This window comes from Phodopus roborovskii, unplaced genomic scaffold (genome assembly GCF_943737965.1).
Source record: "Phodopus roborovskii unplaced genomic scaffold, PHOROB, whole genome shotgun sequence".
Taxonomy (NCBI): Eukaryota; Metazoa; Chordata; class Mammalia; order Rodentia; family Cricetidae; genus Phodopus; species Phodopus roborovskii.
This window is the reverse complement of record NW_026126962.1, coordinates 903,439-1,047,617: the sequence shown is the minus strand read 5'-3', so window position 1 is coordinate 1,047,617 and position 144,179 is coordinate 903,439.

Below are 144,179 nucleotides of genomic sequence, written 5' to 3'. Positions count from 1 at the left end.
TTCCATCACTGATGCTAATAGCCTCATTTTGGCACAGTGTGTTCACGTTCTGATCCTGTGTTGCATGAAATCACATAGTGTTCTTCTTCTGGAAATGTACTCAAGAACAGAAAGAAATATCTGTCACCCACTCTCTAACTGCCCTCTCAAACATTTTCACGGTATCCAAAATCATGCTTAGGTGTAGGGAAGGGTGTGGGGTGAGGAGAACGTATTCGTTTTAGCGTGAGTGTTAGTGCTAGTGTTACTGTTAGTGTTAGAATCGCAATAGTATTCCCACTAGGTTTCGGTTTCAGTTTTGCGTGAATGTCAGGATAGTGATAGGGTTAGGGTTAGGGTAAGGGTTAGCAGCAATGTAGATTTACTTTCTCTTACTCTGTCACAGAACGATGCTGAGTTACCGTCGCAGCACTCTCCCACATTGAGAATGTACTCTGTTAGAATGAGGGAGAGTAGTCTCGCACATTGAAGAAGGACTTTAGCTGAGTCCAAATCTGACGCTCCGTGTCACAACAATATCAAACTCGTTTCAGCACAAAGACAAAGTGAAAAAGCACTCTCGCTGTCAGAGCAGAAACACACAAAGTTTTAACAGTGCTACAGTGTGCGAACCACTGACACACTGGGTCACTCCCTCACAGTCACTATGTTAGACAACTAACGTAATGTCACTTTTTTCTCGTTCAATGTCACATTTCATCTACATTGTTTCCTAACTCACATACGTTGTGTCCAAACACACACGGAATATCCCAATACTGAAGCGCTACTTCCCAACAGTCAACAGTAATGTCACAGAGAATCTGTCAGCGTCAGAGCTTTGTGGCACAGTGATATGAAAGACTACCATTAACAATGCACTCATAATGTGATTTCCATCACTGATGCTAATAGCCTCATTTTGGCACAGTGTGTTCACGTTCTGATCCTGTGTTGCATGAAATCACATAGTGTTCTTCTTCTGGAAATGTACTCAAGAACAGAAAGAAATATCTGTCACCCACTCTCTAACTGCCCTCTCAAACATTTTCACGGTATCCAAAAACATCATGCTTAGGTGTAGGAAGGGTGTGGGGTGAGGAGAACGTGTTCGTTTTAGCATGAGTTTTAGTGCTAGTGTTACTGTTAGTGTTAGGATCGCAATAGTATTCCCACTAGGTTTCGGTTTCAGTTTTGCGTAAATGTCAGGATAGTGATACGGTTAGGGTTAGGGTTAGGGTTAGCAGCAATGTAGATTTACTTTCTCTTACTCTGTCACAGAACGATGGAGCTGAGTTACCGTCGCAGCACTCTCCCACATTGAGAATGCACTCTGTTAGAATGAGAGAGTAGTCTCGCACATTGAAGAAGGACTTTAGCTGAGTCCAAATCTGACGCTCCGTGTCACAACAATATCAAACTCGTTTCAGCACAAAGACAAAGTGAAAAAGCACTCTCGCTGTCAGAGCACAAACACACAAAGTTTTAACAGTGCTACAGTGTGAGAACCACTGACACACTGGGTCACTCCCTCACAGTCACTATGTTAGACAACTAACGTAATGTCACTTTTTTTCTCGTTCAATGTCACATTTCATCTACATTGTTTCCTAACTCACATACGTTGTGTCCAAACACACACGGAATATCCCAATACTGAAGCGTTACTTCCCAACAGTCAACAGTAATGTCACAGAGAATCTGTCAGCGTCAGAGCTTTGTGGCACAGTGATATGAAAGACTACCACTAACAATGCACTCATAATGTGATTTCCATCACTGACGCTAATAGCCTCATTTTGGCACAGTGTGTTCACGTTCTGATCCTGTGTTGCATGAAATCACATAGTGTTCTTCTTCTGGAAATGTACTCAAGAACAGAAAGAAATATCTGTCACCCACTCTCTAACTGCCCTCTCAAACATTTTCACGGTATCCAAAAACATCATGCTTAGGTGTAGGAAGGGTGTGGGGTGAGGAGAACGTGTTCGTTTTAGCGTGAGTTTTAGTGCTAGTGTTACTGTTAGTGTTAGGATCGCAATAGTATTCCCACTAGGTTTCGGTTTCAGTTTTGCGTAAATGTCAGGATAGTGATACGGTTAGGGTTAGGGTTAGGGTTAGCAGCAATGTAGATTTACTTTCTCTTACTCTGTCATAGAACGATGCTGAGTTACCGTCGCAGCACTCTCCCACATTGAGAATGCACTCTGTTAGAATGAGAGAGTAGTCTCGCACATTGAAGAAGGACTTTAGCTGAGTCCAAATCTGACGCTCCGTGTCACAACAATATCAAACTCGTTTCAGCACAAAGACAAAGTGAAAAAGCACTCTCGCTGTCAGAGCACAAACACACAAAGTTTTAACAGTGCTACAGTGTGCGAACCACTGACACACTGGGTCACTCCCTCACAGTCACTATGTTAGACAACTAACGTAATGTCACTTTTTTCTCGTTCAATGTCACATTTCATCTACATTGTTTCCTAACTCACATACGTTGTGTCCAAACACACACGGAATATCCCAATACTGAAGCGTTACTTCCCAACAGTCAACAGTAATGTCACAGAGAATCTGTCAGCGTCAGAGCTTTGTGGCACAGTGATATGAAAGACTACCACTAACAATGCACTCATAATGTGATTTCCATCACTGACGCTAATAGCCTCATTTGGCACAGTGTGTTCACGTTGTGATCCTGTGTTGCATGAAATCACATAGTGTTCTTCTTCTGGAAATGTACTCAAGAACAGAAAGAAATATCTGTCACCCACTCTCTAACTGCCCTCTCAAACATTTTCACGGTATCCAAAAACATCATGCTTAGGTGTAGGAAGGGTGTGGGGTGAGGAGAACGTGTTCGTTTTAGCGTGAGTTTTAGTGCTAGTGTTACTGTTAGTGTTAGGATCGCAATAGTATTCCCACTAGGTTTCGGTTTCAGTTTTGCGTAAATGTCAGGATAGTGATACGGTTAGGGTTAGGGTTAGGGTTAGCAGCAATGTAGATTTACTTTCTCTTACTCTGTCACAGAACGATGGATGCTGAGTTACCGTTGCAGCACTCTCCCACATTGAGAATGCACTCTGTTAGAATGAGAGAGTAGTCTCGCACATTGAAGAAGGACTTTAGCTGAGTCCAAATCTGACGCTCCGTGTCACAACAATATCAAACTCGTTTCAGCACAAAGACAAAGTGAAAAAGCACTCTCGCTGTCAGAGCACAACCACACAAAGTTTTAACAGTGCTACAGTGTGAGAACCACTGACACACTGGGTCACTCCCCTCACAGTCACTATGTTAGACAACTAACGTAATGTCACTTTTTTCTCGTTCAATGTCACATTTCATCTACATTGTTTCCTAACTCACATACGTTGTGTCCAAACACACACGGAATATCCCAATACTGAAGCGTTACTTCCCAACAGTCAACAGTAATGTCACAGAGAATCTGTCAGAGTCAGAGCTTTGTGGCACAGTGATATGAAAGACTACCACTAACAATGCACTCATAATGTGATTTCCATCACTGACGCTAATAGCCTCATTTTGGCACAGTGTGTTCACCTTGTGATCCTGTGTTGCATGAAATCACATAGTGTTTTTCTTCTGGAAATGTACTCAAGAACAGAAAGAAATATCTGTCACCCACTCTCTAACTGCCCTCTCAAACATTTTCACGGTATCCAAAAACATCATGCTTAGGTGTAGGAAGGGTGTGGGGTGAGGAGAACGTGTTCGTTTTAGCATGAGTTTTAGTGCTAGTGTTACTGTTAGTGTTAGGATCGCAATAGTATTCCCACTAGGTTTCGGTTTCAGTTTTGCGTAAATGTCAGGATAGTGATACGGTTAGGGTTAGGGTTAGGGTTAGCAGCAATGTAGATTTACTTTCTCTTACTCTGTCACAGAACGATGGATGCTGAGTTACCGTCGCAGCACTCTCCCACATTGAGAATGCACTCTGTTAGAATGAGAGAGTAGTCTCGCACATTGAAGAAGGACTTTAGCTGAGTCCAAATCTGACGCTCCGTGTCACAACAATATCAAACTCGTTTCAGCACAAAGACAAAGTGAAAAAGCACTCTCGCTGTCAGAGCACAAACACACAAAGTTTTAACAGTGCTACAGTGTGCGAACCACTGACACACTGGGTCACTCCCTCACAGTCACTATGTTAGACAACTAACGTAATGTCACTTTTTTCTCGTTCAATGTCACATTTCATCTACATTGTTTCCTAACTCACATACGTTGTGTCCAAACACACACGGAATATCCCAATACTGAAGCGCTACTTCCCAACAGTCAACAGTAATGTCACAGAGAATCTGTCAGCGTCAGAGCTTTGTGGCACAGTGATATGAAAGACTACCACTAACAATGCACTCATAATGTGATTTCCATCACTGACGCTAATAGCCTCATTTTGGCACAGTGTGTTCACGTTCTGATCCTGTGTTGCATGAAATCACATAGTGTTCTTCTTCTGGAAATGTACTCAAGAACAGAAAGAAATATCTGTCACCCACTCTCTAACTGCCCTCTCAAACATTTTCACGGTATCCAAAAACATCATGCTTAGGTGTAGGAAGGGTGTGGGGTGAGGAGAACGTGTTCGTTTTAGCATGAGTTTTAGTGCTAGTGTTACTGTTAGTGTTAGGATCGCAATAGTATTCCCACTAGGTTTCGGTTTCAGTTTTGCGTAAATGTCAGGATAGTGATACGGTTAGGGTTAGGGTTAGGGTTAGCAGCAATGTAGATTTACTTTCTCTTACTCTGTCATAGAACGATGCTGAGTTACCGTCGCAGCACTCTCCCACATTGAGAATGCACTCTGTTAGAATGAGAGAGTAGTCTCGCACATTGAAGAAGGACTTTAGCTGAGTCCAAATCTGACGCTCCGTGTCACAACAATATCAAACTCGTTTCAGCACAAAGACAAAGTGAAAAAGCACTCTCGCTGTCAGAGCACAAACACACAAAGTTTTAACAGTGCTACAGTGTGCGAACCACTGACACACTGGGTCACTCCCTCACAGTCACTATGTTAGACAACTAACGTAATGTCACTTTTTTCTCGTTCAATGTCACATTTCATCTACATTGTTTCCTAACTCACATACGTTGTGTCCAAACACACACGGAATATCCCAATACTGAAGCGTTACTTCCCAACAGTCAACAGTAATGTCACAGAGAATCTGTCAGAGTCAGAGCTTTGTGGCACAGTGATATGAAAGACTACCACTAACAATGCACTCATAATGTGATTTCCATCACTGACGCTAATAGCCTCATTTTGGCACAGTGTGTTCACGTTCTGATCCTGTGTTGCATGAAATCACATAGTGTTCTTTCTTCTGGAAATGTACTCAAGAACAGAAAGAAATATCTGTCACCCACTCTCTAACTGCCCTCTCAAACATTTTCACGGTATCCAAAAACATCATGCTTAGGTGTAGGAAGGGTGTGGGGTGAGGAGAACGTGTTCGTTTTAGCGTGAGTTTTAGTGCTAGTGTTACTGTTAGTGTTAGGATCGCAATAGTATTCCCACTAGGTTTCGGTTTCAGTTTTGCGTTAATGTCAGGATAGTGATAGGGTTAGGGTTAGGGTTAGGGTTAGCAGCAATGTAGATTTACTTTCTCTTACTCTGTCACAGAACGATGGATGCTGAGTTACCGTTGCAGCACTCTCCCACATTGAGAATGCACTCTGTTAGAATGAGAGAGTAGTCTCGCACATTGAAGAAGGACTTTAGCTGAGTCCAAATCTGACGCTCCGTGTCACAACAATATCAAACTCGTTTCAGCACAAAGACAAAGTGAAAAAGCACTCTCGCTGTCAGAGCACAACCACACAAAGTTTTAACAGTGCTACAGTGTGAGAACCACTGACACACTGGGTCACTCCCTCACAGTCACTATGTTAGACAACTAACGTAATGTCACTTTTTTCTCGTTCAATGTCACATTTCATCTACATTGTTTCCTAACTCACATACGTTGTGTCCAAACACACACGGAATATCCCAATACTGAAGCGTTACTTCCCAACAGTCAACAGTAATGTCACAGAGAATCTGTCAGAGTCAGAGCTTTGTGGCACAGTGATATGAAAGACTACCACTAACAATGCACTCATAATGTGATTTCCATCACTGACGCTAATAGCCTCATTTGGCACAGTGTGTTCACCTTGTGATCCTGTGTTGCATGAAATCACATAGTGTTTTTCTTCTGGAAATGTACTCAAGAACAGAAAGAAATATCTGTCACCCACTCTCTAACTGCCCTCTCAAACATTTTCACGGTATCCAAAAACATCATGCTTAGGTGTAGGAAGGGTGTGGGGTGAGGAGAACGTGTTCGTTTTAGCGTGAGTTTTAGTGCTAGTGTTACTGTTAGTGTTAGGATCGCAATAGTATTCCCACTAGGTTTCGGTTTCAGTTTTGCGTAAATGTCAGGATAGTGATACGGTTAGGGTTAGGGTTAGGGTTAGCAGCAATGTAGATTTACTTTCTCTTACTCTGTCACAGAACGATGGATGCTGAGTTACCGTCGCAGCACTCTCCCACATTGAGAATGCACTCTGTTAGAATGAGAGAGTAGTCTCGCACATTGAAGAAGGACTTTAGCTGAGTCCAAATCTGACGCTCCGTGTCACAACAATATCAAACTCGTTTCAGCACAAAGACAAAGTGAAAAAGCACTCTCGCTGTCAGAGCACAAACACACAAAGTTTTAACAGTGCTACAGTGTGCGAACCACTGACACACTGGGTCACTCCCTCACAGTCACTATGTTAGACAACTAACGTAATGTCACTTTTTTCTCGTTCAATGTCACATTTCATCTACATTGTTTCCTAACTCACATACGTTGTGTCCAAACACACACGGAATATCCCAATACTGAAGCGCTACTTCCCAACAGTCAACAGTAATGTCACAGAGAATCTGTCAGCGTCAGAGCTTTGTGGCACAGTGATATGAAAGACTACCACTAACAATGCACTCATAATGTGATTTCCATCACTGACGCTAATAGCCTCATTTTGGCACAGTGTGTTCACGTTCTGATCCTGTGTTGCATGAAATCACATAGTGTTCTTCTTCTGGAAATGTACTCAAGAACAGAAAGAAATATCTGTCACCCACTCTCTAACTGCCCTCTCAAACATTTTCACGGTATCCAAAAATCATGCTTAGGTGTAGGAAGGGTGTGGGGTGAGGAGAACGTGTTCGTTTTAGCGTGAGTTTTAGTGCTAGTGTTACTGTTAGTGTTAGGATCGCAATAGTATTCCCACTAGGTTTCGGTTTCAGTTTTGCGTAAATGTCAGGATAGTGATAGGGTTAGGGTTAGGGTAAGGGTTAGCAGCAATGTAGATTTACTTTCTCTTACTCTGTCACACAACGATGCTGAGTTACCGTCGCAGCACTCTCCCACATTGAGAATGCACTCTGTTAGAATGAGGGAGTAGTCTCGCACATTGAAGAAGGACTTTAGCTGAGTCCAAATCTGACGCTCCGTGTCACAACAATATCAAACTCGTTTCAGCACAAAGACAAAGTGAAAAAGCACTCTCGCTGACAGAGAAGAAACACACAAAAATTTAACAGATCTACAGTGTGCGAACCACTGACACACTGGGTCACTCCCTCACAGTCACTATGTTAGACAACTAACGTAATGTCACTTTTTTCTCGTTCAATGTCACATTTCATCTACATTGTTTCCTAACTCACATACGTTGTGTCCAAACACACACGGAATATCCCAATACTGAAGCGCTACTTCCCAACAGTCAACAGTAATGTCACAGAGAATCTGTCAGCGTCAGAGCTTTGTGGCACAGTGATATGAAAGACTACCACTAACAATGCACTCATAATGTGATTTCCATCACTGACGCTGATAGCCTCATTTTGGCACAGTGTGTTCACGTTCTGATCCTGTGTTGCATGAAATCACATAGTGTTCTTCTTCTGGAAATGTACTCAAGAACAGAAAGAAATATCTGTCACCCACTCTCTAACTGCCCTCTCAAACATTTTCACGGTATCCAAAAACATCATGCTTAGGTGTAGGAAGGGTGTGGGGTGAGGAGAACGTGTTCGTTTTAGCGTGAGTTTTAGTGCTAGTGTTACTGTTAGTGTTAGGATCGCAATAGTATTCCCACTAGGTTTCGGTTTCAGTTTTGCGTAAATGTCAGGATAGTGATAGGGTTAGGGTTAGGGTTAGGGTTAGCAGCAATGTAGATTTACTTTCTCTTACTCTGTCACAGAACGATGGAGCTGAGTTACCGTCGCAGCACTCTCCCACATTGAGAATGCACTCTGTTAGAATGAGAGAGTAGTCTCGCACATTGAAGAAGGACTTTAGCTGAGTCCAAATCTGACGCTCCGTGTCACAACAATATCAAACTCGTTTCAGCACAAAGACAAAGTGAAAAAGCACTCTCGCTGTCAGAGCACAACCACACAAAGTTTTAACAGTGCTACAGTGTGAGAACCACTGACACACTGGGTCACTCCCTCACAGTCACTATGTTAGACAACTAACGTAATGTCACTTTTTTCTCGTTCAATGTCACATTTCATCTACATTGTTTCCTAACTCACATACGTTGTGTCCAAACACACACGGAATATCCCAATACTGAAGCGTTACTTCCCAACAGTCAACAGTAATGTCACAGAGAATCTGTCAGAGTCAGAGCTTTGTGGCACAGTGATATGAAAGACTACCACTAACAATGCACTCATAATGTGATTTCCATCACTGACGCTAATAGCCTCATTTGGCACAGTGTGTTCACCTTGTGATCCTGTGTTGCATGAAATCACATAGTGTTTTTCTTCTGGAAATGTACTCAAGAACAGAAAGAAATATCTGTCACCCACTCTCTAACTGCCCTCTCAAACATTTTCACGGTATCCAAAAACATCATGCTTAGGTGTAGGAAGGGTGTGGGGTGAGGAGAACGTGTTCGTTTTAGCGTGAGTTTTAGTGCTAGTGTTACTGTTAGTGTTAGGATCGCAATAGTATTCCCACTAGGTTTCGGTTTCAGTTTTGCGTAAATGTCAGGATAGTGATACGGTTAGGGTTAGGGTTAGGGTTAGCAGCAATGTAGATTTACTTTCTCTTACTCTGTCACAGAACGATGGAGCTGAGTTACCGTCGCAGCACTCTCCCACATTGAGAATGCACTCTGTTAGAATGAGAGAGTAGTCTCGCACATTGAAGAAGGACTTTAGCTGAGTCCAAATCTGACGCTCCGTGTCACAACAATATCAAACTCGTTTCAGCACAAAGACAAAGTGAAAAAGCACTCTCGCTGTCAGAGCACAAACACACAAAGTTTTAACAGTGCTACAGTGTGCGAACCACTGACACACTGGGTCACTCCCTCACAGTCACTATGTTAGACAACTAACGTAATGTCACTTTTTTCTCGTTCAATGTCACATTTCATCTACATTGTTTCCTAACTCACATACGTTGTGTCCAAACACACACGGAATATCCCAATACTGAAGCGCTACTTCCCAACAGTCAACAGTAATGTCACAGAGAATCTGTCAGCGTCAGAGCTTTGTGGCACAGTGATATGAAAGACTACCATTAACAATGCACTCATAATGTGATTTCCATCACTGATGCTAATAGCCTCATTTTGGCACAGTGTGTTCACGTTCTGATCCTGTGTTGTATGAAATCACATAGTGTTCTTCTTCTGGAAATGTACTCAAGAACAGAAAGAAATATCTGTCACCCACTCTCTAACTGCCCTCTCAAACATTTTCACGGTATCCAAAAAATCATGCTTAGGTGTAGGAAGGGTGTGGGGTGAGGAGAACGTGTTCGTTTTAGCGTGAGTTTTAGTGCTAGTGTTACTGTTAGTGTTAGGATCGCAATAGTATTCCCACTAGGTTTCGGTTTCAGTTTTGCGTAAATGTCAGGATAGTGATAGGGTTAGGGTTAGGGTTAGGGTTAGCAGCAATGTAGATTTACTTTCTCTTACTCTGTCACAGAACGATGCTGAGTTACCGTCGCAGCACTCTCCCACATTGAGAATGCACTCTGTTAGAATGAGAGAGTAGTCTCGCACATTGAAGAAGGACTTTAGCTGAGTCCAAATCTAACGCTCCGTGTCACAACAATATCAAACTCGTTTCAGCACAAAGACAAAGTGAAAAAGCACTCTCGCTGACAGAGAAGAAACACACAAAATTTTAACAGTGCTACAGTGTGCGAACCACTGACACACTGGGTCACTCCCTCACAGTCACTATGTTAGACAACTAACGTAATGTCACTTTTTTCTCGTTCAATGTCACATTTCATCTACATTGTTTCCTAACTCACATACGTTGTGTCCAAACACACACGGAATATCCCAATACTGAAGCGCTACTTCCCAACAGTCAACAGTAATGTCACAGAGAATCTGTCAGCGTCAGAGCTTTGTGGCACAGTGATATGAAAGACTACCACTAACAATGCACTCATAATGTGATTTCCATCACTGACGCTGATAGCCTCATTTTGGCACAGTGTGTTCACGTTCTGATCCTGTGTTGCATGAAATCACATAGTGTTCTTCTTCTGGAAATGTACTCAAGAACAGAAAGAAATATCTGTCACCCACTCTCTAACTGCCCTCTCAAACATTTTCACGGTATCCAAAAACATCATGCTTAGGTGTAGGAAGGGTGTGGGGTGAGGAGAACGTGTTCGTTTTAGCGTGAGTTTTAGTGCTAGTGTTACTGTTAGTGTTAGGATCGCAATAGTATTCCCACTAGGTTTCGGTTTCAGTTTTGCGTAAATGTCAGGATAGTGATACGGTTAGGGTTAGGGTTAGGGTTAGCAGCAATGTAGATTTACTTTCTCTTACTCTGTCACAGAACGATGGATGCTGAGTTACCGTCGCAGCACTCTCCCACATTGAGAATGCACTCTGTTAGAATGAGAGAGTAGTCTCGCACATTGAAGAAGGACTTTAGCTGAGTCCAAATCTGACGCTCCGTGTCACAACAATATCAAACTCGTTTCAGCACAAAGACAAAGTGAAAAAGCACTCTCGCTGTCAGAGCACAACCACACAAAGTTTTAACAGTGCTACAGTGTGAGAACCACTGACACACTGGGTCACTCCCTCACAGTCACTATGTTAGACAACTAACGTAATGTCACTTTTTTCTCGTTCAATGTCACATTTCATCTACATTGTTTCCTAACTCACATACGTTGTGTCCAAACACACACGGAATATCCCAATACTGAAGCGTTACTTCCCAACAGTCAACAGTAATGTCACAGAGAATCTGTCAGAGTCAGAGCTTTGTGGCACAGTGATATGAAAGACTACCACTAACAATGCACTCATAATGTGATTTCCATCACTGACGCTAATAGCCTCATTTTGGCACAGTGTGTTCACCTTGTGATCCTGTGTTGCATGAAATCACATAGTGTTTTTCTTCTGGAAATGTACTCAAGAACAGAAAGAAATATCTGTCACCCACTCTCTAACTGCCCTCTCAAACATTTTCACGGTATCCAAAAACATCATGCTTAGGTGTAGGAAGGGTGTGGGGTGAGGAGAACGTGTTCGTTTTAGCGTGAGTTTTAGTGCTAGTGTTACTGTTAGTGTTAGGATCGCAATAGTATTCCCACTAGGTTTCGGTTTCAGTTTTGCGTAAATGTCAGGATAGTGATACGGTTAGGGTTAGGGTTAGGGTTAGCAGCAATGTAGATTTACTTTCTCTTACTCTGTCACAGAACGATGGATGCTGAGTTACCGTCGCAGCACTCTCCCACATTGAGAATGCACTCTGTTAGAATGAGAGAGTAGTCTCGCACATTGAAGAAGGACTTTAGCTGAGTCCAAATCTGACGCTCCGTGTCACAACAATATCAAACTCGTTTCAGCACAAAGACAAAGTGAAAAAGCACTCTCGCTGTCAGAGCACAAACACACAAAGTTTTAACAGTGCTACAGTGTGCGAACCACTGACACACTGGGTCACTCCCTCACAGTCACTATGTTAGACAACTAACGTAATGTCACTTTTTTCTCGTTCAATGTCACATTTCATCTACATTGTTTCCTAACTCACATACGTTGTGTCCAAACACACACGGAATATCCCAATACTGAAGCGTTACTTCCCAACAGTCAACAGTAATGTCACAGAGAATCTGTCAGAGTCAGAGCTTTGTGGCACAGTGATATGAAAGACTACCACTAACAATGCACTCATAATGTGATTTCCATCACTGACGCTAATAGCCTCATTTTGGCACAGTGTGTTCACGTTGTGATCCTGTGTTGCATGAAATCACATAGTGTTCTTCTTCTGGAAATGTACTCAAGAACAGAAAGAAATATCTGTCACCCACTCTCTAACTGCCCTCTCAAACATTTTCACGGTATCCAAAAACATCATGCTTAGGTGTAGGAAGGGTGTGGGGTGAGGAGAACGTGTTCGTTTTAGCGTGAGTTTTAGTGCTAGTGTTACTGTTAGTGTTAGGATCGCAATAGTATTCCCACTAGGTTTCGGTTTCAGTTTTGCGTAAATGTCAGGATAGTGATACGGTTAGGGTTAGGGTTAGGGTTAGCAGCAATGTAGATTTACTTTCTCTTACTCTGTCACAGAACGATGGATGCTGAGTTACCGTCGCAGCACTCTCCCACATTGAGAATGCACTCTGTTAGAATGAGAGAGTAGTCTCGCACATTGAAGAAGGACTTTAGCTGAGTCCAAATCTGACGCTCCGTGTCACAACAATATCAAACTCGTTTCAGCACAAAGACAAAGTGAAAAAGCACTCTCGCTGTCAGAGCACAAACACACAAAGTTTTAACAGTGCTACAGTGTGCGAACCACTGACACACTGGGTCACTCCCTCACAGTCACTATGTTAGACAACTAACGTAATGTCACTTTTTTCTCGTTCAATGTCACATTTCATCTACATTGTTTCCTAACTCACATACGTTGTGTCCAAACACACACGGAATATCCCAATACTGAAGCGTTACTTCCCAACAGTCAACAGTAATGTCACAGAGAATCTGTCAGCGTCAGAGCTTTGTGGCACAGTGATATGAAAGACTACCACTAACAATGCACTCATAATGTGATTTCCATCACTGACGCTAATAGCCTCATTTTGGCACAGTGTGTTCACCTTGTGATCCTGTGTAGCATGAAATCACATAGTGTTCTTCTTCTGGAAATGTACTCAAGAACAGAAAGAAATATCTGTCACCCACTCTCTAACTGCCCTCTCAAACATTTTCACGGTATCCAAAAACATCATGCTTAGGTGTAGGAAGGGTGTGGGGTGAGGAGAACGTGTTCGTTTTAGCGTGAGTTTTAGTGCTAGTGTTACTGTTAGTGTTAGGATCGCAATAGTATTCCCACTAGGTTTCGGTTTCAGTTTTGCGTAAATGTCAGGATAGTGATACGGTTAGGGTTAGGGTTAGGGTTAGCAGCAATGTAGATTTACTTTCTCTTACTCTGTCACACAACGATGCTGAGTTACCGTCGCAGCACTCTCCCACATTGAGAATGCACTCTGTTAGAATGAGAGAGTAGTCTCGCACATTGAAGAAGGACTTTAGCTGAGTCCAAATCTGACGCTCCGTGTCACAACAATATCAAACTCGTTTCAGCACAAAGACAAAGTGAAAAAGCACTCTCGCTGTCAGAGCACAAACACACAAAGTTTTAACAGTGCTACAGTGTGCGAACCACTGACACACTGGGTCACTCCCTCACAGTCACTATGTTAGACAACTAACGTAATGTCACTTTTTTCTCGTTCAATGTCACATTTCATCTACATTGTTTCCTAACTCACATACGTTGTGTCCAAACACACACGGAATATCCCAATACTGAAGCGTTACTTCCCAACAGTCAACAGTAATGTCACAGAGAATCTGTCAGCGTCAGAGCTTTGTGGCACAGTGATATGAAAGACTACCACTAACAATGCACTCATAATGTGATTTCCATCACTGACGCTGATAGCCTCATTTTGGCACAGTGTGTTCACGTTGTGATCCTGTGTTGCATGAAATCACATAGTGTTCTTCTTCTGGAAATGTACTCAAGAACAGAAAGAAATATCTGTCACCCACTCTCTAACTGCCCTCTCAAACATTTTCACGGTATCCAAAAACATCATGCTTAGGTGTAGGAAGGGTGTGGGGTGAGGAGAACGTGTTCGTTTTAGCGTGAGTTTTAGTGCTAGTGTTACTGTTAGTGTTAGGATCGCAATAGTATTCCCACTAGGTTTCGGTTTCAGTTTTGCGTAAATGTCAGGATAGTGATACGGTTAGGGTTAGGGTTAGGGTTAGCAGCAATGTAGATTTACTTTCTCTTACTCTGTCACAGAACGATGCTGAGTTACCGTCGCAGCACTCTCCCACATTGAGAATGCACTCTGTTAGAATGAGAGAGTAGTCTCGCACATTGAAGAAGGACTTTAGCTGAGTCCAAATCTGACGCTCCGTGTCACAACAATATCAAACTCGTTTCAGCACAAAGACAAAGTGAAAAAGCACTCTCGCTGTCAGAGCACAAACACACAAAGTTTTAACAGTGCTACAGTGTGCGAACCACTGACACACTGGGTCACTCCCTCACAGTCACTATGTTAGACAACTAACGTAATGTCACTTTTTTCTCGTTCAATGTCACATTTCATCTACATTGTTTCCTAACTCACATACGTTGTGTCCAAACACACACGGAATATCCCAATACTGAAGCGTTACTTCCCAACAGTCAACAGTAATGTCACAGAGAATCTGTCAGAGTCAGAGCTTTGTGGCACAGTGATATGAAAGACTACCACTAACAATGCACTCATAATGTGATTTCCATCACTGACGCTAATAGCCTCATTTTGGCACAGTGTGTTCACGTTCTGATCCTGTGTTGCATGAAATCACATAGTGTTCTTCTTCTGGAAATGTACTCAAGAACAGAAAGAAATATCTGTCACCCACTCTCTAACTGCCCTCTCAAACATTTTCACGGTATCCAAAAACATCATGCTTAGGTGTAGGAAGGGTGTGGGGTGAGGAGAACGTGTTCGTTTTAGCGTGAGTTTTAGTGCTAGTGTTACTGTTAGTGTTAGGATCGCAATAGTATTCCCACTAGGTTTCGGTTTCAGTTTTGCGTAAATGTCAGGATAGTGATACGGTTAGGGTTAGGGTTAGGGTTAGCAGCAATGTAGATTTACTTTCTCTTACTCTGTCACAGAACGATGGAGCTGAGTTACCGTCGCAGCACTCTCCCACATTGAGAATGCACTCTGTTAGAATGAGAGAGTAGTCTCGCACATTGAAGAAGGACTTTAGCTGAGTCCAAATCTGACGCTCCGTGTCACAACAATATCAAACTCGTTTCAGCACAAAGACAAAGTGAAAAAGCACTCTCGCTGTCAGAGCACAAACACACAAAGTTTTAACAGTGCTACAGTGTGAGAACCACTGACACACTGGGTCACTCCCCTCACAGTCACTATGTTAGACAACTAACGTAATGTCACTTTTTTCTCGTTCAATGTCACATTTCATCTACATTGTTTCCTAACTCACATACGTTGTGTCCAAACACACACGGAATATCCCAATACTGAAGCGTTACTTCCCAACAGTCAACAGTAATGTCACAGAGAATCTGTCAGAGTCAGAGCTTTGTGGCACAGTGATATGAAAGACTACCACTAACAATGCACTCATAATGTGATTTCCATCACTGACGCTAATAGCCTCATTTGGCACAGTGTGTTCACCTTGTGATCCTGTGTTGCATGAAATCACATAGTGTTTTTCTTCTGGAAATGTACTCAAGAACAGAAAGAAATATCTGTCACCCACTCTCTAACTGCCCTCTCAAACATTTTCACGGTATCCAAAAACATCATGCTTAGGTGTAGGAAGGGTGTGGGGTGAGGAGAACGTGTTCGTTTTAGCGTGAGTTTTAGTGCTAGTGTTACTGTTAGTGTTAGGATCGCAATAGTATTCCCACTAGGTTTCGGTTTCAGTTTTGCGTAAATGTCAGGATAGTGATACGGTTAGGGTTAGGGTTAGGGTTAGCAGCAATGTAGATTTACTTTCTCTTACTCTGTCACAGAACGATGGCTGAGTTACCGTCGCAGCACTCTCCCACATTGAGAATGCACTCTGTTAGAATGAGAGAGTAGTCTCGCACATTGAAGAAGGACTTTAGCTGAGTCCAAATCTGACGCTCCGTGTCACAACAATATCAAACTCGTTTCAGCACAAAGACAAAGTGAAAAAGCACTCTCGCTGTCAGAGCACAAACACACAAAGTTTTAACAGTGCTACAGTGTGCGAACCACTGACACACTGGGTCACTCCCTCACAGTCACTATGTTAGACAACTAACGTAATGTCACTTTTTTCTCGTTCAATGTCACATTTCATCTACATTGTTTCCTAACTCACATACGTTGTGTCCAAACACACACGGAATATCCCAATACTGAAGCGCTACTTCCCAACAGTCAACAGTAATGTCACAGAGAATCTGTCAGCGTCAGAGCTTTGTGGCACAGTGATATGAAAGACTACCATTAACAATGCACTCATAATGTGATTTCCATCACTGACGCTGATAGCCTCATTGTGGCACAGTGTGTTCACGTTCTGATCCTGTGTTGCATGAAATCACATAGTGTTCTTCTTCTGGAAATGTACTCAAGAACAGAAAGAAATATCTGTCACCCACTCTCTAACTGCCCTCTCAAACATTTTCACGGTATCCAAAAAATCATGCTTAGGTGTAGGAAGGGTGTGGGGTGAGGAGAACGTGTTCGTTTTAGCGTGAGTTTTAGTGCTAGTGTTACTGTTAGTGTTAGGATCGCAATAGTATTCCCACTAGGTTTCGGTTTCAGTTTTGCGTAAATGTCAGGATAGTGATACGGTTAGGGTTAGGGTTAGGGTTAGCAGCAATGTAGATTTACTTTCTCTTACTCTGTCACAGAACGATGCTGAGTTACCGTCGCAGCACTCTCCCACATTGAGAATGCACTCTGTTAGAATGAGAGAGTAGTCTCGCACATTGAAGAAGGACTTTAGCTGAGTCCAAATCTGACGCTCCGTGTCACAACAATATCAAACTCGTTTCAGCACAAAGACAAAGTGAAAAAGCACTCTCGCTGTCAGAGCACAAACACACAAAGTTTTAACAGTGCTACAGTGTGCGAACCACTGACACACTGGGTCACTCCCTCACAGTCACTATGTTAGACAACTAACGTAATGTCACTTTTTTCTCGTTCAATGTCACATTTCATCTACATTGTTTCCTAACTCACATACGTTGTGTCCAAACACACACGGAATATCCCAATACTGAAGCGTTACTTCCCAACAGTCAACAGTAATGTCACAGAGAATCTGTCAGCGTCAGAGCTTTGTGGCACAGTGATATGAAAGACTACCACTAACAATGCACTCATAATGTGATTTCCATCACTGACGCTAATAGCCTCATTTTGGCACAGTGTGTTCACGTTGTGATCCTGTGTTGCATGAAATCACATAGTGTTTTTCTTCTGGAAATGTACTCAAGAACAGAAAGAAATATCTGTCACCCACTCTCTAACTGCCCTCTCAAACATTTTCACGGTATCCAAAAACATCATGCTTAGGTGTAGGAAGGGTGTGGGGTGAGGAGAACGTGTTCGTTTTAGCGTGAGTTTTAGTGCTAGTGTTACTGTTAGTGTTAGGATCGCAATAGTATTCCCACTAGGTTTCGGTTTCAGTTTTGCGTAAATGTCAGGATAGTGATACGGTTAGGGTTAGGGTTAGGGTTAGCAGCAATGTAGATTTACTTTCTCTTACTCTGTCACAGAACGATGGATGCTGAGTTACCGTCGCAGCACTCTCCCACATTGAGAATGCACTCTGTTAGAATGAGAGAGTAGTCTCGCACATTGAAGAAGGACTTTAGCTGAGTCCAAATCTGACGCTCCGTGTCACAACAATATCAAACTCGTTTCAGCACAAAGACAAAGTGAAAAAGCACTCTCGCTGTCAGAGCACAACCACACAAAGTTTTAACAGTGCTACAGTGTGCGAACCACTGACACACTGGGTCACTCCCTCACAGTCACTATGTTAGACAACTAACGTAATGTCACTTTTTTCTCGTTCAATGTCACATTTCATCTACATTGTTTCCTAACTCACATACGTTGTGTCCAAACACACACGGAATATCCCAATACTGAAGCGTTACTTCCCAACAGTCAACAGTAATGTCACAGAGAATCTGTCAGAGTCAGAGCTTTGTGGCACAGTGATATGAAAGACTACCACTAACAATGCACTCATAATGTGATTTCCATCACTGACGCTAATAGCCTCATTTTGGCACAGTGTGTTCACGTTGTGATCCTGTGTTGCATGAAATCACATAGTGTTTTTCTTCTGGAAATGTACTCAAGAACAGAAAGAAATATCTGTCACCCACTCTCTAACTGCCCTCTCAAACATTTTCACGGTATCCAAAAACATCATGCTTAGGTGTAGGAAGGGTGTGGGGTGAGGAGAACGTGTTCGTTTTAGCGTGAGTTTTAGTGCTAGTGTTACTGTTAGTGTTAGGATCGCAATAGTATTCCCACTAGGTTTCGGTTTCAGTTTTGCGTAAATGTCAGGATAGTGATACGGTTAGGGTTAGGGTTAGGGTTAGCAGCAATGTAGATTTACTTTCTCTTACTCTGTCACAGAACGATGCTGAGTTACCGTCGCAGCACTCTCCCACATTGAGAATGCACTCTGTTAGAATGAGAGAGTAGTCTCGCACATTGAAGAAGGACTTTAGCTGAGTCCAAATCTGACGCTCCGTGTCACAACAATATCAAACTCGTTTCAGCACAAAGACAAAGTGAAAAAGCACTCTCGCTGTCAGAGCACAAACACACAAAGTTTTAACAGTGCTACAGTGTGCGAACCACTGACACACTGGGTCACTCCCTCACAGTCACTATGTTAGACAACTAACGTAATGTCACTTTTTTCTCGTTCAATGTCACATTTCATCTACATTGTTTCCTAACTCACATACGTTGTGTCCAAACACACACGGAATATCCCAATACTGAAGCGTTACTTCCCAACAGTCAACAGTAATGTCACAGAGAATCTGTCAGCGTCAGAGCTTTGTGGCACAGTGATATGAAAGACTACCACTAACAATGCACTCATAATGTGATTTCCATCACTGACGCTGATAGCCTCATTTTGGCACAGTGTGTTCACGTTCTGATCCTGTGTTGCATGAAATCACATAGTGTTCTTCTTCTGGAAATGTACTCAAGAACAGAAAGAAATATCTGTCACCCACTCTCTAACTGCCCTCTCAAACATTTTCACGGTATCCAAAAACATCATGCTTAGGTGTAGGAAGGGTGTGGGGTGAGGAGAACGTGTTCGTTTTAGCGTGAGTTTTAGTGCTAGTGTTACTGTTAGTGTTAGGATCGCAATAGTATTCCCACTAGGTTTCGGTTTCAGTTTTGCGTAAATGTCAGGATAGTGATACGGTTAGGGTTAGGGTTAGGGTTAGCAGCAATGTAGATTTACTTTCTCTTACTCTGTCACAGAACGATGCTGAGTTACCGTCGCAGCACTCTCCCACATTGAGAATGCACTCTGTTAGAATGAGAGAGTAGTCTCGCACATTGAAGAAGGACTTTAGCTGAGTCCAAATCTGACGCTCCGTGTCACAACAATATCAAACTCGTTTCAGCACAAAGACAAAGTGAAAAAGCACTCTCGCTGTCAGAGCACAAACACACAAAGTTTTAACAGTGCTACAGTGTGCGAACCACTGACACACTGGGTCACTCCCTCACAGTCACTATGTTAGACAACTAACGTAATGTCACTTTTTTCTCGTTCAATGTCACATTTCATCTACATTGTTTCCTAACTCACATACGTTGTGTCCAAACACACACGGAATATCCCAATACTGAAGCGTTACTTCCCAACAGTCAACAGTAATGTCACAGAGAATCTGTCAGCGTCAGAGCTTTGTGGCACAGTGATATGAAAGACTACCACTAACAATGCACTCATAATGTGATTTCCATCACTGACGCTGATAGCCTCATTTTGGCACAGTGTGTTCACGTTCTGATCCTGTGTTGCATGAAATCACATAGTGTTCTTCTTCTGGAAATGTACTCAAGAACAGAAAGAAATATCTGTCACCCACTCTCTAACTGCCCTCTCAAACATTTTCACGGTATCCAAAAACATCATGCTTAGGTGTAGGAAGGGTGTGGGGTGAGGAGAACGTGTTCGTTTTAGCGTGAGTTTTAGTGCTAGTGTTACTGTTAGTGTTAGGATCGCAATAGTATTCCCACTAGGTTTCGGTTTCAGTTTTGCGTAAATGTCAGGATAGTGATACGGTTAGGGTTAGGGTTAGGGTTAGCAGCAATGTAGATTTACTTTCTCTTACTCTGTCACACAACGATGCTGAGTTACCGTCGCAGCACTCTCCCACATTGAGAATGCACTCTGTTAGAATGAGAGAGTAGTCTCGCACATTGAAGAAGGACTTTAGCTGAGTCCAAATCTGACGCTCCGTGTCACAACAATATCAAACTCGTTTCAGCACAAAGACAAAGTGAAAAAGCACTCTCGCTGTCAGAGCACAAACACACAAAGTTTTAACAGTGCTACAGTGTGAGAACCACTGACACACTGGGTCACTCCCTCACAGTCACTATGTTAGACAACTAACGTAATGTCACTTTTTTCTCGTTCAATGTCACATTTCATCTACATTGTTTCCTAACTCACATACGTTGTGTCCAAACACACACGGAATATCCCAATACTGAAGCGTTACTTCCCAACAGTCAACAGTAATGTCACAGAGAATCTGTCAGCGTCAGAGCTTTGTGGCACAGTGATATGAAAGACTACCACTAACAATGCACTCATAATGTGATTTCCATCACTGACGCTAATAGCCTCATTTGGCACAGTGTGTTCACCTTGTGATCCTGTGTTGCATGAAATCACATAGTGTTTTTCTTCTGGAAATGTACTCAAGAACAGAAAGAAATATCTGTCACCCACTCTCTAACTGCCCTCTCAAACATTTTCACGGTATCCAAAAACATCATGCTTAGGTGTAGGAAGGGTGTGGGGTGAGGAGAACGTGTTCGTTTTAGCGTGAGTTTTAGTGCTAGTGTTACTGTTAGTGTTAGGATCGCAATAGTATTCCCACTAGGTTTCGGTTTCAGTTTTGCGTAAATGTCAGGATAGTGATACGGTTAGGGTTAGGGTTAGGGTTAGCAGCAATGTAGATTTACTTTCTCTTACTCTGTCACAGAACGATGGATGCTGAGTTACCGTCGCAGCACTCTCCCACATTGAGAATGCACTCTGTTAGAATGAGAGAGTAGTCTCGCACATTGAAGAAGGACTTTAGCTGAGTCCAAATCTGACGCTCCGTGTCACAACAATATCAAACTCGTTTCAGCACAAAGACAAAGTGAAAAAGCACTCTCGCTGTCAGAGCACAAACACACAAAGTTTTAACAGTGCTACAGTGTGCGAACCACTGACACACTGGGTCACTCCCTCACAGTCACTATGTTAGACAACTAACGTAATGTCACTTTTTTCTCGTTCAATGTCACATTTCATCTACATTGTTTCCTAACTCACATACGTTGTGTCCAAACACACACGGAATATCCCAATACTGAAGCGCTACTTCCCAACAGTCAACAGTAATGTCACAGAGAATCTGTCAGCGTCAGAGCTTTGTGGCACAGTGATATGAAAGACTACCATTAACAATGCACTCATAATGTGATTTCCATCACTGATGCTAATAGCCTCATTTTGGCACAGTGTGTTCACGTTGTGATCCTGTGTTGTATGAAATCACATAGTGTTCTTCTTCTGGAAATGTACTCAAGAACAGAAAGAAATATCTGTCACCCACTCTCTAACTGCCCTCTCAAACATTTTCACGGTATCCAAAAAATCATGCTTAGGTGTAGGAAGGGTGTGGGGTGAGGAGAACGTGTTCGTTTTAGCGTGAGTTTTAGTGCTAGTGTTACTGTTAGTGTTAGGATCGCAATAGTATTCCCACTAGGTTTCGGTTTCAGTTTTGCGTAAATGTCAGGATAGTGATACGGTTAGGGTTAGGGTTAGGGTTAGCAGCAATGTAGATTTACTTTCTCTTACTCTGTCACAGAACGATGCTGAGTTACCGTCGCAGCACTCTCCCACATTGAGAATGCACTCTGTTAGAATGAGAGAGTAGTCTCGCACATTGAAGAAGGACTTTAGCTGAGTCCAAATCTGACGCTCCGTGTCACAACAATATCAAACTCGTTTCAGCACAAAGACAAAGTGAAAAAGCACTCTCGCTGTCAGAGCACAAACACACAAAGTTTTAACAGTGCTACAGTGTGCGAACCACTGACACACTGGGTCACTCCCTCACAGTCACTATGTTAGACAACTAACGTAATGTCACTTTTTTCTCGTTCAATGTCACATTTCATCTACATTGTTTCCTAACTCACATACGTTGTGTCCAAACACACACGGAATATCCCAATACTGAAGCGTTACTTCCCAACAGTCAACAGTAATGTCACAGAGAATCTGTCAGCGTCAGAGCTTTGTGGCACAGTGATATGAAAGACTACCACTAACAATGCACTCATAATGTGATTTCCATCACTGACGCTGATAGCCTCATTTTGGCACAGTGTGTTCACGTTCTGATCCTGTGTTGCATGAAATCACATAGTGTTCTTCTTCTGGAAATGTACTCAAGAACAGAAAGAAATATCTGTCACCCACTCTCTAACTGCCCTCTCAAACATTTTCACGGTATCCAAAAACATCATGCTTAGGTGTAGGAAGGGTGTGGGGTGAGGAGAACGTGTTCGTTTTAGCGTGAGTTTTAGTGCTAGTGTTACTGTTAGTGTTAGGATCGCAATAGTATTCCCACTAGGTTTCGGTTTCAGTTTTGCGTAAATGTCAGGATAGTGATACGGTTAGGGTTAGGGTTAGGGTTAGCAGCAATGTAGATTTACTTTCTCTTACTCTGTCACAGAACGATGCTGAGTTACCGTCGCAGCACTCTCCCACATTGAGAATGCACTCTGTTAGAATGAGAGAGTAGTCTCGCACATTGAAGAAGGACTTTAGCTGAGTCCAAATCTGACGCTCCGTGTCACAACAATATCAAACTCGTTTCAGCACAAAGACAAAGTGAAAAAGCACTCTCGCTGTCAGAGCACAAACACACAAAGTTTTAACAGTGCTACAGTGTGAGAACCACTGACACACTGGGTCACTCCCTCACAGTCACTATGTTAGACAACTAACGTAATGTCACTTTTTTCTCGTTCAATGTCACATTTCATCTACATTGTTTCCTAACTCACATACGTTGTGTCCAAACACACACGGAATATCCCAATACTGAAGCGTTACTTCCCAACAGTCAACAGTAATGTCACAGAGAATCTGTCAGAGTCAGAGCTTTGTGGCACAGTGATATGAAAGACTACCACTAACAATGCACTCATAATGTGATTTCCATCACTGACGCTAATAGCCTCATTTTGGCACAGTGTGTTCACCTTGTGATCCTGTGTTGCATGAAATCACATAGTGTTTTTCTTCTGGAAATGTACTCAAGAACAGAAAGAAATATCTGTCACCCACTCTCTAACTGCCCTCTCAAACATTTTCACGGTATCCAAAAACATCATGCTTAGGTGTAGGAAGGGTGTGGGGTGAGGAGAACGTGTTCGTTTTAGCGTGAGTTTTAGTGCTAGTGTTACTGTTAGTGTTAGGATCGCAATAGTATTCCCACTAGGTTTCGGTTTCAGTTTTGCGTAAATGTCAGGATAGTGATACGGTTAGGGTTAGGGTTAGGGTTAGCAGCAATGTAGATTTACTTTCTCTTACTCTGTCACAGAACGATGGATGCTGAGTTACCGTCGCAGCACTCTCCCACATTGAGAATGCACTCTGTTAGAATGAGAGAGTAGTCTCGCACATTGAAGAAGGACTTTAGCTGAGTCCAAATCTGACGCTCCGTGTCACAACAATATCAAACTCGTTTCAGCACAAAGACAAAGTGAAAAAGCACTCTCGCTGTCAGAGCACAAACACACAAAGTTTTAACAGTGCTACAGTGTGCGAACCACTGACACACTGGGTCACTCCCTCACAGTCACTATGTTAGACAACTAACGTAATGTCACTTTTTTCTCGTTCAATGTCACATTTCATCTACATTGTTTCCTAACTCACATACGTTGTGTCCAAACACACACGGAATATCCCAATACTGAAGCGTTACTTCCCAACAGTCAACAGTAATGTCACAGAGAATCTGTCAGCGTCAGAGCTTTGTGGCACAGTGATATGAAAGACTACCACTAACAATGCACTCATAATGTGATTTCCATCACTGACGCTAATAGCCTCATTTTGGCACAGTGTGTTCACGTTCTGATCCTGTGTTGCATGAAATCACATAGTGTTCTTCTTCTGGAAATGTACTCAAGAACAGAAAGAAATATCTGTCACCCACTCTCTAACTGCCCTCTCAAACATTTTCACGGTATCCAAAAACATCATGCTTAGGTGTAGGAAGGGTGTGGGGTGAGGAGAACGTGTTCGTTTTAGCGTGAGTTTTAGTGCTAGTGTTACTGTTAGTGTTAGGATCGCAATAGTATTCCCACTAGGTTTCGGTTTCAGTTTTGCGTAAATGTCAGGATAGTGATACGGTTAGGGTTAGGGTTAGGGTTAGCAGCAATGTAGATTTACTTTCTCTTACTCTGTCATAGAACGATGCTGAGTTACCGTCGCAGCACTCTCCCACATTGAGAATGCACTCTGTTAGAATGAGAGAGTAGTCTCGCACATTGAAGAAGGACTTTAGCTGAGTCCAAATCTGACGCTCCGTGTCACAACAATATCAAACTCGTTTCAGCACAAAGACAAAGTGAAAAAGCACTCTCGCTGTCAGAGCACAAACACACAAAGTTTTAACAGTGCTACAGTGTGCGAACCACTGACACACTGGGTCACTCCCTCACAGTCACTATGTTAGACAACTAACGTAATGTCACTTTTTTCTCGTTCAATGTCACATTTCATCTACATTGTTTCCTAACTCACATACGTTGTGTCCAAACACACACGGAATATCCCAATACTGAAGCGTTACTTCCCAACAGTCAACAGTAATGTCACAGAGAATCTGTCAGCGTCAGAGCTTTGTGGCACAGTGATATGAAAGACTACCACTAACAATGCACTCATAATGTGATTTCCATCACTGACGCTGATAGCCTCATTTTGGCACAGTGTGTTCACGTTCTGATCCTGTGTTGCATGAAATCACATAGTGTTCTTCTTCTGGAAATGTACTCAAGAACAGAAAGAAATATCTGTCACCCACTCTCTAACTGCCCTCTCAAACATTTTCACGGTATCCAAAAACATCATGCTTAGGTGTAGGAAGGGTGTGGGGTGAGGAGAACGTGTTCGTTTTAGCGTGAGTTTTAGTGCTAGTGTTACTGTTAGTGTTAGGATCGCAATAGTATTCCCACTAGGTTTCGGTTTCAGTTTTGCGTAAATGTCAGGATAGTGATACGGTTAGGGTTAGGGTTAGGGTTAGCAGCAATGTAGATTTACTTTCTCTTACTCTGTCACAGAACGATGCTGAGTTACCGTCGCAGCACTCTCCCACATTGAGAATGCACTCTGTTAGAATGAGAGAGTAGTCTCGCACATTGAAGAAGGACTTTAGCTGAGTCCAAATCTGACGCTCCGTGTCACAACAATATCAAACTCGTTTCAGCACAAAGACAAAGTGAAAAAGCACTCTCGCTGTCAGAGCACAAACACACAAAGTTTTAACAGTGCTACAGTGTGAGAACCACTGACACACTGGGTCACTCCCTCACAGTCACTATGTTAGACAACTAACGTAATGTCACTTTTTTCTCGTTCAATGTCACATTTCATCTACATTGTTTCCTAACTCACATACGTTGTGTCCAAACACACACGGAATATCCCAATACTGAAGCGTTACTTCCCAACAGTCAACAGTAATGTCACAGAGAATCTGTCAGCGTCAGAGCTTTGTGGCACAGTGATATGAAAGACTACCACTAACAATGCACTCATAATGTGATTTCCATCACTGACGCTAATAGCCTCATTTTGGCACAGTGTGTTCACCTTGTGATCCTGTGTTGCATGAAATCACATAGTGTTCTTCTTCTGGAAATGTACTCAAGAACAGAAAGAAATATCTGTCACCCACTCTCTAACTGCCCTCTCAAACATTTTCACGGTATCCAAAAACATCATGCTTAGGTGTAGGAAGGGTGTGGGGTGAGGAGAACGTGTTCGTTTTAGCGTGAGTTTTAGTGCTAGTGTTACTGTTAGTGTTAGGATCGCAATAGTATTCCCACTAGGTTTCGGTTTCAGTTTTGCGTAAATGTCAGGATAGTGATACGGTTAGGGTTAGGGTTAGGGTTAGCAGCAATGTAGATTTACTTTCTCTTACTCTGTCACAGAACGATGGCTGAGTTACCGTCGCAGCACTCTCCCACATTGAGAATGCACTCTGTTAGAATGAGAGAGTAGTCTCGCACATTGAAGAAGGACTTTAGCTGAGTCCAAATCTGACGCTCCGTGTCACAACAATATCAAACTCGTTTCAGCACAAAGACAAAGTGAAAAAGCACTCTCGCTGTCAGAGCACAAACACACAAAGTTTTAACAGTGCTACAGTGTGTGAACCACTGACACACTGGGTCACTCCCTCACAGTCACTATGTTAGACAACTAACGTAATGTCACTTTTTTCTCGTTCAATGTCACATTTCATCTACATTGTTTCCTAACTCACATACGTTGTGTCCAAACACACACGGAATATCCCAATACTGAAGCGTTACTTCCCAACAGTCAACAGTAATGTCACAGAGAATCTGTCAGCGTCAGAGCTCTGTGGCACAGTGATATGAAAGACTACCATTAACAATGCACTCATAATGTGATTTCCATCACTGACGCTGATAGCCTCATTGTGGCACAGTGTGTTCACGTTCTGATCCTGTGTTGTATGAAATCACATAGTGTTCTTCTTCTGGAAATGTACTCAAGAACAGAAAGAAATATCTGTCACCCACTCTCTAACTGCCCTCTCAAACATTTTCACGGTATCCAAAAACATCATGCTTAGGTGTAGGAAGGGTGTGGGGTGAGGAGAACGTGTTCGTTTTAGCGTGAGTTTTAGTGCTAGTGTTACTGTTAGTGTTAGGATCGCAATAGTATTCCCACTAGGTTTCGGTTTCAGTTTTGCGTAAATGTCAGGATAGTGATAGGGTTAGGGTTAGGGTTAGGGTTAGCAGCAATGTAGATTTACTTTCTCTTACTCTGTCACAGAACGATGCTGAGTTACCGTCGCAGCACTCTCCCACATTGAGAATGCACTCTGTTAGAATGAGAGAGTAGTCTCGCACATTGAAGAAGGACTTTAGCTGAGTCCAAATCTGACGCTCCGTGTCACAACAATATCAAACTCGTTTCAGCACAAAGACAAAGTGAAAAAGCACTCTCGCTGTCAGAGCACAAACACACAAAGTTTTAACAGTGCTACAGTGTGCGAACCACTGACACACTGGGTCACTCCCTCACAGTCACTATGTTAGACAACTAACGTAATGTCACTTTTTTCTCGTTCAATGTCACATTTCATCTACATTGTTTCCTAACTCACATACGTTGTGTCCAAACACACACGGAATATCCCAATACTGAAGCGCTACTTCCCAACAGTCAACAGTAATGTCACAGAGAATCTGTCAGCGTCAGAGCTTTGTGGCACAGTGATATGAAAGACTACCATTAACAATGCACTCATAATGTGATTTCCATCACTGATGCTAATAGCCTCATTTTGGCACAGTGTGTTCACGTTCTGATCCTGTGTTGCATGAAATCACATAGTGTTCTTCTTCTGGAAATGTACTCAAGAACAGAAAGAAATATCTGTCACCCACTCTCTAACTGCCCTCTCAAACATTTTCACGGTATCCAAAAACATCATGCTTAGGTGTAGGAAGGGTGTGGGGTGAGGAGAACGTGTTCGTTTTAGCGTGAGTTTTAGTGCTAGTGTTACTGTTAGTGTTAGGATCGCAATAGTATTCCCACTAGGTTTCGGTTTCAGTTTTGCGTAAATGTCAGGATAGTGATACGGTTAGGGTTAGGGTTAGGGTTAGCAGCAATGTAGATTTACTTTCTCTTACTCTGTCATAGAACGATGCTGAGTTACCGTCGCAGCACTCTCCCACATTGAGAATGCACTCTGTTAGAATGAGAGAGTAGTCTCGCACATTGAAGAAGGACTTTAGCTGAGTCCAAATCTGACGCTCCGTGTCACAACAATATCAAACTCGTTTCAGCACAAAGACAAAGTGAAAAAGCACTCTCGCTGTCAGAGCACAAACACACAAAGTTTTAACAGTGCTACAGTGTGTGAACCACTGACACACTGGGTCACTCCCTCACAGTCACTATGTTAGACAACTAACGTAATGTCACTTTTTTCTCGTTCAATGTCACATTTCATCTACATTGTTTCCTAACTCACATACGTTGTGTCCAAACACACACGGAATATCCCAATACTGAAGCGTTACTTCCCAACAGTCAACAGTAATGTCACAGAGAATCTGTCAGCGTCAGAGCTTTGTGGCACAGTGATATGAAAGACTACCATTAACAATGCACTCATAATGTGATTTCCATCACTGACGCTGATAGCCTCATTGTGGCACAGTGTGTTCACGTTCTGATCCTGTGTTGCATGAAATCACATAGTGTTCTTCTTCTGGAAATGTACTCAAGAACAGAAAGAAATATCTGTCACCCACTCTCTAACTGCCCTCTCAAACATTTTCACGGTATCCAAAAACATCATGCTTAGGTGTAGGAAGGGTGTGGGGTGAGGAGAACGTGTTCGTTTTAGCGTGAGTTTTAGTGCTAGTGTTACTGTTAGTGTTAGGATCGCAATAGTATTCCCACTAGGTTTCGGTTTCAGTTTTGCGTAAATGTCAGGATAGTGATACGGTTAGGGTTAGGGTTAGGGTTAGCAGCAATGTAGATTTACTTTCTCTTACTCTGTCACAGAACGATGCTGAGTTACCGTCGCAGCACTCTCCCACATTGAGAATGCACTCTGTTAGAATGAGAGAGTAGTCTCGCACATTGAAGAAGGACTTTAGCTGAGTCCAAATCTGACGCTCCGTGTCACAACAATATCAAACTCGTTTCAGCACAAAGACAAAGTGAAAAAGCACTCTCGCTGTCAGAGCACAAACACACAAAGTTTTAACAGTGCTACAGTGTGCGAACCACTGACACACTGGGTCACTCCCTCACAGTCACTATGTTAGACAACTAACGTAATGTCACTTTTTTCTCGTTCAATGTCACATTTCATCTACATTGTTTCCTAACTCACATACGTTGTGTCCAAACACACACGGAATATCCCAATACTGAAGCGCTACTTCCCAACAGTCAACAGTAATGTCACAGAGAATCTGTCAGCGTCAGAGCTTTGTGGCACAGTGATATGAAAGACTACCATTAACAATGCACTCATAATGTGATTTCCATCACTGATGCTAATAGCCTCATTTTGGCACAGTGTGTTCACGTTCTGATCCTGTGTTGCATGAAATCACATAGTGTTCTTCTTCTGGAAATGTACTCAAGAACAGAAAGAAATATCTGTCACCCACTCTCTAACTGCCCTCTCAAACATTTTCACGGTATCCAAAAACATCATGCTTAGGTGTAGGAAGGGTGTGGGGTGAGGAGAACGTGTTCGTTTTAGCGTGAGTTTTAGTGCTAGTGTTACTGTTAGTGTTAGGATCGCAATAGTATTCCCACTAGGTTTCGGTTTCAGTTTTGCGTAAATGTCAGGATAGTGATACGGTTAGGGTTAGGGTTAGGGTTAGCAGCAATGTAGATTTACTTTCTCTTACTCTGTCATAGAACGATGCTGAGTTACCGTCGCAGCACTCTCCCACATTGAGAATGCACTCTGTTAGAATGAGAGAGTAGTCTCGCACATTGAAGAAGGACTTTAGCTGAGTCCAAATCTGACGCTCCGTGTCACAACAATATCAAACTCGTTTCAGCACAAAGACAAAGTGAAAAAGCACTCTCGCTGTCAGAGCACAAACACACAAAGTTTTAACAGTGCTACAGTGTGCGAACCACTGACACACTGGGTCACTCCCTCACAGTCACTATGTTAGACAACTAACGTAATGTCACTTTTTTCTCGTTCAATGTCACATTTCATCTACATTGTTTCCTAACTCACATACGTTGTGTCCAAACACACACGGAATATCCCAATACTGAAGCGTTACTTCCCAACAGTCAACAGTAATGTCACAGAGAATCTGTCAGCGTCAGAGCTTTGTGGCACAGTGATATGAAAGACTACCATTAACAATGCACTCATAATGTGATTTCCATCACTGACGCTGATAGCCTCATTGTGGCACAGTGTGTTCACGTTCTGATCCTGTGTTGTATGAAATCACATAGTGTTCTTCTTCTGGAAATGTACTCAAGAACAGAAAGAAATATCTGTCACCCACTCTCTAACTGCCCTCTCAAACATTTTCACGGTATCCAAAAACATCATGCTTAGGTGTAGGAAGGGTGTGGGGTGAGGAGAACGTGTTCGTTTTAGCGTGAGTTTTAGTGCTAGTGTTACTGTTAGTGTTAGGATCGCAATAGTATTCCCACTAGGTTTCGGTTTCAGTTTTGCGTAAATGTCAGGATAGTGATACGGTTAGGGTTAGGGTTAGGGTTAGCAGCAATGTAGATTTACTTTCTCTTACTCTGTCACAGAACGATGGAGCTGAGTTACCGTCGCAGCACTCTCCCACATTGAGAATGCACTCTGTTAGAATGAGAGAGTAGTCTCGCACATTGAAGAAGGACTTTAGCTGAGTCCAAATCTGACGCTCCGTGTCACAACAATATCAAACTCGTTTCAGCACAAAGACAAAGTGAAAAAGCACTCTCGCTGTCAGAGCACAAACACACAAAGTTTTAACAGTGCTACAGTGTGCGAACCACTGACACACTGGGTCACTCCCTCACAGTCACTATGTTAGACAACTAACGTAATGTCACTTTTTTCTCGTTCAATGTCACATTTCATCTACATTGTTTCCTAACTCACATACGTTGTGTCCAAACACACACGGAATATCCCAATACTGAAGCGCTACTTCCCAACAGTCAACAGTAATGTCACAGAGAATCTGTCAGCGTCAGAGCTTTGTGGCACAGTGATATGAAAGACTACCATTAACAATGCACTCATAATGTGATTTCCATCACTGACGCTGATAGCCTCATTTTGGCACAGTGTGTTCACGTTCTGATCCTGTGTAGCATGAAATCACATAGTGTTCTTCTTCTGGAAATGTACTCAAGAACAGAAAGAAATATCTGTCACCCACTCTCTAACTGCCCTCTCAAACATTTTCACGGTATCCAAAAACATCATGCTTAGGTGTAGGAAGGGTGTGGGGTGAGGAGAACGTGTTCGTTTTAGCGTGAGTTTTAGTGCTAGTGTTACTGTTAGTGTTAGGATCGCAATAGTATTCCCACTAGGTTTCGGTTTCAGTTTTGCGTAAATGTCAGGATAGTGATACGGTTAGGGTTAGGGTTAGGGTTAGCAGCAATGTAGATTTACTTTCTCTTACTCTGTCATAGAACGATGCTGAGTTACCGTCGCAGCACTCTCCCACATTGAGAATGCACTCTGTTAGAATGAGAGAGTAGTCTCGCACATTGAAGAAGGACTTTAGCTGAGTCCAAATCTGACGCTCCGTGTCACAACAATATCAAACTCGTTTCAGCACAAAGACAAAGTGAAAAAGCACTCTCGCTGTCAGAGCACAAACACACAAAGTTTTAACAGTGCTACAGTGTGTGAACCACTGACACACTGGGTCACTCCCTCACAGTCACTATGTTAGACAACTAACGTAATGTCACTTTTTTCTCGTTCAATGTCACATTTCATCTACATTGTTTCCTAACTCACATACGTTGTGTCCAAACACACTCGGAATATCCCAATACTGAAGCGTTACTTCCCAACAGTCAACAGTAATGTCACAGAGAATCTGTCAGCGTCAGAGCTCTGTGGCACAGTGATATGGAAGACTACCATTAACAATGCACTCATAATGTGATTTCCATCACTGACGCTGATAGCCTCATTGTGGCACAGTGTGTTCACGTTCTGATCCTGTGTTGTATGAAATCACATAGTGTTCTTCTTCTGGAAATGTACTCAAGAACAGAAAGAAATATCTGTCACCCACTCTCTAACTGCCCTCTCAAACATTTTCACGGTATCCAAAAACATCATGCTTAGGTGTAGGAAGGGTGTGGGGTGAGGAGAACGTGTTCGTTTTAGCGTGAGTTTTAGTGCTAGTGTTACTGTTAGTGTTAGGATCGCAATAGTATTCCCACTAGGTTTCGGTTTCAGTTTTGCGTAAATGTCAGGATAGTGATACGGTTAGGGTTAGGGTTAGGGTTAGCAGCAATGTAGATTTACTTTCTCTTACTCTGTCACAGAACGATGGATGCTGAGTTACCGTCGCAGCACTCTCCCACATTGAGAATGCACTCTGTTAGAATGAGAGAGTAGTCTCGCACATTGAAGAAGGACTTTAGCTGAGTCCAAATCTGACGCTCCGTGTCACAACAATATCAAACTCGTTTCAGCACAAAGACAAAGTGAAAAAGCACTCTCGCTGTCAGAGCACAAACACACAAAGTTTTAACAGTGCTACAGTGTGCGAACCACTGACACACTGGGTCACTCCCTCACAGTCACTATGTTAGACAACTAACGTAATGTCACTTTTTTCTCGTTCAATGTCACATTTCATCTACATTGTTTCCTAACTCACATACGTTGTGTCCAAACACACACGGAATATCCCAATACTGAAGCGTTACTTCCCAACAGTCAACAGTAATGTCACAGAGAATCTGTCAGCGTCAGAGCTTTGTGGCACAGTGATATGAAAGACTACCATTAACAATGCACTCATAATGTGATTTCCATCACTGATGCTAATAGCCTCATTTTGGCACAGTGTGTTCACGTTGTGATCCTGTGTTGTATGAAATCACATAGTGTTCTTCTTCTGGAAATGTACTCAAGAACAGAAAGAAATATCTGTCACCCACTCTCTAACTGCCCTCTCAAACATTTTCACGGTATCCAAAATCATGCTTAGGTGTAGGAAGGGTGTGGGGTGAGGAGAACGTGTTCGTTTTAGCGTGAGTTTTAGTGCTAGTGTTACTGTTAGTGTTAGGATCGCAATAGTATTCCCACTAGGTTTCGGTTTCAGTTTTGCGTAAATGTCAGGATAGTGATACGGTTAGGGTTAGGGTTAGGGTTAGCAGCAATGTAGATTTACTTTCTCTTACTCTGTCATAGAACGATGCTGAGTTACCGTCGCAGCACTCTCCCACATTGAGAATGCACTCTGTTAGAATGAGAGAGTAGTCTCGCACATTGAAGAAGGACTTTAGCTGAGTCCAAATCTGACGCTCCGTGTCACAACAATATCAAACTCGTTTCAGCACAAAGACAAAGTGAAAAAGCACTCTCGCTGTCAGAGCACAAACACACAAAGTTTTAACAGTGCTACAGTGTGCGAACCACTGACACACTGGGTCACTCCCTCACAGTCACTATGTTAGACAACTAACGTAATGTCACTTTTTTCTCGTTCAATGTCACATTTCATCTACATTGTTTCCTAACTCACATACGTTGTGTCCAAACACACACGGAATATCCCAATACTGAAGCGTTACTTCCCAACAGTCAACAGTAATGTCACAGAGAATCTGTCAGCGTCAGAGCTTTGTGGCACAGTGATATGAAAGACTACCATTAACAATGCACTCATAATGTGATTTCCATCACTGACGCTGATAGCCTCATTGTGGCACAGTGTGTTCACGTTCTGATCCTGTGTTGTATGAAATCACATAGTGTTCTTCTTCTGGAAATGTACTCAAGAACAGAAAGAAATATCTGTCACCCACTCTCTAACTGCCCTCTCAAACATTTTCACGGTATCCAAAAAATCATGCTTAGGTGTAGGAAGGGTGTGGGGTGAGGAGAACGTGTTCGTTTTAGCGTGAGTTTTAGTGCTAGTGTTACTGTTAGTGTTAGGATCGCAATAGTATTCCCACTAGGTTTCGGTTTCAGTTTTGCGTAAATGTCAGGATAGTGATACGGTTAGGGTTAGGGTTAGGGTTAGCAGCAATGTAGATTTACTTTCTCTTACTCTGTCACAGAACGATGGATGCTGAGTTACCGTCGCAGCACTCTCCCACATTGAGAATGCACTCTGTTAGAATGAGAGAGTAGTCTCGCACATTGAAGAAGGACTTTAGCTGAGTCCAAATCTGACGCTCCGTGTCACAACAATATCAAACTCGTTTCAGCACAAAGACAAAGTGAAAAAGCACTCTCGCTGTCAGAGCACAAACACACAAAGTTTTAACAGTGCTACAGTGTGCGAACCACTGACACACTGGGTCACTCCCTCACAGTCACTATGTTAGACAACTAACGTAATGTCACTTTTTTCTCGTTCAATGTCACATTTCATCTACATTGTTTCCTAACTCACATACGTTGTGTCCAAACACACACGGAATATCCCAATACTGAAGCGTTACTTCCCAACAGTCAACAGTAATGTCACAGAGAATCTGTCAGCGTCAGAGCTTTGTGGCACAGTGATATGAAAGACTACCATTAACAATGCACTCATAATGTGATTTCCATCACTGATGCTAATAGCCTCATTTTGGCACAGTGTGTTCACGTTGTGATCCTGTGTTGTATGAAATCACATAGTGTTCTTCTTCTGGAAATGTACTCAAGAACAGAAAGAAATATCTGTCACCCACTCTCTAACTGCCCTCTCAAACATTTTCACGGTATCCAAAAACATCATGCTTAGGTGTAGGAAGGGTGTGGGGTGAGGAGAACGTGTTCGTTTTAGCGTGAGTTTTAGTGCTAGTGTTACTGTTAGTGTTAGGATCGCAATAGTATTCCCACTAGGTTTCGGTTTCAGTTTTGCGTAAATGTCAGGATAGTGATACGGTTAGGGTTAGGGTTAGGGTTAGCAGCAATGTAGATTTACTTTCTCTTACTCTGTCATAGAACGATGCTGAGTTACCGTCGCAGCACTCTCCCACATTGAGAATGCACTCTGTTAGAATGAGAGAGTAGTCTCGCACATTGAAGAAGGACTTTAGCTGAGTCCAAATCTGACGCTCCGTGTCACAACAATATCAAACTCGTTTCAGCACAAAGACAAAGTGAAAAAGCACTCTCGCTGTCAGAGCACAAACACACAAAGTTTTAACAGTGCTACAGTGTGTGAACCACTGACACACTGGGTCACTCCCTCACAGTCACTATGTTAGACAACTAACGTAATGTCACTTTTTTCTCGTTCAATGTCACATTTCATCTACATTGTTTCCTAACTCACATACGTTGTGTCCAAACACACTCGGAATATCCCAATACTGAAGCGTTACTTCCCAACAGTCAACAGTAATGTCACAGAGAATCTGTCAGCGTCAGAGCTCTGTGGCACAGTGATATGGAAGACTACCATTAACAATGCACTCATAATGTGATTTCCATCACTGACGCTGATAGCCTCATTGTGGCACAGTGTGTTCACGTTCTGATCCTGTGTTGTATGAAATCACATAGTGTTCTTCTTCTGGAAATGTACTCAAGAACAGAAAGAAATATCTGTCACCCACTCTCTAACTGCCCTCTCAAACATTTTCACGGTATCCAAAAAATCATGCTTAGGTGTAGGAAGGGTGTGGGGTGAGGAGAACGTGTTCGTTTTAGCGTGAGTTTTAGTGCTAGTGTTACTGTTAGTGTTAGGATCGCAATAGTATTCCCACTAGGTTTCGGTTTCAGTTTTGCGTAAATGTCAGGATAGTGATACGGTTAGGGTTAGGGTTAGGGTTAGCACCAATGTAGATTTACTTTCTCTTACTCTGTCACAGAACGATGGATGCTGAGTTACCGTCGCAGCACTCTCCCACATTGAGAATGCACTCTGTTAGAATGAGAGAGTAGTCTCGCACATTGAAGAAGGACTTTAGCTGAGTCCAAATCTGACGCTCCGTGTCACAACAATATCAAACTCGTTTCAGCACAAAGACAAAGTGAAAAAGCACTCTCGCTGTCAGAGCACAAACACACAAAGTTTTAACAGTGCTACAGTGTGCGAACCACTCACACACTGGGTCACTCCCTCACAGTCACTATGTTAGACAACTAACGTAATGTCACTTTTTTCTCGTTCAATGTCACATTTCATCTACATTGTTTCCTAACTCACATACGTTGTGTCCAAACACACACGGAATATCCCAATACTGAAGCGCTACTTCCCAACAGTCAACAGTAATGTCACAGAGAATCTGTCAGCGTCAGAGCTTTGTGGCACAGTGATATGAAAGACTACCATTAACAATGCACTCATAATGTGATTTCCATCACTGATGCTAATAGCCTCATTTTGGCACAGTGTGTTCACGTTCTGATCCTGTGTTGTATGAAATCACATAGTGTTCTTCTTCTGGAAATGTACTCAAGAACAGAAAGAAATATCTGTCACCCACTCTCTAACTGCCCTCTCAAACATTTTCACGGTATCCAAAAAATCATGCTTAGGTGTAGGAAGGGTGTGGGGTGAGGAGAACGTGTTCGTTTTAGCGTGAGTTTTAGTGCTAGTGTTACTGTTAGTGTTAGGATCGCAATAGTATTCCCACTAGGTTTCGGTTTCAGTTTTGCGTAAATGTCAGGATAGTGATACGGTTAGGGTTAGGGTTAGGGTTAGCAGCAATGTAGATTTACTTTCTCTTACTCTGTCATAGAACGATGCTGAGTTACCGTCGCAGCACTCTCCCACATTGAGAATGCACTCTGTTAGAATGAGAGAGTAGTCTCGCACATTGAAGAAGGACTTTAGCTGAGTCCAAATCTGACGCTCCGTGTCACAACAATATCAAACTCGTTTCAGCACAAAGACAAAGTGAAAAAGCACTCTCGCTGTCAGAGCACAAACACACAAAGTTTTAACAGTGCTACAGTGTGTGAACCACTGACACACTGGGTCACTCCCTCACAGTCACTATGTTAGACAACTAACGTAATGTCACTTTTTTCTCGTTCAATGTCACATTTCATCTACATTGTTTCCTAACTCACATACGTTGTGTCCAAACACACTCGGAATATCCCAATACTGAAGCGTTACTTCCCAACAGTCAACAGTAATGTCACAGAGAATCTGTCAGCGTCAGAGCTCTGTGGCACAGTGATATGGAAGACTATCATTAACAATGCACTCATAATGTGATTTCCATCACTGACGCTGATAGCCTCATTGTGGCACAGTGTGTTCACGTTCTGATCCTGTGTTGTATGAAATCACATAGTGTTCTTCTTCTGGAAATGTACTCAAGAACAGAAAGAAATATCTGTCACCCACTCTCTAACTGCCCTCTCAAACATTTTCACGGTATCCAAAAAAATCATGCTTAGGTGTAGGAAGGGTGTGGGGTGAGGAGAACGTGTTCGTTTAAGCGTGAGTTTTAGTGCTAGTGTTACTGTTAGTGTTAGGATCGCAATAGTATTCCCACTAGGTTTCGGTTTCAGTTTTGCGTAAATGTCAGGATAGTGATACGGTTAGGGTTAGGGTAAGGGTTAGCACCAATGTAGATTTACTTTCTCTTACTATGTCACAGAACGATGGAAGCTGAGTTACCGTCGCAGCACTCTCCCACATTGAGAATGCACTCTGTTAGAATGAGAGAGTAGTCTCGCACATTGAAGAAGGACTTTAGCTGAGTCCAAATCTGACGCTCCGTGTCACAACAATATCAAACTCGTTTCAGCACAAAGACAAAGTGAAAAAGCACTCTCGCTGTCAGAGCACAAACACACAAAGTTTTAACAGTGCTACAGTGTGCGAACCACTCACACACTGGGTCACTCCCTCACAGTCACTATGTTAGACAACTAACGTAATGTCACTTTTTTCTCGTTCAATGTCACATTTCATCTACATTGTTTCCTAACTCACATACGTTGTGTCCAAACACACACGGAATATCCCAATACTGAAGCGCTACTTCCCAACAGTCAACAGTAATGTCACAGAGAATCTGTCAGCGTCAGAGCTTTGTGGCACAGTGATATGAAAGACTACCATTAACAATGCACTCATAATGTGATTTCCATCACTGATGCTAATAGCCTCATTTTGGCACAGTGTGTTCACGTTGTGATCCTGTGTTGTATGAAATCACATAGTGTTCTTCTTCTGGAAATGTACTCAAGAACAGAAAGAAATATCTGTCACCCACTCTCTAACTGCCCTCTCAAACATTTTCACGGTATCCAAAAAATCATGCTTAGGTGTAGGAAGGGTGTGGGGTGAGGAGAACGTGTTCGTTTTAGCGTGAGTTTTAGTGCTAGTGTTACTGTTAGTGTTAGGATCGCAATAGTATTCCCACTAGGTTTCGGTTTCAGTTTTGCGTAAATGTCAGGATAGTGATACGGTTAGGGTTAGGGTTAGGGTTAGCAGCAATGTAGATTTACTTTCTCTTACTCTGTCATAGAACGATGCTGAGTTACCGTCGCAGCACTCTCCCACATTGAGAATGCACTCTGTTAGAATGAGAGAGTAGTCTCGCACATTGAAGAAGGACTTTAGCTGAGTCCAAATCTAACGCTCCGTGTCACAACAATATCAAACTCGTTTCAGCACAAAGACAAAGTGAAAAAGCACTCTCGCTGTCAGAGCACAAACACACAAAGTTTTAACAGTGCTACAGTGTGTGAACCACTCACACACTGGGTCACTCCCTCACAGTCACTATGTTAGACAACTAACGTAATGTCACTTTTTTCTCGTTCAATGTCACATTTCATCTACATTGTTTCCTAACTCACATACGTTGTGTCCAAACACACTCGGAATATCCCAATACTGAAGCGTTACTTCCCAACAGTCAACAGTAATGTCACAGAGAATCTGTCAGCGTCAGAGCTCTGTGGCACAGTGATATGGAAGACTATCATTAACAATGCACTCATAATGTGATTTCCATCACTGACGCTGATAGCCTCATTGTGGCACAGTGTGTTCACGTTCTGATCCTGTGTTGTATGAAATCACATAGTGTTCTTCTTCTGGAAATGTACTCAAGAACAGAAAGAAATATCTGTCACCCACTCTCTAACTGCCCTCTCAAACATTTTCACGGTATCCAAAAAAATCCTGCTTAGGTGTAGGAAGGGTGTGGGGTGAGGAGAACGTGTTCGTTTTAGCGTGAGTTTTAGTGCTAGTGTTACTGTTAGTGTTAGGATCGCAATAGTATTCCCACTAGGTTTCGGTTTCAGTTTTGCGTAAATGTCAGGATAGTGATACGGTTAGGGTTAGGGTAAGGGTTAGCACCAATGTAGATTTACTTTCTCTTACTATGTCACAGAACGATGGATGCTGAGTTACCGTCGCAGCACTCTCCCACATTGAGAATGCACTCTGTTAGAATGAGAGAGTAGTCTCGCACATTGAAGAAGGACTTTAGCTGAGTCCAAATCTGACGCTCCGTGTCACAACAATATCAAACTCGTTTCAGCACAAAGACAAAGTGAAAAAGCACTCTCGCTGTCAGAGCACAAACACACAAAGTTTTAACAGTGCTACAGTGTGCGAACCACTGACACACTGGGTCACTCCCTCACAGTCACTATGTTAGACAACTAACGTAATGTCACTTTTTTCTCGTTCAATGTCACATTTCATCTACATTGTTTCCTAACTCACATACGTTGTGTCCAAACACACACGGAATATCCCAATACTGAAGCGCTACTTCCCAACAGTCAACAGTAATGTCACAGAGAATCTGTCAGCGTCAGAGCTTTGTGGCACAGTGATATGAAAGACTACCATTAACAATGCACTCATAATGTGATTTCCATCACTGATGCTAATAGCCTCATTTTGGCACAGTGTGTTCACGTTGTGATCCTGTGTTGCATGAAATCACATAGTGTTCTTCTTCTGGAAATGTACTCAAGAACAGAAAGAAATATCTGTCACCCACTCTCTAACTGCCCTCTCAAACATTTTCACGGTATCCAAAAACATCATGCTTAGGTGTAGGAAGGGTGTGGGGTGAGGAGAACGTGTTCGTTTTAGCGTGAGTTTTAGTGCTAGTGTTACTGTTAGTGTTAGGATCGCAATAGTATTCCCACTAGGTTTCGGTTTCAGTTTTGCGTAAATGTCAGGATAGTGATACGGTTAGGGTTAGGGTTAGGGTTAGCAGCAATGTAGATTTACTTTCTCTTACTCTGTCATAGAACGATGCTGAGTTACCGTCGCAGCACTCTCCCACATTGAGAATGCACTCTGTTAGAATGAGAGAGTAGTCTCGCACATTGAAGAAGGACTTTAGCTGAGTCCAAATCTAACGCTCCGTGTCACAACAATATCAAACTCGTTTCAGCACAAAGACAAAGTGAAAAAGCACTCTCGCTGTCAGAGCACAAACACACAAAGTTTTAACAGTGCTACAGTGTGTGAACCACTCACACACTGGGTCACTCCCTCACAGTCACTATGTTAGACAACTAACGTAATGTCACTTTTTTCTCGTTCAATGTCACATTTCATCTACATTGTTTCCTAACTCACATACGTTGTGTCCAAACACACTCGGAATATCCCAATACTGAAGCGTTACTTCCCAACAGTCAACAGTAATGTCACAGAGAATCTGTCAGCGTCAGAGCTCTGTGGCACAGTGATATGGAAGACTATCATTAACAATGCACTCATAATGTGATTTCCATCACTGACGCTGATAGCCTCATTGTGGCACAGTGTGTTCACGTTCTGATCCTGTGTTGTATGAAATCACATAGTGTTCTTCTTCTGGAAATGTACTCAAGAACAGAAAGAAATATCTGTCACCCACTCTCTAACTGCCCTCTCAAACATTTTCACGGTATCCAAAAAATCCTGCTTAGGTGTAGGAAGGGTGTGGGGTGAGGAGAACGTGTTCGTTTTAGCGTGAGTTTTAGTGCTAGTGTTACTGTTAGTGTTAGGATCGCAATAGTATTCCCACTAGGTTTCGGTTTCAGTTTTGCGTAAATGTCAGGATAGTGATACGGTTAGGGTTAGGGTTAGCACCAAGGTAGATTTACTTTCTCTTACTCTGTCACAGAACGATGGATGCTGAGTTACCGTCGCAGCACTCTCCCACATTGAGAATGCACTCTGTTAGAATGAGAGAGTAGTCTCGCACATTGAAGAAGGACTTTAACTGAGTCCAAATCTGACGCTCCGTGTCACAACAATATCAAACTCATTTCAGCACAAAGACAAAGTAAAAAAGCACTCTCGCTGTCAGAGCACAAACACACAAAGTTTTAACAGTGCTACAGTGTGCGAACCACTCACACACTGGGTCACTCCCTCACAGTCACTATGTTAGACAACTAACGTAATGTCACTTTTTTCTCGTTCAATGTCACATTTCATCTACATTGTTTCCTGACTCACATATGTTGTGTCCAAACACACACGGAATATCCCAATACTGAAGCGCTACTTCCCAACAGTCAACAGTAATGTCACAGAGAATCTGTCAGCGTCAGAGCTTTGTGGCACAGTGATATGAAAGACTACCATTAACAATGCACTCATAATGTGATTTCCATCACTGATGCTAATAGCCTCATTTTGGCACAGTGTGTTCACGTTGTGATCCTGTGTTGTATGAAATCACATAGTGTTCTTCTTCTGGAAATGTACTCAAGAACAGAAAGAAATATCTGTCACCCACTCTCTAACTGCCCTCTCAAACATTTTCACGGTATCCAAAATCATGCTTAGGTGTAGGAAGGGTGTGGGGTGAGGAGAACGTGTTCGTTTTAGCGTGAGTTTTAGTGCTAGTGTTACTGTTAGTGTTAGGATCGCAATAGTATTCCCACTAGGTTTCGGTTTCAGTTTTGCGTAAATGTCAGGATAGTGATACGGTTAGGGTTAGGGTTAGGGTTAGCAGCAATGTAGATTTACTTTCTCTTACTCTGTCATAGAACGATGCTGAGTTACCGTCGCAGCACTCTCCCACATTGAGAATGCACTCTGTTAGAATGAGAGAGTAGTCTCGCACATTGAAGAAGGACTTTAGCTGAGTCCAAATCTAACGCTCCGTGTCACAACAATATCAAACTCGTTTCAGCACAAAGACAAAGTGAAAAAGCACTCTCGCTGTCAGAGCACAAACACACAAAGTTTTAACAGTGCTACAGTGTGTGAACCACTGACACACTGGGTCACTCCCTCACAGTCACTATGTTAGACAACTAACGTAATGTCACTTTTTTCTCGTTCAATGTCACATTTCATCTACATTGTTTCCTAACTCACATACGTTGTGTCCAAACACACACGGAATATCCCAATACTGAAGCGTTACTTCCCAACAGTCAACAGTAATGTCACAGAGAATCTGTCAGCGTCAGAGCTCTGTGGCACAGTGATATGGAAGACTACCATTAACAATGCACTCATAATGTGATTTCCATCACTGACGCTGATAGCCTCATTGTGGCACAGTGTGTTCACGTTCTGATCCTGTGTTGCATGAAATCACATAGTGTTCTTCTTCTGGAAATGTACTCAAGAACAGAAAGAAATATCTGTCACCCACTCTCTAACTGCCCTCTCAAACATTTTCACGGTATCCAAAAACATCATGCTTAGGTGTAGGAAGGGTGTGGGGTGAGGAGAACGTGTTCGTTTTAGCGTGAGTTTTAGTGCTAGTGTTACTGTTAGTGTTAGGATCGCAATAGTATTCCCACTAGGTTTCGGTTTCAGTTTTGCGTAAATGTCAGGATAGTGATACGGTTAGGGTTAGGGTTAGGGTTAGCAGCAATGTAGATTTACTTTCTCTTACTCTGTCACAGAACGATGGATGCTGAGTTACCGTCGCAGCACTCTCCCACATTGAGAATGCACTCTGTTAGAATGAGAGAGTAGTCTCGCACATTGAAGAAGGACTTTAGCTGAGTCCAAATCTGACGCTCCGTGTCACAACAATATCAAACTCGTTTCAGCACAAAGACAAAGTGAAAAAGCACTCTCGCTGTCAGAGCACAAACACACAAAGTTTTAACAGTGCTACAGTGTGCGAACCACTGACACACTGGGTCACTCCCTCACAGTCACTATGTTAGACAACTAACGTAATGTCACTTTTTTCTCGTTCAATGTCACATTTCATCTACATTGTTTCCTAACTCACATACGTTGTGTCCAAACACACACGGAATATCCCAATACTGAAGCGTTACTTCCCAACAGTCAACAGTAATGTCACAGAGAATCTGTCAGCGTCAGAGCTTTGTGGCACAGTGATATGAAAGACTACCATTAACAATGCACTCATAATGTGATTTCCATCACTGATGCTAATAGCCTCATTTTGGCACAGTGTGTTCACGTTGTGATCCTGTGTTGTATGAAATCACATAGTGTTCTTCTTCTGGAAATGTACTCAAGAACAGAAAGAAATATCTGTCACCCACTCTCTAACTGCCCTCTCAAACATTTTCACGGTATCCAAAATCATGCTTAGGTGTAGGAAGGGTGTGGGGTGAGGAGAACGTGTTCGTTTTAGCGTGAGTTTTAGTGCTAGTGTTACTGTTAGTGTTAGGATCGCAATAGTATTCCCACTAGGTTTCGGTTTCAGTTTTGCGTAAATGTCAGGATAGTGATACGGTTAGGGTTAGGGTTAGGGTTAGCAGCAATGTAGATTTACTTTCTCTTACTCTGTCATAGAACGATGCTGAGTTACCGTCGCAGCACTCTCCCACATTGAGAATGCACTCTGTTAGAATGAGAGAGTAGTCTCGCACATTGAAGAAGGACTTTAGCTGAGTCCAAATCTGACGCTCCGTGTCACAACAATATCAAACTCGTTTCAGCACAAAGACAAAGTGAAAAAGCACTCTCGCTGTCAGAGCACAAACACACAAAGTTTTAACAGTGCTACAGTGTGCGAACCACTGACACACTGGGTCACTCCCTCACAGTCACTATGTTAGACAACTAACGTAATGTCACTTTTTTCTCGTTCAATGTCACATTTCATCTACATTGTTTCCTAACTCACATACGTTGTGTCCAAACACACACGGAATATCCCAATACTGAAGCGTTACTTCCCAACAGTCAACAGTAATGTCACAGAGAATCTGTCAGCGTCAGAGCTCTGTGGCACAGTGATATGGAAGACTATCATTAACAATGCACTCATAATGTGATTTCCATCACTGACGCTGATAGCCTCATTGTGGCACAGTGTGTTCACGTTCTGATCCTGTGTTGTATGAAATCACATAGTGTTCTTCTTCTGGAAATGTACTCAAGAACAGAAAGAAATATCTGTCACCCACTCTCTAACTGCCCTCTCAAACATTTTCACGGTATCCAAAAACATCATGCTTAGGTGTAGGAAGGGTGTGGGGTGAGGAGAACGTGTTCGTTTTAGCGTGAGTTTTAGTGCTAGTGTTACTGTTAGTGTTAGGATCGCAATAGTATTCCCACTAGGTTTCGGTTTCAGTTTTGCGTAAATGTCAGGATAGTGATACGGTTAGGGTTAGGGTTAGGGTTAGCACCAATGTAGATTTACTTTCTCTTACTCTGTCACAGAACGATGGATGCTGAGTTACCGTCGCAGCACTCTCCCACATTGAGAATGCACTCTGTTAGAATGAGAGAGTAGTCTCGCACATTGAAGAAGGACTTTAGCTGAGTCCAAATCTGACGCTCCGTGTCACAACAATATCAAACTCGTTTCAGCACAAAGACAAAGTGAAAAAGCACTCTCGCTGTCAGAGCACAAACACACAAAGTTTTAACAGTGCTACAGTGTGCGAACCACTCACACACTGGGTCACTCCCTCACAGTCACTATGTTAGACAACTAACGTAATGTCACTTTTTTCTCGTTCAATGTCACATTTCATCTACATTGTTTCCTAACTCACATACGTTGTGTCCAAACACACACGGAATATCCCAATACTGAAGCGCTACTTCCCAACAGTCAACAGTAATGTCACAGAGAATCTGTCAGCGTCAGAGCTTTGTGGCACAGTGATATGAAAGACTACCATTAACAATGCACTCATAATGTGATTTCCATCACTGATGCTAATAGCCTCATTTTGGCACAGTGTGTTCACGTTGTGATCCTGTGTTGTATGAAATCACATAGTGTTCTTCTTCTGGAAATGTACTCAAGAACAGAAAGAAATATCTGTCACCCACTCTCTAACTGCCCTCTCAAACATTTTCACGGTATCCAAAAACATCATGCTTAGGTGTAGGAAGGGTGTGGGGTGAGGAGAACGTGTTCGTTTTAGCGTGAGTTTTAGTGCTAGTGTTACTGTTAGTGTTAGGATCGCAATAGTATTCCCACTAGGTTTCGGTTTCAGTTTTGCGTAAATGTCAGGATAGTGATACGGTTAGGGTTAGGGTTAGGGTTAGCAGCAATGTAGATTTACTTTCTCTTACTCTGTCATAGAACGATGCTGAGTTACCGTCGCAGCACTCTCCCACATTGAGAATGCACTCTGTTAGAATGAGAGAGTAGTCTCGCACATTGAAGAAGGACTTTAGCTGAGTCCAAATCTGACGCTCCGTGTCACAACAATATCAAACTCGTTTCAGCACAAAGACAAAGTGAAAAAGCACTCTCGCTGTCAGAGCACAAACACACAAAGTTTTAACAGTGCTACAGTGTGTGAACCACTGACACACTGGGTCACTCCCTCACAGTCACTATGTTAGACAACTAACGTAATGTCACTTTTTTCTCGTTCAATGTCACATTTCATCTACATTGTTTCCTAACTCACATACGTTGTGTCCAAACACACACGGAATATCCCAATACTGAAGCGTTACTTCCCAACAGTCAACAGTAATGTCACAGAGAATCTGTCAGCGTCAGAGCTCTGTGGCACAGTGATATGAAAGACTACCATTAACAATGCACTCATAATGTGATTTCCATCACTGACGCTGATAGCCTCATTGTGGCACAGTGTGTTCACGTTCTGATCCTGTGTTGTATGAAATCACATAGTGTTCTTCTTCTGGAAATGTACTCAAGAACAGAAAGAAATATCTGTCACCCACTCTCTAACTGCCCTCTCAAACATTTTCACGGTATCCAAAAAAATCATGCTTAGGTGTAGGAAGGGTGTGGGGTGAGGAGAACGTGTTCGTTTTAGCGTGAGTTTTAGTGCTAGTGTTACTGTTAGTGTTAGGATCGCAATAGTATTCCCACTAGGTTTCGGTTTCAGTTTTGCGTAAATGTCAGGATAGTGATACGGTTAGGGTTAGGGTTAGGGTTAGCAGCAATGTAGATTTACTTTCTCTTACTCTGTCACAGAACGATGGATGCTGAGTTACCGTCGCAGCACTCTCCCACATTGAGAATGCACTCTGTTAGAATGAGAGAGTAGTCTCGCACATTGAAGAAGGACTTTAGCTGAGTCCAAATCTGACGCTCCGTGTCACAACAATATCAAACTCGTTTCAGCACAAAGACAAAGTGAAAAAGCACTCTCGCTGTCAGAGCACAAACACACAAAGTTTTAACAGTGCTACAGTGTGCGAACCACTCACACACTGGGTCACTCCCTCACAGTCACTATGTTAGACAACTAACGTAATGTCACTTTTTTCTCGTTCAATGTCACATTTCATCTACATTGTTTCCTAACTCACATACGTTGTGTCCAAACACACACGGAATATCCCAATACTGAAGCGTTACTTCCCAACAGTCAACAGTAATGTCACAGAGAATCTGTCAGCGTCAGAGCTTTGTGGCACAGTGATATGAAAGACTACCATTAACAATGCACTCATAATGTGATTTCCATCACTGATGCTAATAGCCTCATTTTGGCACAGTGTGTTCACGTTGTGATCCTGTGTTGTATGAAATCACATAGTGTTCTTCTTCTGGAAATGTACTCAAGAACAGAAAGAAATATCTGTCACCCACTCTCTAACTGCCCTCTCAAACATTTTCACGGTATCCAAAAACATCATGCTTAGGTGTAGGAAGGGTGTGGGGTGAGGAGAACGTGTTCGTTTTAGCGTGAGTTTTAGTGCTAGTGTTACTGTTAGTGTTAGGATCGCAATAGTATTCCCACTAGGTTTCGGTTTCAGTTTTGCGTAAATGTCAGGATAGTGATACGGTTAGGGTTAGGGTTAGGGTTAGCAGCAATGTAGATTTACTTTCTCTTACTCTGTCATAGAACGATGCTGAGTTACCGTCGCAGCACTCTCCCACATTGAGAATGCACTCTGTTAGAATGAGAGAGTAGTCTCGCACATTGAAGAAGGACTTTAGCTGAGTCCAAATCTAACGCTCCGTGTCACAACAATATCAAACTCGTTTCAGCACAAAGACAAAGTGAAAAAGCACTCTCGCTGTCAGAGCACAAACACACAAAGTTTTAACAGTGCTACAGTGTGCGAACCACTCACACACTGGGTCACTCCCTCACAGTCACTATGTTAGACAACTAACGTAATGTCACTTTTTTCTCGTTCAATGTCACATTTCATCTACATTGTTTCCTAACTCACATACGTTGTGTCCAAACACACTCGGAATATCCCAATACTGAAGCGTTACTTCCCAACAGTCAACAGTAATGTCACAGAGAATCTGTCAGCGTCAGAGCTCTGTGGCACAGTGATATGGAAGACTATCATTAACAATGCACTCATAATGTGATTTCCATCACTGACGCTGATAGCCTCATTGTGGCACAGTGTGTTCACGTTCTGATCCTGTGTTGTATGAAATCACATAGTGTTCTTCTTCTGGAAATGTACTCAAGAACAGAAAGAAATATCTGTCACCCACTCTCTAACTGCCCTCTCAAACATTTTCACGGTATCCAAAAAATCATGCTTAGGTGTAGGAAGGGTGTGGGGTGAGGAGAACGTGTTCGTTTTAGCGTGAGTTTTAGTGCTAGTGTTACTGTTAGTGTTAGGATCGCAATAGTATTCCCACTAGGTTTCGGTTTCAGTTTTGCGTAAATGTCAGGATAGTGATACGGTTAGGGTTAGGGTTAGGGTTAGCAGCAATGTAGATTTACTTTCTCTTACTCTGTCACAGAACGATGGAGCTGAGTTACCGTCGCAGCACTCTCCCACATTGAGAATGCACTCTGTTAGAATGAGAGAGTAGTCTCGCACATTGAAGAAGGACTTTAGCTGAGTCCAAATCTGACGCTCCGTGTCACAACAATATCAAACTCGTTTCAGCACAAAGACAAAGTGAAAAAGCACTCTCGCTGTCAGAGCACAAACACACAAAGTTTTAACAGTGCTACAGTGTGCGAACCACTCACACACTGGGTCACTCCCTCACAGTCACTATGTTAGACAACTAACGTAATGTCACTTTTTTCTCGTTCAATGTCACATTTCATCTACATTGTTTCCTAACTCACATACGTTGTGTCCAAACACACACGGAATATCCCAATACTGAAGCGCTACTTCCCAACAGTCAACAGTAATGTCACAGAGAATCTGTCAGCGTCAGAGCTTTGTGGCACAGTGATATGAAAGACTACCATTAACAATGCACTCATAATGTGATTTCCATCACTGACGCTGATAGCCTCATTTTGGCACAGTGTGTTCACGTTCTGATCCTGTGTTGTATGAAATCACATAGTGTTCTTCTTCTGGAAATGTACTCAAGAACAGAAAGAAATATCTGTCACCCACTCTCTAACTGCCCTCTCAAACATTTTCACGGTATCCAAAAACATCATGCTTAGGTGTAGGAAGGGTGTGGGGTGAGGAGAACGTGTTCGTTTTAGCGTGAGTTTTAGTGCTAGTGTTACTGTTAGTGTTAGGATCGCAATAGTATTCCCACTAGGTTTCGGTTTCAGTTTTGCGTAAATGTCAGGATAGTGATACGGTTAGGGTTAGGGTTAGGGTTAGCAGCAATGTAGATTTACTTTCTCTTACTCTGTCATAGAACGATGCTGAGTTACCGTCGCAGCACTCTCCCACATTGAGAATGCACTCTGTTAGAATGAGAGAGTAGTCTCGCACATTGAAGAAGGACTTTAGCTGAGTCCAAATCTGACGCTCCGTGTCACAACAATATCAAACTCGTTTCAGCACAAAGACAAAGTGAAAAAGCACTCTCGCTGTCAGAGCACAAACACACAAAGTTTTAACAGTGCTACAGTGTGCGAACCACTCACACACTGGGTCACTCCCTCACAGTCACTATGTTAGACAACTAACGTAATGTCACTTTTTTCTCGTTCAATGTCACATTTCATCTACATTGTTTCCTAACTCACATACGTTGTGTCCAAACACACTCGGAATATCCCAATACTGAAGCGTTACTTCCCAACAGTCAACAGTAATGTCACAGAGAATCTGTCAGCGTCAGAGCTTTGTGGCACAGTGATATGAAAGACTACCATTAACAATGCACTCATAATGTGATTTCCATCACTGACGCTGATAGCCTCATTGTGGCACAGTGTGTTCACGTTCTGATCCTGTGTTGTATGAAATCACATAGTGTTCTTCTTCTGGAAATGTACTCAAGAACAGAAAGAAATATCTGTCACCCACTCTCTAACTGCCCTCTCAAACATTTTCACGGTATCCAAAAAATCATGCTTAGGTGTAGGAAGGGTGTGGGGTGAGGAGAACGTGTTCGTTTTAGCGTGAGTTTTAGTGCTAGTGTTACTGTTAGTGTTAGGATCGCAATAGTATTCCCACTAGGTTTCGGTTTCAGTTTTGCGTAAATGTCAGGATAGTGATACGGTTAGGGTTAGGGTTAGGGTTAGCAGCAATGTAGATTTACTTTCTCTTACTCTGTCACAGAACGATGGAGCTGAGTTACCGTCGCAGCACTCTCCCACATTGAGAATGCACTCTGTTAGAATGAGAGAGTAGTCTCGCACATTGAAGAAGGACTTTAGCTGAGTCCAAATCTGACGCTCCGTGTCACAACAATATCAAACTCGTTTCAGCACAAAGACAAAGTGAAAAAGCACTCTCGCTGTCAGAGCACAAACACACAAAGTTTTAACAGTGCTACAGTGTGCGAACCACTCACACACTGGGTCACTCCCTCACAGTCACTATGTTAGACAACTAACGTAATGTCACTTTTTTCTCGTTCAATGTCACATTTCATCTACATTGTTTCCTAACTCACATACGTTGTGTCCAAACACACACGGAATATCCCAATACTGAAGCGCTACTTCCCAACAGTCAACAGTAATGTCACAGAGAATCTGTCAGCGTCAGAGCTTTGTGGCACAGTGATATGAAAGACTACCATTAACAATGCACTCATAATGTGATTTCCATCACTGATGCTAATAGCCTCATTTTGGCACAGTGTGTTCACGTTGTGATCCTGTGTTGTATGAAATCACATAGTGTTCTTCTTCTGGAAATGTACTCAAGAACAGAAAGAAATATCTGTCACCCACTCTCTAACTGCCCTCTCAAACATTTTCACGGTATCCAAAATCATGCTTAGGTGTAGGAAGGGTGTGGGGTGAGGAGAACGTGTTCGTTTTAGCGTGAGTTTTAGTGCTAGTGTTACTGTTAGTGTTAGGATCGCAATAGTATTCCCACTAGGTTTCGGTTTCAGTTTTGCGTAAATGTCAGGATAGTGATACGGTTAGGGTTAGGGTTAGGGTTAGCAGCAATGTAGATTTACTTTCTCTTACTCTGTCATAGAACGATGCTGAGTTACCGTCGCAGCACTCTCCCACATTGAGAATGCACTCTGTTAGAATGAGAGAGTAGTCTCGCACATTGAAGAAGGACTTTAGCTGAGTCCAAATCTGACGCTCCGTGTCACAACAATATCAAACTCGTTTCAGCACAAAGACAAAGTGAAAAAGCACTCTCGCTGTCAGAGCACAAACACACAAAGTTTTAACAGTGCTACAGTGTGCGAACCACTCACACACTGGGTCACTCCCTCACAGTCACTATGTTAGACAACTAACGTAATGTCACTTTTTCTCTCGTTCAATGTCACATTTCATCTACATTGTTTCCTAACTCACATACGTTGTGTCCAAACACACACGGAATATCCCAATACTGAAGCGTTACTTCCCAACAGTCAACAGTAATGTCACAGAGAATCTGTCAGCGTCAGAGCTTTGTGGCACAGTGATATGAAAGACTACCATTAACAATGCACTCATAATGTGATTTCCATCACTGACGCTGATAGCCTCATTGTGGCACAGTGTGTTCACGTTCTGATCCTGTGTTGTATGAAATCACATAGTGTTCTTCTTCTGGAAATGTACTCAAGAACAGAAAGAAATATCTGTCACCCACTCTCTAACTGCCCTCTCAAACATTTTCACGGTATCCAAAAACATCATGCTTAGGTGTAGGAAGGGTGTGGGGTGAGGAGAACGTGTTCGTTTTAGCGTGAGTTTTAGTGCTAGTGTTACTGTTAGTGTTAGGATCGCAATAGTATTCCCACTAGGTTTCGGTTTCAGTTTTGCGTAAATGTCAGGATAGTGATACGGTTAGGGTTAGGGTTAGGGTTAGCAGCAATGTAGATTTACTTTCTCTTACTCTGTCACAGAACGATGGCTGAGTTACCGTCGCAGCACTCTCCCACATTGAGAATGCACTCTGTTAGAATGAGAGAGTAGTCTCGCACATTGAAGAAGGACTTTAGCTGAGTCCAAATCTGACGCTCCGTGTCACAACAATATCAAACTCGTTTCAGCACAAAGACAAAGTGAAAAAGCACTCTCGCTGTCAGAGCACAAACACACAAAGTTTTAACAGTGCTACAGTGTGCGAACCACTCACACACTGGGTCACTCCCTCACAGTCACTATGTTAGACAACTAACGTAATGTCACTTTTTTCTCGTTCAATGTCACATTTCATCTACATTGTTTCCTAACTCACATACGTTGTGTCCAAACACACACGGAATATCCCAATACTGAAGCGTTACTTCCCAACAGTCAACAGTAATGTCACAGAGAATCTGTCAGCGTCAGAGCTTTGTGGCACAGTGATATGAAAGACTACCATTAACAATGCACTCATAATGTGATTTCCATCACTGACGCTGATAGCCTCATTTTGGCACAGTGTGTTCACGTTCTGATCCTGTGTTGTATGAAATCACATAGTGTTCTTCTTCTGGAAATGTACTCAAGAACAGAAAGAAATATCTGTCACCCACTCTCTAACTGCCCTCTCAAACATTTTCACGGTATCCAAAAACATCATGCTTAGGTGTAGGAAGGGTGTGGGGTGAGGAGAACGTGTTCGTTTTAGCGTGAGTTTTAGTGCTAGTGTTACTGTTAGTGTTAGGATCGCAATAGTATTCCCACTAGGTTTCGGTTTCAGTTTTGCGTAAATGTCAGGATAGTGATACGGTTAGGGTTAGGGTTAGGGTTAGCAGCAATGTAGATTTACTTTCTCTTACTCTGTCATAGAACGATGCTGAGTTACCGTCGCAGCACTCTCCCACATTGAGAATGCACTCTGTTAGAATGAGAGAGTAGTCTCGCACATTGAAGAAGGACTTTAGCTGAGTCCAAATCTAACGCTCCGTGTCACAACAATATCAAACTCGTTTCAGCACAAAGACAAAGTGAAAAAGCACTCTCGCTGTCAGAGCACAAACACACAAAGTTTTAACAGTGCTACAGTGTGCGAACCACTCACACACTGGGTCACTCCCTCACAGTCACTATGTTAGACAACTAACGTAATGTCACTTTTTTCTCGTTCAATGTCACATTTCATCTACATTGTTTCCTAACTCACATACGTTGTGTCCAAACACACACGGAATATCCCAATACTGAAGCGTTACTTCCCAACAGTCAACAGTAATGTCACAGAGAATCTGTCAGCGTCAGAGCTTTGTGGCACAGTGATATGAAAGACTACCATTAACAATGCACTCATAATGTGATTTCCATCACTGACGCTGATAGCCTCATTGTGGCACAGTGTGTTCACGTTCTGATCCTGTGTTGTATGAAATCACATAGTGTTCTTCTTCTGGAAATGTACTCAAGAACAGAAAGAAATATCTGTCACCCACTCTCTAACTGCCCTCTCAAACATTTTCACGGTATCCAAAAAATCATGCTTAGGTGTAGGAAGGGTGTGGGGTGAGGAGAACGTGTTCGTTTTAGCGTGAGTTTTAGTGCTAGTGTTACTGTTAGTGTTAGGATCGCAATAGTATTCCCACTAGGTTTCGGTTTCAGTTTTGCGTAAATGTCAGGATAGTGATACGGTTAGGGTTAGGGTTAGGGTTAGCAGCAATGTAGATTTACTTTCTCTTACTCTGTCATAGAACGATGCTGAGTTACCGTCGCAGCACTCTCCCACATTGAGAATGCACTCTGTTAGAATGAGAGAGTAGTCTCGCACATTGAAGAAGGACTTTAGCTGAGTCCAAATCTGACGCTCCGTGTCACAACAATATCAAACTCGTTTCAGCACAAAGACAAAGTGAAAAAGCACTCTCGCTGTCAGAGCACAAACACACAAAGTTTTAACAGTGCTACAGTGTGCGAACCACTCACACACTGGGTCACTCCCTCACAGTCACTATGTTAGACAACTAACGTAATGTCACTTTTTTCTCGTTCAATGTCACATTTCATCTACATTGTTTCCTAACTCACATACGTTGTGTCCAAACACACACGGAATATCCCAATACTGAAGCGCTACTTCCCAACAGTCAACAGTAATGTCACAGAGAATCTGTCAGCGTCAGAGCTTTGTGGCACAGTGATATGAAAGACTACCATTAACAATGCACTCATAATGTGATTTCCATCACTGACGCTGATAGCCTCATTGTGGCACAGTGTGTTCACGTTCTGATCCTGTGTTGTATGAAATCACATAGTGTTCTTCTTCTGGAAATGTACTCAAGAACAGAAAGAAATATCTGTCACCCACTCTCTAACTGCCCTCTCAAACATTTTCACGGTATCCAAAAAATCATGCTTAGGTGTAGGAAGGGTGTGGGGTGAGGAGAACGTGTTCGTTTTAGCGTGAGTTTTAGTGCTAGTGTTACTGTTAGTGTTAGGATCGCAATAGTATTCCCACTAGGTTTCGGTTTCAGTTTTGCGTAAATGTCAGGATAGTGATACGGTTAGGGTTAGGGTTAGGGTTAGCAGCAATGTAGATTTACTTTCTCTTACTCTGTCATAGAACGATGCTGAGTTACCGTCGCAGCACTCTCCCACATTGAGAATGCACTCTGTTAGAATGAGAGAGTAGTCTCGCACATTGAAGAAGGACTTTAGCTGAGTCCAAATCTGACGCTCCGTGTCACAACAATATCAAACTCGTTTCAGCACAAAGACAAAGTGAAAAAGCACTCTCGCTGTCAGAGCACAAACACACAAAGTTTTAACAGTGCTACAGTGTGCGAACCACTGACACACTGGGTCACTCCCTCACAGTCACTATGTTAGACAACTAACGTAATGTCACTTTTTTCTCGTTCAATGTCACATTTCATCTACATTGTTTCCTAACTCACATACGTTGTGTCCAAACACACACGGAATATCCCAATACTGAAGCGTTACTTCCCAACAGTCAACAGTAATGTCACAGAGAATCTGTCAGCGTCAGAGCTTTGTGGCACAGTGATATGAAAGACTACCATTAACAATGCACTCATAATGTGATTTCCATCACTGACGCTGATAGCCTCATTGTGGCACAGTGTGTTCACGTTCTGATCCTGTGTTGTATGAAATCACATAGTGTTCTTCTTCTGGAAATGTACTCAAGAACAGAAAGAAATATCTGTCACCCACTCTCTAACTGCCCTCTCAAACATTTTCACGGTATCCAAAAACATCATGCTTAGGTGTAGGAAGGGTGTGGGGTGAGGAGAACGTGTTCGTTTTAGCGTGAGTTTTAGTGCTAGTGTTACTGTTAGTGTTAGGATCGCAATAGTATTCCCACTAGGTTTCGGTTTCAGTTTTGCGTAAATGTCAGGATAGTGATACGGTTAGGGTTAGGGTTAGGGTTAGCAGCAATGTAGATTTACTTTCTCTTACTCTGTCATAGAACGATGCTGAGTTACCGTCGCAGCACTCTCCCACATTGAGAATGCACTCTGTTAGAATGAGAGAGTAGTCTCGCACATTGAAGAAGGACTTTAGCTGAGTCCAAATCTGACGCTCCGTGTCACAACAATATCAAACTCGTTTCAGCACAAAGACAAAGTGAAAAAGCACTCTCGCTGTCAGAGCACAAACACACAAAGTTTTAACAGTGCTACAGTGTGCGAACCACTCACACACTGGGTCACTCCCTCACAGTCACTATGTTAGACAACTAACGTAATGTCACTTTTTTCTCGTTCAATGTCACATTTCATCTACATTGTTTCCTAACTCACATACGTTGTGTCCAAACACACACGGAATATCCCAATACTGAAGCGTTACTTCCCAACAGTCAACAGTAATGTCACAGAGAATCTGTCAGCGTCAGAGCTTTGTGGCACAGTGATATGAAAGACTACCATTAACAATGCACTCATAATGTGATTTCCATCACTGACGCTGATAGCCTCATTTTGGCACAGTGTGTTCACGTTCTGATCCTGTGTAGCATGAAATCACATAGTGTTCTTCTTCTGGAAATGTACTCAAGAACAGAAAGAAATATCTGTCACCCACTCTCTAACTGCCCTCTCAAACATTTTCACGGTATCCAAAAACATCATGCTTAGGTGTAGGAAGGGTGTGGGGTGAGGAGAACGTGTTCGTTTTAGCGTGAGTTTTAGTGCTAGTGTTACTGTTAGTGTTAGGATCGCAATAGTATTCCCACTAGGTTTCGGTTTCAGTTTTGCGTAAATGTCAGGATAGTGATACGGTTAGGGTTAGGGTTAGGGTTAGCAGCAATGTAGATTTACTTTCTCTTACTCTGTCACACAACGATGCTGAGTTACCGTCGCAGCACTCTCCCACATTGAGAATGCACTCTGTTAGAATGAGAGAGTAGTCTCGCACATTGAAGAAGGACTTTAGCTGAGTCCAAATCTGACGCTCCGTGTCACAACAATATCAAACTCGTTTCAGCACAAAGACAAAGTGAAAAAGCACTCTCGCTGTCAGAGCACAAACACACAAAGTTTTAACAGTGCTACAGTGTGCGAACCACTCACACACTGGGTCACTCCCTCACAGTCACTATGTTAGACAACTAACGTAATGTCACTTTTTTCTCGTTCAATGTCACATTTCATCTACATTGTTTCCTAACTCACATACGTTGTGTCCAAACACACACGGAATATCCCAATACTGAAGCGTTACTTCCCAACAGTCAACAGTAATGTCACAGAGAATCTGTCAGCGTCAGAGCTTTGTGGCACAGTGATATGAAAGACTACCATTAACAATGCACTCATAATGTGATTTCCATCACTGACGCTGATAGCCTCATTGTGGCACAGTGTGTTCACGTTCTGATCCTGTGTTGTATGAAATCACATAGTGTTCTTCTTCTGGAAATGTACTCAAGAACAGAAAGAAATATCTGTCACCCACTCTCTAACTGCCCTCTCAAACATTTTCACGGTATCCAAAAACATCATGCTTAGGTGTAGGAAGGGTGTGGGGTGAGGAGAACGTGTTCGTTTTAGCGTGAGTTTTAGTGCTAGTGTTACTGTTAGTGTTAGGATCGCAATAGTATTCCCACTAGGTTTCGGTTTCAGTTTTGCGTAAATGTCAGGATAGTGATACGGTTAGGGTTAGGGTTAGGGTTAGCAGCAATGTAGATTTACTTTCTCTTACTCTGTCATAGAACGATGCTGAGTTACCGTCGCAGCACTCTCCCACATTGAGAATGCACTCTGTTAGAATGAGAGAGTAGTCTCGCACATTGAAGAAGGACTTTAGCTGAGTCCAAATCTGACGCTCCGTGTCACAACAATATCAAACTCGTTTCAGCACAAAGACAAAGTGAAAAAGCACTCTCGCTGTCAGAGCACAAACACACAAAGTTTTAACAGTGCTACAGTGTGCGAACCACTGACACACTGGGTCACTCCCTCACAGTCACTATGTTAGACAACTAACGTAATGTCACTTTTTTCTCGTTCAATGTCACATTTCATCTACATTGTTTCCTAACTCACATACGTTGTGTCCAAACACACACGGAATATCCCAATACTGAAGCGTTACTTCCCAACAGTCAACAGTAATGTCACAGAGAATCTGTCAGCGTCAGAGCTTTGTGGCACAGTGATATGAAAGACTACCATTAACAATGCACTCATAATGTGATTTCCATCACTGACGCTGATAGCCTCATTGTGGCACAGTGTGTTCACGTTCTGATCCTGTGTTGTATGAAATCACATAGTGTTCTTCTTCTGGAAATGTACTCAAGAACAGAAAGAAATATCTGTCACCCACTCTCTAACTGCCCTCTCAAACATTTTCACGGTATCCAAAAAAATCATGCTTAGGTGTAGGAAGGGTGTGGGGTGAGGAGAACGTGTTCGTTTTAGCGTGAGTTTTAGTGCTAGTGTTACTGTTAGTGTTAGGATCGCAATAGTATTCCCACTAGGTTTCGGTTTCAGTTTTGCGTAAATGTCAGGATAGTGATACGGTTAGGGTTAGGGTTAGGGTTAGCAGCAATGTAGATTTACTTTCTCTTACTCTGTCATAGAACGATGCTGAGTTACCGTCGCAGCACTCTCCCACATTGAGAATGCACTCTGTTAGAATGAGAGAGTAGTCTCGCACATTGAAGAAGGACTTTAGCTGAGTCCAAATCTGACGCTCCGTGTCACAACAATATCAAACTCGTTTCAGCACAAAGACAAAGTGAAAAAGCACTCTCGCTGTCAGAGCACAAACACACAAAGTTTTAACAGTGCTACAGTGTGTGAACCACTCACACACTGGGTCACTCCCTCACAGTCACTATGTTAGACAACTAACGTAATGTCACTTTTTTCTCGTTCAATGTCACATTTCATCTACATTGTTTCCTAACTCACATACGTTGTGTCCAAACACACTCGGAATATCCCAATACTGAAGCGTTACTTCCCAACAGTCAACAGTAATGTCACAGAGAATCTGTCAGCGTCAGAGCTCTGTGGCACAGTGATATGGAAGACTATCATTAACAATGCACTCATAATGTGATTTCCATCACTGACGCTGATAGCCTCATTGTGGCACAGTGTGTTCACGTTCTGATCCTGTGTTGTATGAAATCACATAGTGTTCTTCTTCTGGAAATGTACTCAAGAACAGAAAGAAATATCTGTCACCCACTCTCTAACTGCCCTCTCAAACATTTTCACGGTATCCAAAAAATCATGCTTAGGTGTAGGAAGGGTGTGGGGTGAGGAGAACGTGTTCGTTTTAGCGTGAGTTTTAGTGCTAGTGTTACTGTTAGTGTTAGGATCGCAATAGTATTCCCACTAGGTTTCGGTTTCAGTTTTGCGTAAATGTCAGGATAGTGATACGGTTAGGGTTAGGGTTAGGGTTAGCAGCAATGTAGATTTACTTTCTCTTACTCTGTCACAGAACGATGGCTGAGTTACCGTCGCAGCACTCTCCCACATTGAGAATGCACTCTGTTAGAATGAGAGAGTAGTCTCGCACATTGAAGAAGGACTTTAGCTGAGTCCAAATCTGACGCTCCGTGTCACAACAATATCAAACTCGTTTCAGCACAAAGACAAAGTGAAAAAGCACTCTCGCTGTCAGAGCACAAACACACAAAGTTTTAACAGTGCTACAGTGTGCGAACCACTGACACACTGGGTCACTCCCTCACAGTCACTATGTTAGACAACTAACGTAATGTCACTTTTTTCTCGTTCAATGTCACATTTCATCTACATTGTTTCCTAACTCACATACGTTGTGTCCAAACACACACGGAATATCCCAATACTGAAGCGCTACTTCCCAACAGTCAACAGTAATGTCACAGAGAATCTGTCAGCGTCAGAGCTTTGTGGCACAGTGATATGAAAGACTACCATTAACAATGCACTCATAATGTGATTTCCATCACTGACGCTGATAGCCTCATTTTGGCACAGTGTGTTCACGTTCTGATCCTGTGTAGCATGAAATCACATAGTGTTCTTCTTCTGGAAATGTACTCAAGAACAGAAAGAAATATCTGTCACCCACTCTCTAACTGCCCTCTCAAACATTTTCACGGTATCCAAAAACATCATGCTTAGGTGTAGGAAGGGTGTGGGGTGAGGAGAACGTGTTCGTTTTAGCGTGAGTTTTAGTGCTAGTGTTACTGTTAGTGTTAGGATCGCAATAGTATTCCCACTAGGTTTCGGTTTCAGTTTTGCGTAAATGTCAGGATAGTGATACGGTTAGGGTTAGGGTTAGGGTTAGCAGCAATGTAGATTTACTTTCTCTTACTCTGTCATAGAACGATGCTGAGTTACCGTCGCAGCACTCTCCCACATTGAGAATGCACTCTGTTAGAATGAGAGAGTAGTCTCGCACATTGAAGAAGGACTTTAGCTGAGTCCAAATCTGACGCTCCGTGTCACAACAATATCAAACTCGTTTCAGCACAAAGACAAAGTGAAAAAGCACTCTCGCTGTCAGAGCACAAACACACAAAGTTTTAACAGTGCTACAGTGTGCGAACCACTCACACACTGGGTCACTCCCTCACAGTCACTATGTTAGACAACTAACGTAATGTCACTTTTTTCTCGTTCAATGTCACATTTCATCTACATTGTTTCCTAACTCACATACGTTGTGTCCAAACACACTCGGAATATCCCAATACTGAAGCGTTACTTCCCAACAGTCAACAGTAATGTCACAGAGAATCTGTCAGCGTCAGAGCTTTGTGGCACAGTGATATGAAAGACTACCATTAACAATGCACTCATAATGTGATTTCCATCACTGACGCTGATAGCCTCATTGTGGCACAGTGTGTTCACGTTCTGATCCTGTGTTGTATGAAATCACATAGTGTTCTTCTTCTGGAAATGTACTCAAGAACAGAAAGAAATATCTGTCACCCACTCTCTAACTGCCCTCTCAAACATTTTCACGGTATCCAAAAACATCATGCTTAGGTGTAGGAAGGGTGTGGGGTGAGGAGAACGTGTTCGTTTTAGCGTGAGTTTTAGTGCTAGTGTTACTGTTAGTGTTAGGATCGCAATAGTATTCCCACTAGGTTTCGGTTTCAGTTTTGCGTAAATGTCAGGATAGTGATACGGTTAGGGTTAGGGTTAGGGTTAGCAGCAATGTAGATTTACTTTCTCTTACTCTGTCATAGAACGATGCTGAGTTACCGTCGCAGCACTCTCCCACATTGAGAATGCACTCTGTTAGAATGAGAGAGTAGTCTCGCACATTGAAGAAGGACTTTAGCTGAGTCCAAATCTGACGCTCCGTGTCACAACAATATCAAACTCGTTTCAGCACAAAGACAAAGTGAAAAAGCACTCTCGCTGTCAGAGCACAAACACACAAAGTTTTAACAGTGCTACAGTGTGCGAACCACTCACACACTGGGTCACTCCCTCACAGTCACTATGTTAGACAACTAACGTAATGTCACTTTTTTCTCGTTCAATGTCACATTTCATCTACATTGTTTCCTAACTCACATACGTTGTGTCCAAACACACACGGAATATCCCAATACTGAAGCGCTACTTCCCAACAGTCAACAGTAATGTCACAGAGAATCTGTCAGCGTCAGAGCTTTGTGGCACAGTGATATGAAAGACTACCATTAACAATGCACTCATAATGTGATTTCCATCACTGACGCTGATAGCCTCATTTTGGCACAGTGTGTTCACGTTCTGATCCTGTGTTGTATGAAATCACATAGTGTTCTTCTTCTGGAAATGTACTCAAGAACAGAAAGAAATATCTGTCACCCACTCTCTAACTGCCCTCTCAAACATTTTCACGGTATCCAAAAACATCATGCTTAGGTGTAGGAAGGGTGTGGGGTGAGGAGAACGTGTTCGTTTTAGCGTGAGTTTTAGTGCTAGTGTTACTGTTAGTGTTAGGATCGCAATAGTATTCCCACTAGGTTTCGGTTTCAGTTTTGCGTAAATGTCAGGATAGTGATACGGTTAGGGTTAGGGTTAGGGTTAGCAGCAATGTAGATTTACTTTCTCTTACTCTGTCACACAACGATGCTGAGTTACCGTCGCAGCACTCTCCCACATTGAGAATGCACTCTGTTAGAATGAGAGAGTAGTCTCGCACATTGAAGAAGGACTTTAGCTGAGTCCAAATCTAACGCTCCGTGTCACAACAATATCAAACTCGTTTCAGCACAAAGACAAAGTGAAAAAGCACTCTCGCTGTCAGAGCACAAACACACAAAGTTTTAACAGTGCTACAGTGTGCGAACCACTCACACACTGGGTCACTCACTCACAGTCACTGTGTTAGACAACTAACGTAATGTCACTTTTTTCTCGTTCAATGTCACATTTCATCTACATTGTTTCCTAACTCACATACGTTGTGTCCAAACACACGCGGAATATCCCAATACTGAAGCGTTACTTCCCAACAGTCAACAGTAATGTCACAGAGAATCTGTCAGCGTCAGAGCTTTGTGGCACAGTGATATGAAAGACTACCATTAACAATGCACTCATAATGTGATTTCCATCACTGACGCTGATAGCCTCATTGTGGCACAGTGTGTTCACGTTCTGATCCTGTGTTGTATGAAATCACATAGTGTTCTTCTTCTGGAAATGTACTCAAGAACAGAAAGAAATATCTGTCACCCACTCTCTAACTGCCCTCTCAAACATTTTCACGGTATCCAAAAAATCATGCTTAGGTGTAGGAAGGGTGTGGGGTGAGGAGAACGTGTTCGTTTTAGCGTGAGTTTTAGTGCTAGTGTTACTGTTAGTGTTAGGATCGCAATAGTATTCCCACTAGGTTTCGGTTTCAGTTTTGCGTAAATGTCAGGATAGTGATACGGTTAGGGTTAGGGTTAGGGTTAGCAGCAATGTAGATTTACTTTCTCTTACTCTGTCACACAACGATGCTGAGTTACCGTCGCAGCACTCTCCCACATTGAGAATGCACTCTGTTAGAATGAGAGAGTAGTCTCGCACATTGAAGAAGGACTTTAGCTGAGTCCAAATCTGACGCTCCGTGTCACAACAATATCAAACTCGTTTCAGCACAAAGACAAAGTGAAAAAGCACTCTCGCTGTCAGAGCACAAACACACAAAGTTTTAACAGTGCTACAGTGTGCGAACCACTCACACACTGGGTCACTCCCTCACAGTCACTATGTTAGACAACTAACGTAATGTCACTTTTTTCTCGTTCAATGTCACATTTCATCTACATTGTTTCCTAACTCACATACGTTGTGTCCAAACACACACGGAATATCCCAATACTGAAGCGCTACTTCCCAACAGTCAACAGTAATGTCACAGAGAATCTGTCAGCGTCAGAGCTTTGTGGCACAGTGATATGAAAGACTACCATTAACAATGCACTCATAATGTGATTTCCATCACTGACGCTGATAGCCTCATTTTGGCACAGTGTGTTCACGTTCTGATCCTGTGTTGTATGAAATCACATAGTGTTCTTCTTCTGGAAATGTACTCAAGAACAGAAAGAAATATCTGTCACCCACTCTCTAACTGCCCTCTCAAACATTTTCACGGTATCCAAAAACATCATGCTTAGGTGTAGGAAGGGTGTGGGGTGAGGAGAACGTGTTCGTTTTAGCGTGAGTTTTAGTGCTAGTGTTACTGTTAGTGTTAGGATCGCAATAGTATTCCCACTAGGTTTCGGTTTCAGTTTTGCGTAAATGTCAGGATAGTGATACGGTTAGGGTTAGGGTTAGGGTTAGCAGCAATGTAGATTTACTTTCTCTTACTCTGTCATAGAACGATGCTGAGTTACCGTCGCAGCACTCTCCCACATTGAGAATGCACTCTGTTAGAATGAGAGAGTAGTCTCGCACATTGAAGAAGGACTTTAGCTGAGTCCAAATCTGACGCTCCGTGTCACAACAATATCAAACTCGTTTCAGCACAAAGACAAAGTGAAAAAGCACTCTCGCTGTCAGAGCACAAACACACAAAGTTTTAACAGTGCTACAGTGTGCGAACCACTGACACACTGGGTCACTCCCTCACAGTCACTATGTTAGACAACTAACGTAATGTCACTTTTTTCTCGTTCAATGTCACATTTCATCTACATTGTTTCCTAACTCACATACGTTGTGTCCAAACACACACGGAATATCCCAATACTGAAGCGTTACTTCCCAACAGTCAACAGTAATGTCACAGAGAATCTGTCAGCGTCAGAGCTTTGTGGCACAGTGATATGAAAGACTACCATTAACAATGCACTCATAATGTGATTTCCATCACTGACGCTGATAGCCTCATTGTGGCACAGTGTGTTCACGTTCTGATCCTGTGTAGCATGAAATCACATAGTGTTCTTCTTCTGGAAATGTACTCAAGAACAGAAAGAAATATCTGTCACCCACTCTCTAACTGCCCTCTCAAACATTTTCACGGTATCCAAAAACATCATGCTTAGGTGTAGGAAGGGTGTGGGGTGAGGAGAACGTGTTCGTTTTAGCGTGAGTTTTAGTGCTAGTGTTACTGTTAGTGTTAGGATCGCAATAGTATTCCCACTAGGTTTCGGTTTCAGTTTTGCGTAAATGTCAGGATAGTGATACGGTTAGGGTTAGGGTTAGGGTTAGCAGCAATGTAGATTTACTTTCTCTTACTCTGTCATAGAACGATGCTGAGTTACCGTCGCAGCACTCTCCCACATTGAGAATGCACTCTGTTAGAATGAGAGAGTAGTCTCGCACATTGAAGAAGGACTTTAGCTGAGTCCAAATCTGACGCTCCGTGTCACAACAATATCAAACTCGTTTCAGCACAAAGACAAAGTGAAAAAGCACTCTCGCTGTCAGAGCACAAACACACAAAGTTTTAACAGTGCTACAGTGTGCGAACCACTCACACACTGGGTCACTCCCTCACAGTCACTATGTTAGACAACTAACGTAATGTCACTTTTTTCTCGTTCAATGTCACATTTCATCTACATTGTTTCCTAACTCACATACGTTGTGTCCAAACACACACGGAATATCCCAATACTGAAGCGCTACTTCCCAACAGTCAACAGTAATGTCACAGAGAATCTGTCAGCGTCAGAGCTTTGTGGCACAGTGATATGAAAGACTACCATTAACAATGCACTCATAATGTGATTTCCATCACTGACGCTGATAGCCTCATTGTGGCACAGTGTGTTCACGTTCTGATCCTGTGTTGTATGAAATCACATAGTGTTCTTCTTCTGGAAATGTACTCAAGAACAGAAAGAAATATCTGTCACCCACTCTCTAACTGCCCTCTCAAACATTTTCACGGTATCCAAAAACATCATGCTTAGGTGTAGGAAGGGTGTGGGGTGAGGAGAACGTGTTCGTTTTAGCGTGAGTTTTAGTGCTAGTGTTACTGTTAGTGTTAGGATCGCAATAGTATTCCCACTAGGTTTCGGTTTCAGTTTTGCGTAAATGTCAGGATAGTGATACGGTTAGGGTTAGGGTTAGGGTTAGCAGCAATGTAGATTTACTTTCTCTTACTCTGTCACAGAACGATGCTGAGTTACCGTCGCAGCACTCTCCCACATTGAGAATGCACTCTGTTAGAATGAGAGAGTAGTCTCGCACATTGAAGAAGGACTTTAGCTGAGTCCAAATCTGACGCTCCGTGTCACAACAATATCAAACTCGTTTCAGCACAAAGACAAAGTGAAAAAGCACTCTCGCTGTCAGAGCACAAACACACAAAGTTTTAACAGATCTACAGTGTGCGAACCACTGACACACTGGGTCACTCCCTCACAGTCACTATGTTAGACAACTAACGTAATGTCACTTTTTTCTCGTTCAATGTCACATTTCATCTACATTGTTTCCTAACTCACATACGTTGTGTCCAAACACACACGGAATATCCCAATACTGAAGCGTTACTTCCCAACAGTCAACAGTAATGTCACAGAGAATCTGTCAGCGTCAGAGCTTTGTGGCACAGTGATATGAAAGACTACCATTAACAATGCACTCATAATGTGATTTCCATCACTGACGCTGATAGCCTCATTTTGGCACAGTGTGTTCACGTTCTGATCCTGTGTAGCATGAAATCACATAGTGTTCTTCTTCTGGAAATGTACTCAAGAACAGAAAGAAATATCTGTCACCCACTCTCTAACTGCCCTCTCAAACATTTTCACGGTATCCAAAAACATCATGCTTAGGTGTAGGAAGGGTGTGGGGTGAGGAGAACGTGTTCGTTTTAGCGTGAGTTTTAGTGCTAGTGTTACTGTTAGTGTTAGGATCGCAATAGTATTCCCACTAGGTTTCGGTTTCAGTTTTGCGTAAATGTCAGGATAGTGATACGGTTAGGGTTAGGGTTAGGGTTAGCAGCAATGTAGATTTACTTTCTCTTACTCTGTCATAGAACGATGCTGAGTTACCGTCGCAGCACTCTCCCACATTGAGAATGCACTCTGTTAGAATGAGAGAGTAGTCTCGCACATTGAAGAAGGACTTTAGCTGAGTCCAAATCTGACGCTCCGTGTCACAACAATATCAAACTCGTTTCAGCACAAAGACAAAGTGAAAAAGCACTCTCGCTGTCAGAGCACAAACACACAAAGTTTTAACAGTGCTACAGTGTGTGAACCACTCACACACTGGGTCACTCCCTCACAGTCACTATGTTAGACAACTAACGTAATGTCACTTTTTTCTCGTTCAATGTCACATTTCATCTACATTGTTTCCTAACTCACATACGTTGTGTCCAAACACACTCGGAATATCCCAATACTGAAGCGTTACTTCCCAACAGTCAACAGTAATGTCACAGAGAATCTGTCAGCGTCAGAGCTCTGTGGCACAGTGATATGAAAGACTACCATTAACAATGCACTCATAATGTGATTTCCATCACTGACGCTGATAGCCTCATTGTGGCACAGTGTGTTCACGTTCTGATCCTGTGTTGTATGAAATCACATAGTGTTCTTCTTCTGGAAATGTACTCAAGAACAGAAAGAAATATCTGTCACCCACTCTCTAACTGCCCTCTCAAACATTTTCACGGTATCCAAAAACATCATGCTTAGGTGTAGGAAGGGTGTGGGGTGAGGAGAACGTGTTCGTTTTAGCGTGAGTTTTAGTGCTAGTGTTACTGTTAGTGTTAGGATCGCAATAGTATTCCCACTAGGTTTCGGTTTCAGTTTTGCGTAAATGTCAGGATAGTGATACGGTTAGGGTTAGGGTTAGGGTTAGCAGCAATGTAGATTTACTTTCTCTTACTCTGTCATAGAACGATGCTGAGTTACCGTCGCAGCACTCTCCCACATTGAGAATGCACTCTGTTAGAATGAGAGAGTAGTCTCGCACATTGAAGAAGGACTTTAGCTGAGTCCAAATCTGACGCTCCGTGTCACAACAATATCAAACTCGTTTCAGCACAAAGACAAAGTGAAAAAGCACTCTCGCTGTCAGAGCACAAACACACAAAGTTTTAACAGTGCTACAGTGTGCGAACCACTCACACACTGGGTCACTCCCTCACAGTCACTATGTTAGACAACTAACGTAATGTCACTTTTTTCTCGTTCAATGTCACATTTCATCTACATTGTTTCCTAACTCACATACGTTGTGTCCAAACACACTCGGAATATCCCAATACTGAAGCGTTACTTCCCAACAGTCAACAGTAATGTCACAGAGAATCTGTCAGCGTCAGAGCTTTGTGGCACAGTGATATGAAAGACTACCATTAACAATGCACTCATAATGTGATTTCCATCACTGACGCTGATAGCCTCATTGTGGCACAGTGTGTTCACGTTCTGATCCTGTGTTGTATGAAATCACATAGTGTTCTTCTTCTGGAAATGTACTCAAGAACAGAAAGAAATATCTGTCACCCACTCTCTAACTGCCCTCTCAAACATTTTCACGGTATCCAAAAACATCATGCTTAGGTGTAGGAAGGGTGTGGGGTGAGGAGAACGTGTTCGTTTTAGCGTGAGTTTTAGTGCTAGTGTTACTGTTAGTGTTAGGATCGCAATAGTATTCCCACTAGGTTTCGGTTTCAGTTTTGCGTAAATGTCAGGATAGTGATACGGTTAGGGTTAGGGTTAGGGTTAGCAGCAATGTAGATTTACTTTCTCTTACTCTGTCATAGAACGATGCTGAGTTACCGTCGCAGCACTCTCCCACATTGAGAATGCACTCTGTTAGAATGAGAGAGTAGTCTCGCACATTGAAGAAGGACTTTAGCTGAGTCCAAATCTAACGCTCCGTGTCACAACAATATCAAACTCGTTTCAGCACAAAGACAAAGTGAAAAAGCACTCTCGCTGTCAGAGCACAAACACACAAAGTTTTAACAGTGCTACAGTGTGTGAACCACTCACACACTGGGTCACTCCCTCACAGTCACTATGTTAGACAACTAACGTAATGTCACTTTTTTCTCGTTCAATGTCACATTTCATCTACATTGTTTCCTAACTCACATACGTTGTGTCCAAACACACTCGGAATATCCCAATACTGAAGCGTTACTTCCCAACAGTCAACAGTAATGTCACAGAGAATCTGTCAGCGTCAGAGCTCTGTGGCACAGTGATATGGAAGACTACCATTAACAATGCACTCATAATGTGATTTCCATCACTGACGCTGATAGCCTCATTGTGGCACAGTGTGTTCACGTTCTGATCCTGTGTTGTATGAAATCACATAGTGTTCTTCTTCTGGAAATGTACTCAAGAACAGAAAGAAATATCTGTCACCCACTCTCTAACTGCCCTCTCAAACATTTTCACGGTATCCAAAAAAATCCTGCTTAGGTGTAGGAAGGGTGTGGGGTGAGGAGAACGTGTTCGTTTTAGCGTGAGTTTTAGTGCTAGTGTTACTGTTAGTGTTAGGATCGCAATAGTATTCCCACTAGGTTTCGGTTTCAGTTTTGCGTAAATGTCAGGATAGTGATACGGTTAGGGTTAGGGTTAGCACCAAGGTAGATTTACTTTCTCTTACTCTATCACAGAACGATGGGCTGAGTTACCGTCGCAGCACTCTCCCACATTGAGAATGCACTCTGTTAGAATGAGAGAGTAGTCTCGCACATTGAAGAAGGACTTTAGCTGAGTCCAAATCTGACGCTCCGTGTCACAACAATATCAAACTCGTTTCAGCACAAAGACAAAGTGAAAAAGCACTCTCGCTGTCAGAGCACAAACACACAAAGTTTTAACAGTGCTACAGTGTGCGAACCACTCACACACTGGGTCACTCCCTCACAGTCACTATGTTAGACAACTAACGTAATGTCACTTTTTTCTCGTTCAATGTCACATTTCATCTACATTGTTTCCTAACTCACATACGTTGTGTCCAAACACACACGGAATATCCCAATACTGAAGCGCTACTTCCCAACAGTCAACAGTAATGTCACAGAGAATCTGTCAGCGTCAGAGCTTTGTGGCACAGTGATATGAAAGACTACCATTAACAATGCACTCATAATGTGATTTCCATCACTGACGCTGATAGCCTCATTTTGGCACAGTGTGTTCACGTTCTGATCCTGTGTTGTATGAAATCACATAGTGTTCTTCTTCTGGAAATGTACTCAAGAACAGAAAGAAATATCTGTCACCCACTCTCTAACTGCCCTCTCAAACATTTTCACGGTATCCAAAAACATCATGCTTAGGTGTAGGAAGGGTGTGGGGTGAGGAGAACGTGTTCGTTTTAGCGTGAGTTTTAGTGCTAGTGTTACTGTTAGTGTTAGGATCGCAATAGTATTCCCACTAGGTTTCGGTTTCAGTTTTGCGTAAATGTCAGGATAGTGATACGGTTAGGGTTAGGGTTAGGGTTAGCAGCAATGTAGATTTACTTTCTCTTACTCTGTCATAGAACGATGCTGAGTTACCGTCGCAGCACTCTCCCACATTGAGAATGCACTCTGTTAGAATGAGAGAGTAGTCTCGCACATTGAAGAAGGACTTTAGCTGAGTCCAAATCTGACGCTCCGTGTCACAACAATATCAAACTCGTTTCAGCACAAAGACAAAGTGAAAAAGCACTCTCGCTGTCAGAGCACAAACACACAAAGTTTTAACAGTGCTACAGTGTGCGAACCACTGACACACTGGGTCACTCCCTCACAGTCACTATGTTAGACAACTAACGTAATGTCACTTTTTTCTCGTTCAATGTCACATTTCATCTACATTGTTTCCTAACTCACATACGTTGTGTCCAAACACACTCGGAATATCCCAATACTGAAGCGTTACTTCCCAACAGTCAACAGTAATGTCACAGAGAATCTGTCAGCGTCAGAGCTCTGTGGCACAGTGATATGGAAGACTACCATTAACAATGCACTCATAATGTGATTTCCATCACTGACGCTGATAGCCTCATTGTGGCACAGTGTGTTCACGTTCTGATCCTGTGTTGTATGAAATCACATAGTGTTCTTCTTCTGGAAATGTACTCAAGAACAGAAAGAAATATCTGTCACCCACTCTCTAACTGCCCTCTCAAACATTTTCACGGTATCCAAAAAAATCCTGCTTAGGTGTAGGAAGGGTGTGGGGTGAGGAGAACGTGTTCGTTTTAGCGTGAGTTTTAGTGCTAGTGTTACTGTTAGTGTTAGGATCGCAATAGTATTCCCACTAGGTTTCGGTTTCAGTTTTGCGTAAATGTCAGGATAGTGATACGGTTAGGGTTAGGGTTAGGGTTAGCAGCAATGTAGATTTACTTTCTCTTACTCTGTCATAGAACGATGCTGAGTTACCGTCGCAGCACTCTCCCACATTGAGAATGCACTCTGTTAGAATGAGAGAGTAGTCTCGCACATTGAAGAAGGACTTTAGCTGAGTCCAAATCTGACGCTCCGTGTCACAACAATATCAAACTCGTTTCAGCACAAAGACAAAGTGAAAAAGCACTCTCGCTGTCAGAGCACAAACACACAAAGTTTTAACAGTGCTACAGTGTGCGAACCACTCACACACTGGGTCACTCACTCACAGTCACTGTGTTAGACAACTAACGTAATGTCACTTTTTTCTCGTTCAATGTCACATTTCATCTACATTGTTTCCTAACTCACATACGTTGTGTCCAAACACACACGGAATATCCCAATACTGAAGCGTTACTTCCCAACAGTCAACAGTAATGTCACAGAGAATCTGTCAGCGTCAGAGCTTTGTGGCACAGTGATATGAAAGACTACCATTAACAATGCACTCATAATGTGATTTCCATCACTGACGCTGATAGCCTCATTGTGGCACAGTGTGTTCACGTTCTGATCCTGTGTTGTATGAAATCACATAGTGTTCTTCTTCTGGAAATGTACTCAAGAACAGAAAGAAATATCTGTCACCCACTCTCTAACTGCCCTCTCAAACATTTTCACGGTATCCAAAAACATCATGCTTAGGTGTAGGAAGGGTGTGGGGTGAGGAGAACGTGTTCGTTTTAGCGTGAGTTTTAGTGCTAGTGTTACTGTTAGTGTTAGGATCGCAATAGTATTCCCACTAGGTTTCGGTTTCAGTTTTGCGTAAATGTCAGGATAGTGATACGGTTAGGGTTAGGGTTAGGGTTAGCAGCAATGTAGATTTACTTTCTCTTACTCTGTCATAGAACGATGCTGAGTTACCGTCGCAGCACTCTCCCACATTGAGAATGCACTCTGTTAGAATGAGAGAGTAGTCTCGCACATTGAAGAAGGACTTTAGCTGAGTCCAAATCTAACGCTCCGTGTCACAACAATATCAAACTCGTTTCAGCACAAAGACAAAGTGAAAAAGCACTCTCGCTGTCAGAGCACAAACACACAAAGTTTTAACAGTGCTACAGTGTGCGAACCACTCACACACTGGGTCACTCCCTCACAGTCACTATGTTAGACAACTAACGTAATGTCACTTTTTTCTCGTTCAATGTCACATTTCATCTACATTGTTTCCTAACTCACATACGTTGTGTCCAAACACACTCGGAATATCCCAATACTGAAGCGTTACTTCCCAACAGTCAACAGTAATGTCACAGAGAATCTGTCAGCGTCAGAGCTTTGTGGCACAGTGATATGAAAGACTACCATTAACAATGCACTCATAATGTGATTTCCATCACTGACGCTGATAGCCTCATTGTGGCACAGTGTGTTCACGTTCTGATCCTGTGTTGTATGAAATCACATAGTGTTCTTCTTCTGGAAATGTACTCAAGAACAGAAAGAAATATCTGTCACCCACTCTCTAACTGCCCTCTCAAACATTTTCACGGTATCCAAAAAATCATGCTTAGGTGTAGGAAGGGTGTGGGGTGAGGAGAACGTGTTCGTTTTAGCGTGAGTTTTAGTGCTAGTGTTACTGTTAGTGTTAGGATCGCAATAGTATTCCCACTAGGTTTCGGTTTCAGTTTTGCGTAAATGTCAGGATAGTGATACGGTTAGGGTTAGGGTTAGGGTTAGCAGCAATGTAGATTTACTTTCTCTTACTCTGTCACAGAACGATGCTGAGTTACCGTCGCAGCACTCTCCCACATTGAGAATGCACTCTGTTAGAATGAGAGAGTAGTCTCGCACATTGAAGAAGGACTTTAGCTGAGTCCAAATCTGACGCTCCGTGTCACAACAATATCAAACTCGTTTCAGCACAAAGACAAAGTGAAAAAGCACTCTCGCTGTCAGAGCACAAACACACAAAGTTTTAACAGTGCTACAGTGTGCGAACCACTCACACACTGGGTCACTCCCTCACAGTCACTATGTTAGACAACTAACGTAATGTCACTTTTTTCTCGTTCAATGTCACATTTCATCTACATTGTTTCCTAACTCACATACGTTGTGTCCAAACACACTCGGAATATCCCAATACTGAAGCGTTACTTCCCAACAGTCAACAGTAATGTCACAGAGAATCTGTCAGCGTCAGAGCTTTGTGGCACAGTGATATGGAAGACTACCATTAACAATGCACTCATAATGTGATTTCCATCACTGACGCTGATAGCCTCATTGTGGCACAGTGTGTTCACGTTCTGATCCTGTGTTGTATGAAATCACATAGTGTTCTTCTTCTGGAAATGTACTCAAGAACAGAAAGAAATATCTGTCACCCACTCTCTAACTGCCCTCTCAAACATTTTCACGGTATCCAAAAACATCATGCTTAGGTGTAGGAAGGGTGTGGGGTGAGGAGAACGTGTTCGTTTTAGCGTGAGTTTTAGTGCTAGTGTTACTGTTAGTGTTAGGATCGCAATAGTATTCCCACTAGGTTTCGGTTTCAGTTTTGCGTAAATGTCAGGATAGTGATACGGTTAGGGTTAGGGTTAGGGTTAGCAGCAATGTAGATTTACTTTCTCTTACTCTGTCATAGAACGATGCTGAGTTACCGTCGCAGCACTCTCCCACATTGAGAATGCACTCTGTTAGAATGAGAGAGTAGTCTCGCACATTGAAGAAGGACTTTAGCTGAGTCCAAATCTGACGCTCCGTGTCACAACAATATCAAACTCGTTTCAGCACAAAGACAAAGTGAAAAAGCACTCTCGCTGTCAGAGCACAAACACACAAAGTTTTAACAGTGCTACAGTGTGCGAACCACTCACACACTGGGTCACTCCCTCACAGTCACTATGTTAGACAACTAACGTAATGTCACTTTTTTCTCGTTCAATGTCACATTTCATCTACATTGTTTCCTAACTCACATACGTTGTGTCCAAACACACACGGAATATCCCAATACTGAAGCGTTACTTCCCAACAGTCAACAGTAATGTCACAGAGAATCTGTCAGCGTCAGAGCTTTGTGGCACAGTGATATGAAAGACTACCATTAACAATGCACTCATAATGTGATTTCCATCACTGACGCTGATAGCCTCATTGTGGCACAGTGTGTTCACGTTCTGATCCTGTGTTGTATGAAATCACATAGTGTTCTTCTTCTGGAAATGTACTCAAGAACAGAAAGAAATATCTGTCACCCACTCTCTAACTGCCCTCTCAAACATTTTCACGGTATCCAAAAAATCATGCTTAGGTGTAGGAAGGGTGTGGGGTGAGGAGAACGTGTTCGTTTTAGCGTGAGTTTTAGTGCTAGTGTTACTGTTAGTGTTAGGATCGCAATAGTATTCCCACTAGGTTTCGGTTTCAGTTTTGCGTAAATGTCAGGATAGTGATACGGTTAGGGTTAGGGTTAGGGTTAGCAGCAATGTAGATTTACTTTCTCTTACTCTGTCACAGAACGATGCTGAGTTACCGTCGCAGCACTCTCCCACATTGAGAATGCACTCTGTTAGAATGAGAGAGTAGTCTCGCACATTGAAGAAGGACTTTAGCTGAGTCCAAATCTGACGCTCCGTGTCACAACAATATCAAACTCGTTTCAGCACAAAGACAAAGTGAAAAAGCACTCTCGCTGTCAGAGCACAAACACACAAAGTTTTAACAGTGCTACAGTGTGCGAACCACTGACACACACTGGGTCACTCCCTCACAGTCACTATGTTAGACAACTAACGTAATGTCACTTTTTTCTCGTTCAATGTCACATTTCATCTACATTGTTTCCTAACTCACATACGTTGTGTCCAAACACACTCGGAATATCCCAATACTGAAGCGTTACTTCCCAACAGTCAACAGTAATGTCACAGAGAATCTGTCAGCGTCAGAGCTCTGTGGCACAGTGATATGAAAGACTACCATTAACAATGCACTCATAATGTGATTTCCATCACTGACGCTGATAGCCTCATTGTGGCACAGTGTGTTCACGTTCTGATCCTGTGTTGTATGAAATCACATAGTGTTCTTCTTCTGGAAATGTACTCAAGAACAGAAAGAAATATCTGTCACCCACTCTCTAACTGCCCTCTCAAACATTTTCACGGTATCCAAAAACATCATGCTTAGGTGTAGGAAGGGTGTGGGGTGAGGAGAACGTGTTCGTTTTAGCGTGAGTTTTAGTGCTAGTGTTACTGTTAGTGTTAGGATCGCAATAGTATTCCCACTAGGTTTCGGTTTCAGTTTTGCGTAAATGTCAGGATAGTGATACGGTTAGGGTTAGGGTTAGGGTTAGCAGCAATGTAGATTTACTTTCTCTTACTCTGTCATAGAACGATGCTGAGTTACCGTCGCAGCACTCTCCCACATTGAGAATGCACTCTGTTAGAATGAGAGAGTAGTCTCGCACATTGAAGAAGGACTTTAGCTGAGTCCAAATCTGACGCTCCGTGTCACAACAATATCAAACTCGTTTCAGCACAAAGACAAAGTGAAAAAGCACTCTCGCTGTCAGAGCACAAACACACAAAGTTTTAACAGTGCTACAGTGTGCGAACCACTCACACACTGGGTCACTCCCTCACAGTCACTATGTTAGACAACTAACGTAATGTCACTTTTTTCTCGTTCAATGTCACATTTCATCTACATTGTTTCCTAACTCACATACGTTGTGTCCAAACACACACGGAATATCCCAATACTGAAGCGCTACTTCCCAACAGTCAACAGTAATGTCACAGAGAATCTGTCAGCGTCAGAGCTTTGTGGCACAGTGATATGAAAGACTACCATTAACAATGCACTCATAATGTGATTTCCATCACTGACGCTGATAGCCTCATTGTGGCACAGTGTGTTCACGTTCTGATCCTGTGTTGTATGAAATCACATAGTGTTCTTCTTCTGGAAATGTACTCAAGAACAGAAAGAAATATCTGTCACCCACTCTCTAACTGCCCTCTCAAACATTTTCACGGTATCCAAAAACATCATGCTTAGGTGTAGGAAGGGTGTGGGGTGAGGAGAACGTGTTCGTTTTAGCGTGAGTTTTAGTGCTAGTGTTACTGTTAGTGTTAGGATCGCAATAGTATTCCCACTAGGTTTCGGTTTCAGTTTTGCGTAAATGTCAGGATAGTGATACGGTTAGGGTTAGGGTTAGGGTTAGCAGCAATGTAGATTTACTTTCTCTTACTCTGTCATAGAACGATGCTGAGTTACCGTCGCAGCACTCTCCCACATTGAGAATGCACTCTGTTAGAATGAGAGAGTAGTCTCGCACATTGAAGAAGGACTTTAGCTGAGTCCAAATCTGACGCTCCGTGTCACAACAATATCAAACTCGTTTCAGCACAAAGACAAAGTGAAAAAGCACTCTCGCTGTCAGAGCACAAACACACAAAGTTTTAACAGTGCTACAGTGTGCGAACCACTCACACACTGGGTCACTCCCTCACAGTCACTATGTTAGACAACTAACGTAATGTCACTTTTTTCTCGTTCAATGTCACATTTCATCTACATTGTTTCCTAACTCACATACGTTGTGTCCAAACACACTCGGAATATCCCAATACTGAAGCGTTACTTCCCAACAGTCAACAGTAATGTCACAGAGAATCTGTCAGCGTCAGAGCTTTGTGGCACAGTGATATGGAAGACTACCATTAACAATGCACTCATAATGTGATTTCCATCACTGACGCTGATAGCCTCATTGTGGCACAGTGTGTTCACGTTCTGATCCTGTGTTGTATGAAATCACATAGTGTTCTTCTTCTGGAAATGTACTCAAGAACAGAAAGAAATATCTGTCACCCACTCTCTAACTGCCCTCTCAAACATTTTCACGGTATCCAAAAAATCATGCTTAGGTGTAGGAAGGGTGTGGGGTGAGGAGAACGTGTTCGTTTTAGCGTGAGTTTTAGTGCTAGTGTTACTGTTAGTGTTAGGATCGCAATAGTATTCCCACTAGGTTTCGGTTTCAGTTTTGCGTAAATGTCAGGATAGTGATACGGTTAGGGTTAGGGTTAGGGTTAGCACCAAGGTAGATTTACTTTCTCTTACTCTGTCACAGAACGATGGATGCTGAGTTACCGTCGCAGCACTCTCCCACATTGAGAATGCACTCTGTTAGAATGAGAGAGTAGTCTCGCACATTGAAGAAGGACTTTAGCTGAGTCCAAATCTGACGCTCCGTGTCACAACAATATCAAACTCGTTTCAGCACAAAGACAAAGTGAAAAAGCACTCTCGCTGTCAGAGCACAAACACACAAAGTTTTAACAGTGCTACAGTGTGCGAACCACTCACACACTGGGTCACTCCCTCACAGTCACTATGTTAGACAACTAACGTAATGTCACTTTTTTCTCGTTCAATGTCACATTTCATCTACATTGTTTCCTAACTCACATACGTTGTGTCCAAACACACACGGAATATCCCAATACTGAAGCGTTACTTCCCAACAGTCAACAGTAATGTCACAGAGAATCTGTCAGCGTCAGAGCTTTGTGGCACAGTGATATGAAAGACTACCATTAACAATGCACTCATAATGTGATTTCCATCACTGATGCTAATAGCCTCATTTTGGCACAGTGTGTTCACGTTCTGATCCTGTGTTGCATGAAATCACATAGTGTTCTTCTTCTGGAAATGTACTCAAGAACAGAAAGAAATATCTGTCACCCACTCTCTAACTGCCCTCTCAAACATTTTCACGGTATCCAAAAACATCATGCTTAGGTGTAGGAAGGGTGTGGGGTGAGGAGAACGTGTTCGTTTTAGCGTGAGTTTTAGTGCTAGTGTTACTGTTAGTGTTAGGATCGCAATAGTATTCCCACTAGGTTTCGGTTTCAGTTTTGCGTAAATGTCAGGATAGTGATACGGTTAGGGTTAGGGTTAGGGTTAGCAGCAATGTAGATTTACTTTCTCTTACTCTGTCATAGAACGATGGGCTGAGTTACCGTCGCAGCACTCTCCCACATTGAGAATGCACTCTGTTAGAATGAGAGAGTAGTCTCGCACATTGAAGAAGGACTTTAGCTGAGTCCAAATCTAACGCTCCGTGTCACAACAATATCAAACTCGTTTCAGCACAAAGACAAAGTGAAAAAGCACTCTCGCTGTCAGAGCACAAACACACAAAGTTTTAACAGTGCTACAGTGTGTGAACCACTCACACACTGGGTCACTCCCTCACAGTCACTATGTTAGACAACTAACGTAATGTCACTTTTTTCTCGTTCAATGTCACATTTCATCTACATTGTTTCCTAACTCACATACGTTGTGTCCAAACACACTCGGAATATCCCAATACTGAAGCGTTACTTCCCAACAGTCAACAGTAATGTCACAGAGAATCTGTCAGCGTCAGAGCTCTGTGGCACAGTGATATGGAAGACTATCATTAACAATGCACTCATAATGTGATTTCCATCACTGACGCTGATAGCCTCATTGTGGCACAGTGTGTTCACGTTCTGATCCTGTGTTGTATGAAATCACATAGTGTTCTTCTTCTGGAAATGTACTCAAGAACAGAAAGAAATATCTGTCACCCACTCTCTAACTGCCCTCTCAAACATTTTCACGGTATCCAAAAAATCCTGCTTAGGTGTAGGAAGGGTGTGGGGTGAGGAGAACGTGTTCGTTTTAGCGTGAGTTTTAGTGCTAGTGTTACTGTTAGTGTTAGGATCGCAATAGTATTCCCACTAGGTTTCGGTTTCAGTTTTGCGTAAATGTCAGGATAGTGATACGGTTAGGGTTAGGGTTAGGGTTAGCAGCAATGTAGATTTACTTTCTCTTACTCTGTCATAGAACGATGGATGCTGAGTTACCGTCGCAGCACTCTCCCACATTGAGAATGCACTCTGTTAGAATGAGAGAGTAGTCTCGCACATTGAAGAAGGACTTTAGCTGAGTCCAAATCTGACGCTCCGTGTCACAACAATATCAAACTCGTTTCAGCACAAAGACAAAGTGAAAAAGCACTCTCGCTGTCAGAGCACAAACACACAAAGTTTTAACAGTGCTACAGTGTGCGAACCACTCACACACTGGGTCACTCCCTCACAGTCACTATGTTAGACAACTAACGTAATGTCACTTTTTTCTCGTTCAATGTCACATTTCATCTACATTGTTTCCTAACTCACATACGTTGTGTCCAAACACACACGGAATATCCCAATACTGAAGCGCTACTTCCCAACAGTCAACAGTAATGTCACAGAGAATCTGTCAGCGTCAGAGCTTTGTGGCACAGTGATATGAAAGACTACCATTAACAATGCACTCATAATGTGATTTCCATCACTGATGCTAATAGCCTCATTGTGGCACAGTGTGTTCACGTTCTGATCCTGTGTTGTATGAAATCACATAGTGTTCTTCTTCTGGAAATGTACTCAAGAACAGAAAGAAATATCTGTCACCCACTCTCTAACTGCCCTCTCAAACATTTTCACGGTATCCAAAAAATCATGCTTAGGTGTAGGAAGGGTGTGGGGTGAGGAGAACGTGTTCGTTTTAGCGTGAGTTTTAGTGCTAGTGTTACTGTTAGTGTTAGGATCGCAATAGTATTCCCACTAGGTTTCGGTTTCAGTTTTGCGTAAATGTCAGGATAGTGATACGGTTAGGGTTAGGGTTAGGGTTAGCAGCAATGTAGATTTACTTTCTCTTACTCTGTCACACAACGATGCTGAGTTACCGTCGCAGCACTCTCCCACATTGAGAATGCACTCTGTTAGAATGAGAGAGTAGTCTCGCACATTGAAGAAGGACTTTAGCTGAGTCCAAATCTGACGCTCCGTGTCACAACAATATCAAACTCGTTTCAGCACAAAGACAAAGTGAAAAAGCACTCTCGCTGTCAGAGCACAAACACACAAAGTTTTAACAGTGCTACAGTGTGCGAACCACTCACACACTGGGTCACTCCCTCACAGTCACTATGTTAGACAACTAACGTAATGTCACTTTTTTCTCGTTCAATGTCACATTTCATGTACATTGTTTCCTAACTCACATACGTTGTGTCCAAACACACTCGGAATATCCCAATACTGAAGCGCTACTTCCCAACAGTCAACAGTAATGTCACAGAGAATCTGTCAGCGTCAGAGCTTTGTGGCACAGTGATATGAAAGACTACCATTAACAATGCACTCATAATGTGATTTCCATCACTGACGCTGATAGCCTCATTTTGGCACAGTGTGTTCACGTTGTGATCCTGTGTTGCATGAAATCACATAGTGTTCTTCTTCTGGAAATGTACTCAAGAACAGAAAGAAATATCTGTCACCCACTCTCTAACTGCCCTCTCAAACATTTTCACGGTATCCAAAAACATCATGCTTAGGTGTAGGAAGGGTGTGGGGTGAGGAGAACGTGTTCGTTTTAGCGTGAGTTTTAGTGCTAGTGTTACTGTTAGTGTTAGGATCGCAATAGTATTCCCACTAGGTTTCGGTTTCAGTTTTGCGTAAATGTCAGGATAGTGATACGGTTAGGGTTAGGGTTAGGGTTAGCAGCAATGTAGATTTACTTTCTCTTACTCTGTCACAGAACGATGCTGAGTTACCGTCGCAGCACTCTCCCACATTGAGAATGCACTCTGTTAGAATGAGAGAGTAGTCTCGCACATTGAAGAAGGACTTTAGCTGAGTCCAAATCTGACGCTCCGTGTCACAACAATATCAAACTCGTTTCAGCACAAAGACAAAGTGAAAAAGCACTCTCGCTGTCAGAGCACAAACACACAAAGTTTTAACAGTGCTACAGTGTGCGAACCACTCACACACTGGGTCACTCCCTCACAGTCACTATGTTAGACAACTAACGTAATGTCACTTTTTTCTCGTTCAATGTCACATTTCATCTACATTGTTTCCTAACTCACATACGTTGTGTCCAAACACACTCGGAATATCCCAATACTGAAGCGTTACTTCCCAACAGTCAACAGTAATGTCACAGAGAATCTGTCAGCGTCAGAGCTTTGTGGCACAGTGATATGAAAGACTACCATTAACAATGCACTCATAATGTGATTTCCATCACTGACGCTGATAGCCTCATTGTGGCACAGTGTGTTCACGTTCTGATCCTGTGTTGTATGAAATCACATAGTGTTCTTCTTCTGGAAATGTACTCAAGAACAGAAAGAAATATCTGTCACCCACTCTCTAACTGCCCTCTCAAACATTTTCACGGTATCCAAAAACATCATGCTTAGGTGTAGGAAGGGTGTGGGGTGAGGAGAACGTGTTCGTTTTAGCGTGAGTTTTAGTGCTAGTGTTACTGTTAGTGTTAGGATCGCAATAGTATTCCCACTAGGTTTCGGTTTCAGTTTTGCGTAAATGTCAGGATAGTGATACGGTTAGGGTTAGGGTTAGCACCAATGTAGATTTACTTTCTCTTACTCTGTCACAGAACGATGGATGCTGAGTTACCGTCGCAGCACTCTCCCACATTGAGAATGCACTCTGTTAGAATGAGAGAGTAGTCTCGCACATTGAAGAAGGACTTTAGCTGAGTCCAAATCTGACGCTCCGTGTCACAACAATATCAAACTCGTTTCAGCACAAAGACAAAGTAAAAAAGCACTCTCGCTGTCAGAGCACAAACACACAAAGTTTTAACAGTGCTACAGTGTGCGAACCACTCACACACTGGGTCACTCCCTCACAGTCACTATGTTAGACAACTAACGTAATGTCACTTTTTTCTCATTCAATGTCACATTTCATCTACATTGTTTCCTGACTCACATATGTTGTGTCCAAACACACACGGAATATCCCAATACTGAAGCGCTACTTCCCAACAGTCAACAGTAATGTCACAGAGAATCTGTCAGCGTCAGAGCTTTGTGGCACAGTGATATGAAAGACTACCATTAACAATGCACTCATAATGTGATTTCCATCACTGACGCTGATAGCCTCATTTTGGCACAGTGTGTTCACGTTCTGATCCTGTGTTGTATGAAATCACATAGTGTTCTTCTTCTGGAAATGTACTCAAGAACAGAAAGAAATATCTGTCACCCACTCTCTAACTGCCCTCTCAAACATTTTCACGGTATCCAAAAACATCATGCTTAGGTGTAGGAAGGGTGTGGGGTGAGGAGAACGTGTTCGTTTTAGCGTGAGTTTTAGTGCTAGTGTTACTGTTAGTGTTAGGATCGCAATAGTATTCCCACTAGGTTTCGGTTTCAGTTTTGCGTAAATGTCAGGATAGTGATACGGTTAGGGTTAGGGTTAGGGTTAGCAGCAATGTAGATTTACTTTCTCTTACTCTGTCATAGAACGATGCTGAGTTACCGTCGCAGCACTCTCCCACATTGAGAATGCACTCTGTTAGAATGAGAGAGTAGTCTCGCACATTGAAGAAGGACTTTAGCTGAGTCCAAATCTAACGCTCCGTGTCACAACAATATCAAACTCGTTTCAGCACAAAGACAAAGTGAAAAAGCACTCTCGCTGTCAGAGCACAAACACACAAAGTTTTAACAGTGCTACAGTGTGTGAACCACTCACACACTGGGTCACTCCCTCACAGTCACTATGTTAGACAACTAACGTAATGTCACTTTTTTCTCGTTCAATGTCACATTTCATCTACATTGTTTCCTAACTCACATACGTTGTGTCCAAACACACTCGGAATATCCCAATACTGAAGCGTTACTTCCCAACAGTCAACAGTAATGTCACAGAGAATCTGTCAGCGTCAGAGCTCTGTGGCACAGTGATATGGAAGACTATCATTAACAATGCACTCATAATGTGATTTCCATCACTGACGCTGATAGCCTCATTGTGGCACAGTGTGTTCACGTTCTGATCCTGTGTTGTATGAAATCACATAGTGTTCTTCTTCTGGAAATGTACTCAAGAACAGAAAGAAATATCTGTCACCCACTCTCTAACTGCCCTCTCAAACATTTTCACGGTATCCAAAAAAATCCTGCTTAGGTGTAGGAAGGGTGTGGGGTGAGGAGAACGTGTTCGTTTAAGCGTGAGTTTTAGTGCTAGTGTTACTGTTAGTGTTAGGATCGCAATAGTATTCCCACTAGGTTTCGGTTTCAGTTTTGCGTAAATGTCAGGATAGTGATACGGTTAGGGTTAGGGTTAGGGTTAGCAGCAATGTAGATTTACTTTCTCTTACTCTGTCATAGAACGATGCTGAGTTACCGTCGCAGCACTCTCCCACATTGAGAATGCAGTCTGTTAGAATGAGAGAGTAGTCTCGCACATTGAAGAAGGACTTTAGCTGAGTCCAAATCTGACGCTCCATGTCACAACAATATCAAACTCGTTTCAGCACAAAGACAAAGTGAAAAAGCACTCTCGCTGTCAGAGTACAAACACACAAAGTTTTAACAGTGCTACAGTGTGCGAACCACTGACACACTGGGTCACTCCCTCACAGTCACTATGTTAGACAACTAACGTAATGTCACTTTTTTCTCGTTCAATGTCACATTTCATCTACATTGTTTCCTAACTCACATACGTTGTGTCCAAACACACACGGAATATCCCAATACTGAAGCGCTACTTCCCAACAGTCAACAGTAATGTCACAGAGAATCTGTCAGCGTCAGAGCTTTGTGGCACAGTGATATGAAAGACTACCATTAACAATGCACTCATAATGTGATTTCCATCACTGACGCTGATAGCCTCATTTTGGCACAGTGTGTTCACGTTCTGATCCTGTGTAGCATGAAATCACATAGTGTACTTCTTCTGGAAATGTACACAAGAACAGAAAGAAATAACTGTCACCCACTCTCTAACAGCCCTCTCAAACATTTTCACGGTATCCAAAAACGTCATGCTTAGGTTTAGGAAGGGTGTGGGGTGAGGAGAACGTGTTCGTTTTAGCGTGAGTTTTAGTGCTAGTGTTACTGTTAGTGTTAGGATCGCAATAGTATTCCCACTAGGTTTCGGTTTCAGTTTTGCGTAAATGTCAGGATAGTGATACGGTTAGGGTTAGGGTTAGGGTTAGCAGCAATGTAGATTTACTTTCTCTTACTCTGTCATAGAACGATGCTGAGTTACCGTCGCAGCACTCTCCCACATTGAGAATGCACTCTGTTAGAATGAGAGAGTAGTCTCGCACATTGAAGAAGGACTTTAGCTGAGTCCAAATCTAACGCTCCGTGTCACAACAATATCAAACTCGTTTCAGCACAAAGACAAAGTGAAAAAGCACTCTCGCTGTCAGAGCACAAACACACAAAGTTTTAACAGTGCTACAGTGTGCGAACCACTCACACACTGGGTCACTCCCTCACAGTCACTATGTTAGACAACTAACGTAATGTCACTTTTTTCTCGTTCAATGTCACATTTCATCTACATTGTTTCCTGACTCACATACGTTGTGTCCAAACACACACGGAATATCCCAATACTGAAGCGCTACTTCCCAACAGTCAACAGTAATGTCACAGAGAATCTGTCAGCGTCAGAGCTTTGTGGCACAGTGATATGAAAGACTACCATTAACAATGCACTCATAATGTGATTTCCATCACTGACGCTGATAGCCTCATTTTGGCACAGTGTGTTCACGTTCTGATCCTGTGTAGCATGAAATCACATAGTGTTCTTCTTCTGGAAATGTACTCAAGAACAGAAAGAAATATCTGTCACCCACTCTCTAACTGCCCTCTCAAACATTTTCACGGTATCCAAAAACATCATGCTTAGGTGTAGGAAGGGTGTGGGGTGAGGAGAACGTGTTCGTTTTAGCGTGAGTTTTAGTGCTAGTGTTACTGTTAGTGTTAGGATCGCAATAGTATTCCCACTAGGTTTCGGTTTCAGTTTTGCGTAAATGTCAGGATAGTGATACGGTTAGGGTTAGGGTTAGGGTTAGCAGCAATGTAGATTTACTTTCTCTTACTCTGTCATAGAACGATGCTGAGTTACCGTCGCAGCACTCTCCCACATTGAGAATGCACTCTGTTAGAATGAGAGAGTAGTCTCGCACATTGAAGAAGGACTTTAGCTGAGTCCAAATCTAACGCTCCGTGTCACAACAATATCAAACTCGTTTCAGCACAAAGACAAAGTGAAAAAGCACTCTCGCTGTCAGAGCACAAACACACAAAGTTTTAACAGTGCTACAGTGTGTGAACCACTCACACACTGGGTCACTCCCTCACAGTCACTATGTTAGACAACTAACGTAATGTCACTTTTTTCTCGTTCAATGTCACATTTCATCTACATTGTTTCCTAACTCACATACGTTGTGTCCAAACACACTCGGAATATCCCAATACTGAAGCGTTACTTCCCAACAGTCAACAGTAATGTCACAGAGAATCTGTCAGCGTCAGAGCTCTGTGGCACAGTGATATGGAAGACTATCATTAACAATGCACTCATAATGTGATTTCCATCACTGACGCTGATAGCCTCATTGTGGCACAGTGTGTTCACGTTCTGATCCTGTGTTGTATGAAATCACATAGTGTTCTTCTTCTGGAAATGTACTCAAGAACAGAAAGAAATATCTGTCACCCACTCTCTAACTGCCCTCTCAAACATTTTCACGGTATCCAAAAAATCCTGCTTAGGTGTAGGAAGGGTGTGGGGTGAGGAGAACGTGTTCGTTTTAGCGTGAGTTTTAGTGCTAGTGTTACTGTTAGTGTTAGGATCGCAATAGTATTCCCACTAGGTTTCGGTTTCAGTTTTGCGTAAATGTCAGGATAGTGATACGGTTAGGGTTAGGGTTAGGGTTAGCAGCAATGTAGATTTACTTTCTCTTACTCTGTCATAGAACGATGCTGAGTTACCGTCGCAGCACTCTCCCACATTGAGAATGCAATCTGTTACAATGAGAGAGTAGTCTCGCACATTGAAGAAGGACTTTAGCTGAGTCCAAATCTGACGCTCCATGTCACAACAATATCAAACTCGTTTCAGCACAAAGACAAAGTGAAAAAGCACTCTCGCTGTCAGAGCACAAACACACAAAGTTTTAACAGTGCTACAGTGTGCGAACCACTCACACACTGGGTCACTCCCTCACAGTCACTGTGTTAGACAACTAACGTAATGTCACTTATTTCTCATTCAATGTCACATTTCATCTACATTGTTTCCTAACTCACATACGTTGTGTCCAAACACACTCGGAATATCCCAATACTGAAGCGTTACTTCCCAACAGTCAACAGTAATGTCACAGAGAATCTGTCAGCGTCAGAGCTTTGTGGCACAGTGATATGAAAGACTACCATTAACAATGCACTCATAATGTGATTTCCATCACTGACGCTGATAGCCTCATTTTGGCACAGTGTGTTCACGTTCTGATCCTGTGTAGCATGAAATCACATAGTGTTCTTCTTCTGGAAATGTACTCAAGAACAGAAAGAAATATCTGTCACCCACTCTCTAACTGCCCTCTCAAACATTTTCACGGTATCCAAAAACATCATGCTTAGGTGTAGGAAGGGTGTGGGGTGAGGAGAACGTGTTCGTTTTAGCGTGAGTTTTAGTGCTAGTGTTACTGTTAGTGTTAGGATCGCAATAGTATTCCCACTAGGTTTCGGTTTCAGTTTTGCGTAAATGTCAGGATAGTGATAGGGTTAGGGTTAGGGTTAGGGTTAGCAGCAATGTAGATTTACTTTCTCTTACTCTGTCATAGAACGATGCTGAGTTACCGTCGCAGCACTCTCCCACATTGAGAATGCACTCTGTTAGAATGAGAGAGTAGTCTCGCACATTGAAGAAGGACTTTAGCTGAGTCCAAATCTAACGCTCCGTGTCACAACAATATCAAACTCGTTTCAGCACAAAGACAAAGTGAAAAAGCACTCTCGCTGTCAGAGCACAAACACACAAAGTTTTAACAGTGCTACAGTGTGTGAACCACTCACACACTGGGTCACTCCCTCACAGTCACTATGTTAGACAACTAACGTAATGTCACTTTTTTCTCGTTCAATGTCACATTTCATCTACATTGTTTCCTAACTCACATACGTTGTGTCCAAACACACTCGGAATATCCCAATACTGAAGCGTTACTTCCCAACAGTCAACAGTAATGTCACAGAGAATCTGTCAGCGTCAGAGCTCTGTGGCACAGTGATATGGAAGACTATCATTAACAATGCACTCATAATGTGATTTCCATCACTGCCGCTGATAGCCTCATTGTGGCACAGTGTGTTCACGTTCTGATCCTGTGTTGTATGAAATCACATAGTGTTCTTCTTCTGGAAATGTACTCAAGAACAGAAAGAAATATCTGTCACCCACTCTCTAACTGCCCTCTCAAACATTTTCACGGTATCCAAAAAATCCTGCTTAGGTGTAGGAAGGGTGTGGGGTGAGGAGAACGTGTTCGTTTAAGCGTGAGTTTTAGTGCTAGTGTTACTGTTAGTGTTAGGATCGCAATAGTATTCCCACTAGGTTTCGGTTTCAGTTTTGCGTAAATGTCAGGATAGTGATACGGTTAGGGTTAGGGTTAGGGTTAGCAGCAATGTAGATTTACTTTCTCTTACTCTGTCATAGAACGATGCTGAGTTACCGTCGCAGCACTCTCCCACATTGAGAATGCAATCTGTTACAATGAGAGAGTAGTCTCGCACATTGAAGAAGGACTTTAGCTGAGTCCAAATCTGACGCTCCATGTCACAACAATATCAAACTCGTTTCAGCACAAAGACAAAGTGAAAAAGCACTCTCGCTGTCAGAGCACAAACACACAAAGTTTTAACAGTGCTACAGTGTGCGAACCACTCACACACTGGGTCACTCCCTCACAGTCACTGTGTTAGACAACTAACGTAATGTCACTTTTTTCTCATTCAATGTCACATTTCATCTACATTGTTTCCTAACTCACATACGTTGTGTCCAAACACACTCGGAATATCCCAATACTGAAGCGTTACTTCCCAACAGTCAACAGTAATGTCACAGAGAATCTGTCAACGTCAGAGCTTTGTGGCACAGTGATATGAAAGACTACCATTAACAATGCACTCATAATGTGATTTCCATCACTGACGCTGATAGCCTCATTTTGGCACAGTGTGTTCACGTTCTGATCCTGTGTAGCATGAAATCACATAGTGTACTTCTTCTGGAAATGTACTCAAGAACAGAAAGAAATATCTGTCACCCACTCTCTAACTGCCCTCTCAAACATTTTCACGGTATCCAAAAACATCATGCTTAGGTGTAGGAAGGGTGTGGGGTGAGGAGAACGTGTTCGTTTTAGCGTGAGTTTTAGTGCTAGTGTTACTGATAGTGTTAGGATAGCAATAGTATTCCCACTAGGTTTCGGTTTCAGTTTTATGTAAATGTCAGGATAGTGATAGGGTTAGGGTTAGGGTTAGGGTTAGCACCAATGTAGATTTACTTTCTCTTACTCTGTCACAGAACGATGCTGAGTTACCGTCGCAGCACTCTCCCACATTGAGAATGCACTCTGTTAGAATGAGGGAGTAGTCTCGCACATTGAAGAAGGACTTTAGCTGAGTCCAAATCTGACGCTCCGTGTCACAACAATATCAAACTCGTTTCAGCACAAAGACAAAGTGAAAAAGCACTCTCGCTGTCAGAGCACAAACACACAAAGTTTTAACAGTGCTACAGTGTGCGAACCACTCACACACTGGGTCACTCACTCACAGTCACTGTGTTAGACAACTAACGTAATGTCACTTTTTTCTCGTTCAATGTCACATTTCATCTACATTGTATCCTAACTCACATACGTTGTGTCCAAACACACGCGGAATATCCCAATACTGAAGCGTTACTTCCCAACAGTCAACAGTAATGTCACAGAGAATCTGTCAGCGTCAGAGCTTTGTGGCACAGTGATATGAAAGACTACCATTAACAATGCACTTATAATGTGATTTCCATCACTGACGCTGATAGCCTCATTGTGGCACAGTGTGTTCACGTTCTGATCCTGTGTTGTATGAAATCACATAGTGTTCTTCTTCTGGAAATGTACAGAAGAACAGAAAGAAATATCTGTCACCCACTCTCTAACTGCCCTCTCAAACATTTTCACGGTATCCAAAATCATGCTTAGGTGTAGGAAGGGTGTGGGGTGAGGAGAACGTGTTCGTTTTAGCGTGAGTTTTAGTGCTAGTGTTACTGTTAGTGTTAGGATCGCAATAGTATTCCCACTAGGTTTCGGTTTCAGTTTTGCGTAAATGTCAGGATAGTGATACGGTTAGGGTTAGGGTTAGGGTTAGCAGCAATGTAGATTTACTTTCTCTTACTCTGTCACACAACGATGCTGAGTTACCGTCGCAGCACTCTCCCACATTGAGAATGCACTCTGTTAGAATGAGGGAGTAGTCTCGCACATTGAAGAAGGACTTTAGCTGAGTCCAAATCTGACGCTCCGTGTCACAACAATATCAAACTCGTTTCAGCACAAAGACAAAGTGAAAAAGCACTCTCGCTGTCAGAGCACAAACACACAAAGTTTTAACAGTGCTACAGTGTGCGAACCACTCACACACTGGGTCACTCACTCACAGTCACTGTGTTAGACATCTAACGTAATGTCACTTTTTTCTCGTTCAATGTCACATTTCATCTACATTGTATCCTAACTCACATACGTTGTGTCCAAACACACGCGGAATATCCCAATACTGAAGCGTTACTTCCCAACAGTCAACAGTAATGTCACAGAGAATCTGTCAGCGTCAGAGCTTTGTGGCACAGTTATATGAAAGACTACCATTAACAATGCACTCATAATGTGATTTCCATCACTGACGCTGATAGCCTCATTGTGGCACAGTGTGTTCACGTTCTGATCCTGTGTTGTATGAAATCACATAGTGTTCTTCTTCTGGAAATGTACTCAAGAACAGAAAGAAATATTTGTCACCCACTCTCTAACTGCCCTCTCAAACATTTTCACGGTATCCAAAATCATGCTTAGGTGTAGGAAGGGTGTGGGGTGAGGAGAACGTGTTCGTTTTAGCGTGAGTTTTAGTGCTAGTGTTACTGTTAATGTTAGGATCGCAATAGTATTCCCACTATATTTCGGTTTCAGTTTTGCGTAAATGTCAGGATAGTGATAGGGTTAGGGTTAGGGTAAAGGTTAGCAGCAATGTAGATTTACTTTCTCTTACTCTGTCACACAACGATGCTGAGTTACCGTCGCAGCACTCTCCCACATTGAGAATGCACTCTGTTAGAATGAGGGAGTAGTCTCGCACATTGAAGAAGGACTTTAGCTGAGTCCAAATCTGACGCTCCGTGTCACAACAATATCAAACTCGTTTCAGCACAAAGACAAAGTGAAAACGCACTCTCGCTGACAGAGAAGAAACACACAAAAATTTAACAGTGCTACAGTGTGCGAACCACTGACACACTGGGTCACTACCTCACAGTCACTATGTTAGACAACTAAAGTAATGTCACTTTTTTCTCATTCAATGTCACATTTCATCTACATTGTTTCCTAACTCACATACGTTGTGTCCAAACACACACGGAATATCCCAATACTGAAGCGCTACTTCCCAACAGTCAACAGTAATGTCACAGAGAATCTGTCAGCGTTAGAGCTTTGTGGTACAGTGATATGAAAGACTACCATTAACAATGCACTCATAATGTGATTTCCATCACTGACGCTGATAGCCTCATTTTGGCACAGTGTGTTCACGTTCTGCTCCTGTGTAGCATGAAATCACATAGTGTACTTCTTCTGGAAATGTACTCAAGAACAGAAAGGAATATCTGTCACCCACTCTCTAACTGCCCTCTCAAACATTTTCACGGTATCCAAAAACATCATGCTTAGGTGTAGGAAGGGTGTGGGGTGAGGAGAACGTGTTCGTTTTAGCGTGAGTTTTAGTGCTAGTGTTACTGATAGTGTTAGGATAGCAATAGTATTCCCACTAGGTTTCGGTTTCAGTTTTATGTAAATGTCAGGATAGTGATAGCGTTAGAGTTAGGGTTAGGGTTAGCACCAATGTAGATTTACTTTCTCTTACTATGTCACAGAACGATGGATGCTGAGTTACCGTCGCAGCACTCTCCCACATTGAGAATGCACTCTGTTAGAATGAGGGAGTAGTCTCGCACATTGAAGAAGGACTTTAGCTGAGTCCAAATCTGACGCTCCGTGTCACAACAATATCAAACTCGTTTCAGCACAAAGACAAAGTGAAAAAGCACACTCGCTGTCAGAGCACAAACACACAAAGTTTTAACAGTGCTACAGTGTGCGAACCACTGACACACTGGGTCACTCCCTCACAGTCACTATGTTAGACAACTAAAGTAATGTCACTTTTTTCTCGTTCAATGTCACATTTCATCTACATTGTTTCCTAACTCACATACGTTGTGTGCAAACACACACGGAATATCCCAATACTGAAGCGTTACTTCCCAACAGTCAACAGTAATGTCACAGAGAATCTGTCAGCGTCAGAGCTTTGTGGCACAGTGATATGGAAGACTACCATTAACAATGCACTCATAATGTGATTTCCATCACTGACGCTGATAGCCTCATTGTGGCACAGTGTGTTCACGTTCTGATCCTGTGTTGTATGAAATCACATGGTTTTCTTCTTCTCGAAATGTACTCAAAACAGAAAGAAATATCTGTCACCCACTCTCTAACTGCCCTCTCAAACATTTTCAAGGTATCCAAAATCATGCTTAGGTGTAGGAAGGGTGTGGGGTGAGGAGAACGTGTTCGTTTTAGCGTGAGTTTTAGTGCTAGTGTTACTGTTAGTGTTAGGATCGCAATAGTATTCCCACTAGGTTTCGGTTTCAGTTTTGCGTAAATGTCAGGATAGTGATACGGTTAGGGTTAGGGTTAGGGTTAGCAGCAATGTAGATTTACTTTCTCTTACTCTGTCACACAACGATGCTGAGTTACCGTCGCAGCACTCTCCCACATTGAGAATGCACTCTGTTAGAATGAGGGAGTAGTCTCGCACATTGAAGAAGGACTTTAGCTGAGTCCAAATCTGACGCTCCGTGTCACAACAATATCAAACTCGTTTCAGCACAAAGACAAAGTGAAAAAGCACTCTCGCTGTCAGAGCACAAACACACAAAGTTTTAACAGTGCTACAGTGTGCGAACCACTCACACACTGGGTCACTCACTCACAGTCACTGTGTTAGACATCTAAGGTAATGTCACTTTTTTCTCGTTCAATGTCACATTTCATCTACATTGTATCCTAACTCACATACGTTGTGTCCAAACACACGCGGAATATCCCAATACTGAAGCGTTACTTCCCAACAGTCAACAGTAATGTCACAGAGAATCTGTCAGCGTCAGAGCTTTGTGGCACAGTTATATGAAAGACTACCATTAACAATGCACTCATAATGTGATTTCCATCACTGACGCTGATAGCCTCATTGTGGCACAGTGTGTTCACGTTCTGATCCTGTGTTGTATGAAATCACATAGTGTTCTTCTTCTGGAAATGTACTCAAGAACAGAAAGAAATATTTGTCACCCACTCTCTAACTGCCCTCTCAAACATTTTCACGGTATCCAAAATCATGCTTAGGTGTAGGAAGGGTGTGGGGTGAGGAGAACGTGTTCGTTTTAGCGTGAGTTTTAGTGCTAGTGTTACTGTTAGTGTTAGGATCGCAATAGTATTCCCACTATATTTCGGTTTCAGTTTTGCGTAAATGTCAGGATAGTGATAGGGTTAGGGTTAGGGTAAGGGTTAGCAGCAATGTAGATTTACTTTCTCTTACTCTGTTCACACAACGATGCTGAGTTACCGTCGCAGCACTCTCCCACATTGAGAATGCACTCTGTTAGAATGAGGGAGTAGTCTCGCACATTGAAGAAGGACTTTAGCTGAGTCCAAATCTGACGCTCCGTGTCACAACAATATCAAACTCGTTTCAGCACAAAGACAAAGTGAAAAAGCACTCTCGCTGACAGAGAAGAAACACACAAAAATTTAACAGTGCTACAGTGTGCGAACCACTGACACACTGGGTCACTACCTCACAGTCACTATGTTAGACAACTAAAGTAATGTCACTTTTTTCTCATTCAATGTCACATTTCATCTACATTGTTTCCTAACTCACATACGTTGTGTCCAAACACACACGGAATATCCCAATACTGAAGCGCTACTTCCCAACAGTCAACAGTAATGTCACAGAGAATCTGTCAGCGTTAGAGCTTTGTGGCACAGTGATATGAAAGACTACCATTAACAATGCACTCATAATGTGATTTCCATCACTGACGCTGATAGCCTCATTTTGGCACAGTGTGTTCACGTTCTGATCCTGTGTAGCATGAAATCACATAGTGTACTTCTTCTGGAAATGTACTCAAGAACAGAAAGGAATATCTGTCACCCACTCTCTAACTGCCCTCTCAAACATTTTCACGGTATCCAAAAACATCATGCTTAGGTGTAGGAAGGGTGTGGGGTGAGGAGAACGTGTTCGTTTTAGCGTGAGTTTTAGTGCTAGTGTTACTGATAGTGTTAGGATAGCAATAGTATTCCCACTAGGTTTCGGTTTCAGTTTTACGTAAATGTCAGGATAGTGATAGCGTTAGAGTTAGGGTAAGGGTTAGCACCAATGTAGATTTACTTTCTCTTACTATGTCACAGAACGATGGATGCTGAGTTACCGTCGCAGCACTCTCCCACATTGAGAATGCACTCTGTTAGAATGAGAGAGTAGTCTCGCACATTGAAGGACTTTAACTGAGTCCAAATCTGACGCTCCGTGTCACAACAATATCAAACTCATTTCAGCACAAAGACAAAGTAAAAAAGCACTCTCGCTGTCAGAGCACAAACACACAAAGTTTTAACAGTGCTACAGTGTGCGAACCACTCACACACTGGGTCACTCCCTCACAGTCACTATGTTAGACAACTAACGTAATGTCACTTTTTTCTCATTCAATGTCACATTTCATCTACATTGTTTCCTGACTCACATACGTTGTTTCCAAACACACACGGAATATCCCAATACTGAAGCGCTACTTCCCAACAGTCAACAGTAATGTCACAGAGAATCTGTCAGCGTCAGAGCTTTGTGGCACAGTGATATGAAAGACTACCATTAACAATGCACTCATAATGTGATTTCCATCCTGATGCTAATAGCCTCATTTTGGCACAGTGTGTTCACGTTCTGATCCTGTGTTGCATGAAATCACATAGTGTTCTTCTTCTGGAAATGTACTCAAGAACAGAAAGAAATATCTGTCACCCACTCTCTAACTGCCCTCTCAAACATTTTCACGGTATCCAAAATCATGCTTAGGTGTAGGAAGGGTGTGGGGTGAGGAGAACGTGGTCGTTTTAGCGTGAGTTTTAGTGCTAGCATTACTGATAGTGTTAGGATAGCAATAGTATTCCCACAAGGTTTCGGTTTCAGTTTTGCGTAAATGTCAGGATAGTCATAGGGTTAGGGTTAGGGTTAGGGTTAGCACCAATGTAGATTTACTTTCTCTTACTATGTCACAGAACGATGGATGCTGAGTTACCGTCGCAGCACTCTCCCACATTGAGAATGCACTCTGTTAGAATGAGAGAGGAGTCTCGCACTTTGAAGAAGGACTTTAGCTGAGGCCAAATCTGACTCTCCGTGTCACAACAATATCAAACTCGTTTCAGTACAAAGACGAAGTGAAAATCACTCTCGCTGTCAGAGCACAAACACACAAAGTTTTAACAGTGCTACAGTGTGCGAACCACTGACACACTGGGTAACTCCCTCACACTCACTATGTTAGACAACTAACGTAATGTCACTTATTTCTCGTTCAATGTCACATTTCATCTACATTGTTTCCTAACTCACATACGTTGTGTCCAAACACACAGGGACTATCCCAATACTGAAGCATTTCTTCCCAACAGTCAACAGTAATGTCACAGAGAATCTGTCAGCGTCAGAGCTTTGTGGCACAGTGATATGAAAGACTACCACTAACAATGCACTCATAACGTGATTTCCATCACTGACGCTAATAGCCTCATTTGGCACAGTGTGTTCACGTTGTGATCCTGTGTTGCATGAAAGTACATAGTGTTCTTCTTCTGGAAATGTACTCAAGAACAGAAAGAAATATCTGCACCCTCTGTCTAACTGCCCTCTCAAACATTTTCACGGTATGCAAAAAAATCATGCTTAGGTGTAGGAATGGTGTGGGGTGAGGAGAACGTGTTCGTTTTAGCGTGAGTTTTAGTGCTAGTGTTACTGTTAGTGTTCGGATCGCAATAGTATTCCCACTAGGTTTTGGTTTCAATTTGCCTAAATGTCAGGATAGTGATACGGTTAGGGTTAGGGTTAGGGTTAGCAGCAATGTAGATTTACTTTCTCTTACTCTGTCATAGAACGATGCTGAGTTACCGTCGCAGCACTCTCCCACATTGAGAATGCACTCTGTTAGAATGAGGGAGTAGTCTCGCACATTGAAGAAGGACTTTAGCTGAGTCCAAATCTGACGCTCCGTGTCACAACAATATCAAACTCGTTTCAGCACAAAGACAAAGTGAAAAAGCACACTCGCTGTCAGAGCACAAACACACAAAGTTTTAACAGTGCTACAGTGTGCGAACCACTGACACACTGGGTCACTCCCTCACAGTCACTATGTTAGACATCTAAGGTAATGTCACTTTTTTCTCGTTCAATGTCACATTTCATCTACATTGTATCCTAACTCACATACGTTGTGTCCAAACACACGCGGAATATCCCAATACTGAAGCGTTACTTCCCAACAGTCAACAGTAATGTCACAGAGAATCTGTCAGCGTCAGAGCTTTGTGGCACAGTTATATGAAAGACTACCATTAACAATGCACTCATAATGTGATTTCCATCACTGACGCTGATAGCCTCATTGTGGCACAGTGTGTTCACGTTCTGATCCTGTGTTGTATGAAATCACATAGTGTTCTTCTTCTGGAAATGTACTCAAGAACAGAAAGAAATATTTGTCACCCACTCTCTAACTGCCCTCTCAAACATTTTCACGGTATCCAAAATCATGCTTAGGTGTAGGAAGGGTGTGGGGTGAGGAGAACGTGTTCGTTTTAGCGTGAGTTTTAGTGCTAGTGTTACTGTTAATGTTAGGATCGCAATAGTATTCCCACTATATTTCGGTTTCAGTTTTGCGTAAATGTCAGGATAGTGATAGGGTTAGGGTTAGGGTAAAGGTTAGCAGCAATGTAGATTTACTTTCTCTTACTCTGTCACACAACGATGCTGAGTTACCGTCGCAGCACTCTCCCACATTGAGAATGCACTCTGTTAGAATGAGGGAGTAGTCTCGCACATTGAAGAAGGACTTTAGCTGAGTCCAAATCTGACGCTCCGTGTCACAACAATATCAAACTCGTTTCAGCACAAAGACAAAGTGAAAACGCACTCTCGCTGACAGAGAAGAAACACACAAAAATTTAACAGTGCTACAGTGTGCGAACCACTGACACACTGGGTCACTACCTCACAGTCACTATGTTAGACAACTAAAGTAATGTCACTTTTTTCTCATTCAATGTCACATTTCATCTACATTGTTTCCTAACTCACATACGTTGTGTCCAAACACACACGGAATATCCCAATACTGAAGCGCTACTTCCCAACAGTCAACAGTAATGTCACAGAGAATCTGTCAGCGTTAGAGCTTTGTGGTACAGTGATATGAAAGACTACCATTAACAATGCACTCATAATGTGATTTCCATCACTGACGCTGATAGCCTCATTTTGGCACAGTGTGTTCACGTTCTGCTCCTGTGTAGCATGAAATCACATAGTGTACTTCTTCTGGAAATGTACTCAAGAACAGAAAGGAATATCTGTCACCCACTCTCTAACTGCCCTCTCAAACATTTTCACGGTATCCAAAAACATCATGCTTAGGTGTAGGAAGGGTGTGGGGTGAGGAGAACGTGTTCGTTTTAGCGTGAGTTTTAGTGCTAGTGTTACTGATAGTGTTAGGATAGCAATAGTATTCCCACTAGGTTTCGGTTTCAGTTTTATGTAAATGTCAGGATAGTGATAGCGTTAGAGTTAGGGTTAGGGTTAGCACCAATGTAGATTTACTTTCTCTTACTATGTCACAGAACGATGGATGCTGAGTTACCGTCGCAGCACTCTCCCACATTGAGAATGCACTCTGTTAGAATGAGGGAGTAGTCTCGCACATTGAAGAAGGACTTTAGCTGAGTCCAAATCTGACGCTCCGTGTCACAACAATATCAAACTCGTTTCAGCACAAAGACAAAGTGAAAAAGCACACTCGCTGTCAGAGCACAAACACACAAAGTTTTAACAGTGCTACAGTGTGCGAACCACTGACACACAGGGTCACTCCCTCACAGTCACTATGTTAGACAACTAAAGTAATGTCACTTTTTTCTCGTTCAATGTCACATTTCATCTACATTGTTTCCTAACTCACATACGTTGTGTGCAAACACACACGGAATATCCCAATACTGAAGCGTTACTTCCCAACAGTCAACAGTAATGTCACAGAGAATCTGTCAGCGTCAGAGCTTTGTGGCACAGTGATATGGAAGACTACCATTAACAATGCACTCATAATGTGATTTCCATCACTGACGCTGATAGCCTCATTGTGGCACAGTGTGTTCACGTTCTGATCCTGTGTTGTATGAAATCACATGGTTTTCTTCTTCTCGAAATGTACTCAAAACAGAAAGAAATATCTGTCACCCACTCTCTAACTGCCCTCTCAAACATTTTCAAGGTATCCAAAATCATGCTTAGGTGTAGGAAGGGTGTGGGGTGAGGAGAACGTGTTCGTTTTAGCGTGAGTTTTAGTGCTAGTGTTACTGTTAGTGTTAGGATCGCAATAGTATTCCCACTAGGTTTCGGTTTCAGTTTTGCGTAAATGTCAGGATAGTGATACGGTTAGGGTTAGGGTTAGGGTTAGCAGCAATGTAGATTTACTTTCTCTTACTCTGTCACACAACGATGCTGAGTTACCGTCGCAGCACTCTCCCACATTGAGAATGCACTCTGTTAGAATGAGGGAGTAGTCTCGCACATTGAAGAAGGACTTTAGCTGAGTCCAAATCTGACGCTCCGTGTCACAACAATATCAAACTCGTTTCAGCACAAAGACAAAGTGAAAAAGCACTCTCGCTGTCAGAGCACAAACACACAAAGTTTTAACAGTGCTACAGTGTGCGAACCACTCACACACTGGGTCACTCACTCACAGTCACTGTGTTAGACATCTAAGGTAATGTCACTTTTTTCTCGTTCAATGTCACATTTCATCTACATTGTATCCTAACTCACATACGTTGTGTCCAAACACACGCGGAATATCCCAATACTGAAGCGTTACTTCCCAACAGTCAACAGTAATGTCACAGAGAATCTGTCAGCGTCAGAGCTTTGTGGCACAGTTATATGAAAGACTACCATTAACAATGCACTCATAATGTGATTTCCATCACTGACGCTGATAGCCTCATTGTGGCACAGTGTGTTCACGTTCTGATCCTGTGTTGTATGAAATCACATAGTGTTCTTCTTCTGGAAATGTACTCAAGAACAGAAAGAAATATTTGTCACCCACTCTCTAACTGCCCTCTCAAACATTTTCACGGTATCCAAAATCATGCTTAGGTGTAGGAAGGGTGTGGGGTGAGGAGAACGTGTTCGTTTTAGCGTGAGTTTTAGTGCTAGTGTTACTGTTAGTGTTAGGATCGCAATAGTATTCCCACTATATTTCGGTTTCAGTTTTGCGTAAATGTCAGGATAGTGATAGGGTTAGGGTTAGGGTAAGGGTTAGCAGCAATGTAGATTTACTTTCTCTTACTCTGTTCACACAACGATGCTGAGTTACCGTCGCAGCACTCTCCCACATTGAGAATGCACTCTGTTAGAATGAGGGAGTAGTCTCGCACATTGAAGAAGGACTTTAGCTGAGTCCAAATCTGACGCTCCGTGTCACAACAATATCAAACTCGTTTCAGCACAAAGACAAAGTGAAAACGCACTCTCGCTGACAGAGAAGAAACACACAAAAATTTAACAGTGCTACAGTGTGCGAACCACTGACACACTGGGTCACTACCTCACAGTCACTATGTTAGACAACTAAAGTAATGTCACTTTTTTCTCATTCAATGTCACATTTCATCTACATTGTTTCCTAACTCACATACGTTGTGTCCAAACACACACGGAATATCCCAATACTGAAGCGCTACTTCCCAACAGTCAACAGTAATGTCACAGAGAATCTGTCAGCGTTAGAGCTTTGTGGTACAGTGATATGAAAGACTACCATTAACAATGCACTCATAATGTGATTTCCATCACTGACGCTGATAGCCTCATTTTGGCACAGTGTGTTCACGTTGTGATCCTGTGTAGCATGAAATCACATAGTGTACTTCTTCTGGAAATGTACTCAAGAACAGAAAGGAATATCTGTCACCCACTCTCTAACTGCCCTCTCAAACATTTTCACGGTATCCAAAAACATCATGCTTAGGTGTAGGAAGGGTGTGGGGTGAGGAGAACGTGTTCGTTTTAGCGTGAGTTTTAGTGCTAGTGTTACTGATAGTGTTAGGATAGCAATAGTATTCCCACTAGGTTTCGGTTTCAGTTTTATGTAAATGTCAGGATAGTGATAGCGTTAGAGTTAGGGTTAGGGTTAGCACCAATGTAGATTTACTTTCTCTTACTATGTCACAGAACGATGGATGCTGAGTTACCGTCGCAGCACTCTCCCACATTGAGAATGCACTCTGTTAGAATGAGAGAGTAGTCTCGCACATTGAAGGACTTTAACTGAGTCCAAATCTGACGCTCCGTGTCACAACAATATCAAACTCATTTCAGCACAAAGACAAAGTAAAAAAGCACTCTCGCTGTCAGAGCACAAACACACAAAGTTTTAACAGTGCTACAGTGTGCGAACCACTCACACACTGGGTCACTCCCTCACAGTCACTATGTTAGACAACTAACGTAATGTCACTTTTTTCTCATTCAATGTCACATTTCATCTACATTGTTTCCTGACTCACATACGTTGTTTCCAAACACACACGGAATATCCCAATACTGAAGCGCTACTTCCCAACAGTCAACAGTAATGTCACAGAGAATCTGTCAGCGTCAGAGCTTTGTGGCACAGTGATATGAAAGACTACCATTAACAATGCACTCATAATGTGATTTCCATCCTGATGCTAATAGCCTCATTTTGGCACAGTGTGTTCACGTTCTGATCCTGTGTTGCATGAAATCACATAGTGTTCTTCTTCTGGAAATGTACTCAAGAACAGAAAGAAATATCTGTCACCCACTCTCTAACTGCCCTCTCAAACATTTTCACGGTATCCAAAATCATGCTTAGGTGTAGGAAGGGTGTGGGGTGAGGAGAACGTGGTCGTTTTAGCGTGAGTTTTAGTGCTAGCATTACTGATAGTGTTAGGATAGCAATAGTATTCCCACAAGGTTTCGGTTTCAGTTTTGCGTAAATGTCAGGATAGTCATAGGGTTAGGGTTAGGGTTAGGGTTAGCACCAATGTAGATTTACTTTCTCTTACTATGTCACAGAACGATGGATGCTGAGTTACCGTCGCAGCACTCTCCCACATTGAGAATGCACTCTGTTAGAATGAGAGAGGAGTCTCGCACTTTGAAGAAGGACTTTAGCTGAGGCCAAATCTGACTCTCCGTGTCACAACAATATCAAACTCGTTTCAGTACAAAGACGAAGTGAAAATCACTCTCGCTGTCAGAGCACAAACACACAAAGTTTTAACAGTGCTACAGTGTGCGAACCACTGACACACTGGGTAACTCCCTCACACTCACTATGTTAGACAACTAACGTAATGTCACTTATTTCTCGTTCAATGTCACATTTCATCTACATTGTTTCCTAACTCACATACGTTGTGTCCAAACACACAGGGACTATCCCAATACTGAAGCATTTCTTCCCAACAGTCAACAGTAATGTCACAGAGAATCTGTCAGCGTCAGAGCTTTGTGGCACAGTGATATGAAAGACTACCACTAACAATGCACTCATAACGTGATTTCCATCACTGACGCTAATAGCCTCATTTGGCACAGTGTGTTCACGTTGTGATCCTGTGTTGCATGAAAGTACATAGTGTTCTTCTTCTGGAAATGTACTCAAGAACAGAAAGAAATATCTGCACCCTCTGTCTAACTGCCCTCTCAAACATTTTCACGGTATGCAAAAAAATCATGCTTAGGTGTAGGAATGGTGTGGGGTGAGGAGAACGTGTTCGTTTTAGCGTGAGTTTTAGTGCTAGTGTTACTGTTAGTGTTCGGATCGCAATAGTATTCCCACTAGGTTTTGGTTTCAATTTGCCTAAATGTCAGGATAGTGATACGGTTAGGGTTAGGGTTAGGGTTAGCAGCAATGTAGATTTACTTTCTCTTACTCTGTCATAGAACGATGCTGAGTTACCGTCGCAGCACTCTCCCACATTGAGAATGCACTCTGTTAGAATGAGGGAGTAGTCTCGCACATTGAAGAAGGACTTTAGCTGAGTCCAAATCTGACGCTCCGTGTCACAACAATATCAAACTCGTTTCAGCACAAAGACAAAGTGAAAAAGCACACTCGCTGTCAGAGCACAAACACACAAAGTTTTAACAGTGCTACAGTGTGCGAACCACTGACACACTGGGTCACTCCCTCACAGTCACTATGTTAGACAACTAAAGTAATGTCACTTTTTTCTCGTTCAATGTCACATTTCATCTACGTTGTTTCCTAACTCACATACGTTGTGTGCAAACACACACGGAATATCCCAATACTGAAGCGTTACTTCCCAACAGTCAACAGTAATGTCACAGAGAATCTGTCAGCGTCAGAGCTTTGTGGCACAGTGATATGGAAGACTACCATTAACAATGCACTCATAATGTGATTTCCATCACTGACGCTGATAGCCTCATTGTGGCACAGTGTGTTCACGTTCTGATCCTGTGTTGTATGAAATCACATGGTTTTCTTCTTCTTCTCGAAATGTACTCAAGAACAGAAAGAAATATCTGTCACCCACTCTCTAACTGCCCTCTCAAACATTTTCACGGTATCCAAAATCATGCTTAGGTGTAGGAAGGGTGTGGGGTGAGGAGAACGTGTTCGTTTTAGCGTGAGTTTTAGTGCTAGTGTTACTGTTAGTGTTAGGATCGCAATAGTATTCCCACTAGGTTTCGGTTTCAGTTTTGCGTAAATGTCAGGATAGTGATACGGTTAGGGTTAGGGTTAGGGTTAGCAGCAATGTAGATTTACTTTCTCTTACTCTGTCACACAACGATGCTGAGTTACCGTCGCAGCACTCTCCCACATTGAGAATGCACTCTGTTAGAATGAGGGAGTAGTCTTGCACATTGAAGAAGGACTTTAGCTGAGTCCAAATCTGACGCTCCGTGTCACAACAATATCAAACTCGTTTCAGCACAAAGACAAAGTGAAAAAGCACTCTCGCTGTCAGAGCACAAACACACAATGTTTTAACAGTGCTACAGTGTGCGAACCACTCACACACTGGGTCACTCACTCACAGTCACTGTGTTAGACATCTAACGTAATGTCACTTTTTTCTCATTCAATGTCACATTTCATCTACATTGTTTCCTAACTCACATACGTTGTGTCCAAACACACACGGAATATCCCAATACTGAAGCGCTACTTCCCAACAGTCAACAGTAATGTCACAGAGAATCTGTCAGCGTTAGAGCTTTGTGGTACAGTGATATGAAAGACTACCATTAACAATGCACTCATAATGTGATTTCCATCACTGACGCTGATAGCCTCATTTTGGCACAGTGTGTTCACGTTCTGATCCTGTGTAGCATAAAATCACATAGTGTACTTCTTCTGGAAATGTACTCAAGAACAGAAAGGAATATCTGTCACCCACTCTCTAACTGCCCTCTCAAACATTTTCACGGTATCCAAAAACATCATGCTTAGGTGTAGGAAGGGTGTGGGGTGAGGAGAACGTGTTCGTTTTAGCGTGAGTTTTAGTGCTAGTGTTACTGATAGTGTTAGGATAGCAATAGTATTCCCACTAGGTTTCGGTTTCAGTTTTATGTAAATGTCAGGATAGTGATAGCGTTAGAGTTAGGGTTAGGGTTAGCACCAATGTAGATTTACTTTCTCTTACTATGTCACAGAACGATGGATGCTGAGTTACCGTCGCAGCACTCTCCCACATTGAGAATGCACTCTGTTAGAATGAGAGAGGAGTCTCGCACTTTGAAGAAGGACTTTAGCTGAGGCCAAATCTGACTCTCCGTGTCACAACAATATCAAACTCGTTTCAGTACAAAGACGAAGTGAAAATCACTCTCGCTGTCAGAGCACAAACACACAAAGTTTTAACAGTGCTACAGTGTGCGAACCACTGACACACTGGGTAACTCCCTCACACTCACTATGTTAGACAACTAACGTAATGTCACTTATTTCTCGTTCAATGTCACATTTCATCTACATTGTTTCCTAACTCACATACGTTGTGTCCAAACACACAGGGACTATCCCAATACTGAAGCATTTCTTCCCAACAGTCAACAGTAATGTCACAGAGAATCTGTCAGCGTCAGAGCTTTGTGGCACAGTGATATGAAAGACTACCACTAACAATGCACTCATAACGTGATTTCCATCACTGACGCTAATAGCCTCATTTGGCACAGTGTGTTCACGTTGTGATCCTGTGTTGCATGAAAGTACATAGTGTTCTTCTTCTGGAAATGTACTCAAGAACAGAAAGAAATATCTGCACCCTCTGTCTAACTGCCCTCTCAAACATTTTCACGGTATGCAAAAAAATCATGCTTAGGTGTAGGAATGGTGTGGGGTGAGGAGAACGTGTTCGTTTTAGCGTGAGTTTTAGTGCTAGTGTTACTGTTAGTGTTCGGATCGCAATAGTATTCCCACTAGGTTTTGGTTTCAATTTGCCTAAATGTCAGGATAGTGATACGGTTAGGGTTAGGGTTAGGGTTAGCAGCAATGTAGATTTACTTTCTCTTACTCTGTCATAGAACGATGCTGAGTTACCGTCGCAGCACTCTCCCACATTGAGAATGCACTCTGTTAGAATGAGGGAGTAGTCTCGCACATTGAAGAAGGACTTTAGCTGAGTCCAAATCTGACGCTCCGTGTCACAACAATATCAAACTCATTTCAGCACAAAGACAAAGTGAAAAAGCACACTCGCTGTCAGAGCACAAACACACAAAGTTTTAACAGTGCTACAGTGTGCGAACCACTGACACACTGGGTCACTCCCTCACAGTCACTATGTTAGACAACTAAAGTAATGTCACTTTTTTCTCGTTCAATGTCACATTTCATCTACGTTGTTTCCTAACTCACATACGTTGTGTGCAAACACACACGGAATATCCCAATACTGAAGCGTTACTTCCCAACAGTCAACAGTAATGTCACAGAGAATCTGTCAGCGTCAGAGCTTTGTGGCACAGTGATATGGAAGACTACCATTAACAATGCACTCATAATGTGATTTCCATCACTGACGCTGATAGCCTCATTGTGGCACAGTGTGTTCACGTTCTGATCCTGTGTTGTATGAAATCACATGGTTTTCTTCTTCTTCTCGAAATGTACTCAAGAACAGAAAGAAATATCTGTCACCCACTCTCTAACTGCCCTCTCAAACATTTTCACGGTATCCAAAATCATGCTTAGGTGTAGGAAGGGTGTGGGGTGAGGAGAACGTGTTCGTTTTAGCGTGAGTTTTAGTGCTAGTGTTACTGTTAGTGTTAGGATCGCAATAGTATTCCCACTAGGTTTCGGTTTCAGTTTTGCGTAAATGTCAGGATAGTGATACGGTTAGGGTTAGGGTTAGGGTTAGCAGCAATGTAGATTTACTTTCTCTTACTCTGTCACACAACGATGCTGAGTTACCGTCGCAGCACTCTCCCACATTGAGAATGCACTCTGTTAGAATGAGGGAGTAGTCTTGCACATTGAAGAAGGACTTTAGCTGAGTCCAAATCTGACGCTCCGTGTCACAACAATATCAAACTCGTTTCAGCACAAAGACAAAGTGAAAAAGCACTCTCGCTGTCAGAGCACAAACACACAATGTTTTAACAGTGCTACAGTGTGCGAACCACTCACACACTGGGTCACTCACTCAGAGTCACTGTGTTAGACATCTAACGTAATGTCACTTTTTTCTCATTCAATGTCACATTTCATCTACATTGTTTCCTAACTCACATACGTTGTGTCCAAACACACACGGAATATCCCAATACTGAAGCGCTACTTCCCAACAGTCAACAGTAATGTCACAGAGAATCTGTCAGCGTTAGAGCTTTGTGGTACAGTGATATGAAAGACTACCATTAACAATGCACTCATAATGTGATTTCCATCACTGACGCTGATAGCCTCATTTTGGCACAGTGTGTTCACGTTCTGATCCTGTGTAGCATAAAATCACATAGTGTACTTCTTCTGGAAATGTACTCAAGAACAGAAAGGAATATCTGTCACCCACTCTCTAACTGCCCTCTCAAACATTTTCACGGTATCCAAAAACATCATGCTTAGGTGTAGGAAGGGTGTGGGGTGAGGAGAACGTGTTCGTTTTAGCGTGAGTTTTAGTGCTAGTGTTACTGATAGTGTTAGGATAGCAATAGTATTCCCACTAGGTTTCGGTTTCAGTTTTATGTAAATGTCAGGATAGTGATAGCGTTAGAGTTAGGGTTAGGGTTAGCACCAATGTAGATTTACTTTCTCTTACTATGTCACAGAACGATGGATGCTGAGTTACCGTCGCAGCACTCTCCCACATTGAGAATGCACTCTGTTAGAATGAGAGAGGAGTCTCGCACTTTGAAGAAGGACTTTAGCTGAGGCCAAATCTGACTCTCCGTGTCACAACAATATCAAACTCGTTTCAGTACAAAGACGAAGTGAAAATCACTCTCGCTGTCAGAGAACAAACACACAAAGTTTTAACAGTGCTACAGTGTGCGAACCACTGACACACTGGGTAACTCCCTCACACTCACTATGTTAGACAACTAACGTAATGTCACTTATTTCTCGTTCAATGTCACATTTCATCTACATTGTTTCCTAACTCACATACGTTGTGTCCAAACACACAGGGACTATCCCAATACTGAAGCATTTCTTCCCAACAGTCAACAGTAATGTCACAGAGAATCTGTCAGCGTCAGAGCTTTGTGGCACAGTGATATGAAAGACTACCACTAACAATGCACTCATAACGTGATTTCCATCACTGACGCTAATAGCCTCATTTGGCACAGTGTGTTCACGTTGTGATCCTGTGTTGCATGAAAGTACATAGTGTTCTTCTTCTGGAAATGTACTCAAGAACAGAAAGAAATATCTGTCACCCACTCTCTAACTGCCCTCTCAAACATTTTCACGGTATCCAAAAAAATCATGCTTAGGTGTAGGAATGGTGTGGGGTGAGGAGAACGTGTTCGTTTTAGCGTGAGTTTTAGTGCTAGTGTTACTGTTAGTGTTCGGATCGCAATAGTATTCCCACTAGGTTTTGGTTTCAGTTTTGCCTAAATGTCAGGATAGTGATACGGTTAGGGTTAGGGTTAGGGTTAGCAGCAATGTAGATTTACTTTCTCTTACTCTGTCATAGAACGATGCTGAGTTACCTTCGCAGCACTCTCCCACATTGAGAATGCACTCTGTTAGAATGAGGGAGTAGTCTCGCACATTGAAGAAGGACTTTAGCTGAGTCCAAATCTGACGCTCCGTGTCACAACAATATCAAACTCGTTTCAGCACAAAGACAAAGTGAAAAAGCACACTCGCTGTCAGAGCACAAACACACAAAGTTTTAACAGTGCTACAGTGTGCGAACCACTGACACACTGGGTCACTCCCTCACAGTCACTATGTTAGACAACTAAAGTAATGTCACTTTTTTCTCGTTCAATGTCACATTTCATCTACGTTGTTTCCTAACTCACATACGTTGTGTGCAAACACACACGGAATATCCCAATACTGAAGCGTTACTTCCCAACAGTCAACAGTAATGTCACAGAGAATCTGTCAGCGTCAGAGCTTTGTGGCACAGTGATATGGAAGACTACCATTAACAATGCACTCATAATGTGATTTCCATCACTGACGCTGATAGCCTCATTGTGGCACAGTGTGTTCACGTTCTGATCCTGTGTTGTATGAAATCACATGGTTTTCTTCTTCTTCTCGAAATGTACTCAAGAACAGAAAGAAATATCTGTCACCCACTCTCTAACTGCCCTCTCAAACATTTTCACGGTATCCAAAATCATGCTTAGGTGTAGGAAGGGTGTGGGGTGAGGAGAACGTGTTCGTTTTAGCGTGAGTTTTAGTGCTAGTGTTACTGTTAGTGTTAGGATCGCAATAGTATTCCCACTAGGTTTCGGTTTCAGTTTTGCGTAAATGTCAGGATAGTGATACGGTTAGGGTTAGGGTTAGGGTTAGCAGCAATGTAGATTTACTTTCTCTTACTCTGTCACACAACGATGCTGAGTTACCGTCGCAGCACTCTCCCACATTGAGAATGCACTCTGTTAGAATGAGGGAGTAGTCTTGCACATTGAAGAAGGACTTTAGCTGAGTCCAAATCTGACGCTCCGTGTCACAACAATATCAAACTCGTTTCAGCACAAAGACAAAGTGAAAAAGCACTCTCGCTGTCAGAGCACAAACACACAATGTTTTAACAGTGCTACAGTGTGCGAACCACTCACACACTGGGTCACTCACTCACAGTCACTGTGTTAGACATCTAACGTAATGTCACTTTTTTTCTCATTCAATGTCACATTTCATCTACATTGTTTCCTAACTCACATACGTTGTGTCCAAACACACACGGAATATCCCAATACTGAAGCGCTACTTCCCAACAGTCAACAGTAATGTCACAGAGAATCTGTCAGCGTTAGAGCTTTGTGGTACAGTGATATGAAAGACTACCATTAACAATGCACTCATAATGTGATTTCCATCACTGACGCTGATAGCCTCATTTTGGCACAGTGTGTTCACGTTCTGATCCTGTGTAGCATAAAATCACATAGTGTACTTCTTCTGGAAATGTACTCAAGAACAGAAAGGAATATCTGTCACCCACTCTCTAACTGCCCTCTCAAACATTTTCACGGTATCCAAAAACATCATGCTTAGGTGTAGGAAGGGTGTGGGGTGAGGAGAACGTGTTCGTTTTAGCGTGAGTTTTAGTGCTAGTGTTACTGATAGTGTTAGGATAGCAATAGTATTCCCACTAGGTTTCGGTTTCAGTTTTATGTAAATGTCAGGATAGTGATAGCGTTAGAGTTAGGGTTAGGGTTAGCACCAATGTAGATTTACTTTCTCTTACTATGTCACAGAACGATGGATGCTGAGTTACCGTCGCAGCACTCTCCCACATTGAGAATGCACTCTGTTAGAATGAGAGAGGAGTCTCGCACTTTGAAGAAGGACTTTAGCTGAGGCCAAATCTGACTCTCCGTGTCACAACAATATCAAACTCGTTTCAGTACAAAGACGAAGTGAAAATCACTCTCGCTGTCAGAGCACAAACACACAAAGTTTTAACAGTGCTACAGTGTGCGAACCACTGACACACTGGGTAACTCCCTCACACTCACTATGTTAGACAACTAACGTAATGTCACTTATTTCTCGTTCAATGTCACATTTCATCTACATTGTTTCCTAACTCACATACGTTGTGTCCAAACACACAGGGACTATCCCAATACTGAAGCATTTCTTCCCAACAGTCAACAGTAATGTCACAGAGAATCTGTCAGCGTCAGAGCTTTGTGGCACAGTGATATGAAAGACTACCACTAACAATGCACTCATAACGTGATTTCCATCACTGACGCTAATAGCCTCATTTGGCACAGTGTGTTCACGTTGTGATCCTGTGTTGCATGAAAGTACATAGTGTTCTTCTTCTGGAAATGTACTCAAGAACAGAAAGAAATATCTGCACCCTCTGTCTAACTGCCCTCTCAAACATTTTCACGGTATGCAAAAAAATCATGCTTAGGTGTAGGAATGGTGTGGGGTGAGGAGAACGTGTTCGTTTTAGCGTGAGTTTTAGTGCTAGTGTTACTGTTAGTGTTCGGATCGCAATAGTATTCCCACTAGGTTTTGGTTTCAATTTGCCTAAATGTCAGGATAGTGATACGGTTAGGGTTAGGGTTAGGGTTAGCAGCAATGTAGATTTACTTTCTCTTACTCTGTCATAGAACGATGCTGAGTTACCGTCGCAGCACTCTCCCACATTGAGAATGCACTCTGTTAGAATGAGGGAGTAGTCTCGCACATTGAAGAAGGACTTTAGCTGAGTCCAAATCTGACGCTCCGTGTCACAACAATATCAAACTCATTTCAGCACAAAGACAAAGTGAAAAAGCACACTCGCTGTCAGAGCACAAACACACAAAGTTTTAACAGTGCTACAGTGTGCGAACCACTGACACACTGGGTCACTCCCTCACAGTCACTATGTTAGACAACTAAAGTAATGTCACTTTTTTCTCGTTCAATGTCACATTTCATCTACGTTGTTTCCTAACTCACATACGTTGTGTGCAAACACACACGGAATATCCCAATACTGAAGCGTTACTTCCCAACAGTCAACAGTAATGTCACAGAGAATCTGTCAGCGTCAGAGCTTTGTGGCACAGTGATATGGAAGACTACCATTAACAATGCACTCATAATGTGATTTCCATCACTGACGCTGATAGCCTCATTGTGGCACAGTGTGTTCACGTTCTGATCCTGTGTTGTATGAAATCACATGGTTTTCTTCTTCTTCTCGAAATGTACTCAAGAACAGAAAGAAATATCTGTCACCCACTCTCTAACTGCCCTCTCAAACATTTTCACGGTATCCAAAATCATGCTTAGGTGTAGGAAGGGTGTGGGGTGAGGAGAACGTGTTCGTTTTAGCGTGAGTTTTAGTGCTAGTGTTACTGTTAGTGTTAGGATCGCAATAGTATTCCCACTAGGTTTCGGTTTCAGTTTTGCGTAAATGTCAGGATAGTGATACGGTTAGGGTTAGGGTTAGGGTTAGCAGCAATGTAGATTTACTTTCTCTTACTCTGTCACACAACGATGCTGAGTTACCGTCGCAGCACTCTCCCACATTGAGAATGCACTCTGTTAGAATGAGGGAGTAGTCTTGCACATTGAAGAAGGACTTTAGCTGAGTCCAAATCTGACGCTCCGTGTCACAACAATATCAAACTCGTTTCAGCACAAAGACAAAGTGAAAAAGCACTCTCGCTGTCAGAGCACAAACACACAATGTTTTAACAGTGCTACAGTGTGCGAACCACTCACACACTGGGTCACTCACTCAGAGTCACTGTGTTAGACATCTAACGTAATGTCACTTTTTTCTCATTCAATGTCACATTTCATCTACATTGTTTCCTAACTCACATACGTTGTGTCCAAACACACACGGAATATCCCAATACTGAAGCGCTACTTCCCAACAGTCAACAGTAATGTCACAGAGAATCTGTCAGCGTTAGAGCTTTGTGGTACAGTGATATGAAAGACTACCATTAACAATGCACTCATAATGTGATTTCCATCACTGACGCTGATAGCCTCATTTTGGCACAGTGTGTTCACGTTCTGATCCTGTGTAGCATAAAATCACATAGTGTACTTCTTCTGGAAATGTACTCAAGAACAGAAAGGAATATCTGTCACCCACTCTCTAACTGCCCTCTCAAACATTTTCACGGTATCCAAAAACATCATGCTTAGGTGTAGGAAGGGTGTGGGGTGAGGAGAACGTGTTCGTTTTAGCGTGAGTTTTAGTGCTAGTGTTACTGATAGTGTTAGGATAGCAATAGTATTCCCACTAGGTTTCGGTTTCAGTTTTATGTAAATGTCAGGATAGTGATAGCGTTAGAGTTAGGGTTAGGGTTAGCACCAATGTAGATTTACTTTCTCTTACTATGTCACAGAACGATGGATGCTGAGTTACCGTCGCAGCACTCTCCCACATTGAGAATGCACTCTGTTAGAATGAGAGAGGAGTCTCGCACTTTGAAGAAGGACTTTAGCTGAGGCCAAATCTGACTCTCCGTGTCACAACAATATCAAACTCGTTTCAGTACAAAGACGAAGTGAAAATCACTCTCGCTGTCAGAGAACAAACACACAAAGTTTTAACAGTGCTACAGTGTGCGAACCACTGACACACTGGGTAACTCCCTCACACTCACTATGTTAGACAACTAACGTAATGTCACTTATTTCTCGTTCAATGTCACATTTCATCTACATTGTTTCCTAACTCACATACGTTGTGTCCAAACACACACGGACTATCCCAATACTGAAGCATTTCTTCCCAACAGTCAACAGTAATGTCACAGAGAATCTGTCAGCGTCAGAGCTTTGTGGCACAGTGATATGAAAGACTACCACTAACAATGCACTCATAACGTGATTTCCATCACTGACGCTAATAGCCTCATTTGGCACAGTGTGTTCACGTTGTGATCCTGTGTTGCATGAAAGTACATAGTGTTCTTCTTCTGGAAATGTACTCAAGAACAGAAAGAAATATCTGTCACCCACTCTCTAACTGCCCTCTCAAACATTTTCACGGTATCCAAAAAAATCATGCTTAGGTGTAGGAATGGTGTGGGGTGAGGAGAACGTGTTCGTTTTAGCGTGAGTTTTAGTGCTAGTGTTACTGTTAGTGTTCGGATCGCAATAGTATTCCCACTAGGTTTTGGTTTCAGTTTTGCCTAAATGTCAGGATAGTGATACGGTTAGGGTTAGGGTTAGGGTTAGCAGCAATGTAGATTTACTTTCTCTTACTCTGTCATAGAACGATGCTGAGTTACCTTCGCAGCACTCTCCCACATTGAGAATGCACTCTGTTAGAATGAGGGAGTAGTCTCGCACATTGAAGAAGGACTTTAGCTGAGTCCAAATCTGACGCTCCGTGTCACAACAATATCAAACTCGTTTCAGCACAAAGACAAAGTGAAAACGCACTCTCGCTGACAGAGAAGAAACACACAAAAATTTAACAGTGCTACAGTGTGCGAACCACTGACACACTGGGTCACTACCTCACAGTCAGTATGTTAGACAACTAACGTAATGTCACTTTTTTCTCGTTCAATGTCACATTTCATCTACATTGTTTCCTAACTCACATACGTTGTGTCCAAACACACACGGAATATCCCAATACTGAAGCGCTACTTCCCAACAGTCAACAGTAATGTCACAGAGAATCTGTCAGCGTTAGAGCTTTGTGGCACAGTGATATGAAAGACTACCATTAACAATGCACTCATAATGTGATTTCCATCACTGACGCTGATAGCCTCATTTTGGCACAGTGTGTTCACGTTCTTATCCTGTGTTGCATGACATCACATAGTGTTCTTCTTCTGGAAATGTACTCAAGAACAGAAAGAAATATCTGTCACCCACTCTCTAACTGCCCTCTCAAACATTTTCACGGTATCCAAAAACATCATGCTTAGGTGTAGGAAGGGTGTGGGGTGAGGAGAACGTGTTCGTTTTAGCGTGAGTTTTAGTGCTAGTGTTACTGATAGTGTTAGGATAGCAATAGTATTCCCACTAGGTTTCGGTTTCAGTTTTATGTAAATGTCAGGATAGTGATAGGGTTAGGGTTAGGGTTAGGGTTAGCACCAATGTAGATTTACTTTCTCTTACTATGTCACAGAACGATGGATGCTGAGTTACCGTCGCAGCACTCTCCCACATTGAGAATGCACTCTGTTAGAATGAGAGAGTAGTCTCGCACATTGAAGAAGGACTTTAGCTGAGGCCAAATCTGACTCTCCGTGTCACAACAATATCAAACTCGTTTCAGCACAAAAAGTAAAAAAGCACTCTCGGTGTCAGAGCACAAACACACAAAGTTTTAACAGTGCTACAGTGTGCGAACCACTGACACACTGGGTCACTCCCTCACAGTCACTATGTTAGACAACTAACGTAATGTCACTTATTCGTCGTTCAATGTCACATTTCATCTACTTTGTTTCCTAACTCACATATGTTGTGTCCAAACACACACGGAATATCCCAATACTAAAGCGTTACTTCCCAACAGTCAACAGTAATGTCACAGAGAATCTGTCAACGTCAGAGCTTTGTGGCACAGTGATATGAAAGACTACCATTAACAATGCACTCATAATGTGATTTCCATCACTGACGCTGATAGCCTCATTGTGGCACAGTGTGTTCACGTTCTGATCCTGTGTTGTATGAAATCACATAGTGTTCTTCTTCTGGAAATGTACTGAAGAACAGAAAGAAATATCTGTCACCCACTCTCTAACTGCCCTCTCAAACATTTTCACGGTATCCAAAATCATGCTTAGGTGTAGGAAGGGTGTGGGGTGAGGAGAACGTGTTCGTTTTAGCGTGAGTTTTAGTGCTAGTGTTACTGTTAGTGTTAGGATCGCAATAGTATTCCCACTATATTTCGGTTTCAGTTTTGCGTAAATGTCAGGATAGTGATAGGGTTAGGGTTAGGGTAAGGGTTAGCAGCAATGTAGATTTACTTTCTCTTACTCTGTCACACAACGATGCTGAGTTACCGTCGCAGCACTCTCCCACATTGAGAATGCACTCTGTTAGAATGAGGGAGTAGTCTCGCACATTGAAGAAGGACTTTAGCTGAGTCCAAATCTGACGCTCCGTGTCACAACAATATCAAACTCGTTTCAGCACAAAGACAAAGTGAAAACGCACTCTCGCTGACAGAGAAGAAACACACAAAAATTTAACAGTGCTACAGTGTGCGAACCACTGACACACTGGGTCACTACCTCACAGTCACTATGTTAGACAACTAACGTAATGTCACTTTTTTCTCATTCAATGTCACATTTCATCTACATTGTTTCCTAACTCACATACGTTGTGTCCAAACACACACGGAATATCCCAATACTGAAGCGCTACTTCCCAACAGTCAACAGTAATGTCACAGAGAATCTGTCAGCGTTAGAGCTTTGTGGCACAGTGATATGAAAGACTACCATTAACAATGCACTCATAATGTGATTTCCGTCACTGACGCTGATAGCCTCATTTTGGCACAGTGTGTTCACGTTCTGATCCTGTGTTGTATGAAATCACATAGTGTTCTTCTTCTGGAAATGTACTGAAGAACAGAAAGAAATATCTGTCACCCACTCTCTAACTGCCCTCTCAAACATTTTCACGGTATCCAAAAACATCATACTTAGGTGTAGGAAGGGTGTGGGGTGAGGAGAACGTGTTCGTTTTAGCGTGAGTTTTAGTGCTAGTGTTACTGATAGTGTTAGGATAGCAATAGTATTCCCACTAGGTTTCGGTTTCAGTTTTATGTAAATGTCAGGATAGTGATAGGGTTAGGGTTAGGGTTAGGGTTAGCAGCAATGTAGATTTACTTTCTCTTACTCTGTCATAGAACGATGCTGAGTTACCGTCGCAGCACTCTCCCACATTGAGAATGCACTCTGTTAGAATGAGGGAGTAGTCTCGCACATTGAAGAAGGACTTTAGCTGAGTCCAAATCTGACGCTCCGTGTCACAACAATATCAAACTCATTTCAGCACAAAGACAAAGTGAAAAAGCACACTCGCTGTCAGAGCACAAACACACAAAGTTTTAACAGTGCTACAGTGTGCGAACCACTGACACACTGGGTCACTCCCTCACAGTCACTATGTTAGACAACTAAAGTAATGTCACTTTTTTCTCGTTCAATGTCACATTTCATCTACGTTGTTTCCTAACTCACATACGTTGTGTGCAAACACACACGGAATATCCCAATACTGAAGCGTTACTTCCCAACAGTCAACAGTAATGTCACAGAGAATCTGTCAGCGTCAGAGCTTTGTGGCACAGTGATATGGAAGACTACCATTAACAATGCACTCATAATGTGATTTCCATCACTGACGCTGATAGCCTCATTGTGGCACAGTGTGTTCACGTTCTGATCCTGTGTTGTATGAAATCACATGGTTTTCTTCTTCTTCTCGAAATGTACTCAAGAACAGAAAGAAATATCTGTCACCCACTCTCTAACTGCCCTCTCAAACATTTTCACGGTATCCAAAATCATGCTTAGGTGTAGGAAGGGTGTGGGGTGAGGAGAACGTGTTCGTTTTAGCGTGAGTTTTAGTGCTAGTGTTACTGTTAGTGTTAGGATCGCAATAGTATTCCCACTAGGTTTCGGTTTCAGTTTTGCGTAAATGTCAGGATAGTGATACGGTTAGGGTTAGGGTTAGGGTTAGCAGCAATGTAGATTTACTTTCTCTTACTCTGTCACACAACGATGCTGAGTTACCGTCGCAGCACTCTCCCACATTGAGAATGCACTCTGTTAGAATGAGGGAGTAGTCTTGCACATTGAAGAAGGACTTTAGCTGAGTCCAAATCTGACGCTCCGTGTCACAACAATATCAAACTCGTTTCAGCACAAAGACAAAGTGAAAAAGCACTCTCGCTGTCAGAGCACAAACACACAATGTTTTAACAGTGCTACAGTGTGCGAACCACTCACACACTGGGTCACTCACTCACAGTCACTGTGTTAGACATCTAACGTAATGTCACTTTTTTCTCATTCAATGTCACATTTCATCTACATTGTTTCCTAACTCACATACGTTGTGTCCAAACACACACGGAATATCCCAATACTGAAGCGCTACTTCCCAACAGTCAACAGTAATGTCACAGAGAATCTGTCAGCGTTAGAGCTTTGTGGTACAGTGATATGAAAGACTACCATTAACAATGCACTCATAATGTGATTTCCATCACTGACGCTGATAGCCTCATTTTGGCACAGTGTGTTCACGTTCTGATCCTGTGTAGCATAAAATCACATAGTGTACTTCTTCTGGAAATGTACTCAAGAACAGAAAGGAATATCTGTCACCCACTCTCTAACTGCCCTCTCAAACATTTTCACGGTATCCAAAAACATCATGCTTAGGTGTAGGAAGGGTGTGGGGTGAGGAGAACGTGTTCGTTTTAGCGTGAGTTTTAGTGCTAGTGTTACTGATAGTGTTAGGATAGCAATAGTATTCCCACTAGGTTTCGGTTTCAGTTTTATGTAAATGTCAGGATAGTGATAGCGTTAGAGTTAGGGTTAGGGTTAGCACCAATGTAGATTTACTTTCTCTTACTATGTCACAGAACGATGGATGCTGAGTTACCGTCGCAGCACTCTCCCACATTGAGAATGCACTCTGTTAGAATGAGAGAGGAGTCTCGCACTTTGAAGAAGGACTTTAGCTGAGGCCAAATCTGACTCTCCGTGTCACAACAATATCAAACTCGTTTCAGTACAAAGACGAAGTGAAAATCACTCTCGCTGTCAGAGCACAAACACACAAAGTTTTAACAGTGCTACAGTGTGCGAACCACTGACACACTGGGTAACTCCCTCACACTCACTATGTTAGACAACTAACGTAATGTCACTTATTTCTCGTTCAATGTCACATTTCATCTACATTGTTTCCTAACTCACATACGTTGTGTCCAAACACACAGGGACTATCCCAATACTGAAGCATTTCTTCCCAACAGTCAACAGTAATGTCACAGAGAATCTGTCAGCGTCAGAGCTTTGTGGCACAGTGATATGAAAGACTACCACTAACAATGCACTCATAACGTGATTTCCATCACTGACGCTAATAGCCTCATTTGGCACAGTGTGTTCACGTTGTGATCCTGTGTTGCATGAAAGTACATAGTGTTCTTCTTCTGGAAATGTACTCAAGAACAGAAAGAAATATCTGTCACCCACTCTCTAACTGCCCTCTCAAACATTTTCACGGTATCCAAAAAAATCATGCTTAGGTGTAGGAATGGTGTGGGGGTGAGGAGAACGTGTTCGTTTTTAGCGTGAGTTTTAGTGCTAGTGTTACTGTTAGTGTTCGGATCGCAATAGTATTCCCACTAGGTTTTGGTTTCAGTTTTGCCTAAATGTCAGGATAGTGATACGGTTAGGGTTAGGGTTAGGGTTAGCAGCAATGTAGATTTACTTTCTCTTACTCTGTCATAGAACGATGCTGAGTTACCTTCGCAGCACTCTCCCACATTGAGAATGCACTCTGTTAGAATGAGGGAGTAGTCTCGCACATTGAAGAAGGACTTTAGCTGAGTCCAAATCTGACGCTCCGTGTCACAACAATATCAAACTCGTTTCAGCACAAAGACAAAGTGAAAACGCACTCTCGCTGACAGAGAAGAAACACACAAAAATTTAACAGTGCTACAGTGTGCGAACCACTGACACACTGGGTCACTACCTCACAGTCAGTATGTTAGACAACTAACGTAATGTCACTTTTTTCTCGTTCAATGTCACATTTCATCTACATTGTTTCCTAACTCACATACGTTGTGTCCAAACACACACGGAATATCCCAATACTGAAGCGCTACTTCCCAACAGTCAACAGTAATGTCACAGAGAATCTGTCAGCGTTAGAGCTTTGTGGCACAGTGATATGAAAGACTACCATTAACAATGCACTCATAATGTGATTTCCATCACTGACGCTGATAGCCTCATTTTGGCACAGTGTGTTCACGTTCTGATCCTGTGTTGCATGACATCACATAGTGTTCTTCTTCTGGAAATGTACTCAAGAACAGAAAGAAATATCTGTCACCCACTCTCTAACTGCCCTCTCAAACATTTTCACGGTATCCAAAAACATCATGCTTAGGTGTAGGAAGGGTGTGGGGTGAGGAGAACGTGTTCGTTTTAGCGTGAGTTTTAGTGCTAGTGTTACTGATAGTGTTAGGATAGCAATAGTATTCCCACTAGGTTTCGGTTTCAGTTTTATGTAAATGTCAGGATAGTGATAGGGTTAGGGTTAGGGTTAGGGTTAGGGTTAGCACCAATGTAGATTTACTTTCTCTTACTATGTCACAGAACGATGGATGCTGAGTTACCGTCGCAGCACTCTCCCACATTGAGAATGCACTCTGTTAGAATGAGAGAGTAGTCTCGCACATTGAAGAAGGACTTTAGCTGAGGCCAAATCTGACTCTCCGTGTCACAACAATATCAAACTCGTTTCAGCACAAAAAGTAAAAAAGCACTCTCGGTGTCAGAGCACAAACACACAAAGTTTTAACAGTGCTACAGTGTGCGAACCACTGACACACTGGGTCACTCCCTCACAGTCACTATGTTAGACAACTAACGTAATGTCACTTATTCGTCGTTCAATGTCACATTTCATCTACTTTGTTTCCTAACTCACATATGTTGTGTCCAAACACACACGGAATATCCCAATACTAAAGCGTTACTTCCCAACAGTCAACAGTAATGTCACAGAGAATCTGTCAACGTCAGAGCTTTGTGGCACAGTGATATGAAAGACTACCATTAACAATGCACTCATAATGTGATTTCCATCACTGACGCTGATAGCCTCATTGTGGCACAGTGTGTTCACGTTCTGATCCTGTGTTGTATGAAATCACATAGTGTTCTTCTTCTGGAAATGTACTCAAGAACAGAAAGAAATATCTGTCACCCACTCTCTAACTGCCCTCTCAAACATTTTCACGGTATCCAAAATCATGCTTAGGTGTAGGAAGTGTGTGGGGTGAGGAGAACGTGTTCGTTTTAGCGTGAGTTTTAGTGCTAGTGTTACTGTTAGTGTTAGGATCGCAATAGTATTCCCACTATATTTCGGTTTCAGTTTTGCGTAAATGTCAGGATAGTGATAGGGTTAGGGTTAGGGTAAGGGTTAGCAGCAATGTAGATTTACTTTCTCTTACTCTGTCACACAACGATGCTGAGTTACCGTCGCAGCACTCTCCCACATTGAGAATGCACTCTGTTAGAATGAGGGAGTAGTCTCGCACATTGAAGAAGGACTTTAGCTGAGTCCAAATCTGACGCTCCGTGTCACAACAATATCAAACTCGTTTCAGCACAAAGACAAAGTGAAAACGCACTCTCGCTGACAGAGAAGAAACACACAAAAATTTAACAGTGCTACAGTGTGCGAACCACTGACACACTGGGTCACTACCTCACAGTCACTATGTTAGACAACTAACGTAATGTCACTTTTTTCTCATTCAATGTCACATTTCATCTACATTGTTTCCTAACTCACATACGTTGTGTCCAAACACACACGGAATATCCCAATACTGAAGCGCTACTTCCCAACAGTCAACAGTAATGTCACAGAGAATCTGTCAGCGTTAGAGCTTTGTGGCACAGTGATATGAAAGACTACCATTAACAATGCACTCATAATGTGATTTCCGTCACTGACGCTGATAGCCTCATTTTGGCACAGTGTGTTCACGTTCTGATCCTGTGTTGTATGAAATCACATAGTGTTCTTCTTCTGGAAATGTACTGAAGAACAGAAAGAAATATCTGTCACCCACTCTCTAACTGCCCTCTCAAACATTTTCACGGTATCCAAAAACATCATACTTAGGTGTAGGAAGGGTGTGGGGTGAGGAGAACGTGTTCGTTTTAGCGTGAGTTTTAGTGCTAGTGTTACTGATAGTGTTAGGATAGCAATAGTATTCCCACTAGGTTTCGGTTTCAGTTTTATGTAAATGTCAGGATAGTGATAGGGTTAGGGTTAGGGTTAGGGTTAGCACCAATGTAGATTTACTTTCTCTTACTATGTCACAGAACGATGGATGCTGAGTTACCGTCGCAGCACTCTCCCACATTGAGAATGCACTCTGTTAGAATGAGAGAGTATTCTCGCACATTGAAGAAGGACTTTAGTTGAGGCCAAATCTGACTCTCCGTGTCACAACAATATCAAACTCGTTTCAGCACAAAAAGTAAAAAAGCACTCTTGGTTTCAGAGCACAAACACACAAAGTTTTAACAGTGCTACAGTGTGCGAACCACTGACACACTGGGTCACTCCCTCACACTCACTATGTTAGACAACTAACGTAATGTCACTTATTCGTCGTTCAATGTCACATTTCATCTACTTTGTTTCCTAACTCACATATGTTGTGTCCAAACACACACGGAATATCCCAATACTAAAGCGTTACTTCCCAACAGTCAACAGTAATGTCACAGAGAATCTGTCAACGTCAGAGCTTTGTGGCACAGTGATATGAAAGACTACCACGAACAATGCACTCATAATGTGATTTCCATCATTGACGCTGATAGCCTCATTTTGGCACATTGTGTTGACGTTGTGATCCTGTGTTGCATGAAATCACATAGTGTTCTTCTTCTGGAAATGTACTCAAGAACAGAAAGGAATATCTGTCACCCACTCTCTAACTGCCCTCTCAAACATTTTCACGGTATCCAAAAACATCATGCTTAGGTGTAGGAAGGGTGTGGGGTGAGGAGAACGTGTTCGTTTTAGCGTGAGTTTTAGTGCTAGTGTTACTGATAGTGTTAGGATAGCAATAGTATTCCCACTAGGTTTCGGTTTCAGTTTTATGTAAATGTCAGGATAGTGATAGCGTTAGAGTTAGGGTTAGGGTTAGCACCAATGTAGATTTACTTTCTCTTACTATGTCACAGAACGATGGATGCTGAGTTACCGTCGCAGCACTCTCCCACATTGAGAATGCACTCTGTTAGAATGAGAGAGGAGTCTCGCACTTTGAAGAAGGACTTTAGCTGAGGCCAAATCTGACTCTCCGTGTCACAACAATATCAAACTCGTTTCAGTACAAAGACGAAGTGAAAATCACTCTCGCTGTCAGAGCACAAACACACAAAGTTTTAACAGTGCTACAGTGTGCGAACCACTGACACACTGGGTAACTCCCTCACACTCACTATGTTAGACAACTAACGTAATGTCACTTATTTCTCGTTCAATGTCACATTTCATCTACATTGTTTCCTAACTCACATACGTTGTGTCCAAACACACAGGGACTATCCCAATACTGAAGCATTTCTTCCCAACAGTCAACAGTAATGTCACAGAGAATCTGTCAGCGTCAGAGCTTTGTGGCACAGTGATATGAAAGACTACCACTAACAATGCACTCATAACGTGATTTCCATCACTGACGCTAATAGCCTCATTTGGCACAGTGTGTTCACGTTGTGATCCTGTGTTGCATGAAAGTACATAGTGTTCTTCTTCTGGAAATGTACTCAAGAACAGAAAGAAATATCTGCACCCTCTGTCTAACTGCCCTCTCAAACATTTTCACGGTATCCAAAAAAATCATGCTTAGGTGTAGGAATGGTGTGGGGTGAGGAGAACGTGTTCGTTTTAGCGTGAGTTTTAGTGCTAGTGTTACTGTTAGTGTTCGGATCGCAATAGTATTCCCACTAGGTTTTGGTTTCAGTTTTGCCTAAATGTCAGGATAGTGATACGGTTAGGGTTAGGGTTAGGGTTAGCAGCAATGTAGATTTACTTTCTCTTACTCTGTCATAGAACGATGCTGAGTTACCGTCGCAGCACTCTCCCACATTGAGAATGCACTCTGTTAGAATGAGGGAGTAGTCTCGCACATTGAAGAAGGACTTTAGCTGAGTCCAAATCTGACGCTCCGTGTCACAACAATATCAAACTCGTTTCAGCACAAAGACAAAGTGAAAACGCACTCTCGCTGACAGAGAAGAAACACACAAAAATTTAACAGTGCTACAGTGTGCGAACCACTGACACACTGGGTCACTACCTCACAGTCAGTATGTTAGACAACTAACGTAATGTCACTTTTTTCTCGTTCAATGTCACATTTCATCTACATTGTTTCCTAACTCACATACGTTGTGTCCAAACACACACGGAATATCCCAATACTGAAGCGCTACTTCCCAACAGTCAACAGTAATGTCACAGAGAATCTGTCAGCGTTAGAGCTTTGTGGCACAGTGATATGAAAGACTACCATTAACAATGCACTCATAATGTGATTTCCATCACTGACGCTGATAGCCTCATTTTGGCACAGTGTGTTCACGTTCTGATCCTGTGTTGCATGACATCACATAGTGTTCTTCTTCTGGAAATGTACTCAAGAACAGAAAGAAATATCTGTCACCCACTCTCTAACTGCCCTCTCAAACATTTTCACGGTATCCAAAAACATCATGCTTAGGTGTAGGAAGGGTGTGGGGTGAGGAGAACGTGTTCGTTTTAGCGTGAGTTTTAGTGCTAGTGTTACTGATAGTGTTAGGATAGCAATAGTATTCCCACTAGGTTTCGGTTTCAGTTTTATGTAAATGTCAGGATAGTGATAGGGTTAGGGTTAGGGTTAGGGTTAGCACCAATGTAGATTTACTTTCTCTTACTATGTCACAGAACGATGGATGCTGAGTTACCGTCGCAGCACTCTCCCCACATTGAGAATGCACTCTGTTAGAATGAGAGAGTAGTCTCGCACATTGAAGAAGGACTTTAGCTGAGGCCAAATCTGACTCTCCGTGTCACAACAATATCAAACTCGTTTCAGCACAAAAAGTAAAAAAGCACTCTCGGTGTCAGAGCACAAACACACAAAGTTTTAACAGTGCTACAGTGTGCGAACCACTGACATACTGGGTCACTCCCTCACACTCACTATGTTAGACAACTAACGTAATGTCACTTATTCGTCGTTCAATGTCACATTTCATCTACTTTGTTTCCTAACTCACATATGTTGTGTCCAAACACACACGGAATATCCCAATACTGAAGCGCTACTTCCCAACAGTCAACAGTAATGTCACAGAGAATCTGTCAGCGTTAGAGCTTTGTGGCACAGTGATATGAAAGACTACCATTAACAATGCACTCATAATGTGATTTCCATCACTGACGCTGATAGCCTCATTGTGGCACAGTGTGTTCACGTTCTGATCCTGTGTTGTATGAAATCACATAGTGTTCTTCTTCTGGAAATGTACTCAAGAACAGAAAGAAATATCTGTCACCCACTCTCTAACTGCCCTCTCAAACATTTTCACGGTATCCAAAATCATGCTTAGGTGTAGGAAGTGTGTGGGGTGAGGAGAACGTGTTCGTTTTAGCGTGAGTTTTAGTGCTAGTGTTACTGTTAGTGTTAGGATCGCAATAGTATTCCCACTATATTTCGGTTTCAGTTTTGCGTTAATGTCAGGATAGTGATAGGGTTAGGGTTAGGGTAAGGGTTAGCAGCAATGTAGATTTACTTTCTCTTACTCTGTCACACAACGATGCTGAGTTACCGTCGCAGCACTCTCCCACATTGAGAATGCACTCTGTTAGAATGAGGGAGTAGTCTCGCACATTGAAGAAGGACTTTAGCTGAGTCCAAATCTGACGCTCCGTGTCACAACAATATCAAACTCGTTTCAGCACAAAGACAAAGTGAAAACGCACTCTCGCTGACAGAGAAGAAACACACAAAAATTTAACAGTGCTACAGTGTGCGAACCACTGACACACTGGGTCACTACCTCACAGTCACTATGTTAGACAACTAACGTAATGTCACTTTTTTCTCTCATTCAATGTCACATTTCATCTACATTGTTTCCTAACTCACATACGTTGTGTCCAAACACACACGGAATATCCCAATACTGAAGCGCTACTTCCCAACAGTCAACAGTAATGTCACAGAGAATCTGTCAGCGTTAGAGCTTTGTGGCACAGTGATATGAAAGACTACCATTAACAATGCACTCATAATGTGATTTCCATCACTGACGCTGATAGCCTCATTTTGGCACAGTGTGTTCACGTTCTGATCCTGTGTTGTATGAAATCACATAGTGTTCTTCTTCTGGAAATGTACTCAAGAACAGAAAGAAATATCTGTCACCCACTCTCTAACTGCCCTCTCAAACATTTTCACGGTATCCAAAAACATCATACTTAGGTGTAGGAAGGGTGTGGGGTGAGGAGAACGTGTTCGTTTTAGCGTGAGTTTTAGTGCTAGTGTTACTGATAGTGTTAGGATAGCAATAGTATTCCCACTAGGTTTCGGTTTCAGTTTTATGTAAATGTCAGGATAGTGATAGGGTTAGGGTTAGGGTTAGGGTTAGCACCAATGTAGATTTACTTTCTCTTACTATGTCACAGAACGATGGATGTTGAGTTACCGTCGCAGCACTCTCCCACATTGAGAATGCACTCTGTTAGAATGAGAGAGTAGTCTCGCACATTGAAGAAGGACTTTAGCTGAGGCCAAATCTGACTCTCCGTGTCACAACAATATCAAACTCGTTTCAGCACAAAAAGTAAAAAAGCACTCTCGGTGTCAGAGCACAAACACACAAAGTTTTAACAGTGCTACAGTGTGCGAACCACTGACACACTGGGTCACTCCCTCACACTCACTATGTTAGACAACTAACGTAATGTCACTTATTCGTCGTTCAATGTCACATTTCATCTACTTTGTTTCCTAACTCACATATGTTGTGTCCAAACACACACGGAATATCCCAATACTAAAGCGTTACTTCCCAACAGTCAACAGTAATGTCACAGAGAATCTGTCAACGTCAGAGCTTTGTGGCACAGTGATATGAAAGACTACCATTAACAATGCACTCATAATGTGATTTCCATCACTGACGCTGATAGCCTCATTGTGGCACAGTGTGTTCACGTTCTGATCCTGTGTTGTATGAAATCACATAGTGTTCTTCTTCTGGAAATGTACTCAAGAACAGAAAGAAATATCTGTCACCCACTCTCTAACTGCCCTCTCAAACATTTTCACGGTATCCAAAATCATGCTTAGGTGTAGGAAGTGTGTGGGGTGAGGAGAACGTGTTCGTTTTAGCGTGAGTTTTAGTGCTAGTGTTACTGTTAGTGTTAGGATCGCAATAGTATTCCCACTATATTTCGGTTTCAGTTTTGCGTAAATGTCAGGATAGTGATAGGGTTAGGGTTAGGGTAAGGGTTAGCAGCAATGTAGATTTACTTTCTCTTACTCTGTCACACAACGATGCTGAGTTACCGTCGCAGCACTCTCCCACATTGAGAATGCACTCTGTTAGAATGAGGGAGTAGTCTCGCACATTGAAGAAGGACTTTAGCTGAGTCCAAATCTGACGCTCCGTGTCACAACAATATCAAACTCGTTTCAGCACAAAGACAAAGTGAAAACGCACTCTCTCTGACAGAAGAAACACACAAAAATTTAACAGTGCTACAGTGTGCGAACCACTGACACACTGGGTCACTACCTCACAGTCACTATGTTAGACAACTAACGTAATGTCACTTTTTTCTCATTCAATGTCACATTTCATCTACATTGTTTCCTAACTCACATACGTTGTGTCCAAACACACACGGAATATCCCAATAATGAAGCGTTACTTCCCAACAGTCAACAGTAATGTCACAGAGAATCTGTCAGCGTTAGAGCTTTGTGGCACAGTGATATGAAAGACTACCATTAACAATGCACTCATAATGTGATTTCCATCACTGACGCTGATAGCCTCATTTTGGCACAGTGTGTTCACGTTCTGATCCTGTGTTGTATGAAATCACATAGTGTTCTTCTTCTGGAAATGTACTCAAGAACAGAAAGAAATATCTGTCAGCCATTCTCTAACTGCCCTCTCAAACATTTTCACGGTATCCAAAAACAACATGCTTAGGTGTAGGAAGGGTGTGGGGTGAGGAGAACGTGTTCGTTTTAGCGTGAGTTTTAGTGCTAGTGTTACTGATAGTGTTAGGATAGCAATAGTATTCCCACTAGGTTTCGGTTTCAGTTTTATGTAAATGTCAGGATAGTTATAGGTTTAGGGTTAGGGTTAGGGTTAGCACCAATGTAGATTTATTTTCTCTTACTATGTCACAGAATGATGGATGCTGAGTTACCGTCGCAGCACTCTCCCACATTGAGAATGCACTCTGTTAGAATGAGAGAGTAGTCTCGCACATTGAAGAAGGACTTTAGCTGAGGCCAAATCTGACTCTCCGTGTCACAACAATATCAAACTCGTTTCAGCACAAAAAGTAAAAAAGCACTCTCGGTGTCAGAGCACAAACACACAAAGTTTTAACAGTGCTACAGTGTGCGAACCACTGACACACTGGGTCACTCCCCTCACACTCACTATGTTAGACAACTAACGTAATGTCACTTATTCGTCGTTCAATGTCACATTTCATCTACTTTGTTTCCTAACTCACATATGTTGTGTCCAAACACACACGGAATATCCCAATACTGAAGCGTTACTTCCCAACAGTCAACAGTAATGTCACAGAGAATCTGTCAGCGTTAGAGCTTTGTGGCACAGTGATATGAAAGACTACCATTAACAATGCACTCATAATGTGATTTCCATCACTGACGCTGATAGAATCATTGTGGCACAGTGTGTTCACGTTCTGATCCTGTGTTGTATGAAATCACATAGTGTTCTTCTTCTGGAAATGTACTCAAGAACAGAAAGAAATATCTGTCACCCACTCTCTAACTGCCTTCTCAAACATTTTCACGGTATCCAAAAACATCATGCTTAGGTGTAGGAAGGGTGTGGGGTGAGGAGAACGTGTTCGTTTTAGCGTGAGTTTTAGTGCTAGTGTTACTGATAGTGTTAGGATAGCAATAGTATTCCCACTAGGTTTCGGTTTCAGTTTTATGTAAATGTCAGGATAGTGATAGGGTTAGGGTTAGGGTTAGGGTTAGCACCAATGTAGATTTACTTTCTCTTACTATGTCACAGAACGATGGATGCTGAGTTACCGTCGCAGCACTCTCCCACATTGAGAATGCACTCTGTTAGAATGAGAGAGTAGTCTCGCACATTGAAGAAGGACTTTAGCTGAGGCCAAATCTGACTCTCCGTGTCACAACAATATCAAACTCGTTTCAGCACAAAAAGTAAAAAAGCACTCTCGGTGTCAGAGCACAAACACACAAAGTTTTAACAGTGCTACAGTGTGCGAACCACTGACACACTGGGTCACTCCCTCACACTCACTATGTTAGACAACTAACGTAATGTCACTTATTCGTCGTTCAATGTCACATTTCATCTACTTTGTTTCCTAACTCACATATGTTGTGTCCAAACACACACGGAATATCCCAATACTGAAGCGTTACTTCCCAACAGTCAACAGTAATGTCAGAGAGAATCTGTCAACGTCAGAGCTTTGTGGCACAGTGATATGAAAGACTACCACTAACAATGCACTCATAATGTGATTTCCATCACTGACGCTGATAGCCTCATTTTGGCACAGTGTGTTCACGTTGTGATCCTGTGTTACATGAAATCACATAGTGTTCTTCTTCTGGAAATGTACTCAAGAACAGAAAGAAATATCTGTCACCCACTCTCTAACTGCCCTCTCAAACATTTTCACGGTATCCAAAATCATGCTTAGGTGTAGGAAGAGTGTGGGGTGAGGAGAACGTGGTCGTTTTAGCATGAGTTTTAGTGCTAGCATTACTGATAGTGTTAGGATAGCAATAGTATTCCCACAAGGTTTCGGTTTCAGTTTTGCGTAAATGTCAGGATAGTCATAGGGTTAGCGTTAGGGTTAGGGTTAGCACCAATGTAGATTTACTTTCTCTTACTATGTCACAGAACGATGGATGCTGAGTTACCGTCGCAGCACTCTCCCACATTGAGAATGCACTCTGTTAGAATGAGAGAGTAGTCTCGTACATTGAAGAAGGACTTTAGCTGAGGCCAAATCTGACTCTCCGTGTCACAACAATATCAAACTCGTTTCAGTACAAAGACGAAGTGAAAATCACTCTCGCTGTCAGAGCACAAACACACAAAGTTTTAACAGTGCTACAGTGTGCGAACCACTGACACACTGGGTAACTCCCTCACACTCACTATGTTAGACAACTAACGTAATGTCACTTATTTCTCGTTCAATGTCACATTTCATCTACATTGTTTCCTAACTCACATACGTTGTGTCCAAACACACACGGACTATCCCAATACTGAAGCATTTCTTCCCAACAGTCAACAGTAATGTCACAGAGAATCTGTCAGCGTCAGAGCTTTGTGGCACAGTGATATGAAAGACTACCACTAACAATGCACTCATAATGTGATTTCCATCACTGACGCTAATAGCCTCATTTGGCACAGTGTGTTCACGTTGTGATCCTGTGTTGCATGAAAGTACATAGTGTTCTTCTTCTGGAAATGTACTCAAGAACAGAAAGAAATATCTGCACACTCTGTCTAACTGCCCTCTCAAACATTTTCACAGTATCCAAAAAAATCATGCTTAGGTGTAGGAATGGTGTGGGTTGAGGAGAACGTGTTCGTTTTAGCGTGAGTTTTAGTGCTAGTGTTACTGTTAGTGTTCGGATCGCAATAGTATTCCCACTAGGTTTTGGTTTCAGTTTTGCGTAAATGTCAGGATAGTGATACGGTTAGGGTTAGGGTTAGGGTTAGCAGCAATGTAGATTTACTTTCTCTTACTCTGTCATAGAACGATGCTGAGTTACCGTCGCAGCACTCTCCCACATTGAGAATGCACTCTGTTAGAATGAGGGAGTAGTCTCGCACATTGAAGAAGGACTTTAGCTGAGTCCAAATCTGACGCTCCGTGTCACAACAATATCAAACTCGTTTCAGCACAAAGACAAAGTGAAAACGCACTCTCGCTGACAGAGAAGAAACACACAAAAATTTAACAGTGCTACAGTGTGCGAACCACTGACACACTGGGTCACTACCTCACAGTCACTATGTTAGACAACTAACGTAATGTCACTTTTTTCTCGTTCAATGTCACATTTCATCTACATTGTTTCCTAACTCACATACGTTGTGTCAACACACACACGGAATATCCCAATACTGAAGCGCTACTTCCCAACAGTCAACAGTAATGTCACAGAGAATCTGTCAGCGTTAGAGCTTTGTGGCACAGTGATATGAAAGACTACCATTAACAATGCACTCATAATGTGATTTCCATCACTGACGCTGATAGCCTCATTTTGGCACAGTGTGTTCACGTTCTGATCCTGTGTTGCATGACATCACATAGTGTTCTTCTTCTGGAAATGTACTCAAGAACAGAAAGAAATATCTGTCACCCACTCTCTAACTGCCCTCTCAAACATTTTCACGGTATCCAAAAACATCATGCTTAGGTGTAGGAAGGGTGTGGGGTGAGGAGAACGTGTTCGTTTTAGCGTGAGTTTTAGTGCTAGTGTTACTGATAGTGTTAGGATAGCAATAGTATTCCCACTAGGTTTCGGTTTCAGTTTTATGTAAATGTCAGGATAGTGATAGGGTTAGGGTTAGGGTTAGGGTTAGCACCAATGTAGATTTACTTTCTCTTACTATGTCACAGAACGATGGATGCTGAGTTACCGTCGCAGCACTCTCCCACATTGAGAATGCACTCTGTTAGAATGAGAGAGTAGTCTCGCACATTGAAGAAGGACTTTAGCTGAGGCCAAATCTGACTCTCCGTGTCACAACAATATCAAACTCGTTTCAGCACAAAAAGTAAAAAAGCACTCTCGGTGTCAGAGCACAAACACACAAAGTTTTAACAGTGCTACAGTGTGCGAACCACTGACATACTGGGTCACTCCCTCACACTCACTATGTTAGACAACTAACGTAATGTCACTTATTCGTCGTTCAATGTCACATTTCATCTACTTTGTTTCCTAACTCACATATGTTGTGTCCAAACACACACGGAATATCCCAATACTAAAGCGTTACTTCCCAACAGTCAACAGTAATGTCACAGAGAATCTGTCAACGTCAGAGCTTTATGGCACAGTGATATGAAAGACTACCATTAACAATGCACTCATAATGTGATTTCCATCACTGACGCTGATAGCCTCATTGTGGCACAGTGTGTTCACGTTCTGATCCTGTGTTGTATGAAATCACATAGTGTTCTTCTTCTGGAAATGTACTCAAGAACAGAAAGAAATATCTGTCACCCACTCACTAACTGCCCTCTCAATCATTTTCACGGTATCCAAAATCATGCTTAGGTGTAGGAAGTGTGTGGGGTGAGGAGAACGTGTTCGTTTTAGCGTGAGTTTTAGTGCTAGTGTTACTGTTAGTGTTAGGATCGCAATAGTATTCCCACTATATTTCGGTTTCAGTTTTGCGTTAATGTCAGGATAGTGATAGGGTTAGGGTTAGGGTAAGGGTTAGCAGCAATGTAGATTTACTTTCTCTTACTCTGTCACACAACGATGCTGAGTTACCGTCGCAGCACTCTCCCACATTGAGAATGCACTCTGTTAGAATGAGGGAGTAGTCTCGCACATTGAAGAAGGACTTTAGCTGAGTCCAAATCTGACGCTCCGTGTCACAACAATATCAAACTCGTTTCAGCACAAAGACAAAGTGAAAACGCACTCTCGCTGACAGAGAAGAAACACACAAAAATTTAACAGTGCTACAGTGTGCGAACCACTGACACACTGGGTCACTACCTCACAGTCACTATGTTAGACAACTAACGTAATGTCACTTTTTTCTCATTCAATGTCACATTTCATCTACATTGTTTCCTAACTCACATACGTTGTGTCCAAACACACACGGAATATCCCAATACTGAAGCGCTACTTCCCAACAGTCAACAGTAATGTCACAGAGAATCTGTCAGCGTTAGAGCTTTGTGGCACAGTGATATGAAAGACTACCATTAACAATGCACTCATAATGTGATTTCCATCACTGACGCTGATAGCCTCATTTTGGCACAGTGTGTTCACGTTCTGATCCTGTGTTGTATGAAATCACATAGTGTTCTTCTTCTGGAAATGTACTCAAGAACAGAAAGAAATATCTGTCACCCACTCTCTAACTGCCCTCTCAAACATTTTCACGGTATCCAAAATCATGCTTAGGTGTAGGAAGTGTGTGGGGTGAGGAGAACGTGTTCGTTTTAGCGTGAGTTTTAGTGCTAGTGTTACTGTTAGTGTTAGGATCGCAATAGTATTCCCACTATATTTCGGTTTCAGTTTTGCGTAAATGTCAGGATAGTGATAGGGTTAGGGTTAGGGTAAGGGTTAGCAGCAATGTAGATTTACTTTCTCTTACTCTGTCACACAACGATGCTGAGTTACCGTCGCAGCACTCTCCCACATTGAGAATGCACTCTGTTAGAATGAGGGAGTAGTCTCGCACATTGAAGAAGGACTTTAGCTGAGTCCAAATCTGACGCTCCGTGTCACAACAATATCAAACTCGTTTCAGCACAAAGACAAAGTGAAAACGCACTCTCTCTGACAGAAGAAACACACAAAAATTTAACAGTGCTACAGTGTGCGAACCACTGACACACTGGGTCACTACCTCACAGTCACTATGTTAGACAACTAACGTAATGTCACTTTTTTCTCATTCAATGTCACATTTCATCTACATTGTTTCCTAACTCACATACGTTGTGTCCAAACACACACGGAATATCCCAATACTGAAGCGTTACTTCCCAACAGTCAACAGTAATGTCACAGAGAATCTGTCAGCGTTAGAGCTTTGTGGCACAGTGATATGAAAGACTACCATTAACAATGCACTCATAATGTGATTTCCATCACTGACGCTGATAGCCTCATTTTGGCACAGTGTGTTCACGTTCTGATCCTGTGTTGTATGAAATCACATAGTGTTCTTCTTCTGGAAATGTACTCAAGAACAGAAAGAAATATCTGTCAGCCATTCTCTAACTGCCCTCTCAAACATTTTCACGGTATCCAAAAACAACATGCTTAGGTGTAGGAAGGGTGTGGGGTGAGGAGAACGTGTTCGTTTTAGCGTGAGTTTTAGTGCTAGTGTTACTGATAGTGTTAGGATAGCAATAGTATTCCCACTAGGTTTCGGTTTCAGTTTTATGTAAATGTCAGGATAGTTATAGGGTTAGGGTTAGGGTTAGGGTTAGCACCAATGTAGATTTATTTTCTCTTACTATGTCACAGAATGATGGATGCTGAGTTACCGTCGCAGCACTCTCCCACATTGAGAATGCACTCTGTTAGAATGAGAGAGTAGTCTCGCACATTGAAGAAGGACTTTAGCTGAGGCCAAATCTGACTCTCCGTGTCACAACAATATCAAACTCGTTTCAGCACAAAAAGTAAAAAAGCACTCTCGGTGTCAGAGCACAAACACACAAAGTTTTAACAGTGCTACAGTGTGCGAACCACTGACACACTGGGTCACTCCCCTCACACTCACTATGTTAGACAACTAACGTAATGTCACTTATTCGTCGTTCAATGTCACATTTCATCTACTTTGTTTCCTAACTCACATATGTTGTGTCCAAACACACACGGAATATCCCAATACTGAAGCGTTACTTCCCAACAGTCAACAGTAATGTCACAGAGAATCTGTCAGCGTTAGAGCTTTGTGGCACAGTGATATGAAAGACTACCATTAACAATGCACTCATAATGTGATTTCCATCACTGACGCTGATAGAATCATTGTGGCACAGTGTGTTCACGTTCTGATCCTGTGTTGTATGAAATCACATAGTGTTCTTCTTCTGGAAATGTACTCAAGAACAGAAAGAAATATCTGTCACCCACTCTCTAACTGCCTTCTCAAACATTTTCACGGTATCCAAAAACATCATGCTTAGGTGTAGGAAGGGTGTGGGGTGAGGAGAACGTGTTCGTTTTAGCGTGAGTTTTAGTGCTAGTGTTACTGATAGTGTTAGGATAGCAATAGTATTCCCACTAGGTTTCGGTTTCAGTTTTATGTAAATGTCAGGATAGTGATAGGGTTAGGGTTAGGGTTAGGGTTAGCACCAATGTAGATTTACTTTCTCTTACTATGTCACAGAACGATGGATGCTGAGTTACCGTCGCAGCACTCTCCCACATTGAGAATGCACTCTGTTAGAATGAGAGAGTAGTCTCGCACATTGAAGAAGGACTTTAGCTGAGGCCAAATCTGACTCTCCGTGTCACAACAATATCAAACTCGTTTCAGCACAAAAAGTAAAAAAGCACTCTCGGTGTCAGAGCACAAACACACAAAGTTTTAACAGTGCTACAGTGTGCGAACCACTCACACACTGGGTCACTCCCTCACACTCACTATGTTAGACAACTAACGTAATGTCACTTATTCGTCGTTCAATGTCACATTTCATCTACTTTGTTTCCTAACTCACATATGTTGTGTCCAAACACACACGGAATATCCCAATACTGAAGCGTTACTTCCCAACAGTCAACAGTAATGTCACAGAGAATCTGTCAGCGTTAGAGCTTTGTGGCACAGTGATATGAAAGACTACCATTAACAATGCACTCATAATGTGATTTCCATCACTGAGGCTGATAGCCTCATTTTGGCACAGTGTGTTCACATTCTGATCCTGTGTAGCATGAAATCACATAGTGTTTTTCTTCAGGAAACGTACTCAAGAACAGAAAGAAATATCTGTCACCCACTCTCTAACTGCCCTCTCAAACATTTTCACGGTATCCAAAAACATCATGCTTAGGTGTAGGAAGGGTGTGGGGTGAGGAGAACGTGTTCGTTTTAGCGTGAGTTTTAGTGCTAGTGTTACTGATAGTGTTAGGATAGCAATAGTATTCCCACTAGGTTTCGGTTTCAGTTTTATGTAAATGTCAGGATAGTGATAGGGTTAGGGTTAGGGTTAGGGTTAGCAGCAATGTAGATTTACTTTCTCTTACTATGTCACAGAACGATGGATGCTGAGTTACTGTCGCAGCACTCTCCCACATTGAGAATGCACTCTGTTAGAATGAGAGAGTAGTCTCGCACATTGAAGAAGGACTTTAGCTGAGGCCAAATCTGACTCTCCGTGTCACAACAATATCAAACTCGTTTCAGTACAAAGACGAAGTGAAAATCACTCTCGCTGTCAGAGCACAAACACACAAAGTTTTAACAGTGCTACAGTGTGCGAACCACTGACACACTGGGTCACTCCCTCACACTCACTATGTTAGACAACTAACGTAATGTCACTTATTCGTCGTTCAATGTCACATTTCATCTACTTTGTTTCCTAACTCACATATGTTGTGTCCAAACACACACGGAATATCCCAATACTGAAGCGTTACTTCCCAACAGTCAACAGTAATGTCACAGAGAATCTGTCAACGTCAGAGCTTTGTGGCACAGTGATATGAAAGACTACCACTAACAATGCACTCATAATGTGATTTCCATCACTGACGCTGATAGCCTCATTTTGGCACAGTGTGTTCACGTTGTGATCCTGTGTTGCATGAAATCACATAGTGTTCTTCTTCTGGAAATGTACTCAAGAACAGAAAGAAATATCTGTCACCCACTCTCTAACTGCCCTCTCAAACATTTTCACGGTATCCAAAATCATGCTTAGGTGTAGGAAGGGTGTGGGGTGAGGAGAACGTGGTCGTTTTAGCATGAGTTTTAGTGCTAGCATTACTGATAGTGTTAGGATAGCAATAGTATTCCCACAAGGTTTCGGTTTCAGTTTTGCGTAAATGTCAGGATAGTCATAGGGTTAGCGTTAGGGTTAGGGTTAGCACCAATGTAGATTTACTTTCTCTTACTATGTCACAGAACGATGGATGCTGAGTTACCGTCGCAGCACTCTCCCACATTGAGAATGCACTCTGTTAGAATGAGAGAGTAGTCTCGTACATTGAAGAAGGACTTTAGCTGAGGCCAAATCTGACTCTCCGTGTCACAACAATATCAAACTCGTTTCAGTACAAAGACGAAGTGAAAATCACTCTCGCTGTCAGAGCACAAACACACAAAGTTTTAACAGTGCTACAGTGTGCGAACCACTGACACACTGGGTAACTCCCTCACACTCACTATGTTAGACAACTAACGTAATGTCACTTATTTCTCGTTCAATGTCACATTTCATCTACATTGTTTCCTAACTCACATACGTTGTGTCCAAACACACACGGACTATCCCAATACTGAAGCATTACTTCCCAACAGTCAACAGTAATGTCACAGAGAATCTGTCAGCGTCAGAGCTTTGTGGCACAGTGATATGAAAGACTACCACTAACAATGCACTCATAATGTGATTTCCATCACTGACGCTAATAGCCTCATTTGGCACAGTGTGTTCACGTTGTGATCCTGTGTTGCATGAAAGTACATAGTGTTCTTCTTCTGGAAATGTACTCAAGAACAGAAAGAAATATCTGCACACTCTGTCTAACTGCCCTCTCAAACATTTTCACAGTATCCAAAAAAAATCATGCTTAGGTGTAGGAATGGTGTGGGTTGAGGAGAACGTGTTCGTTTTAGCGTGAGTTTTAGTGCTAGTGTTACTGTTAGTGTTCGGATCGCAATAGTATTCCCACTAGGTTTTGGTTTCAGTTTTGCGTAAATGTCAGGATAGTGATACGGTTAGGGTTAGGGTTAGGGTTAGCAGCAATGTAGATTTACTTTCTCTTACTCTGTCATAGAACGATGCTGAGTTACCGTCGCAGCACTCTCCCACATTGAGAATGCACTCTGTTAGAATGAGGGGAGTAGTCTCGCACATTGAAGAAGGACTTTAGCTGAGTCCAAATCTGACGCTCCGTGTCACAACAATATCAAACTCGTTTCAGCACAAAGACAAAGTGAAAACGCACTCTCGCTGACAGAGAAGAAACACACAAAAATTTAACAGTGCTACAGTGTGCGAACCACTGACACACTGGGTCACTACCTCACAGTCACTATGTTAGACAACTAACGTAATGTCACTTTTTTCTCGTTCAATGTCACATTTCATCTACATTGTTTCCTAACTCACATACGTTGTGTCAACACACACACGGAATATCCCAATACTGAAGCGCTACTTCCCAACAGTCAACAGTAATGTCACAGAGAATCTGTCAGCGTTAGAGCTTTGTGGCACAGTGATATGAAAGACTACCATTAACAATGCACTCATAATGTGATTTCCATCACTGAGGCTGATAGCCTCATTTTGGCACAGTGTGTTCACATTCTGATCCTGTGTAGCATGAAATCACATAGTGTTTTTCTTCAGGAAACGTACTCAAGAACAGAAAGAAATATCTGTCACCCACTCTCTAACTGCCCTCTCAAACATTTTCACGGTATCCAAAAACATCATGCTTAGGTGTAGGAAGGGTGTGGGGTGAGGAGAATGTGTTCGTTTTAGCGTGAGTTTTAGTGCTAGTGTTACTGATAGTGTTAGGATAGCAATAGTATTCCCACTAGGTTTCGGTTTCAGTTTTATGTAAATGTCAGGATAGTGATAGGGTTAGGGTTAGGGTTAGGGTTAGCAGCAATGTAGATTTACTTTCTCTTACTATGTCACAGAACGATGGATGCTGAGTTACTGTCGCAGCACTCTCCCACATTGAGAATGCACTCTGTTAGAATGAGAGAGTAGTCTCGCACATTGAAGAAGGACTTTAGCTGAGGCCAAATCTGACTCTCCATGTCACAACAATATCAAACTCGTTTCAGTACAAAGACGAAGTGAAAATCACTCTCGCTGTCAGAGCACAAACACACAAAGTTTTAACAGTGCTACAGTGTGCTTACCACTGACACACTGGGTCACTCCCTCACACTCACTATGTTAGACAACTAACGTAATGTCACTTATTCGTCGTTCAATGTCACATTTCATCTACTTTGTTTCCTAACTCACATATGTTGTGTCCAAACACACACGGAATATCCCAATACTGAAGCGTTACTTCCCAACAGTCAACAGTAATGTCACAGAGAATCTGTCAACGTCAGAGCTTTGTGGCACAGTGATATGAAAGACTACCACTAACAATGCACTCATAATGTGATTTCCATCACTGACGCTGATAGCCTCATTTTGGCACAGTGTGTTCACGTTGTGATCCTGTGTTGCATGAAAGTACATAGTGTTCTTCTTCTGGAAATGTACTCAAGAACAGAAAGAAATATCTGCACACTCTGTCTAACTGCCCTCTCAAACATTTTCACAGTATCCAAAAAAATCATGCTTAGGTGTAGGAATGGTGTGGGTTGAGGAGAACGTGTTCGTTTTAGCGTGAGTTTTAGTGCTAGTGTTACTGTTAGTGTTCGGATCGCAATAGTATTCCCACTAGGTTTTGGTTTCAGTTTTGCGTAAATGTCAGGATAGTGATACGGTTAGGGTTAGGGTTAGGGTTAGCAGCAATGTAGATTTACTTTCTCTTACTCTGTCATAGAACGATGCTGAGTTACCGTCGCAGCACTCTCCCACATTGAGAATGCACTCTGTTAGAATGAGGGAGTAGTCTCGCACATTGAAGAAGGACTTTAGCTGAGTCCAAATCTGACGCTCCGTGTCACAACAATATCAAACTCGTTTCAGCACAAAGACAAAGTGAAAACGCACTCTCGCTGACAGAGAAGAAACACACAAAAATTTAACAGTGCTACAGTGTGCGAACCACTGACACACTGGGTCACTACCTCACAGTCACTATGTTAGACAACTAACGTAATGTCACTTTTTTTCTCGTTCAATGTCACATTTCATCTACATTGTTTCCTAACTCACATACGTTGTGTCAACACACACACGGAATATCCCAATACTGAAGCGCTACTTCCCAACAGTCAACAGTAATGTCACAGAGAATCTGTCAGCGTTAGAGCTTTGTGGCACAGTGATATGAAAGACTACCATTAACAATGCACTCATAATGTGATTTCCATCACTGAGGCTGATAGCCTCATTTTGGCACAGTGTGTTCACATTCTGATCCTGTGTAGCATGAAATCACATAGTGTTTTTCTTCAGGAAACGTACTCAAGAACAGAAAGAAATATCTGTCACCCACTCTCTAACTGCCCTCTCAAACATTTTCACGGTATCCAAAAACATCATGCTTAGGTGTAGGAAGGGTGTGGGGTGAGGAGAACGTGTTCGTTTTAGCGTGAGTTTTAGTGCTAGTGTTACTGATAGTGTTAGGATAGCAATAGTATTCCCACTAGGTTTCGGTTTCAGTTTTATGTAAATGTCAGGATAGTGATAGGGTTAGGGTTAGGGTTAGGGTTAGCAGCAATGTAGATTTACTTTCTCTTACTATGTCACAGAACGATGGATGCTGAGTTACTGTCGCAGCACTCTCCCACATTGAGAATGCACTCTGTTAGAATGAGAGAGTAGTCTCGCACATTGAAGAAGGACTTTAGCTGAGGCCAAATCTGACTCTCCGTGTCACAACAATATCAAACTCGTTTCAGTACAAAGACGAAGTGAAAATCACTCTCGGTGTCAGAGCACAAACACACAAAGTTTTAACAGTGCTACAGTGTACGAACCACTGACACACTGGGTCACTCCCTCACACTCACTATGTTAGACAACTAACGTAATGTCACTTATTCCTCGTTCAATGTCACATTTCATCTACTTTGTTTCCTAACTCACATATGTTGATTCCAAACAAACACGGAATATCCCAATACTGAAGCGTTACTTCCCAACAGTCAACAGTAATGTCACAGAGAATCTGTCAACGTCAGAGCTTTGTGGCACAGTGATATGAAAGACTACCATTAACAATGCACTCATAATGTGATTTCCATCACTGACGCTGATAGCCTCATTGTGGCACAGTGTGTTCACGTTGTGATCCTGTGTTGCATGAAATCACATAGTGTTCTTCTTCTGGAAATGTACTCAAGAACAGAAAGAAATATCTGTCACCCTCTCTCTAACTGCCCTCTCAAACATTTTCACGGTATCCAAAAAAATCATGCTTAGGTGTAGGAAGGGTGTGGGGTGAGGAGAAACGTGTCCGTTTTAGCGTGAGTTTTAGTGCTAGTGTTACTGTTAGTGTTAGGATCGCAATAGTATTCCCACTAGGTTTCGGTTTCAGTTTTGCGTAAATGTCAGGATAGTGATACGGTTAGGGTTAGGGTTAGGGTTAGCAGCAATGTAGATTTACTTTCTCTTACTCTGTCATAGAACGATGCTGAGTTACCGTCGCAGCACTCTCCCACATTGAGAATGCACTCTGTTAGAATGAGGGAGTAGTCTCGCACATTGAAGAAGGACTTTAGCTGAGTCCAAATCTGACGCTCCGTGTCACAACAATATCAAACTCGTTTCAGCACAAAGACAAAGTGAAAACGCACTCTCGCTGACAGAGAAGAAACACACAAAAATTTAACAGTGCTACAGTGTGCGAACCACTGACACACTGGGTCACTACCTCACAGTCACTATGTTAGACAACTAACGTAATGTCACTTTTTTCTCGTTCAATGTCACATTTCATCTACATTGTTTCCTAACTCACATACGTTGTGTCAACACACACACGGAATATCCCAATACTGAAGCGCTACTTCCCAACAGTCAACAGTAATGTCACAGAGAATCTGTCAGCGTTAGAGCTTTGTGGCACAGTGATATGAAAGACTACCATTAACAATGCACTCATAATGTGATTTCCATCACTGAGGCTGATAGCCTCATTTTGGCACAGTGTGTTCACGTTCTGATCCTGTGTAGCATGAAATCACATAGTGTTTTTCTTCAGGAAACGTACTCAAGAACAGAAAGAAATATCTGTCACCCACTCTCTAACTGCCCTCTCAAACATTTTCACGGTATCCAAAAACATCATGCTTAGGTGTAGGAAGGGTGTGGGGTGAGGAGAACGTGTTCGTTTTAGCGTGAGTTTTAGTGCTAGTGTTACTGATAGTGTTAGGATAGCAATAGTATTCCCACTAGGTTTCGGTTTCAGTTTTATGTAAATGTCAGGATAGTGATAGGGTTAGGGTTAAGGTTAGGGTTAGCAGCAATGTAGATTTACTTTCTCTTACTATGTCACAGAACGATGGATGCTGAGTTACTGTCGCAGCACTCTCCCACATTGAGAATGCACTCTGTTAGAATGAGAGAGTAGTCTCGCACATTGAAGAAGGACTTTAGCTGAGGCCAAATCTGACTCTCCGTGTCACAACAATATCAAACTCGTTTCAGTACAAAGACGAAGTGAAAATCACTCTCGCTGTCAGAGCACAAACACACAAAGTTTTAACAGTGCTACAGTGTGCGAACCACTGACACACTGGGTCACTCCCTCACACTCACTATGTTAGACAACTAACGTAATGTCACTTATTCCTCGTTCAATGTCACATTTCATCTACTTTGTTTCCTAACTCACATATGTTGATTCCAAACAAACACGGAATATCCCAATACTGAAGCGTTACTTCCCAACAGTCAACAGTAATGTCACAGAGAATCTGTCAACGTCAGAGCTTTGTGGCACAGTGATATGAAAGACTACCATTAACAATGCACTCATAATGTGATTTCCATCACTGACGCTGATAGCCTCATTGTGGCACAGTGTGTTCACGTTGTGATCCTGTGTTGCATGAAATCACATAGTGTTCTTCTTCTGGAAATGTACTCAAGAACAGAAAGAAATATCTGTCACCCTCTCTCTAACTGCCCTCTCAAACATTTTCACGGTATCCAAAAAAATCATGCTTAGGTGTAGGAAGGGTGTGGGGTGAGGAGAACGTGTCCGTTTTAGCGTGAGTTTTAGTGCTAGTGTTACTGTTAGTGTTAGGATCGCAATAGTATTCCCACTAGGTTTCGGTTTCAGTTTTGCGTAAATGTCAGGATAGTGATACGGTTAGGGTTAGGGTTAGGGTTAGGGTTAGCAGCAATGTAGATTTACTTTCTCTTACTCTGTCATAGAACGATGCTGAGTTACCGTCGCAGTACTCTCCCACATTGAGAATGCACTCTGTTAGAATGAGAGAGTAGTCTCGCACATTGAAGAAGGACTTTAGCTGAGTCCAAATATGACGCTCCGTGTCACAACAATATCAAACTCGTGTCAGCGCAAAGACAAAGTGAAAAAGAACTCTCGCTGTCAGAGCACAAACACACAAAGTTTTAACAGTGCTACAGTGTACGAACCACTCAAACACTGGGTCACTCCCTCACAGTCACTATGTTAGACAACTAACGTAATGTCACTTATTTCTCGTTCAATGTCACATTTCATCTACATTGTTTCCTAACTCACATACGTTGTGTGCAAACACACACGGAATATCCCAATACTGAAGCGTTACTTCCCAAGAGTCAACAGTAATGTCACAGAGAATCTGTCAGCGTCAGAGCTTTGTGGCACAGTGATATGGAAGACTACCATTAACAATGCACTCATAATGTAATAGACTCATTTGGCACAGTGTGTTCACGTTGTGATCCTGTGTTGCATAAAATCACATAGTGTTCTTCTTCTGTAAATGTACTCAAGAACAGAAAGAAATATCTGTCACCCACTCTCTAACTGCCCTCTCAAACATTTTCACGGTATCCAAAATCATGCTTAGGTGTAGAAAGGGTGTGGGGTGAGGAGAACGTGTTCGTTTTAGCATGAGTTTTAGTGCTAGTGTTACTGTTAGTGTTAGGATCGCAATAGTATTCCCACTAGGTTTCGGTTTCAGTTTTGCATAAATGTCAGGATAGTGATACGGTTAGGTTTAGGGTTAGGGTTAGCAGCAATGTAGATTTACTTTCTCTTACTCTGTCATAGAACGATGCTGAGTTACCGTCGCAGCACTCTCCCACATTGAGAATGCACTCTGTTAGAATGAGAGAGTAGTCTAGCAAATTGAAGAAGGACTTTAGCTGAGTCCAAATCTGACGCTCCGTGTCACAACAATATCAAACTCGTTTCAGAACAAAGACAAAGTGAAAAAGCACTCTCGCTGTCAGACAAGAAACACACAAAGATTTAACAGTGCTACAGTGTGCGAACCACTGACACACTCGGTCACTCCCTCACAGTCACTATGTTAGACAACTAACATAATGTCACTTATTTCTCGTTCAATGTCACATTTCATCTACATTGTTTTCTACCTCACATACGTTGTGTCCAAATACACATGGAATATCCCAATACTGAAGCGCTACTTCCCAACAGTCAACAGTAATGTCACAGAGAATCTGTCAGCGTTAGAGCTTTGTGGCACAGTGATATGAAAGACTACCATTAACAATGCACTCATAATGTGATTTCCATCACTGACGCTGATAGCCTCATTTTGGCACAGTGTGTTCACGTTCTGATCCTGTGTTGTATGAAATCACATAGTGTTCTTCTTCTGGAAATGTACTCAAGAACAGAAAGAAATATCTGTCAGCCATTCTCTAACTGCCCTCTCAAACATTTTCACGGTATCCAAAAACAACATGCTTAGGTGTAGGAAGGGTGTGGGGTGAGGAGAACGTGTTCGTTTTAGCGTGAGTTTTAGTGCTAGTGTTACTGATAGTGTTAGGATAGCAATAGTATTCCCACTAGGTTTCGGTTTCAGTTTTATGTAAATGTCAGGATAGTTATAGGGTTAGGGTTAGGGTTAGGGTTAGCACCAATGTAGATTTATTTTCTCTTACTATGTCACAGAACGATGGATGCTGAGTTACCGTCGCAGCACTCTCCCACATTGAGAATGCACTCTGTTAGAATGAGAGAGTAGTCTCGCACATTGAAGAAGGACTTTAGCTGAGGCCAAATCTGACTCTCCGTGTCACAACAATATCAAACTCGTTTCAGCACAAAAAGTAAAAAAGCACTCTCGGTGTCAGAGCACAAACACACAAAGTTTTAACAGTGCTACAGTGTGCGAACCACTGACACACTGGGTCACTCCCTCACACTCACTATGTTAGACAACTAACGTAATGTCACTTATTCGTCGTTCAATGTCACATTTCATCTACTTTGTTTCCTAACTCACATATGTTGTGTCCAAACACACACGGAATATCCCAATACTGAAGCGTTACTTCCCAACAGTCAACAGTAATGTCACAGAGAATCTGTCAGCGTTAGAGCTTTGTGGCACAGTGATATGAAAGACTACCATTAACAATGCACTCATAATGTGATTTCCATCACTGACGCTGATAGAATCATTGTGGCACAGTGTGTTCACGTTCTGATCCTGTGTTGTATGAAATCACATAGTGTTCTTCTTCTGGAAATGTACTCAAGAACAGAAAGAAATATCTGTCACCCACTCTCTAACTGCCTTCTCAAACATTTTCACGGTATCCAAAAACATCATGCTTAGGTGTAGGAAGGGTGTGGGGTGAGGAGAACGTGTTCGTTTTAGCGTGAGTTTTAGTGCTAGTGTTACTGATAGTGTTCGGATCGCAATAGTATTCCCACTAGGTTTTGGTTTCAGTTTTGCGTAAATGTCAGGATAGTGATACGGTTAGGGTTAGGGTTAGGGTTAGCAGCAATGTAGATTTACTTTCTCTTACTCTGTCATAGAACGATGCTGAGTTACCGTCGCAGCACTCTCCCACATTGAGAATGCACTCTGTTAGAATGAGGGAGTAGTCTCGCACATTGAAGAAGGACTTTAGCTGAGTCCAAATCTGACGCTCCGTGTCACAACAATATCAAACTCGTTTCAGCACAAAGACAAAGTGAAAACGCACTCTCGCTGACAGAGAAGAAACACACAAAAATTTAACAGTGCTACAGTGTGCGAACCACTGACACACTGGGTCACTACCTCACAGTCACTATGTTAGACAACTAACGTAATGTCACTTTTTTCTCGTTCAATGTCACATTTCATCTACATTGTTTCCTAACTCACATACGTTGTGTCAACACACACACGGAATATCCCAATACTGAAGCGCTACTTCCCAACAGTCAACAGTAATGTCACAGAGAATCTGTCAGCGTTAGAGCTTTGTGGCACAGTGATATGAAAGACTACCATTAACAATGCACTCATAATGTGATTTCCATCACTGAGGCTGATAGCCTCATTTTGGCACAGTGTGTTCACATTCTGATCCTGTGTAGCATGAAATCACATAGTGTTTTTCTTCAGGAAACGTACTCAAGAACAGAAAGAAATATCTGTCACCCACTCTCTAACTGCCCTCTCAAACATTTTCACGGTATCCAAAAACATCATGCTTAGGTGTAGGAAGGGTGTGGGGTGAGGAGAACGTGTTCGTTTTAGCGTGAGTTTTAGTGCTAGTGTTACTGATAGTGTTAGGATAGCAATAGTATTCCCACTAGGTTTCGGTTTCAGTTTTATGTAAATGTCAGGATAGTGATAGGGTTAGGGTTAGGGTTAGGGTTAGCAGCAATGTAGATTTACTTTCTCTTACTATGTCACAGAACGATGGATGCTGAGTTACTGTCGCAGCACTCTCCCACATTGAGAATGCACTCTGTTAGAATGAGAGAGTAGTCTCGCACATTGAAGAAGGACTTTAGCTGAGGCCAAATCTGACTCTCCGTGTCACAACAATATCAAACTCGTTTCAGTACAAAGACGAAGTGAAAATCACTCTCGGTGTCAGAGCACAAACACACAAAGTTTTAACAGTGCTACAGTGTACGAACCACTGACACACTGGGTCACTCCCTCACACTCACTATGTTAGACAACTAACGTAATGTCACTTATTCCTCGTTCAATGTCACATTTCATCTACTTTGTTTCCTAACTCACATATGTTGATTCCAAACAAACACGGAATATCCCAATACTGAAGCGTTACTTCCCAACAGTCAACAGTAATGTCACAGAGAATCTGTCAACGTCAGAGCTTTGTGGCACAGTGATATGAAAGACTACCATTAACAATGCACTCATAATGTGATTTCCATCACTGACGCTGATAGCCTCATTGTGGCACAGTGTGTTCACGTTGTGATCCTGTGTTGCATGAAATCACATAGTGTTCTTCTTCTG